The sequence below is a fragment of the Rhizophagus irregularis genome, chromosome 3 (genome assembly GCF_026210795.1).
Source record: "Rhizophagus irregularis chromosome 3, complete sequence".
In the NCBI taxonomy this organism is placed as follows: domain Eukaryota; kingdom Fungi; phylum Glomeromycota; class Glomeromycetes; order Glomerales; family Glomeraceae; genus Rhizophagus; species Rhizophagus irregularis.
The window spans coordinates 1,463,905-1,584,620 of record NC_089431.1 but is presented as its reverse complement, the minus strand read 5'-3'; the positions used below and the strand labels follow the sequence as shown (position 1 = coordinate 1,584,620).

The 120,716-nt window shown below is 28.6% G+C and overlaps 40 protein-coding genes across 43 annotated transcripts; 16 read left to right on the top strand and 24 right to left on the bottom strand.

Moving 5' to 3' along the window:
* Positions 1 to 2,286: 2,286 nt before the first annotated feature.
* OCT59_020411 (uncharacterized protein) lies at positions 2,287 to 6,830 on the bottom strand (the record flags this gene model as incomplete). The annotated part of the gene is made up of 8 exons (XM_066149161.1): positions 2,287 to 2,845; positions 2,926 to 3,259; positions 3,340 to 3,364; positions 3,450 to 4,354; positions 4,432 to 4,563; positions 4,624 to 4,959; positions 5,037 to 6,662; positions 6,749 to 6,830. The coding sequence occupies 8 exons, from the start codon at positions 6,828 to 6,830 to the stop codon at positions 2,287 to 2,289; spliced, it is 3,999 nt and encodes a 1,332-aa protein (XP_065990103.1).
* Positions 6,831 to 13,213: 6,383 nt separating this feature from the next.
* OCT59_020410 (uncharacterized protein) lies at positions 13,214 to 13,564 on the bottom strand (the record flags this gene model as incomplete). Its single annotated transcript, XM_025324282.1, has 1 exon — positions 13,214 to 13,564. The coding sequence occupies one exon, from the start codon at positions 13,562 to 13,564 to the stop codon at positions 13,214 to 13,216; it is 351 nt and encodes a 116-aa protein (XP_025187181.1).
* Positions 13,565 to 14,865: 1,301 nt separating this feature from the next.
* On the top strand, positions 14,866 to 16,494 carry OCT59_020409 (uncharacterized protein). Its single transcript, XM_025309015.2, has 2 exons — positions 14,866 to 15,681; positions 15,753 to 16,494. Exons 1-2 carry the CDS (start codon positions 14,884 to 14,886, stop codon positions 16,374 to 16,376), a joined length of 1,422 nt encoding a protein of 473 aa, XP_025187180.1. The 5' UTR covers positions 14,866 to 14,883; the 3' UTR covers positions 16,377 to 16,494.
* Positions 16,495 to 18,053: 1,559 nt separating this feature from the next.
* On the bottom strand, positions 18,054 to 18,266 carry OCT59_020408 (uncharacterized protein; the record flags this gene model as incomplete). The annotated part of the gene is made up of 1 exon (XM_066149160.1): positions 18,054 to 18,266. The coding sequence occupies one exon, from the start codon at positions 18,264 to 18,266 to the stop codon at positions 18,054 to 18,056; it is 213 nt and encodes a 70-aa protein (XP_065990102.1).
* A 989-nt stretch (positions 18,267 to 19,255) lies between these two features.
* OCT59_020407 (uncharacterized protein) lies at positions 19,256 to 19,519 on the top strand (the record flags this gene model as incomplete). The annotated part of the gene is made up of 1 exon (XM_066149159.1): positions 19,256 to 19,519. The coding sequence occupies one exon, from the start codon at positions 19,256 to 19,258 to the stop codon at positions 19,517 to 19,519; it is 264 nt and encodes an 87-aa protein (XP_065990101.1).
* Positions 19,520 to 19,564: 45 nt separating this feature from the next.
* Positions 19,565 to 20,198, top strand: OCT59_020406 (uncharacterized protein; the record flags this gene model as incomplete). Its single annotated transcript, XM_025324281.2, has 2 exons — positions 19,565 to 19,736; positions 19,801 to 20,198. 2 exons carry the CDS (start codon positions 19,565 to 19,567, stop codon positions 20,196 to 20,198), a joined length of 570 nt encoding a protein of 189 aa, XP_025187179.2.
* A 453-nt stretch (positions 20,199 to 20,651) lies between these two features.
* Positions 20,652 to 21,294, bottom strand: OCT59_020405 (uncharacterized protein; the record flags this gene model as incomplete). The annotated part of the gene is made up of 3 exons (XM_066149157.1): positions 20,652 to 20,766; positions 20,845 to 21,136; positions 21,207 to 21,294. 3 exons carry the CDS (start codon positions 21,292 to 21,294, stop codon positions 20,652 to 20,654), a joined length of 495 nt encoding a protein of 164 aa, XP_065990100.1.
* A 3,345-nt stretch (positions 21,295 to 24,639) lies between these two features.
* Positions 24,640 to 26,557, top strand: OCT59_020404 (uncharacterized protein). Its single transcript, XM_025313570.2, has one exon. The coding sequence runs from the start codon at positions 24,689 to 24,691 to the stop codon at positions 26,090 to 26,092; it is 1,404 nt and encodes a 467-aa protein (XP_025187176.2). The 5' UTR covers positions 24,640 to 24,688; the 3' UTR covers positions 26,093 to 26,557.
* A 914-nt stretch (positions 26,558 to 27,471) lies between these two features.
* Positions 27,472 to 28,860, top strand: OCT59_020403 (uncharacterized protein; the record flags this gene model as incomplete). Its single annotated transcript, XM_025324280.1, has 1 exon — positions 27,472 to 28,860. The coding sequence occupies one exon, from the start codon at positions 27,472 to 27,474 to the stop codon at positions 28,858 to 28,860; it is 1,389 nt and encodes a 462-aa protein (XP_025187175.1).
* Positions 28,861 to 30,634: 1,774 nt separating this feature from the next.
* OCT59_020402 (uncharacterized protein) lies at positions 30,635 to 32,254 on the bottom strand. Its single transcript, XM_066149156.1, has one exon. The coding sequence runs from the start codon at positions 32,222 to 32,224 to the stop codon at positions 30,833 to 30,835; it is 1,392 nt and encodes a 463-aa protein (XP_065990099.1). The 5' UTR covers positions 32,225 to 32,254; the 3' UTR covers positions 30,635 to 30,832.
* A 3,304-nt stretch (positions 32,255 to 35,558) lies between these two features.
* OCT59_020401 (uncharacterized protein) lies at positions 35,559 to 37,795 on the top strand. Its single transcript, XM_025313568.2, has 7 exons — positions 35,559 to 35,704; positions 35,792 to 35,945; positions 36,044 to 36,147; positions 36,226 to 36,328; positions 36,425 to 36,511; positions 36,593 to 36,757; positions 36,842 to 37,795. The coding sequence occupies exons 1-7, from the start codon at positions 35,693 to 35,695 to the stop codon at positions 37,312 to 37,314; spliced, it is 1,098 nt and encodes a 365-aa protein (XP_025187173.2). The 5' UTR covers positions 35,559 to 35,692; the 3' UTR covers positions 37,315 to 37,795.
* Positions 37,796 to 39,162, top strand: OCT59_020400 (uncharacterized protein). Its single transcript, XM_025313567.2, has 4 exons — positions 37,796 to 38,111; positions 38,216 to 38,285; positions 38,375 to 38,612; positions 38,685 to 39,162. Exons 1-4 carry the CDS (start codon positions 37,820 to 37,822, stop codon positions 38,703 to 38,705), a joined length of 621 nt encoding a protein of 206 aa, XP_025187172.2. The 5' UTR covers positions 37,796 to 37,819; the 3' UTR covers positions 38,706 to 39,162.
* Positions 39,163 to 39,218: 56 nt separating this feature from the next.
* OCT59_020399 (uncharacterized protein) lies at positions 39,219 to 41,864 on the top strand. The gene is made up of 6 exons (XM_025313566.2): positions 39,219 to 39,341; positions 39,413 to 39,546; positions 39,616 to 40,060; positions 40,183 to 40,518; positions 40,601 to 40,763; positions 40,843 to 41,864. The coding sequence occupies exons 1-6, from the start codon at positions 39,308 to 39,310 to the stop codon at positions 40,910 to 40,912; spliced, it is 1,182 nt and encodes a 393-aa protein (XP_025187171.1). The 5' UTR covers positions 39,219 to 39,307; the 3' UTR covers positions 40,913 to 41,864.
* Positions 41,865 to 42,123: 259 nt separating this feature from the next.
* OCT59_020398 (uncharacterized protein) lies at positions 42,124 to 45,508 on the top strand. Its single transcript, XM_066149155.1, has 16 exons — positions 42,124 to 42,142; positions 42,223 to 42,507; positions 42,585 to 42,654; positions 42,754 to 42,779; positions 42,910 to 43,002; positions 43,087 to 43,185; positions 43,269 to 43,464; positions 43,538 to 43,742; positions 43,826 to 44,049; positions 44,124 to 44,208; positions 44,277 to 44,431; positions 44,501 to 44,573; positions 44,645 to 44,815; positions 44,897 to 45,006; positions 45,076 to 45,289; positions 45,396 to 45,508. The coding sequence occupies exons 2-15, from the start codon at positions 42,260 to 42,262 to the stop codon at positions 45,265 to 45,267; spliced, it is 1,947 nt and encodes a 648-aa protein (XP_065990098.1). The 5' UTR covers positions 42,124 to 42,142; positions 42,223 to 42,259; the 3' UTR covers positions 45,268 to 45,289; positions 45,396 to 45,508.
* On the bottom strand, positions 45,483 to 46,816 carry OCT59_020397 (uncharacterized protein). The gene is made up of 5 exons (XM_025313564.2): positions 46,527 to 46,816; positions 46,418 to 46,452; positions 46,229 to 46,339; positions 45,974 to 46,155; positions 45,483 to 45,899 (listed from the first exon to the last, which is right to left on the bottom strand). Exons 1-5 carry the CDS (start codon positions 46,762 to 46,764, stop codon positions 45,737 to 45,739), a joined length of 729 nt encoding a protein of 242 aa, XP_025187169.1. The 5' UTR covers positions 46,765 to 46,816; the 3' UTR covers positions 45,483 to 45,736.
* Positions 46,817 to 46,992: 176 nt separating this feature from the next.
* Positions 46,993 to 48,622, bottom strand: OCT59_020396 (uncharacterized protein). Its single transcript, XM_025313563.2, has 5 exons — positions 48,006 to 48,622; positions 47,825 to 47,942; positions 47,599 to 47,741; positions 47,406 to 47,514; positions 46,993 to 47,341 (listed from the first exon to the last, which is right to left on the bottom strand). The coding sequence occupies exons 1-5, from the start codon at positions 48,612 to 48,614 to the stop codon at positions 47,109 to 47,111; spliced, it is 1,212 nt and encodes a 403-aa protein (XP_025187168.1). The 5' UTR covers positions 48,615 to 48,622; the 3' UTR covers positions 46,993 to 47,108.
* Positions 48,623 to 49,492: 870 nt separating this feature from the next.
* Positions 49,493 to 51,047, top strand: OCT59_020395 (uncharacterized protein; the record flags this gene model as incomplete). The annotated part of the gene is made up of 8 exons (XM_025313562.2): positions 49,493 to 49,761; positions 49,844 to 49,961; positions 50,028 to 50,183; positions 50,265 to 50,391; positions 50,459 to 50,544; positions 50,632 to 50,700; positions 50,775 to 50,866; positions 50,954 to 51,047. Exons 1-8 carry the CDS (start codon positions 49,520 to 49,522, stop codon positions 51,045 to 51,047), a joined length of 984 nt encoding a protein of 327 aa, XP_025187167.1. The 5' UTR covers positions 49,493 to 49,519.
* Positions 51,048 to 51,352: 305 nt separating this feature from the next.
* Positions 51,353 to 52,980, bottom strand: OCT59_020394 (uncharacterized protein; the record flags this gene model as incomplete). Its single annotated transcript, XM_025313561.2, has 7 exons — positions 51,353 to 51,457; positions 51,518 to 51,789; positions 51,888 to 52,005; positions 52,072 to 52,124; positions 52,193 to 52,493; positions 52,579 to 52,698; positions 52,783 to 52,980. The coding sequence occupies 7 exons, from the start codon at positions 52,978 to 52,980 to the stop codon at positions 51,353 to 51,355; spliced, it is 1,167 nt and encodes a 388-aa protein (XP_025187166.1).
* Positions 52,981 to 54,265: 1,285 nt separating this feature from the next.
* OCT59_020393 (uncharacterized protein) lies at positions 54,266 to 58,622 on the top strand (the record flags this gene model as incomplete). Its single annotated transcript, XM_025329297.2, has 10 exons — positions 54,266 to 54,335; positions 54,679 to 54,815; positions 54,902 to 54,968; positions 55,048 to 55,130; positions 55,233 to 55,412; positions 55,486 to 55,578; positions 55,672 to 55,828; positions 55,986 to 56,079; positions 56,178 to 56,244; positions 56,322 to 58,622. The coding sequence occupies 10 exons, from the start codon at positions 54,266 to 54,268 to the stop codon at positions 58,125 to 58,127; spliced, it is 2,754 nt and encodes a 917-aa protein (XP_025187165.2). The 3' UTR covers positions 58,128 to 58,622.
* Positions 58,623 to 59,814: 1,192 nt separating this feature from the next.
* Positions 59,815 to 63,163, top strand: OCT59_020392 (uncharacterized protein; the record flags this gene model as incomplete). Its single annotated transcript, XM_025313560.2, has 14 exons — positions 59,815 to 59,985; positions 60,125 to 60,141; positions 60,223 to 60,367; positions 60,464 to 60,509; positions 60,584 to 60,709; positions 60,796 to 60,984; positions 61,115 to 61,312; positions 61,378 to 61,509; positions 61,578 to 61,702; positions 61,769 to 61,787; positions 61,865 to 61,958; positions 62,066 to 62,103; positions 62,172 to 62,411; positions 62,491 to 63,163. The coding sequence occupies 14 exons, from the start codon at positions 59,815 to 59,817 to the stop codon at positions 63,087 to 63,089; spliced, it is 2,139 nt and encodes a 712-aa protein (XP_025187164.1). The 3' UTR covers positions 63,090 to 63,163.
* On the bottom strand, positions 63,101 to 65,196 carry OCT59_020391 (uncharacterized protein). The gene is made up of 6 exons (XM_066149153.1): positions 64,929 to 65,196; positions 64,616 to 64,855; positions 64,366 to 64,532; positions 63,983 to 64,285; positions 63,723 to 63,887; positions 63,101 to 63,625 (listed from the first exon to the last, which is right to left on the bottom strand). The coding sequence occupies exons 1-6, from the start codon at positions 64,941 to 64,943 to the stop codon at positions 63,403 to 63,405; spliced, it is 1,113 nt and encodes a 370-aa protein (XP_065990097.1). The 5' UTR covers positions 64,944 to 65,196; the 3' UTR covers positions 63,101 to 63,402.
* A 59-nt stretch (positions 65,197 to 65,255) lies between these two features.
* On the bottom strand, positions 65,256 to 65,746 carry OCT59_020390 (uncharacterized protein). Its single transcript, XM_066149152.1, has one exon. The coding sequence runs from the start codon at positions 65,717 to 65,719 to the stop codon at positions 65,399 to 65,401; it is 321 nt and encodes a 106-aa protein (XP_065990096.1). The 5' UTR covers positions 65,720 to 65,746; the 3' UTR covers positions 65,256 to 65,398.
* A 463-nt stretch (positions 65,747 to 66,209) lies between these two features.
* Positions 66,210 to 66,696, bottom strand: OCT59_020389 (uncharacterized protein; the record flags this gene model as incomplete). The annotated part of the gene is made up of 2 exons (XM_066149151.1): positions 66,210 to 66,394; positions 66,495 to 66,696. The coding sequence occupies 2 exons, from the start codon at positions 66,694 to 66,696 to the stop codon at positions 66,210 to 66,212; spliced, it is 387 nt and encodes a 128-aa protein (XP_065990095.1).
* An 890-nt stretch (positions 66,697 to 67,586) lies between these two features.
* Positions 67,587 to 69,496, bottom strand: OCT59_020388. Of its 2 annotated transcripts, XM_025313558.2 has the most exons (5): positions 69,379 to 69,484; positions 68,856 to 69,252; positions 68,555 to 68,777; positions 68,138 to 68,480; positions 67,752 to 68,054 (listed from the first exon to the last, which is right to left on the bottom strand). In XM_025313558.2, exons 1-5 carry the CDS (start codon positions 69,418 to 69,420, stop codon positions 67,887 to 67,889), a joined length of 1,173 nt encoding a protein of 390 aa, XP_025187162.1. In that variant the 5' UTR covers positions 69,421 to 69,484; the 3' UTR covers positions 67,752 to 67,886. The 2 variants fall into 2 exon arrangements, with proteins under 2 accessions (XP_065990094.1, XP_025187162.1); XM_066149150.1 differs by having other exon boundaries at positions 67,587 to 68,054; positions 68,856 to 69,496.
* Positions 69,497 to 69,560: 64 nt separating this feature from the next.
* Positions 69,561 to 73,214, bottom strand: OCT59_020387 (uncharacterized protein; the record flags this gene model as incomplete). Its single annotated transcript, XM_066149149.1, has 2 exons — positions 69,561 to 73,084; positions 73,170 to 73,214. The coding sequence occupies 2 exons, from the start codon at positions 73,212 to 73,214 to the stop codon at positions 69,593 to 69,595; spliced, it is 3,537 nt and encodes a 1,178-aa protein (XP_065990093.1). The 3' UTR covers positions 69,561 to 69,592.
* A 480-nt stretch (positions 73,215 to 73,694) lies between these two features.
* OCT59_020386 (uncharacterized protein) lies at positions 73,695 to 75,431 on the bottom strand. 2 transcript variants are annotated; one of them, XM_066149148.1, is made up of 9 exons: positions 75,242 to 75,431; positions 75,070 to 75,155; positions 74,968 to 74,989; positions 74,863 to 74,891; positions 74,672 to 74,788; positions 74,521 to 74,589; positions 74,315 to 74,451; positions 74,153 to 74,230; positions 73,695 to 74,063 (listed from the first exon to the last, which is right to left on the bottom strand). In XM_066149148.1, exons 1-8 carry the CDS (start codon positions 75,357 to 75,359, stop codon positions 74,212 to 74,214), a joined length of 597 nt encoding a protein of 198 aa, XP_065990092.1. In that variant the 5' UTR covers positions 75,360 to 75,431; the 3' UTR covers positions 73,695 to 74,063; positions 74,153 to 74,211. The 2 variants fall into 2 exon arrangements, with proteins under 2 accessions (XP_065990092.1, XP_025187160.1); XM_025313556.2 differs by having other exon boundaries at positions 73,697 to 74,063; positions 74,153 to 74,244.
* Positions 75,432 to 75,549: 118 nt separating this feature from the next.
* Positions 75,550 to 77,044, top strand: OCT59_020385 (uncharacterized protein). Its single transcript, XM_025310027.2, has 5 exons — positions 75,550 to 75,812; positions 75,912 to 76,010; positions 76,078 to 76,211; positions 76,275 to 76,469; positions 76,553 to 77,044. The coding sequence occupies exons 1-5, from the start codon at positions 75,622 to 75,624 to the stop codon at positions 76,615 to 76,617; spliced, it is 684 nt and encodes a 227-aa protein (XP_025187159.1). The 5' UTR covers positions 75,550 to 75,621; the 3' UTR covers positions 76,618 to 77,044.
* Positions 76,562 to 79,152, bottom strand: OCT59_020384 (uncharacterized protein). Its single transcript, XM_025324279.2, has 8 exons — positions 78,521 to 79,152; positions 78,243 to 78,453; positions 77,971 to 78,161; positions 77,615 to 77,902; positions 77,440 to 77,537; positions 77,263 to 77,337; positions 77,092 to 77,180; positions 76,562 to 77,006 (listed from the first exon to the last, which is right to left on the bottom strand). Exons 1-8 carry the CDS (start codon positions 78,844 to 78,846, stop codon positions 76,857 to 76,859), a joined length of 1,428 nt encoding a protein of 475 aa, XP_025187158.1. The 5' UTR covers positions 78,847 to 79,152; the 3' UTR covers positions 76,562 to 76,856.
* Positions 79,153 to 79,195: 43 nt separating this feature from the next.
* Positions 79,196 to 80,909, bottom strand: OCT59_020383 (uncharacterized protein). The gene has a single exon (XM_025313555.2). The coding sequence runs from the start codon at positions 80,824 to 80,826 to the stop codon at positions 79,243 to 79,245; it is 1,584 nt and encodes a 527-aa protein (XP_025187157.2). The 5' UTR covers positions 80,827 to 80,909; the 3' UTR covers positions 79,196 to 79,242.
* A 683-nt stretch (positions 80,910 to 81,592) lies between these two features.
* OCT59_020382 (uncharacterized protein) lies at positions 81,593 to 83,400 on the top strand (the record flags this gene model as incomplete). Its single annotated transcript, XM_066149146.1, has 6 exons — positions 81,593 to 81,953; positions 82,025 to 82,149; positions 82,224 to 82,514; positions 82,582 to 82,765; positions 82,829 to 83,014; positions 83,083 to 83,400. The coding sequence occupies 6 exons, from the start codon at positions 81,593 to 81,595 to the stop codon at positions 83,283 to 83,285; spliced, it is 1,350 nt and encodes a 449-aa protein (XP_065990091.1). The 3' UTR covers positions 83,286 to 83,400.
* Positions 83,401 to 83,474: 74 nt separating this feature from the next.
* OCT59_020381 (uncharacterized protein) lies at positions 83,475 to 85,520 on the bottom strand (the record flags this gene model as incomplete). The annotated part of the gene is made up of 5 exons (XM_066149145.1): positions 83,475 to 84,003; positions 84,066 to 84,186; positions 84,270 to 84,337; positions 84,407 to 84,778; positions 84,855 to 85,520. 5 exons carry the CDS (start codon positions 85,518 to 85,520, stop codon positions 83,755 to 83,757), a joined length of 1,476 nt encoding a protein of 491 aa, XP_065990090.1. The 3' UTR covers positions 83,475 to 83,754.
* A 1,166-nt stretch (positions 85,521 to 86,686) lies between these two features.
* Positions 86,687 to 88,707, bottom strand: OCT59_020380 (uncharacterized protein). The gene is made up of 6 exons (XM_066149144.1): positions 88,642 to 88,707; positions 88,370 to 88,562; positions 88,191 to 88,293; positions 87,915 to 88,064; positions 87,773 to 87,836; positions 86,687 to 87,698 (listed from the first exon to the last, which is right to left on the bottom strand). Exons 1-6 carry the CDS (start codon positions 88,652 to 88,654, stop codon positions 87,442 to 87,444), a joined length of 780 nt encoding a protein of 259 aa, XP_065990089.1. The 5' UTR covers positions 88,655 to 88,707; the 3' UTR covers positions 86,687 to 87,441.
* A 254-nt stretch (positions 88,708 to 88,961) lies between these two features.
* On the top strand, positions 88,962 to 92,068 carry OCT59_020379 (uncharacterized protein). The gene has a single exon (XM_025313550.2). The coding sequence runs from the start codon at positions 89,002 to 89,004 to the stop codon at positions 91,459 to 91,461; it is 2,460 nt and encodes an 819-aa protein (XP_025187152.1). The 5' UTR covers positions 88,962 to 89,001; the 3' UTR covers positions 91,462 to 92,068.
* Positions 91,966 to 92,715, bottom strand: OCT59_020378 (uncharacterized protein). Its single transcript, XM_025313549.2, has 3 exons — positions 92,622 to 92,715; positions 92,462 to 92,548; positions 91,966 to 92,371 (listed from the first exon to the last, which is right to left on the bottom strand). Exons 1-3 carry the CDS (start codon positions 92,622 to 92,624, stop codon positions 92,204 to 92,206), a joined length of 258 nt encoding a protein of 85 aa, XP_025187151.1. The 5' UTR covers positions 92,625 to 92,715; the 3' UTR covers positions 91,966 to 92,203.
* Positions 92,716 to 92,885: 170 nt separating this feature from the next.
* OCT59_020377 (uncharacterized protein) lies at positions 92,886 to 94,718 on the bottom strand. 2 transcript variants are annotated; one of them, XM_025313548.2, is made up of 7 exons: positions 94,523 to 94,718; positions 94,248 to 94,365; positions 94,094 to 94,129; positions 93,910 to 94,016; positions 93,616 to 93,829; positions 93,287 to 93,516; positions 92,886 to 93,214 (listed from the first exon to the last, which is right to left on the bottom strand). In XM_025313548.2, the coding sequence occupies exons 2-7, from the start codon at positions 94,330 to 94,332 to the stop codon at positions 93,149 to 93,151; spliced, it is 738 nt and encodes a 245-aa protein (XP_025187150.1). In that variant the 5' UTR covers positions 94,333 to 94,365; positions 94,523 to 94,718; the 3' UTR covers positions 92,886 to 93,148. The 2 variants fall into 2 exon arrangements, with proteins under 2 accessions (XP_025187150.1, XP_065990088.1); XM_066149143.1 differs by lacking the exon at positions 94,523 to 94,718 and having other exon boundaries at positions 93,910 to 94,394.
* A 423-nt stretch (positions 94,719 to 95,141) lies between these two features.
* OCT59_020376 (uncharacterized protein) lies at positions 95,142 to 98,605 on the bottom strand (the record flags this gene model as incomplete). The annotated part of the gene is made up of 7 exons (XM_025313547.2): positions 95,142 to 95,676; positions 95,761 to 97,013; positions 97,136 to 97,403; positions 97,502 to 97,759; positions 97,851 to 98,023; positions 98,175 to 98,243; positions 98,519 to 98,605. 7 exons carry the CDS (start codon positions 98,603 to 98,605, stop codon positions 95,142 to 95,144), a joined length of 2,643 nt encoding a protein of 880 aa, XP_025187149.2.
* Positions 98,606 to 99,938: 1,333 nt separating this feature from the next.
* Positions 99,939 to 103,612, bottom strand: OCT59_020375 (uncharacterized protein; the record flags this gene model as incomplete). Its single annotated transcript, XM_025313546.2, has 17 exons — positions 103,406 to 103,612; positions 103,292 to 103,320; positions 103,113 to 103,198; positions 102,852 to 103,012; positions 102,669 to 102,746; positions 102,534 to 102,595; positions 102,404 to 102,452; positions 102,187 to 102,317; positions 101,944 to 102,098; positions 101,755 to 101,863; positions 101,560 to 101,659; positions 101,195 to 101,459; positions 100,923 to 101,128; positions 100,671 to 100,833; positions 100,486 to 100,592; positions 100,142 to 100,404; positions 99,939 to 100,059 (listed from the first exon to the last, which is right to left on the bottom strand). The coding sequence occupies exons 1-17, from the start codon at positions 103,589 to 103,591 to the stop codon at positions 99,939 to 99,941; spliced, it is 2,271 nt and encodes a 756-aa protein (XP_025187148.1). The 5' UTR covers positions 103,592 to 103,612.
* A 239-nt stretch (positions 103,613 to 103,851) lies between these two features.
* On the top strand, positions 103,852 to 104,972 carry OCT59_020374 (Dihydroorotate dehydrogenase (fumarate)). Its single transcript, XM_025313545.2, has 3 exons — positions 103,852 to 104,044; positions 104,115 to 104,226; positions 104,327 to 104,972. Exons 1-3 carry the CDS (start codon positions 103,865 to 103,867, stop codon positions 104,824 to 104,826), a joined length of 792 nt encoding a protein of 263 aa, XP_025187147.1. The 5' UTR covers positions 103,852 to 103,864; the 3' UTR covers positions 104,827 to 104,972.
* A 104-nt stretch (positions 104,973 to 105,076) lies between these two features.
* On the bottom strand, positions 105,077 to 109,304 carry OCT59_020373 (uncharacterized protein; the record flags this gene model as incomplete). Its single annotated transcript, XM_066149142.1, has 17 exons — positions 105,077 to 105,209; positions 105,286 to 105,350; positions 105,423 to 105,632; positions 105,716 to 105,973; positions 106,054 to 106,194; positions 106,269 to 106,516; positions 106,653 to 106,764; positions 106,835 to 107,005; positions 107,080 to 107,260; positions 107,345 to 107,505; positions 107,593 to 107,737; positions 107,815 to 108,011; positions 108,110 to 108,298; positions 108,373 to 108,588; positions 108,679 to 108,741; positions 108,816 to 108,933; positions 109,132 to 109,304. 17 exons carry the CDS (start codon positions 109,302 to 109,304, stop codon positions 105,152 to 105,154), a joined length of 2,706 nt encoding a protein of 901 aa, XP_065990087.1. The 3' UTR covers positions 105,077 to 105,151.
* An 807-nt stretch (positions 109,305 to 110,111) lies between these two features.
* On the bottom strand, positions 110,112 to 114,752 carry OCT59_020372 (uncharacterized protein; the record flags this gene model as incomplete). Its single annotated transcript, XM_066149141.1, has 5 exons — positions 110,112 to 110,147; positions 110,232 to 110,453; positions 110,520 to 110,636; positions 110,717 to 114,266; positions 114,346 to 114,752. The coding sequence occupies 5 exons, from the start codon at positions 114,750 to 114,752 to the stop codon at positions 110,112 to 110,114; spliced, it is 4,332 nt and encodes a 1,443-aa protein (XP_065990086.1).
* Between the last annotated feature and the right edge of the window lie 5,964 nt (positions 114,753 to 120,716).

The following is a 120,716-nucleotide window of genomic DNA, read 5'->3' as shown; positions in this document are numbered from 1 at the left end:
TGATTGTTGACTTAACGATACTGGCATTGATTTTTTCAAGTTAACAATCAAGAGTTTAGTAAGATTGTAGGAATAGTTATAGTGACTTTCATTTCCATAAAAACAAATCAAGACGATAATTAATAAAATGTTAGTATACAGTAACTGACAATTTAAGGACTATCTATAACTTTTATTTATACGCGCTAATTGTTGTTTTTTTATTTTTTTTTAAAAAAAACCATTTTTTTATTTTGGTGAAGTAATCAGTGCTTAAAATAAACCCTATAGTATAATTAATTATAGTGAGAAAATAACCACGATCGATGATCACGTGACCAACATCAATGTTACATATATACAACATATTCACATATCGAACATTATTACTACATAGATTTTAAAGTTTAGCATTATAATATCGTATATTTTACACATCCATCTTGAAAAAATTTAGTGTCCTTACACCTTATTCAGAAAATACTACACTGTTTCAAAGAAATTATTATAGTTAGTAGAGAAAGATACCTAGAGAAATATTGATATAAGTATATAACTGAGCTAATTATTCTCCTATGAAATTAAGCCGTTAGCTAATATATTTCTTTCCATATCCATCTTAAAAAAGTATTTTAGATTCTCAATTTATTTTAATATTTGTTAACACCAGAATTATGATTTTAGATCCGTTTTTTATATTCTTTTTTTCCGTAAAAGGGAATTAGTAACCTTATCACGGAATTTATCGATTTATTTACATTTTCCATGAATAGATCCGTGAAAGGCTCATTTTTACGGAGTTTTTACAGAAATAATGGATAATATTTTTTTATAGGGGTTCAGAAACATACGTGGCTTATTATACTGAGTATTTCCTTATTTGGATTTGTTATTTTATACTTTAATTTTTCCAAACTTACTCATTCACTTTGAGATATTTTTATTTTTCTACTTTATTCCTTGAAAAGTATCTATTAACACAAACATAAAAACTATAAATAATTTAGGTTCCTAAAAGATAAAATATATAAAATATAATATATTTATTAGGGTGTGCAATAAATTTTTATTGACGCAATTAAAAAAAATAAATAATTGAGATATAAATCTATCATAATTTTTATATAATGAAAGAGAGTTTTTATAATAATAAAATGGATAATCTGATTATTTTAAATTCTTTTAATTACTACGTTATGTCTATTTTATCAATATAAGAAAAAAACTAATATTCACTTTGTTGCTTTAACTCATCTTTTTTTTTCTCTTGATTTTCTATGGATATTAAATAATAAATAAGTATCAATAATATATACTAAAAATTCAAAGATCTCAAAAAAAAAAGAATGATAGAAGTGTTATTTTTTCATTGATGTTTTTGATTTATTTATTAGGGTCAACCCTAAATCGTTAAGATTTATATAACTTTATTCAAATTTAATGTAAAAAAATATTTTTATCTTTGATAAATTTTTAAAAAATTAATCATCAGATGAAAATTTAGAAATAATTTACAAAAAAATCGATGAAGTTGTCAGAAATCGTATTTTTCAATATAAATTCAGTCTTTATTATTATCTCTTTTTTGCAATGTTAAAAAAAATGAACTTTCATACCAAAAAAAATATATATATAACTTGAAACAAAATTAATACTCTATCACTATCCAATCTTTTGTTGTTTTTGTAATTAGATGACAAAATTTTAATAAAATTTACTATAATCTTTTTTTTAAAAAAAAGTTAAATTACAAAAAGTTTTGTTGTTTATATAAATATAAAAATAAACTGATACCAATTTTAATTTGAAAATATAATTCTAGTAGATAAAAATCATTTTAAAGATTAGATTCTCCCTTTTTCCAAAACGTAGGAATACAGGATAAAGGATACTTAAGTAACATAATCATCTTATAACGAAGAATTTTGATATAATCAAGTTCTTTATCATAGTTAAATCTTATCTAAATTGGAAATAAAAAAAGGATTTAGTAATTTAATAGTTTAATATTGGATACATTTGAAACTTAAGCAAATGTACAATGTGTTAGAATGTCAACTTAATTAAAGCATTAAAATGCCTTAACTATTGAATCCATCTATTATCAATATGAATAGTTTAGTTAATAGTACTAGTAACATGTGTCAAAAAAAAATCATTAAGATACCCATGAATCAATTCTTATGTTATATATATATAAATGTTTTTTTTATTTATAAAATAAAAGATATATTTATGGTATTTATAAGGTTGATAAAAAAAAGTTCATATTTAAATACTATTCAAAATTCAATCTAAAGTTAATGATCAATTTGTATTCTTATTATTTAACAATTGATCAATCTTACTATTAAGTGATTTAATATCTTCCTTAAGTGATTTAACCTCTTCTATTTCTTTCTTAAGAAATTTAAATTCTTCTTTAACTTTATTACTAAGTGACTTAACCTTGTCTATAACATCTTCATCTTCATCTTCACTTTCATAATCATCATCACCATCATCATCATCATCATCATCATCATCTTTATCATCTTTATTATCATCATCTTTATTATGATCTTTATTATCGTCATCTTTATTATGATCTTTATTATCATCATCATTCTCTTTATATGTTAATTTTCTTTCACTCATTTTCTTTTCATAATCATCATATAATTTTTCTTTGTTAGTTTGACGCTTTTTAACATTTGTTTCCCATTCTTCACAACTTTCTGATTTACCTATATAATAAATATATTTTGGTTCTGGTGGTAGTGTATAAAAATGTATATCATCTAATGCTTCATAATCTGAAATTAATTCTGCACGAAATCTCAATAATGCAGCACGACCTTTTTCATATGCTTCAGAGTACACACCCCTAATAAAATCATTAATTTATTAAAGGAATAAAAGTAATTGATATATTGCAGAATTTAAAAAGAAAAAAAAGAAACTTACCCCATAAAAGCAATGAACATATTTTGTAAAATAGTTACTAAGAAAATACTAGCAATAAGAGTTATGAGTTTAACTGCCCAAAAGTTCCATGTATCTTGTTGTAAAAAAGTACCACTTAACCATCCATATGTTGAAAGGAATGAGGTAATAAATTCTTTGGCTGGGTTATCTATTGTTTCATTTGATGAGTTCTCAGAAAGATTTATAAAATCAGGATATTGCAATAATAGTAAAAAGGTATGTGCTAATCCAACTATTACAAGAAACATGAAAACAAGAAATACCCATGTACTTTTAATAATATTTAATATAATATAAATATATTTTGCTGGTTCTAAATAAATTAATATAAATTAATATATTTAAACTTAATAATTTAATATTTTATATTATTTTTATATTTTATAGTATTACCTTTAAATAACCGAAGATATAAAATCTGAATCGAAAGATTTACATATAAAAAAGTTAGTTTATTTTAATCAAAATGTTTTAGTAAAAAAATATAAAAATACAGTACATACAAATTCAAACCAAAGTAATAACATTGTAAAAGAAATTGCAACAGCTGTTTCTTTAGTTGTTACAACATTAGCAAATGTATTTTCAGTACTAAATGAAGGAGCAATATAAACTGACATTACAACTATAGCTACAATAGCTGAAGTTAAATCTACAAAGTTAAAAAAATCAAGATAATGCCTCAAACCACGATGTCTTATCTGCATCAATTCTACAACTAATAAATAGCATCCTAAATAATAAAAAATGATAATAAGAAATAATAGGAAATTGCAGAGATGTCCTGTTGCTTCAAGGTGTGCTGTATAAGTTCCACAAATAACTGCAAAGCAAATTGCAAATAGAATATATATAAAAAAGAGTCTGAGAAAATAATTTCTTGCTGAAGGCCATTTATAGTTAATTGCAGCTTCCATTACTGGATTATTAAATATATCATCGCTATTATCTAATCTAATAATTTGAACAAGTGGACTAAGTTGTGAGAGATTTTTTGCATCATTTGAATAGCTAACCAAATAACTATGTGGAATAAATAATAATTGAAATAGTTTAATTGTAAAGATATATTTATTAAGCCAACCTTTTTTTTCTTTTTGAGGTATTTTGCTAGTTGTAAAATTATGTAAAGGAATCATTTTCACGGTTGGAGAATAATTACTTGAAATACTTTTTATCTTAAATATTTTTAACAAAATAAATTTTGAGATAGAATTAAATGCTTGGAATTTTCGCTTTTCATTTCTTTTTAAAATAAGTTCTGAAATAGGATTAAATGCTTGAAACTTTTGGTTATCATTTAAAGTATCTTGAATTTTTTTAGGTATAATATCACTATATTCAATAATATTAGATATTTCTATACCTTCCATACATTTTTTATAAAATAATTCTTTTACATAATATTCTATTTATAAAAGAAATTTTTAAAAATATTAAAAACAGATTATAATTAATAATAACTGTAAAAATGAAATTACAAACCTAATTTATAAGAATATAAAGATGGTAATGCTTTTGAAATAGTAATTAACCATCCAAGATGTTTAGTTGCATTTTTTGCATAATATTCAAGTAAATAAGTTACAATTAAAATTCTACGATTTCGTTCAAGATCTATAAAAAATATTTATTAATCAAATATCAAATTTTAAGATTTTTAGAAATAATAATTACCTGATATACACAAATTAATTGCAATTTCTAAATCACTTAATTTACAAATATCAATAATATTGCTATTAGATTTATTTGATTCACTATTATCATTAGATTCTTTACTAATTTCATTAAATTCTTCATCAATCCATCGAGTTATTCTTGGTATATGCAAATTTTTGTGTTTTACTTTTTCATCACCAAATAAAATATATTTAACAAGAGCATTTGAGCCTCCAATTATAATTTTTGCCATTAGGTTATATCGGATATCCATTAATCTCCAAATATCAGGATAATTTTTGATAAATTTCCAGATAATAAAAGAAATATTATACTTAATTTCTTCAAATACTATATTATAAAAAATAGAATTTTTTAATAAAAATAATTAAATACAAAATAACAAAATATATAAAAAAAACACTTACCACACTGATTATTGTCACCAACTAATTTATTCCGTTGATAATGTAAATATTCAAGAGTATTACAAGCATGTATTGTTGGAATAGCATTATTATCATATGGCCATTGAATTTCCTTAATAAATTCATTCCATTTAACTTTAAGATAAAAACCATTATTATTAGAAACTCTTAAATCTAATTCTTCCAATGCATTATCTTTAGATTCTTCTTCAACGTTATGAGCCCAAATATATTCAAGTGTTAAATATTCTTTTTTCTTACGCCATACTTGAATGGTACTTTTTCCAATATATAACTGTAATGATTTATCATTATTAAGATATACTAATTTTCTTTTAAAGTTATCATTTATCCATGGTTCTTTATTATGTCCAAAAGGCTGTTCAGCTTTTGAAATATTTTGGTTATCTTTATGATCTTCATATTTAAATTCATTCATTTCATTTGGCATTTTATAATGATTTAAATTATTTGACTTCTTCTTTTCTTTCTTAAGTATATGATCATATACTGATAATATGGAACCATTATTTCTTACTAATACTAATTTATCAGGAATTCTTGCAATATGTAAGGTAAACTTATCATCAATTTTTAATTTATTGTAATAATGAAATCTATTTGTAGAAGAATCATATAAATTCCAAAATAGCATTTCTCCATATTCTTTCTGGGACTTTTTAATAATTATCATTAATGAATCACTATTTTCAAATTGACAATCAATTATTTTAACATTTTTTCCAAAATCATTACTAGCAATTTCTAAACCATTTTCTATAAGATAAAGGGTTAATTTTCTATATCCAGAAGAAAAAGCAATCATTTGCCTATTTTTTGAAATAGCTAATATTGGTTTGCCATATATATTTGAATATTCTTCATGCATATTAAAATTTTGTTGTATTTGCATAGTTTTTAAGTCATATAATTGCATAACTTGAATTCCTTCTTTGTATTGTACTGTATAAAAATAATGATCAAAGACACAATTTATTAATTGTGATGTACAAGGTTTTGTCTTATATAAAGTATTTAATTCAATCATAAATCTTCTTGGATAGTTAAAATGCTTTAAATCATCTTTTGAATTATTTTCACATGTAAATTTATAAATTCCATTAGCATTAAAAATAAAACAATTCAATATCTTATTAGAAGTGGATTCTTTATGGATAAAAGTAACAACTCCACTAGTATTATAATGTATAGGATTCCTATGAACTTTACCATCATTTAAAGTTACTTTATAAATAATAGTAATTCCTGATTTTTTACTTATATTATTTTTTTGCCCTTCTTTTTCTTGATCTTTATTTGTATCTCCAATTCCAATTGCAAAAGATTCTGCACTATTTAATAAATTATCTTCTTTTAATAAATTATTTAAATTTTCTGTTTCAATTTTCTCACTTTTCTCAGTTAACATATCAAATTTTGTTACACAAGATATTGCCACAAAAACAAATTTTTGATCAATGCAATTTGATATAGCTAACATCCATTTTGGAATAGCATATTCTGTAGATTGTAATTCTTGATTATTTTTAAAATCCTCTTTAAAATTATAGGAATTGATTGGTTTATCACTATTAATCTTATCATAAATATTAAACTCATGAGTTTCTTTAATAATATAAGAAAAAAATAAAATTATTTTGTAAAAATATATTTGAATTATAATAAAAGTAATATAATAAATATATATTTACCATGATTAATTGTAAGAAAATACTTTCCATCTGAACTAATAGAAATATGCCATTTTGAATTCTTTTCTTCTAAAGATTTCATTACAGTTAAATCTTTTAAAGCAAAAATTAAGCAATTGTAATTTAATTAAATTTAGAGAATTACAAATATTCAATAGAAATTATCTAGTTAAATTTAAATTATTGCAAGTAAACAACATAAATAATATACTAAAAGTTAAATAACTTACCAACTGTAATATTATCAAATATTATTTTATAAAAGTTAGTTAAATTTAAACTATTAAATGTAAATAAACACAAATAATACAATAGAAATTAAATAACCTACTAACTGTAATATCATTAAATATTTTTTTATAAAAATTAGTTTAAACTATTATATATAAATATCATAAATAGTACAACAAGAATTAAATAACTTACACTCTACAGATATTTGATTTTAGATAAAAAGTTAGTTAAATTATATGTAAACAATATAAATAATACAATAGAAATTAAATTACTTACGATCTACAGATATTTAATTTTAGATAAAAAGTTAGTTAAATTATATGTAAACAATATAAATAATACAATAGAAATTAAATTACTTACGATCTACAGATATTTAATTTTAGATAAAAAGTTAGTTATATTTAACAACATAAATAATACAATAGAAATTAAATTACTTACACTCTACAGATATTTAATTTTAGATAAAAAGTTAGTTAAATTACATGTAAACAACATAAATAATATAATAGAAATTAAATAACTTACTATCTACAGATATTTAATTTTAGATAAAAAGTTAGTTAAGTTACATGTAAACAACATAAATACTGTAATACAATAGAAATTAAATTACTTACGATCTACAGATATTTAAAAAGTTAGTTAAATTATATGTAAACAATATAAATAATACAATAGAAATTAAATTACTTACCCACTGTAATACCATCAAATGTTTTTTGATAAAAAGTTAGTTAGTTATATTTAACAACATAAATAATACAATAAAAATTAAATAACTTACAAACTACAGATATTTAATTTTAGATAAAAAGTTAGTTAAGTTACATGTAAACAACATACTGTAAATAATACAATAAAAATCAAATAACTTACTAGCTGTAATATCATCAAATATTTTTAGATAAAAAGTTAGTTAAATTACATGTAAACAACATAATATAATAGAAATTAAATAACTTACAAACTACAGATATTTAATTTTAGATAAAAAGTTAGTTAAGTTATACATAAACAACATACTGTAAATAATACAATAAAAACCAAATAACTTACTAGCTGTAATATCATCAAATATTTTTAGATAAAAAGTTAGTTAAATTACATGTAAACAACATACTATAAATAATACAAAAAAAATTAAATAACTTACCAGCTGTAATATCATCAAATATTTTTAGATAAAAAGTTAGTTAAGTTACATGTAAACAACATATTGTAAATAATACTATAAAAATTAAATAACTTACCAACTGTAATATCATCAAATATTTTTAGATAAAAAGTTAGTTAAATTACATGTAAACAACATACTGTAAATAATACTATAAAAATTAAATAACTTACTAACTGTAATATCATCAAATATTTTTAGATAAAAAGTTAGTTAAGTTACATGTAAGCAACATACTGTAAATAATACAATAAAAATTAAATAACTTACTAGCTATAATATCATCAAATATTTAAATTACATGTAAACAACATAAATAATACAATAGAAATTAAATAACTTACGCCCTACAGATATTTAATTTTAGATAAAAAGTTGGTTAAATTACATGTAAACAATATACTGTAAATAATACAAAAAAACTAAATAGCTTACCAACTGTAATATCATCAAATATTTTTAGATAAAAAGTTAAGTTAAGTTATATGTAAACAACATAAATAATACAATAGAAATTAAATAACTTACGCCCTACAGATATTTAATTTTAGATAAAAAGTTAGTTAAGTTACATGTAAACAACATACTGTAAATAATACTATAAAAATTAAATAAACTTACCAACTATAATATCATCAAATATTTTTAGATAAAAAGTTAGTTAAGTTATATGTAAACAACATAAATAATACAATAAAAATTAAATAACTTACTCTCTACAGATATTTAATTTTAGATAAAAAGTTAGTTAAATTACATATAAACAACATAAATAATACAATAGAGATTAAATAACTTACGCTCTACAGATATTTAATTTTAGATAAAAATTAGTAAAGTTACATGTAAACAACATAAATAATACAATAGAAATTAAATAACTTACTCTCTACAGATATTTAATTTTAGATAAAAAGTTAGTTAAATTACATGTAAACAACATACTGTAAATAATACAATAAAAATTAAATAACCTACTCTCTACAGATATTTAATTTAGATAAAAAGTTGATTAAGTTACATGTAAACAACATACTGTAAACAATACTATAAAAATTAAATAACTTACCAACTGTAATATCATCAAATTTTTTTAGATAAAAAGTTAGTTAAATTACATGTAAACAACATAAATAATACAATAGAAATTAAATAACTTACACTCTACAAATATGATAAAAAGTTAGTTAAGTTACATGTAAACAACATAAATAATACAATAGAAATTAAATAACTTACTCTCTACAGATATTTAATTTTAGATAAAAAGTTAGTTAAGTTACATGTAAACAACATAAATTATACAATAAAAATTAAATAACCTACTCTCTACAGATATTTAATTTTAGATAAAAAGTTAGTTAAGTTACATGTAAATAACATAAATAATACAATAAATATTAAATAACTTACCAACTGTAATATCATCAAATATTTTTAGATAAAAAGTTAGTTAAGTTATATGTAAACAACATAAATAATACAATAAAAATTAAATAACTTACTCTCTACAGATATTTAATTTTAGAATAAAAGTTTTATTATTAAAATAAAATATTAAGTATCTATTTCTATTGTTGCATTTAAACTTAACAGTTTATTAATAAAAATATTAAAAGAAATTATGGTTACCAATTTCATCCATTTTGCCTTTAACTTATTGTTATTGTCAGAAAATGAATTACAGTATAAAATTTAAAAAGAAAATATCAGATATACGTGAAAATAAAAAATCAGATGTATTTTATTCTTCATCGATGATACAATAACCGTATTGTTTAACAGTGTTTGCTGCAGGTGCGCCTAATTGCGCCAGTTGCACTAAAATTTTTATCACATACATAATATATCACGGGTTCAATTCACCAGTGTGTCATGACAATCACTTCTCCGTCAGGGTTACAGTTCTTTGAAATTATCATTGATGAAATGAACATATCAGTGAACGGGTGAAGTAGTTGTCGGCAATATGATCGTTGACAAATTAATCATTGAAAATTAGGACCCCGAGCTATACATAAAAAGGTATGGTAAGGGTTTGCGTAGAATTGACAAAAATAATTATGTAGATCTTTCCTTTTATAGATAATTCCGGCCGGATTTTATTTCCTTTTTTAGACACTGACTGGCATTATTGTAATTCCGGCCCTGAAAAAGTGCGTAGAGCTAATAGTAATTTTTTTTGGCTGTACCTTTACCTCTATATATATAGCTCGGGGTCCTGAAAAATTGTCACCATTTACTTTGTATACAGTAAATGTATATTTGACTAATTTAAGTATTCTTGATTAAAAAAAATCAAATCAATAAAGAGCCAGATATCCATATAAAATGCATACCCTTTATTTGTATTTATAAAATTATGGAACATGAAGAGCATAATCAAAAAAAAAAAATGAAAATAACAAATTACTTTTTCGTTTCTCGTTTTTGGACAGGAGTTATAAAGATTAATATATATATATTATATATACTGTATATATAAATATTAAAAAAAAATTTTATTAACTGTTAATTCGTCGTATAATTGTATCAATATCATTGTCTTTTGCGAAAAAAAATATGCGAAAAGTAACTACGAAAGTTTTTTTAATATAATTTTTACTATTGAAAAAAATGATTTGGTATATACAAATCTTAATGTGTTTAGAAATAATTATATAATTTAAAGTGTATTAACGACGTAATTTTTCATAGTGATATTTAATAATGAAAAATATTAACATGAAATGCAGTTTATTTTAGATTTTTAAATTTTAAGAGTAAGTTTAGACACGACACACTTTTTAAATAAAATAGATTTTTTATAATAAAAATACAATAAGCTTTCTTATAAGCTTTATATTAAACTATTTTTATCACGGGACGTTAGTCTCCAGGGGATAAAACAGTTATTTCATGGGAATCCATGAATATCATTAATTTCACGGCTGCTATTTATTGATCACCTTAATGTAATTTGACAGATTCAACATAGAATTTTTCAATGGTAAAATAAATTTTTAATTTTACTGAAAATTTCTGCTCTCTCCATGAACAATTCAGCATTTCTACCTAAGCAATCTTTGAAGGCTTTATTTAAATTATGCATTTTTTTAAGAACTTCTAACTTTCACCTAAGTGGCCTCCATAGTGAATCCGCGAAATTAAAAAAATAAAATAAAATTTAAAAATTTAAACTATAAATTGACTTTATTCCACTTTATAAAAAGAATAAAAAAAATATTTTTACATGTAACAATTTTTTGCGATTATTGAAAGCTAATTGATGTGATAAAAAGTGTAAAAAGCTTAAAAAATGATCGGCTGCAAAATTTGCTACAGCTGCTGCAGTTAACCTGCAATCCGGCGCTTCATCTGAAACAGGAGCACCTGCCACAAATGATCTATGTCTTGCATTATTTATTTTTTAACTGCGCATATTATTTCAGCAAATCATGATCACGTGATTAATTAAAAGGTTGTCAAAGTATTCTAAAGAAATTCCCATAAAGAGTTACGATCCGAGAACTTAGTGGAAATATTAGATACTTTGCATAAATTAGTTTAGTTGCTAGAGGTGTTGTTGCATCTTGGTTATAGGATAGTATGATCATATGTATATATTTTTTTCCTCTTTTGCTGGTTCATTTTGAGCAATAAAAATAAAAATAAAAAGTTTTCTAAAGAAATCAATATGATCTGATTACTTTTATTTGTGGATAACTGACAACATATTTTATCATTGAATTTTATACTTAAACACAAGAATTCTACTTTAATAAAATTTTATACTATAATTAAAAGTTATTATATCATGTGATAAAATTAAAAAATTATCGAAATTCATGTAAAACTGACAAAATTTATATTAATACGTATTACTATTGTTTTTAATAGTTAACTAGTTGATTTAATTATTAATATCTTAATTTGTCAAATTTATAAATTTAATTATTATTATTTAAGCGTTTGTTTTTTTTTTTTGTGACGCGGATAAGTAAACGGTATTGAATTTGTTGACGTAATCATTTAATTTTAAAAAAATTTTTATGATTTTCTAATTTCAAGTATTCATTTTCTAAATCTGGCTTCATTTCTAGGTCAAGTTTGCCAATATTAATTGTAATTTTCAGATTATAAAAAAATCTTTCTGGCGTTATGAAATTCAAATCCGAAATCGAATTCCATATAAAGTTCACGATTTTTTTCAATAATGTGTTTTTTTCAAGATTATCTTTATCAATTGATAATTTGTCATAACAAGATATACAAAAGTCATGAGAGTGTTGCAATCTTTTATTGGACAAGCATTTTTCAAAAGTTTTAAAAGTTTTGTAATATATTTTGGAATAAATCGTCCTCAAACAATTCAAACAATTAAAACAAAGTATCATTTTTTGCAGATATTTCAAAATTTTATTTAATCTTCTGTGTAAGTTACAGAAATAAAAAAAATGTATTTGATCTAAAAACAAATAAATTAAAAACATCAGTTTAGCTGACGATAAATTTAGTAAAAATTCCTTTAATATGTATAAATAAAGTTCCTAAATTGATAATAAAAAAGGTAGAAGAGTTTTCTCTAATTTCAAAAGCACTTAACGGCTAACGACATGAATCACATTTATTAACTTCAATTAAATTTGCAATTTGGCCATGTTACAGATAAGTATTTTGCACAGCAAGTTTCCCAATGATTTATGCGCATCTATGTCATTCGCTTTTTTTAAAAAAAAATGAGCAATTGTATAATTATGTCAAACGAACAACTAATTATGTGGATAGAAACTTTTGCATGGAAAAATTAACCTATGCATTATTGAATATACTTTAAGTTTTTTAATTTAACTGGTATATGATTTTATACGATTCATGATTATTGTATTTTTATTTTTATTAAACGTTAAATTTTCTCTTTATTAATCTCAAAAATCCCTATACTAAAAACAATAATAAATACAAAATAAAATAATTATAATAAAGTATATATATAAGAAGTAATTATATACTAAAAATAACATTTAGTACACAAAGATACATTCCCTTCCGCTATTTTCATACCTTTGTTAGCAGAGATTGAGTATTAAACTGATAATTATGTTTGATAAATTGTCTTTTAAAACAATAAATTTCTTGTCTTTTACATTTTTATATTTATATTCATCCACAATAGTACCATTTCGAATGAGTTTTACAGTTGTTTTCATAGGCCAATCTACATTGGGCTTATACTTCACACAAGGTTGTTGATCTTTATCGAGAAGAAAAATTTTTCCATAAAGTGTTGTTGCAGCAAGGTTAGCTTTAAAAGTATCTGTGAGCTCGGGTATAATATCTTTTGGTCTTCCCAAAACAAAGGAACAAAGAACAAAAAAAATGCAGGCAAATAAGAAAGAAGAAGTGAATCTTTTAGTCATCGTGAAAAGGGATTCTTTATAAGAAGTAGGGAAAGTAAATTGGTTATCTTATTTATGCGCATGCAATATCGGATTCGAATAGTTTATTTATAAATAAGAATGCAAACCCAGCATATTATCAGTTGTATTGGCTTGTTATTTAAAATTTTTGCAACATGGACCCCCTCTTTAGCATAATCATATAAAACTTTTTTATTTACAAGCATATCATATTTTTTGCCTTTACGAAAAATATAGCCTAATAGCATTTTCCTAATAATGAGCATAAGACACAGCTTAATTTAATTTTAAAAGTGGCTTATTCTTTAAAATTTTGCAATGTGGTATCTCTTTAGCATAATCATATAAAACTCTTTTTATTTATAAACTCATCATATTTTTTTGCCTTTACGAATAACGTAGTATAATAGAATTTTCCCTTAAATTAATTTTAAAAATGGATATCCGTTAGAATAATGATTAGGTTTACACTTTGATTATCTTAGTTCGTGCCCTATTAGAGAATGTAATTTGCCAATGATCTATTTTATTTTTATTTTTATGACGCAGAAAAACCAAGTTGTAGTACAAATTATACGGACAAAATATACATTGAGTCGAAAATAATTCTAACACTTACAACCAAACCGCAACCCAAAGGAGACGATGATTTCTGACCTTTTCGAAACGAGAGACGAGAGGAATCCAAGATCACTCACGGGGACTCACCCGCCAAGGGGAGAATAAAAAAACACACTATAACACGTACATAAAAATACATCTAGTATTGAAATTTTTACCTATAAGGTTATAAAAAAATTATGAAATAACTCTATATTATCGAACCAAATTCGATCTCTATGGGTTTCCCAAGAACCCGAATGTAAAAAGTTACTAGTCGTCATTTGCCAATGATCTAATAATATTTAGTAACTATTTAAGTTGTACAGTATATCGTCACGTGACGGACGGACATCCTGGATCCCCAATTCCCTGCGTAACTGAATTTAGTAAATATAATTAATAATCATTCTACAATTTGTCACCCCAGACCTTGTCACACTAAAAAATAAACATTGCGATAAAATGATTTTAAGAATGAGATGAATGAGACGTAACCTTTATAATGGTCTGCATTTCTTCAATTGTTGATATTATTCATATTATAATTGAACATAAATAGGAATTTATTTTCCTTTAAAATATGTAAAACAGTACAATTCATTCATTCAATGAAAATAAGAAGGAAACAAATTTAACAGATAATCAAATCAAAAATACGAGATTATTATAAATAATCCTAAATTCGATTAAAAAAATTCATATTAAAATCTTCGATCATGAATTATCAACCAAAAAAATTGATAAAGGATATCGATCCCAACGATGTTCAAAAATTTAAAGAATCGTTCAATATTAATACTAAAGTATTAACAGAAGGTGATGAAGGTTATGAAAAGAGTATATTAAGATGGGCTGACAACGCAATTAAAAAAGCAGGTATTGTTGTTCAAGCGACTTGCCTCGAAGATATCGTTAAAACTGTTAATTTTGCCAATAAAAATAATTTGGACTTCGCTACATGTTGTGGAGGACATTCAACTTCCGGTAGTTCAAGTTCTGAAGGAGGAATAGTTTTAGATATGAGAAAATTAAATAAAGTAAGAGTTGATGCCGAAAAAAAATTAATTTATGCTCAAGGAGGTGCATTATTCGGTGAAGTTGATAGTGAAGCTTGGAAACATGGGTTAGCCACTGTAGGAGGTTTAGTTCATCATACAGGAATTGGCGGATTATCATTAGGAGGTGGTTTTGGGCACCTAACAAGTAAACATGGATTAACAATTGATAATATTATGGGGGCCACAATAGTTACTGCAGATGGAGAAGTTAGAGAATTATCAGCCAACAAGAACGAAGATTTATTTTGGGCTATTAGAGGATGTGGAATCAATTTCGGAGTTGTTTACGAATTCATTTTTAAAGCGCATGAACAAAAAGAAGTTTTTACCGGTTTATTATTATTTCCTGCTGAAAAATTAGATTCTCTTGTTGAAGCCTTTAATTTATGGCTTAAAGTTCGCGGGGTTGATGAAAATGCTTCCTTCCTCTTTAATAGATTTCCTCCAGAAAATAAGGTATTTACATCATATCCTAGCTTATACTCAATCTGTTAAATGATGACATTGATTTTTTTGATTTCTTTCAGCCAACTATCGGGGCTTTGTTATTTTCTAATGATCCATCAGAACAAGTTTTTCGAGAAAAATTTTCACTTATTTATAAATGTGGTGAACCAATAATTGAAAAAGTAGAACGTATGTCATATCCCGAATTAAATATGTTGGTAAGCCAAACCAACGACTACGGAGATCGTAAAGCAATGCTTAACGCACAAATTAATTGTTTAAACATCTCAAGCATTCGTAAAGTCTATGATTCTTATATTAAATTTACTAATGAAAATCCGGAAACCTCTCAAACAGATATTGTGTTTGATTTACATAGTGCGGAGAAATTTGCTGCAATACCACCTGATTCTACGGCATTTCATCCTCGTAAACAAGTTTATAACGTAGTTATAATTCAAAGATGGAAAAATGAACATGATGACAAAATTGTTTATAATTGGGCCAAATCAATACAAAATATTTTGAGTAAGGATGGGGATGAAACTCTTTATGTTAATTTTGTGGATACTTCGGATTATGAAGAGTATGATGAAAAGAAATTGAAAAATGTGTGGGGTGAAAACTTTGAAAGATTAAAAGAATTGAAAAGAAAATATGATCCAAATGTTTTTTTCAGAAAAGGTGCTGTTATCTTTCCGTAATGTATTAAAATTTTAAGAATTTTTTTTTGATTTTTTCTATTCTTATTTTATGTTATAAATTTCAAATGAGCTATGTATTCCATTATCTAAATTATCTAATAAAAAAATTGTCAACATTATGCTTGTTCTTTCGTGATATCTGAAACTCGAAAGTAAAAAATGTATGCTGATATCCAAATTCGATGCGCCAAAGTGATTATCGTATAATATACAGTTCTATAAATATGTTAATTTTATGTAATTTAAACTTTCTCGATTAATATTACATTTTTTGCATACCATTAATATTAATATTTTCATTACTTCTTACCCATGAAATCGTCTGCATTACAAGAAATAAAATAAAAACGCATTAGCGCAAATTTTCACATTATTACTTACTTCACATGTAGTCACCACGAAAACGAAATCATTTGATTAGTTTTTTCCTTTTTTCGATTCCACAATATATATATCAACCGGTTCTTATTTCTGAATAATTTCGATCATTTCCTTGTCTATTGTCCCATCAGTTTGAATAAAGTGGATATAATAAGAACTTAGACTGAACTTAGAATGAGAAATAAGAAAATAAGAACTTTAAGGAGAAAATTATTATCCTTATTTTCGGAAGATTTCTCGTCATACTATCTATATCAGATAATGTATTATTACGCAAATTATTACAACACATGTAAGGAGTCAAATAATGTACGAATAATTTATTAATTTTCATTATAACGATTTTGTCGTTGACTATGGCACGCCATAAAAATGGAAGTTTTGTATTTACAATAATCGTTGAATAGAATGCTGATCGAAATGAAACCAAAAAGAAAGTGTCGCTTCACTTCAAAATGGAAGTTTTATTATTCAATCATCTACTGCATTACAGATCTCGATCGAATTTCCGTTTTTGGGGTTCCGAAAATGACCGATTTTTCACGTCTCTTTGGGCTTATTGTATTATTTGAAGTTAAGTATCCAATTTAATTATCTAATCATTTACAATAATTAAAATTTATTGATAGTTTTCTTGATTGCATGGTATCTATCTAAAAAACTTTTTGTATATAAAACAGAGTATAAACAAAAAGAATCAATCACCTATATAACTAAAAAAAATTTGATAAAAAAAATCGCCATGAAATTTATTTGTGCCCCGTGATTTGCGTCAATGGCGATTTGTACATCTGGATGATTTTTTTTATATTTTTATCTTTTATTTTTTTACGTATGTGGGTTTTTTTGCATTTATTTTTATCGTTGAAAATATTTATGAATATAATTTTATTTAATATCGTAAAAAGTAGAATAAAAATCAAACAAATATGCGGTCATATATTACAGAACGTGATGCGAATCAATTTTGAGGTAAACAATGGCTCACTATGCCAGTTCAAAATTAGGCTACCTCAGAATTGATTGTTTGGGCCAACAGTTTTAACGGTACAGTAACTGCAAATGAGCAATAGGAACATTATCTTAAAAATTTATTGCACTAAAAATTAAAATTGTGGAATATTCTTTGAATCATTCTTTGAATTTAAGTGCAGAATAAAGACAACCTTTCAAATTTTGTTATAAATATACCCTCAATTCCATACAACTTGAACGAACGATCAAAAAACATTTCTTTGTAAAAAATCAAAAAAGTCAACCGAAAAATCAAAATGAAATTTAATCTTTTCTTCTTTTCTACCTTTTCTTCATCTTGGCTATTTTTGCTGCTGTTACACGATCATTTTGTAATGTTGAAGCCAAAATTTTGCCTGCTATTCTTATCGGTCTTACTAGGAAATTTGACGCCTCTCTTGTCGAAAGTGTCGTGCTTACTCTGCCCTGATCAACCTTGCAAGTTCCTAATCTGTCTTTAATCTCAATTGGTTTATGATAGCACCATTTAGACATTTATATAATTATAGTTTGTTTTTAGTAAATCCTATTAGTGTTAAGAAGGTCAATGATTCAAAATAAATATGACTTTCTTTGCTTTTTCTATTTCCTTCTTAATTCAATAATATAGCTTTGGTTTTGTACCATTTAGACATTTATACAATTGTAGTTTTTTCTAGTAGTGTTATTTATGTATCCCTAGACTATTTATATGATATAAATCATACTAATAAATACTAATTATTTATTTATATACTAATAATATTATTACCGCGCTTTCAAAATCCTGTGTTCACATGAATGTAATGAATTTAATGAATATCCTAATCCTACTTCGGCTATGTTTCTCGGGATTTTGTACTTTTGGAATTTCACATTCGAATATTGTAGCAGTTCATTATAATTACTTAAACTCAATGAAATATCTCGTAATAATATGGTATAATAAAATGTAGAAAAGCCGGTCGTCATAATAAAATTTTTTTTTTTGATCATATCGATATGTTTGGGGTGATTTTTTTACAACAGGCTTATTTATATTAAACCTCAAGATGCACTTTGACGATTTCGTATTATAATTACAAAAAAAAATTTCAAAAAACCATTTATACGACATGTGTTCTTAAGGAGGGCTGGCGGGATGATCTAAATCTAAATAGTAATTTAAGTAGTATTCGAACATTACTCTTCTACGGAAGTCTATAGATAAATCTTAATCAATTAGCTACCCTAAGAATACTCTAAGAATTAAATTTACTTCTAAATTTTTTCCTAATTCAAGCAGGTCCTGCCTAAAAGAGTATACATTACGAGCGTTTGTATAGATGCGGAAATTTTCACTGATGCAAGCTACCACGGGCTTTTAGCAAATAAATAATGATAATGATAAAGTGTTAGATTAAAGCTTCACGGATGTTCCCCCTTTCCGTCGCAAAACTTATTAACCGCCCTCCTTTCGCTCATCATAACATTTTTCCCATAAATCGCATCTCAAAAAAATACTAATGGAATCAGAAAGATCCAATAACACCCCTCCGCGTGTTCCATTTACCATTGAAGAAGAAATATTTGGGCCCCAATATGAGGGTATACTCGACGGAAATCTCCCTTATCGCAATATTCAACTCACCGCACCTACCAATTCTCAAAGGGAATCCGCTCAAGAGGAATCCGATCAAGGGGAATCCGAAACATGTTCTTTGTGTAATGAACCCGATCCATTATTCGAACCTAATGGAACCAGTCGTGAGATTGTCCTGTCTTCATAGCTTCCATCTTAGATGTATTATTATTTCCTTAAAAAAAGATACGACATGTCAACGTTGTCACTTATTTATCTTGGCGATGATGATGATGCAAGGTTAAATCCTCAAGAAGAAGATGGGGTTAAAAAATTTTTTAAAGAGTTATCCAACAGACCACAAGACTTTAATCCGTTGCCGGTGGCAAATGTGGAAACGGGGACCCTACAACTCCAGATATGGTGTTCGTCGAATTACACAATAAAATACTTGATACTGAGAAGATTCTTAAAGAAAAACACGTGAAGTATCTCGCGCAGAATATGGCATCCTTGACTCACACTATTCTCTCGGGGAAGCATTGGAGAAGAAATTGGCTGAATTTGCATCTATTCATCCTCTTCAAACCGCGCGAATCTTGCTTAATGTAGAAATTAAGCGACAATTTCCCTCTGACATGTCTTGTAATATCTTTAACAAGAAAAAACGCTCAGCTAAAAATATTTACAACATATTCAAAACAGAAGGTTTAGGAAGAGACGAGATCAAGCGAATTAGGAGAATTTCACCATCGTCTTTTGGAAAATTTACTGATAAAGAAATAAAGATCATTCAAGAAAGGATTAGAACGAATTCTTCTCGACCAAATTGGCTTGAAGATCAATTCGATGGTTTAGATCTAAATGAGGATGGGTACCAATGCTGACTGATTGAATAAAATCATTGGCCGGCGCTGTGCATATTTACATATATATAGATTCTAAAAATGGTCCCCCCCTCTAATTTATTTTTTGATGTAATAGAAAGCATTAGCCCAAACATATTTACATAGATTCTAATATATGATCTGTTTTATTTTTATATGTAGTAGAAAACATTAGCCGAACATATTTACATAAATTCTAATAAACTGATTTATTTTTATTTTTTCAAAAATCGAAATTTTTGGATGGTAGGAGTTTATTTTATGGATTATGATAAATCTAAGTTATACTCAATAACTCAAAAAGGTTCGTGTTTATTGACAATTCTATAAATGGAAACATCAATCACGAGCATGATAAAAGTTTGTTTAATTGGTTCATCTACATGGAATGTTACATCAAATCAAACCAATAAAATTTCATAAACATATTATTTATATTATTTATATTATTTATTATTTTGTTAATGGAAATTCAAACAACTCATAATCGATCGCACCATTAGCTGATAACTTGTTAATACGGCAAATCGAACTACAAACGTCCGGAATAGTTGCCTGATGATGAGCCCTTTAACAAAAAAAAGTAGAAAAGAAAATAATTAAAACATGGTTAACAGATCCAAAAATACCAACGAGGTTCTCATACCACTGAGGAAACCCTCCTTGACATTGGGAAATTGTCATGTTGTTCCTAAATATGAATAAAGAATTTTGTCCGTTAAAGTCTACACCTCCACTTCCAGTAATATAGGTTACGAGAGCTTGTAATGTTTGGCCTGCAACGCCGTTGCGGACATTTGGCGTTGCAGTGTCGTTGAATCCGTTAGGATTCCATTGAACGAAAATAGCGGGATCATCTATATTCATTGCTTTCACTGCCTTGAGAATTAATCTTGCGTTATTCTCGTTTTGCATAGCAATTGGAAGAGTCGTGGGTGCTAAAAACAAAAATAATTGGTTCATTTACACAAATAAAATATAGGTTGTAGCTTTCCAGTATTTACTTACTCATTCTCATTTTATCGGCGAGCTTCTCAACTCTCGTTTTTTCAGAGATTAAAGGTTTAACAATTCGCTTGGGGTTCCACTTTTCCATGATTATTTTTTGTAGATTGTTTTAATTTTGAAAAAAAAGAAAAAATTTAAAAGTTTGTAAGTTACTTTATACATGATTCACTGATCAATTAAAATGATGAAATGATGTTATTTAAGGATGATGATCACGGCGCAATAATGTTACGCAAGTTTCTCGATCACGTGATATTTGCCGGTATATTAGTCAACTAAGTGTGGTACCATATAAAATGAAACTTTTCCCAAAATTTTTAATGCCAGTCCCAACGATACTATAAAGGTAATCGAAACCATCATCGCCCTGCTTTCTCTTCCTCTTATTCGTCTCGCATGCGCACTTAGGCTGTTTGATATTCTGAGCGAGGAACCTTATGCTGTTTATCCTCCGTGATGTTGATAAGTTCTTCAGCTTCCTTTATTGCGTAATCAACCCGACCCCGGCTTTCCTCACCAACTATCCCATATTGAGGACGCATGCTAAGATCCTTGTTCGTTTCATCCATAATGATATGAATGACTGAATGAAGGAGTGCCACAACATACTCATTACGCACCGGTTGTAAGGTGCCGTAGGAGCGCAACCTACCAAAATTTCTTCAATACAACGCTTGAAAACCTTATTACTGTCTTGAATTTCGTAGAGAACAGCGGAATACTATCTATACCAAGGTACGAGGAAAAGGACCGCAACTTTTTCTGCCCACACTCCTTGGCGAAATTCGCAAGCTTGTCGCAGGTCCCAAACCTAAACCAACACTTCGAAGCTTTTCTTCGGTCACCTTGAGGAAGTCACGGCCGTTAATCTCCTCCTTTTCTAAAATTTCGAAAATCTTCCCACTAAGCTCCAAGTCCTGCAAGAATGAGATAAGCTCAGCTGTTTATATTTTTTTATTTCTTCCGCCAGCATGACCGTCTCATTTCCAGTTGCTCTAGCGGAAGTGGAGGTGGAAGCTGGTGTGTTAGTTTCAGATACAGACATAGTGTTGCGTTTTTATATGGGTATTAGGCTCGGGTAAAAAGATGTGTTACGTTCGGAGTAGGGAAAAAGTATTTTCTGTGGCAGGCGTTCACTGAAGTGAACAATTTATAGGTTTTTATGTCACACAGGCATTGTATCATTTCACGTGACATTTATTGCTCGCACATGCTCGAAGCCAGAGAATATTTCAGGAGAAAATAGGTAGAATTTTTTCGGGATAGAATTGATAGATCAAGGGGGTGGATTTACGACAAGAATATAATATATGCTTTAAAGAAAATAAAAAAACGTTGCCGGAACTGGCTTACAATACATAAAAATTGCAAATAGATGCTACATGATGTGAATATAGATAAAAAAATTCTAATAACTTGGCGGGTATGGGGGACGCCACTACATGGTATAAATTTGCTGGTGGATCTCCTTTGAAATAAGCGGAAATCAAAGCCTGTGTTTGCATACGTCTTTCGTCCACACTCCCAGGATAATAAACTGCAAAAGTATCGGACTTGACCCTTCTGGTGGCATCATCTTGACCCTCCTTATTGTAAAATATATTATGCAGGTCAAGTCAACACCGCGTAGTGGGTCAAGAACGATACATTTGCTAATAAACTTGACGGATTCCCCTTCACAACACATGCTTTCGTCGTCATTATTTACTTATAGAGTAGGTCCTGTGTTGCAACAAAGAATTTTTCACATTGCGGTATACCGCGGTCCTATTTCATTATTCTTTCCGACTTTGAAGAAATAGGATAACACCCCAGTAAAACTAAAAAATAATATATGCGATTCGCACAGCCCTTATTTTTTTATCATACTGCGCTGGGTGATAGTTTTTGACATATAATTTTATCATGTGATCAGAAAATGATTGGCTACTAATTATCTAAACATATGATTTTGCCAATATTCATGATTTCATGTAGGTGATATAGAAGATGATGGAACGGGACACGCCCTTATTAGAGGAATTTTTACGCACCAAGCAAATGATTATAAAAAATATGTATTTTTTATTTTAGATTGGTATTATGATACTGGCCGAATAGATGACCTTGCTGGATGTAGAATCTATGGTCTTCAAGAATCAAAGGACGACTTATGGCCTCATATTCATTCTTTTCATATTATTGATCAAAATTTGCACGTACATTTTGTACATAACTGTAATTCTGTAAAGCAAATTGTACAAATGAGCATAAACAAATAATTTGGAATATTTGCACAATGAGTTTTTCTATTTAGCTGTATAACATAACTTATTAATTTTGCTCTTCTATTTCGTTACATGTTAATTAATATATTTTATTAATCAATTTTCATTTTGATGACTTTATCAGAATTTCGGGATATGTATTGGCATCTTTTTCATAATGCAATATACTACGTATATATCGATAAATTAATACGTTGAAATGGCTCTACAAACCCAATAACAAGTATTTTATCATGGTTTGTATAGTACATTTAAAAATTTTAGGTTGTTAGGGCAATGACATATATTAGCTAATATTTAGGGGGTGGGGGAGAAAGAAAATCTTAGGTTACACATAATATGAACCATGTGAAATGGTTGTGATTGATCATAAAATCTTACCTGGGGTGGGGGAGTAAACGTTACTATTAAAATAATATTAGCTATATGTCACTGCCCTTAGCAAAGTATTATTGAGAAATTTTGGTATAAGGAATATGTGAATCAGAAAATTTTAGTTATGAATCCTGGGCAGGATGTCAACCTACTGGATGGGCTTTAGGCACCTGTGGTTACTTCCATAATTCTAACAAGGGATTGAAGTATTGCTCACAATTTCAAAATAATGACGTTAAAGTAACAGTTCATTTAAATATGTATAAAAAAACTTGCGCTTTTTCAGTTAATGATACAAAATATTCGGAAGTATTAGTTAATAGTTCGTCATCAAAACTTTATCCAGAAGTATCATTATGTAATTCTGCTCGCATTCGAATACTACTTTATCGAAAAGTTTAATTTTGAATGTTTGAAAAAAATCATGATATTTATTGAATATTTTATTAATTGAACAGCAGAAGAGTAGGACCCAGAAATATATATAAAAGGGTCAGGTTTGAGTTTGCATATTTTGAACTAAAAAAGTCATGAAAATCTTTCCTTTTTTAGATAATTTTTGATAATGCCAGTCAGACTTTTATTTCCTATTATAGTAACCGACTGGCATTATCATAATTCCGGCCCTGAAAAAATGCGTACAGCTCATAGTAAAAAATTTTTTTCATCACCTGACCCCTATATATATATTTCTGGGTCCTAGCAGAGTATCCAATTTAGGGGAAATTTCTGTTGATCATGGTATTCTAAACTTGGTAAATGCCGATGCACTATTACGTACTTAGATGCTTAGCCTTAATATTTTTTTTTTTATTCTCATTCTCATTTTCATTCTCAAAAATGACGAGAGGAAATTCATTAGAACAAGATTTAAGGTTATTAATAGATAATGAAAAATATAGTGATCTCGTAATATTATGTGAAAATGAAAAGAAATTACATGGCTCTAGAGCAATTTTAGCAGCAAGGTCAGAAGTATTTGACAGATTACTTTACAATGGGACGAAAGAAACCCAAATTTCTTTTCCAAAAATTAATTCTTCCGTAATGAAATTTATACTAGAATATATTTATACTGGTTCAATTAAAAAAGAATCTTTAAATAAAAATAATATAATTGAAACCTTTTATGCTGCGGATTATTTCCAATTACCATCTCTTAAGGAAATTATTTTGACAACTATTAAAAATGCGGATTATTTGGAAAATTATTCACCAGAATTATTATCTAAAGTTGTGGGTATAATGCCATTATCAGAAGATAATATTCTTCTAAATTTATTGGTTGAAACGGTATCAATTATACCATTGGATACTATTGAACCTGATCGATTATCTATTAAAGCACTTCGATATCTTTTATCTTGCACGTATGAAAAGGAAAAACCTTTTGCCACTCCAGAATATGAAGTTTTTCGATATAGTGCTATTCTTGCAGCAAAACAAGTTTCTAATGATGCGTATGAAGCTATTATGGAACGGTTACCGGCCTTAGAACAAACAAAAAATTCAATACAAGCATCGAATAAATTTATTCCTGATTATCAAAAAGTCGCAAAAGAATTAGAGCCTTTGGTTGAATTTATTAATTTTAGCCGAATAAAAGGACAAATTTTAACAGATATTATTGAACCCTTAGAAATTGCTCCATCAAAAATAATTATGGATGTTTATCGGAAAATGGCTAAATCAAGTAATTTAGTTTCAGGTGAAATTCGAGGAATACCATTTACAATGTATAAGTTCAAAGAATCAGATTATGTTTGGGATAAATCAGCGTGTGGATCGAAACTTATTATTGAAGATAATGGAAAAGTTGTGTACGCACCAAATGGTTGTGAACAACATCAATGTGTTAGAGCTAAGATGCCATTAAATTGTAAAGGAATTTTTGAATGGAGTGTTATTATTGAAACACATTGTGTAAATACTTGGGTTGGGGTATGTGCATCAGAAAATTTTAATTATGAAAAGTGGGTGGGACAACCTACTTCAAGGGCATTAGGTACAGATGGTAATATTAGCGATTATAATGGTGGTAGATCAAATTATTGTCCACACTTTAAAAAGAATAATACAAAAATAACTGTTCACCTAGATATGAATAAAAAAACTTTCGCTTTTTCAGTTGATGGTACAAAGTATAAGGAAGTATCAGTGAAGGAATTACCATCAAAACTTTATCCAGTAGTATCATTATACCGTCACGCTCGCATTCGAATTCTGCCTTATAGTATAGTTTGATTTATGAATGTTTGAAAAAATCATATATATATCTGATTATTGAATAATAAATCACAATTACTTTTATTAATTGAATAGCGATAACGTATATTTTGAGATAATGAAATTAGAATTTTTCTTTATTAAAAACTTGAAATTTCTTAAGAAACCGCGAAACTTAAGCCCTGTTCAATTCTAGATCAGACTGGATTGATCGCAGATTTGTACTGTACTCCTAGATAATTGGTTGCTGATACCGGTCCAAAAATTGGTGATCGATTTCGCGATCTCATGGATAATATAAGGCCTTTTTATTTCCGGTCGGTTGGGTTTTTCGGTTGGATTTTATTTGTTTTGGTTGTCCTAGTTTTTTTTGTACAACACAAACTAAACCCGAACTTTTGATCCTACCTTTTTTTAGGGTTGTTAAGTTCGAAATTAAATTGTGATGCGTCAATACCATGTGATAGGTATCCCTATAAAAAATATTGTCCAAACACTGTCGGTTTTTTATTCGGAAAATAGACCCTATTCTGAACATTTACTTGACATTTATTGGACATATTGTACGTTTTTTATGTGGTTAAAAATTCTCAATCACCGCATCTTGTATTAAATTATAACAAATATATAATAGTTATTGGGTAGGGGAGTTGAAATATCACCGAACTGCGAAGCAGTTCGGATGATATTTTAACCCCCCTACCTAATAACTGTGTTATTATGCAGACGTCCAAGATCATGTTCCATATGAAAAGCATAGTAAATGTGTGATAATAATCTATATGACGTAATGCGTCAAAAATATCAGAGATATTTACGCAATAATAATTTATTTAAAAAATATCAGTATGTTAAAAACAACATGATCCCATTTGGCTACATAATAATGTATAATAGCGTCCCGCTCGCATTCGAATTCTGCCTTATCGTAAAGTTTGATTTATGAATATTTGAAAAAAATCATATATATTTCTGATTATTGAATAATAAATCACTATTATTTTTATTAATTGAATAGCGATAATGTACTATATATTTGAGATAACGAAATAAGAATTTTTCTTTATTAAAAATTGAAATTTCTTAAGAAAAAGCCCTGTTCGCAATATTATGGATAATATAAGGCCTGTTTATGTCCCGGTCGGTTGGGTTTTTCGGTTGGATTTGATTTGTTTTGGTTGGCCTGATCTTTTGATCCTACTTTTTTTTAGGGTTGTTAAGTTCGAAATTAAATTGTGATGCGTCAATACCATGTGATAAGTATCCCTGTAAAAAATATTGTCCAAACACTGTCGGTTTTTTGTTCGGAAAATCGACCCTATTATGAACATTTACTTGACATTTATTGGACATATTGTACGTTTTTTATGTGGTTAAAAATTCTCTCATTCTCAAAAATGACGAGAGGATATTCGTTAGAACAAGATTTAAAATTATTAATAGATAATGAAAAATGTAGCGATATAGAAATATTATGTGAAAATGAAAAGAAATTATATGGTTCTAGAGCAATTTTAGCGGCAAGGTCTGAAGTATTTGACAGATTACTTTATAGTGGGATGAAAGAAACCCAAATTTCTTTTCCAAAAATTAATTCTTTCGTAATGAATATTATATTAGAATATATTTATACTGGTTCAATTAATAAAGAATCTTTAAATAAAAATAACATAATTGAAACTTATTATGCTGCAGATAATTTTAAATTACCATCACTTCAGGAATTTATTATGAATATTATTAAAAATGCGGATTATTTGGAAAATTATTCACCAGAATTATTATCCAAAATTATGGATATAATGTCATTATCAGAAAATAATATTCTTCTAAATTTATTGGTTGAAACGGTATCAATTATACCATTGGATACTATTGAACCTGATCGATTATCTATTAAAGCACTTCGACATCTTTTATCCTGCACGTATAAAAAAGAAAAACCTTTTGCCACTCCAGAATATGAAGTTTTTCGATATAATGCTATTCTTGCAGCAAAACAAGTTTCTAATGGTGCGTATGAAACTCTTATGGAACAGTTACCGGCCTTAGACCAAATAGAGGATTCAAACCAAGTACGTAATAATTCTATTACTGGTCATCAAAAAGTTGCCAATGAATTGGAGCCTTTGGCTCATTTTATTGATTTTAGTCAAATAGAAAGTCAAATTTTATCCGATATTATCGAACCATTAGAAATCACTCCATCTAATATGATTGTAAGTGTTTATCGTCAGATAGCTAAATCAAATAATTTATTTCCTAGTGGAGTTCGAGGAATATCAATGTATAAATTTACAGAATCAGATTATGTTTGGGATGAATCAGCATGTGGATCAATTGAAGACAATGGAAAAGTTGTGCATGCACCGGATGGTTGTGGACATCTAAGTGTTAGAGCTAAAATGCCATTAGATTATAAAGGAATTTTTGAATGGAACGTTATTATTGAAAAATATTGTGTTGATACTTGGGTTGGGGTATGTGCATCAGAAAATTTTGATTATGAAAAGCGGGCAGGATATCAATCTACCGGTTGGGTATTAGGTTCCTATGGTCATTTTAAGAATTCTAATAAAGGATCAAATTATTGTTTACAATTTAGAAAGGATAATACAAAAATAACTGTTCACCTAAATATGTATAAAAAAACTTGTGCTTTTTCAATTGATGGTACAAAGTATAAGGAAATATCAGTGAAGGATTTACCGTCAAAACTTTTTCCAGTAGTATCAATAAGTCATCCTGGTCGTCTTCGAATTCTGCCTTATCAAATAATTCGATAATTAAAGAAAAAATGTATTAGTATGATTATTGAAAAATTTTTTTATAGCAAATACTTTTCATTAACATTGAACGTTCGAATTTTATATTATTAGAATAACAAAAATGTAATTTTATTTGTTTTTACTAATATGAAAGAGAGATAATATATATTTATATTTGAGGCGATGAAATGTGCGACAAATTTTTTCCAAATTTTTTTGATGTCTTCTGTCTTCTTTGTATAATATTGAAATCTTTCATATTAAAATCGTTTTTTCATTCTCAGATATGACGAGAAGGTTAATCTAATAAATATAGAAATATATAAATATGTAATGATAGAATTAAAATGCGAGCTATATTATTAAATGATTTTTAAATAAAGAATTTACTAGTTAGTAAAAATTAGTAAAAATTATATGTAAATATTATATAAATATGTAATATGCAAGAATGTGGTTTAGAAAAATTTTAGCGGAAAGTCAAAAGTATTTTACAATCAAATTATTTTACAAAAATCTATTCTTCTAAAAGAAAAATTATTCTAGAATACATAGTTATACCGGTTCAATTAAAAAGAATCTAAATAAAATAGAAAGCTTTTCGTGCTGCGAATTATTATGAAAACAATTAAAATACTTTAGAAAATTTCGAAAATGTGGTGACTTTTACCCTTCATTATATAGATAGACTCCTTGAAACATCTACTCTATTTTTATTATATTTGAAACGGAAACCTTCCGTATGGTTTTCAATTTAATAATCAATGAATTAATAAAATTTTTCACAATTTTAAGAAAATTCAAACTCCATTAATAAGAAATTCTTTAGGAATAGCATTTTCATTAATTTTGGAAATAATCCTAAAAAGCTAGATAAAACTTGCATCATTATTATAGTTATAACTATTTCAACAGCGTATTGTTAACGATCCGAATTTTCCGCCATTCATTTTCATTTCGCAGCAAGCTGTAGCTCCCTGTCCCATCTCATTGACTATAATAATGGTGCAGAAATTCCTTGAAGAGTCGCGAATTCCATTGCCATTATTGTCGGTAACGTATAGTATATGATTAATGAAAGGTGAACGTCATCACTTAAACCTGTCATCATCATTCAGCGCCAAATAATAACGATAGTATTAAGAAAAATAAATGTATTTCTTATACAGTTTTCGAGGTTGTCACGTCTAGATTTAGAAACGAGGTATTGTATAATAGACTTGTGCGATAGAAGAATTTTTTATAGTTTACCCAAAACGTAATATCATTTTTTCCGAAATCTCACTGGAGTAAAAGCTCTGGAAAAGAAATTATGTAATGTAGCCTGCATTATAACCTTAATATAGTATGATTAAAATTATCGGATTATGGGGTTAATAATAAAGTGACAAGAAGAAGGAGATTTGATAACTTGTTTTATCAAGTAATGAACAAGATACAATATTTGATTTGATTTAAATTGGATTATCTCACTTGTTTTCCAGATAAAGAGGAAGTTAATAAATTCTCTTTTAAATCAAGAATCAGTATCCATTAAAAAAAAAAATAACAAGAATTGTCATTACTGGTATTGAAAACAATGAATGTAGTGCAATTCTTCATAATTTTAATAGATTCTTCAAAGATACGAACATAAGATTTTAAAAAATCTCCACCATCTATATATAAGTTTTTAGTGGACACGATCTCACTTAAAACTTTGATAGTTTTTAGACAATGAATTTATCATTTTACACGGTAAGCCGGTAAGTTTTTATACTTGATATTATCGACCATAAGTAAGCAATTAGTTAAACATTTCAAAAGTAGATAAATTAATTTATATTATCTAAGGGAACGTTATACATAGAAATATTACTATTTACTGATATATATTAAGGACTAAATAAAGAAGTAATTTGTTTTTTTTTTCAAATCATTTAAATTTTAATTATCGAGCAAAAGGTAATAGAACCGCGAACGTCATATGAATTAATCAATTTTTCAAGAATTATAATAAAAATTGATAAGGCTGAATCCGAAGGCGACCAGGATAATGTAATGATGCTACTGGATAAAGTTTTGATGGTAAATTATTCCAATTTGATACTACTGGATATTTTGTACCATTGACTGAAAAAGCGCAAGTTCTTTCATTCATATTTAAATGAACTGTTACTTTTACGTTATCATTTTGAAACGATGGACAATATAATGTCCTCTTACCAGAATTATAAGAATAACCATTTGTACCCAATATCCATCCGGTAGGTTGATTTCCTGGCCAGGTTTCGTAATTAAAATTTTCTGTTGCACATACTCCAATCCAAGCATCTTTACAAAATTTTTCAATAATAACATCCCATTCAAAAATTCCTTTATTATCCAGTATCCTTTTAGCTCTAACAATTTGGTGTGCATTATTCTTACCGTATACAAATTTTCCATTATCCTCAATAATAAGGTCCGACCCACATGCTGATTCATCCCAAACGTAAATTGTTGGTAGTATTCCTCGAATTTCACTTGAATTTAAATTATTTAATTTAGCTATTTGCCGATAAACATCCATAATTATTTTCGATGGAGCAATTTCTAAGGGTTCAATAATATCTGTTAAAATTTGTCCTTTTATTCGGCTAAAATCAATAAATTTTGTCAAAGGCTCTAATTCTTTTGCGACTTTTTGATGATCAGTTATAAGTTTATTTGATGCTTGTATTGAATTTTTTATTTGTTCAAAAATTGGCAACCTTTCCATAAGAGTTTCATATGCATCATTAGAAACTTGTTTCGCTGCGAGAATAGCACTATATCGGAAAACTTCATATTCTGGAGTGACAAAAGATTTTTCTTTTCCATGCGTACATGATAAAAGATGCTGAAGTGCTGTGATAGATAATCGACCAAATTCAATAGTATTTAATGGTATAATTGATACCGCTTCAACCAATAAATTTATAATAACATTATCTTCTGATAATGGCATTATTTTCACAGCTTTGGATAATAATTCTGGTGAATAATTATTCACGTAATTATTTTCTAGAGCACTTTTAACAGTTTTCATAATAAATTCTTGAAGATTCGGTAATTGAAAATATTCCGCAGCATGAAAAGCTTCAATTATATTGTTTTTATTTATAGATTCTTTTTTAACTGAACCAGTATAAATATATTCTAATATTATTTTCATTCCAGAAAAATTAATTTTTGGAAAAGAAATTTGGTTTTCTTTCGTCCCATTGTAAAGTAATCTGTCAAATACTTCTGACCTTGCTGCTAAAATTGCTCTAGAACCATGTAATTTCTTTTCATCCTCACATAATATTTCTACATCACTATATTTTGGATTATCTATTAATAACTTTAAATCTTGTTCTAATGAATATCCCCTTGTCATTTTGAGAATGAATAGGAATGAGAAAAAAGCGATCCTTTAAAAATAAAACTAGACCATATTTATTAAGTATAGATGGTATGATATCACATCTAGCGTAATTATGTCAATATTTACCAAATTCAGAGTACTATGATTCAGTTGGTTTCTAATTAGATATGTGGAAGGCTTACCCAAGCACATGAAAGAATATAGTAATTTTCTTATCATTACAAATTTCATTTTTTTTAATACGCTGTTTTTCATATTAATAAAATAATAGAATATTATAATATGTTGAAGCAAAAAAATTCCAAAATAAGTATAAATGATAATACAGTTTAACTTTTTCGATGAGGATGACGTAATATTACAACTGGATAAGAGTGGTAATTTATTCTACCTGATACTTCCGAATACTTTGTACCATTAACTGAAAAAATACAAATTCTTTCGTTCATATGTTATCATTTTGAAACTGCGAACAATAACATGACACCGTATTAGAATTATGAACATTACCACAGGAACCTAATACCCATCCAGTAGACATCCCAAAAATTTCTTTATTGGCTAAAAGCGTCTTTAGTTCTAACACTTTGAAGTCCACAACTATTTGGTGCCTCAATAATAAGCTTCTCTACATGTTGATTCATCTAAAACATAATCTGATTCTTTGAGTGTTGGTATTCCTCGAATTTCACTTGAAATTGCTATTTATCGATAGACATCTATAATTATATTGGACGGGACAATTTTGATGGTACTATTATATTCTTTTATTCGAACTATCAAAGCTTTAATTCTTTGCAACTTTTTGTTAAACAGTAATAGATTTGTTTTCTACTTGGGCTGAAGTACCCATTTGTTTAAGGGTTTCATGTGCATCACTAGAAACTTGTTTTGCTGCAAAGGATAACACTAGATCGAAAACTTAATATACTTAGAACGATAAAAGGTTTTTCTTTTTCATACATGTAAGATAAAAGATACTGTAGATAATCGAACAAATTCAATGTACTCTTCAATCAATGAATTTAGATAATATTATCTTCTGATAATGGTATTATTTCTACAGCTTTTGAAAATAATTCTGGTGAATAATTTTCCATATAATCCGCATTTTTTAATAGTTTTAATAATAAATTCCTGAAGGTTTGATAATTGTAAAAAGTCAAGCTTCAATTATATTATTTTTATTTAAAGACTCTTTTTTATTGAACCAGTGTAAATATTTTTATTACAGAAGAACTAATTTTGGAAAAGAAATTTTGTTTTTATAACGTTCTTTCATCCGTAATCTATTAAATACTTCTGACCTTGTTACTAAAATGCTATAGAACCATGTAATTATTTTATTAATAATCTTAAGTCTCTATCATTTTTTGAGAATGAATGGGAATGAATGAAAAAAAAAATTCTATAGAAATATTTTGTATTACGGTACTTAAATGACATTAAGACGATTATTTACCAAATTTAGAATACGCCTCTAAATTAAATAATGCAATATTTACCATATATGAAAGATTATTTTACGGACTGTTAATGGCTATTATCGGCTAAATATTAAATAAGTATCGAATATGTTTGCAATCATATTTTCATATATTAATCCCCAGTATTAATCCTTTAATAAGTTTTACTTATTATATACTTTTACTATATATAATAACTTGTTCGACGCATAGGGATCCCCAGTGCAATTGTTTCTAATTTTAGAAGATAGATTAGTAATTTAGTACATAGTCCTTTTAATTAAAATAAAAAAAAAAGGTTCTTTTAATTTTCATTAATAATATAGTAACGTTAGTTAATATTAATAAAATTTATTAATAAAATTTGCATTGGTATTAATAAAATTTACAAATATTTTGAATCAAATTATATTTTAATTAAGAACCGCTACTGCGCCACTGCATTTTTAAAATTACCGTGAACTTTGGGATTTTTACAGTGTCGATATTATGGTTGTCGACCCATGCAATAACCTAGTTATTGATATATGTGGGATAAAAGTGTCACTCCTGCGGGGTGACCAATATTTTTAACCGCCCCCCTAAACACAAGTACAAGAATAATGAGTCCATTATTATTACAATTATCACTATTTTCCCATAATAGTAAAAAGAATAACACCGAATTGATGCAAACTCAACAACAAAATCAATACATACTAATACGCACAGGTTTCTTCTTATTAAAGTTAAAAAGGAGTAGAAATATATGGTAAAAAAATAGTAGATGCCGTCGAGATCGTAATACATTAATTACCGACGGTTTGAATATTATTATATCACCGAATTCATAACATATAATAATAATAGAAATATTGACAAATTGTTTTTAAATTATATTTAGATTTTTAAAAATTTCAATAATTCTATTAAATGTTTGTAATTTTTAATATTAAAATTATAAATTGCATTTATGTTTCTTTTATTTTTAACTACTCTATTAGAATCTTGCAAAGGTTTAGGTTTAATTATATTTTAAATAAATAAATAAATATAAATTATTAACTACTATTAACTGTTTATAATTATCTTTACTATATTATTATTTAGATACAAATATTTATTATTATTTAAAAAACTAAAGAAAATAATTTCATTATGATATAAATTTATAGTAAGAATGTCCACATGATCGTACAGGAAAAATGACCAACGTGTGTAATATTGACGTAAGTATTGGAAATTTAGAATTAGTTAAAGATTATAAGAATTTTAAATAGATTTAGTTATTAGTTATAAAAAGGAAAGAATTTTCAGGGATTTTTTTTTAATTTTAAAGTTTTGTTAATTTATTGATTAGTGATTGTATTCTAGAAACGATTTTTAACGTTCTTGTAAAAAATTATAAGCATTCTTGCAATTTCAAAATATTTAAATAATTCATTTATTTATAAAATATAGTCCCAAAATCCAAAGAACGTTTGTTAACCATACCGGTAAAATCGGTAATTCAAATCCATAAAGCTCAGCTAAACTAGGGGAGTAGGGGTTTATATCGAAATTCGCGAGTTTTGATAATCAATAATGATTTGATTTAAATCCCATCAAATAATATCAAATATCAATAATATCAATACTAACAATTTAAAAATTTAAAAACAACGCGACAAATAATTTTACGTGTTTATAGTAATGAGAAAAACCTCTTCAGTATCATATATAATGATAAGCATACATTGAAATTATAATACCATATTTGGTTTTTTTCTATGATCCCTTGTGACTGACTATAATTATTATTATCGAAGAGTTGTCCTGTAATAATTCGTATACCTCGTGTAACCTTATGCAATATACTTGAAATTTTCAAGAATATCGGAACTAAATTTATTTTTTTTTTTGTTGTTCTCTTAAAGCTGTTGTTTATTCATAACTTCAGATTGCACATTACCTGTATTTTATAAAATATATTTTCTCTTGAGTTTCTTGAACTGGAGGGTCAAACTGTCTTTTTGCAAAATAAATTATAAAAAGAATGGGCTCACGGGTAAAGATTTAGAATGTTTTTGTTTTTTTTTTTTATACTCTCTAAATAACTGTTTTAATTTACTTTCTTATTAATTTCAATCAAAAGCAAACTACTAATGCTTTCCCAGAACAAAGTAGTTCACATGAAAGTTATAACCTTAATAGAGTAACGGAAACTGCGACAAGTAGAAGAGTTAGGGTTACAACCAGAGCGCAGAAAAAAAGACAAGAACCGATTGAGCCAATGCAAGATGTATATGGTTGGTTTTATAATTTTTAAATGATATTTTGTTATGATCAATTTTTTTGTGTTATTGTAAATTTAAAATGTTGATTATAAATATTTTATCTTTTATAGGTTTGTCATTGCCAAGCCAATCACAAAATTTAATAGAACCCGATCCTGAGTTACAACGCATGCGTAGACTTCGACGTACAGTTCCTCGTGCCGTTACTTACAAAGTACGATGAATACTTGCGCGATTGATGTTAATTGTTAATTGTTAATAATCATATAATGTTATTTATTCTCACTTTTAGGTTCCTTCCTCTTCAGAAGGAGATACTGATATTGAAAGTTCTTCAACTCGAATACGAACATCACGCCAAAATAAAAGAACACAAGAAAGGGCAGAGTTAGATGGTATTCTTGTTTATCAATAAATGTTTCATTATAATTGTATGGTTCTCAAATTTCAAATTTAGAAATTATGCATTACTCATTATCTTTCAATTATAGAACCGGAATCGTCTACTTCATACAATAATTCTTCAGGACCAATATCAAGACCTAATAAACGTAGGGCAATAAGAGCAGAAGAAGGAGGTATAAACCCATCTTATATGTATTAGATTTAAATTGACTAAAAAAAAAAATCATATAACAAAATTTGTTATTAAATTTTAGTATCTCGAAGTGAACAAGACGCTTATCCGATTATTATCCTACCACCACCTTATAGAAGTGACTCGCCACTTCCTACAATCCTACAGACCGCAGAATCGGAAACAATTCAGGATTCTTCTTCATATCTACAGCCGTTTAATTTACCTACTACTGGAAACAACACTGGTGGAGTAGTAACTTTGCCTCCTATTTCTTTGCCGCAAGAAAATTCTGCGCATGGTGGAATAACCTTACCTCCTATTCGTTCAGTATTATCCCTTGCTGATCGTTCTAGGACTCCCGAAATAGAAGTGGTAGACCTCTCCTCTCCTCCTTCTTACCCCAGCAACAATGCTGCGGATCCATATCCGAACAATATTGTGGATTTAACGTCCTCGCCAGTAATCTTCTCTCCGAATACCCATTCAACCGCCGTCAACTCTTCCTATAAAAATTCTAACAATAATAATCACTCACCCCCAGAGATAATTATCATTGATGATGACTCTTCGGCAGAAGATCTTACTTCTGCAACTTCTCCTTTACCATCAAAAGGTCTTCAACTCAAGTGCGCGATTTGTCTTGATTTTCCAAAAGATGTTTCATTTACGCCTTGTGGACATATTTTTTGTCGAGATTGCATCTCAACCGCTTTGAAATCTCAAAAAGTGTGTTCTCTTTGTAGGCGTACACTGACAAAGAAACAGATCAAGCGCTTGGAGTTCAAGATCTTGGTGAAATGATTATGATCGAGAGAGTCCTATAAAAGTGAGTCTCTCTCGCATTATCATTTAACTTTTTCATTACCGTCATCATATATTTTAACGAACCGTTTATTCTTTTTATTGAGCTTTTCGCTTATTTATTTGTTTTAAAAATTGGTGATGTGAGTCAGTGCAGTTGTATCCTATAGATGATATCTATAGTGTAAAAAAAAAAAAAAATTTCAAATAAAAATAACTTTATGGTTTTTGTAAGTCTTTTCATAAGTTTAAATAATTATTAAAAGAATATATGGAAAAAGTAGATATTTCAAAATTAGTCTAGATTTTCACAGTTGTATATATACTATAGATTACTTATTTAAATTATTTAAATGCTTTAAGATTATTTCATAATTGAAAAAATAACAATTTAATATATTAATATCACGTGAAGAATATCATTGTTACGCAAATTTTACATAAGCATTATAAGCATAATAAACTCTGTTTTTTATCAATCAATCTAACTCTGTTAAAAAAAAAAATGGCTAAAGAAAAGAAAGAGTCTAAATCTAAGAAAGAAAAGAAAGAAAAGAAAGAAAAAACTCATAAAGAAAAAAAAGAAAAGCATTCTTCAAAAAATAAAGAAGATAATGTAATGGAAGTTGATGTCATATCACCAGTCTCTACAGGACCAACTCCAACTATAACCCCAGCGGAAACAAAATCAGACAAGGGTTTAATTGTACATTACGACTTAAGAGCTTTAATACCTTTTGCACAACCGTTAGCATCTGAGAAATTAACTCGAGAAATAATGATAGTAATCAGGAAAGGTAATTATATTTATATATAAGAGAAATTAGTGATTTGTTAATAAATATTTTTGAAGCGAGTGATGAGCATTTGTAAAAATTTCCAATCAATTTAAATCAATTAGCTGCAAGACAACGACATTGTAGACGTGGCGTTAAGGAAACCGTAAAAGCTATAAGTAAACAGCAAAAAGGGTAAGCATTTTATAATTCATTGGTTTGTTCATTGACCAGGATGCTTAACCTTCCCAAACTAAATTTTATATTGCACTGCTAAAAATAAGGTTGGTCGTGATGGCTGGGGATGTTTCTCCAATGGATGTGATTTCACATATTCCAGTTTTATGTGAGGATAATGAAATACCCTATATTTTCATTCCATCTCGAGCTGATCTTGGATTTTCATGTGCAACTAAACGTCCAACAAGTGTTGTCATGATTGTTCCTGATCGTAAAAATGAAGATAATAACCTTGAATACAAAGAAAGTTTAGAAAAATGTCTTAATGAAGTCAAGGAATTGGTGAGATTAAACTACTTGTTTGTGGATTTAAAAATAAAACTTTTGTTGATTCATTTTTCTTCTATAATATAGGAACAATTCATGATACATTGAGAAATTCTAGACATATTTTTTAATAGTAAATAAAATAAAAATTTAGCGTTTTGATTCTTTATGTGGTGGTCATAAATCTAATTTGTAGATCAAAGATATGCGGTGTTAGCATGATATAGCATATGACCCTTTTCGTGTGTATATAATTATCAGATATACAGTATAGAATTTTAATCAAAAAATGCATATCATTCACGGAAAAATTTATACAAAAATGGAGGACCATCTAATTATAATAACTAGCAATTTTTTTTAGAATTATATCATCTCATTATTTGGGAGTCTGTCTAATTTTAAAATAAATCAAAAAATGTTGTCATTGATTTCCTAATTTTGTTAACAAAATTTATGGGGGGAAACAGGGGAAGATACTGCGGTAGGTTGGTATGGTAAGGGTTGGTAGATCTTTTCTAAAATACAATTTCAAGGTATAGTAAATAAACTGCATTTGTAATACATCATGGAGGCTCTCGCTAATACTTAAGTACTGTGTGAAAACTATTAGATAAACTCGTTTTTTATTGTGCCACACTCTCGTGTAGGTTTTTTTTCTAATTTTCCGCGTTTAATAATAAATTCCATTATCCTTTCTTTCTTTACAAATGGCTCCAGAAACAAAGAGCCGTAAACCCGCAAGTAAGTTCTCTTAACATCTATAACCATCTCTTAATAATATGATAAATAATTCTTTTTGAAATTTCTTGTAGACACTGCTTTTAAACAACAACGTTTAAAGGCATGGCAGCCGATTCTTACACCAAAAACTGTTCTTCCAACATTTTTCATTATTGGAATCATCTTTGCTCCACTTGGTGGTCTATTACTTTATGCTAGTAATAGTGTGAGTAGAACTTAAATCTTTGAAATTTTTTAAAAAGCTTCTACTCAAAATGTTATTATTTTATTATAGGTTAATGAGTTACAATTCGATTACACTTTTTGCGATCAAAGACCACCAGCACCAGATGATCCTTTGGGCCAAAATCCCAAATTCGAACCAATACCAGCTGATGATATTACGTCTTCATTTTCTAATTCAGATTTAAACGCACAATGGGCTAGGATTGTTAAAAAGCTTCCATTAGAATATGATCCAACAGGAACTAGAGAAATTTGGAATTGTTTAATTCAATTTAATTTACCAGTGAATTTGAAACCTCCAGTTTTCATGTATTACAGGTTAACAAATTTTTATCAAAATCATAGAAGATATGTTAAAAGTTTTGATGCTAATCAACTAAAAGGTGAAGCTGTATCTGCTGCTACTCTTAAAGCTGGAAGTTGTAAACCAATGGATGTCGTTGGTGACAAAATCATCTATCCTTGTGGACTTATTGCCAACTCATTATTTAATGGTAATTTTTACTCATTCATTATATACGAATCAATGAGCGATAAGTTATATACACAAAAACAGACAATTACATTTTTAAAATTTTAACCATCTAATCCAAATCTTATAAATTGGTTTTTTTAGATTCATTCATTCCCCCAATTCTTCTTAATTTGCCTGGTTCTGATGCTCAAAATGAATCCTATGAATTTTCACCAAAGGGTATTGCATGGCCATCTGATAAAGAGAAATATGGCAAAACTAAATACACCATTGATCAAATTCGCCCTCCTTTGGATTGGGTTGAAAGATACCCAAATGGTACTTATACCGAACAATTTCCTCCACCTAACATTGCAGAAGATGAACATTTTCAAGTTTGGATGCGCACTGCAGGTCTTCCTGATTTTAGAAAATTATGGGGAAAAAATGAAAAAGATACAATGAAAATGGGCCGATATCAAGTTGAAATTCAATATCGTAAGTAATAAATTTATGAAAAAATTTTGAAAATTGGTATACAGAAGTGATATTTATTCACAATTATAATTTTTTTTAAAAGTATTTCCTGTAACCAAATATGGAGGTACTAAATCTCTCGTAATTTCTACGGTCTCTTTTCTTGGTGGAAAAAATTCTTTCCTGGGTTGGGCTTATATAGTTGTTGGAGTTATTTGTGTAGTACTTGGGTGCTTATTTACTTTAAGACACTTGTACAAACCAAGGTATATTATAATTAAAAGTTTGCAGTTAATATAATTATTATATTAAAAATAAATTGCTAATTTTCAACTCTTTTTGTAGGAAACTTGGAGATCATACCTATCTCTCTTGGAATAATAATAATGGACAAAATAGCGGAAGTAACAATTAATTTATCTATCCTTACTTTTTTTATGTAATTAATTGTCATAAGAAAATTTGTAACAATTCTTAAATTTGAAGAATAGAGTATAATTAATTAGTGACAAATAAAATAATGTGTATATTTTAGATCGATTAGCTATTTGAATTATTTTGGGTAAAAGTACTACAATTGGTTTAATTAATATCACTTCTACTTTTTTCTTTACTTTAACTTTATTATAAGTATTGTAAAATAACCAAATTTTTTATATAATAATATATTTCAAAATAGTAATATTATTTATTTTATTTATTTTTTTTTTTGTGATCATTATTATTAGAATTGTATATTTAATCAGATCCTACAATTTTATAGCTCATAATTCTGTTCAATCCGGAAATTGCGAATAAAATCAATTTAAGACAAAATAATCGAGTAAACAAACAGTTTAGCAAATTTCTTCGCGCGAAATATTTATATTTTGATCTCTTATTTTAGATAATACATTAACTATAGAATTCTTACAAACGGCTCTCTCAACAACTATACAGACATCCGCCCAGATGTAGTTATGGAAGAAGCTATCAGTCATTAATAATACATCAGCTAACAATAACGGATAAGATAATAATGTTCAAACAGACCAGCGTCCAGCGATAGGCCTTAATGATTTTAGAAAATTATGGGGACAAAATGAAAAATTCAACCCGCAATCAAATATGGATACTCTTCACGATTTTTACGGAATCTTTCTTGGTGGAAAGAATTCTTTCTTACATGTGTGCTTATTTACTTTAAAAACACTCGTAATAATCCAAGGTATATAATAATGAAAATAATTCAATTTAATAAAAAAATGCTAATTTTTCAGCTCTTTTTTTTTTGTAGAAAACCTGTCTCTTGGAATAATGTAACAAATAATTTACGTAATTAATTGTCAAGTAAACTTTGTTTAGAAAATAACTGATTAAAATAATGCACAGTATAAATTTTAGATTGATTAATTATCTATATTTGGGTTTAATCAATCTTATTTCATTTTTGTCTTTTGTACCAAATTTTTAAAATTTTTTATATAGCATATTTTAAAATAGCAATATTGTTTCTTTTTTTGTGACTATAATCAGGTCCAACTCATAATTCTGGTCAACCCAAATAAAATCAATGATATATTTTAGTCAAAATAAAAAGGATTGCCCAACTATATAAGATCCTGATCTATACTTTTATATCAAAGTAAACAAACCTTAACACAAAGTATAGCAATTACTTTATATATTGTATGTTCTCGTAAATTATGCGCGCGAAATATTTATATTTTGATCTCTTATTTTTAGATAATACATTTATTATAGATTTCTTATTTAGCTGAGTATGGAAGAAACACAAAAGGAAACACTGACATCAGCAACGGCTCCTTCAACAACTACAACTCAGACAACTGTCCCAGATGTAGTTATGGAAGAAGCTGCCCCGGTTCCTAACAATACACCAGCTAACAATAACGAAAAAGATAGTAAAGTTCAAACAGATCCAGCGACTACTGCTATGAATAACCAAAGGATCGTAGAAGAATTTCAGTACCTTTTGGAGAAGAGTCAGCAATTATTTGCGGGTTTAAGGTAAAGACATTTCATTTTACACGCAAATTTCATAAACTTTTGGAGCGATTTTTTAGAGAAAATCGTGATATACGTAGGGATTTACCACCCACAGGTGGTCGTCAATGGCAGCCATATTTCCAACGAACTTTTGAAGTCTATACTAAGGTAATTAATGTTATCAGGATCAATTCTTTGATTAATGCGAATTGATTTTTTTCCTAAAAAAAAAAATATGAGGCTTACCATTTTTCAATTAATATTTAGTTATGGAAGTTCCAGCAACAGAATAGGTGAATTTTAGTTTTACGTTATAATAATTTTTTTTTTATCTATCTATTTCATTTATTATATTATTTTTCTTTTCTTTTCTTTTTCTTTTTTTTTATTTGAATTCATTTTCATTTGTAATTTATATCTCAGATTTGTATTGGAAAATAAAGATAATTATGGTCTTAAACGTTGGGAGGTTGGCGAAATCGCATCGAAAATTGGGCAACTTTATTATCATTACTAGTATGTTTATTATTGTTTCTTATTAATTTGTTTAAAATCCAAAACAAGAAAATTAACACGTCTTCCATAAATAAAATTATAAAGCTTACGTACAAGCGAAACAAATTATCTTCACGAATCATATATATTTTACGAAGCAATTCGTGATCGTTTTTACTTCAAGGATGTCCTTGATGTTAAAAAGTTTGTTAAATATTTTCAATTGAATGATTTTCTATAAATATTAGTGAAGAAATCAAGTAACATTTGATATCATTTATTTATAGCCCAGCACTTATGATTAAGAAATTGAGATATTATGCTCGATTTATCGTTGTTTGTCTGCTGTTGAACAACAGAGATATTGTACAGAAGTTAATGGATGAATTACATGGTCTTGTTGATGATTATATAAAAATTTTCAAACCTGCTGATTCTACAGAATGGCAATGTGTTCTTCATGAAATTGCTGCTTTCTTAGAGGTATAAATCTCTACCTTCAGTGAGATTGTAATAGTTTATATTGATTAATGTATGTATCATATCGTATAATTAGGCTGAAAAGAAATTAACTCCAATCTCTTCCGAAGGCCACCTTTTGACAGTTGCACGTAGACTACAAATTGAACGTAGTCTTAGACATGAGAAAGATGGTACACCAAAATTAAAACTTCAAGAAGCGATTTTAGTTGGAAATTACCAAAGTCAAATCAAATTTTCGGAATTGACTCTTGATATGTATCATATATTACAGTCACTCGGTGAATATTAAATATGATAATACTTATTGTTAATTTTTTGAGTTGCCAAGCTTATATTGACATAGTATATTTTATTTTATGAGAGCGCGAACCAGCTCCTCCGAAATCGGGGCCAAAAACACCAGGCTCGGAAGTTCCAGTGGTAAACGAAAGAGTTACTAATAAAGATGATATAAATGCTGAGGAGCAATCAAGTGCAAATACTCCTGCTGATAAATCTGCGTCACGAAGAGTTAATCCACATAAATATCTTTTATATAGACCTACGTTCAGTCAGTTATTAGTTTATATCTCTACTGCTTTCAAGGTAATTAATTATATTATTCACATTTTTATTAAAAATATATGACAATTATTTATTTATTCATTTATTGTTTTAAGGAAATCAATGAAAACTCCGCACTATTACTTTATATTTCTGCGGATGGTACCAAACCTTCAAATAATAATGAACAAAACTCGATTGGTTTGTATGAATGTAAGAATATATTTAAATTTTCGAAAAACAAATTTATTAAAATGTTTTTAATTTAGGTTATAATGGTGGTGTTGCAACAAGTTCTCGCAAATGTGCGGATAAAACAGATCCTTCAGATAAAATTCATTGTTTGCATCCGGCAGATTTGGTACCGTTCACTCGTAAACCATTATGTCTGATAATTGATAGTGATAATAGTACGGCTTTTGCGGTATGTTATAGAAATGACATGATTTTTATTTATTTCATCTGATCTGATGTCATTTTATCGATTTTTTAGGATTTTCCGAGAATTTTTAATCAACCATTCCTTTGTCTTATGTCACCTGTGGAATATCCTTCTACTATCCCTGGTAAATCATTTAACTTCAATTTCAATATTATATCATGCCTACTTTTATTCTAATAATAAAAATTTATTTAGATACAACTCAAATTGGTAGCCTTTTCACTTTATTTCTCCATGCTCCTCTTCTTGGATTTGCATTTATTTCGAATCTTGGTAAAATAAGTTCATCAACATGGGAAAAATGTGTAAATCTTATAGCAGAGGCCGAGTTGAATATTGTAGAATTATTTAATTCATCTAGTATTGGTAAAAATATTATATAATTAAATTTTATACATTGTATTGTTGTATAGAAGTGAAGTACTTAATATCGTTTATTTTACACAGAAAAACCATTAAAAAGATTTTTACAAGATGATTTTCTTCGTCAATTTCTTGTGAGATTTGTATTATGTCAATCATTCTTAAGAGCTCACACTGAATTCAAAGAGGAAAAGGTAATTTTAATTTAAATATTTATTTTAATAATAATTTTTATACTTAACATGTTTCTATTTTATACTTAGCATATTCCTAAATCTTGCCCACAATTACCTTCGTCTATATTGGATTCACAAGAATTGTTATTAAAAGTGCATCAAATTGTAAAAGAAGCTCAAGCTGAGTCTTATTATTCATTCCCTACGTTAGAAATAGAACCGGAAATGACCGAGAAAGCAGCAGAGACTCCCGAAGAAAGTGAAGTAGCGCAGCAATAATTATCATTGAGTTTTTACATCGGTAATATCATATTTTCAAACTTAAATTTATATTAAAAACTTGATTAAATAATAACTAAATTGATTAACAATTTGTATTTAAACAATTAATAATTTATTCATATAAGAATTATAAGAAAAAAAAAAATTTAGCTTTAGTGTATTTATTTGATATATTTTTGATCATTGTATTATATATATTATGTTGCGGATATTGATTAATAAAATTTATTAATACATTAAAAAATTTTATATTGGTCATCTAATATATTTAATATTTGAAAAGTAATAGGTAAGTTTATTTGAAATGTAACTACATCCGCAAATTCTAATAAATTAAATAATTTAAAAATAAAATATATACAAATTTTTTTATGTGGGTAAACTTTAATATTTTTGCAAATTAATCAAGGGACTATTATATTCAATATTACTATTAATGTAAAATAATTTGTTAAAGAATGTGCATTTAAAAGATTGTCATAAGAGCGAAACAAACATATAATAAACCAACAGGATAAGCAACCAATATACGTTGCTCAGACATTTGTAAGACAGTTACAAACATAGTAGAAGAAGAATATGTACACCAACTAATTGCAAGTGATGAGGCAATAAGCCCAATTGGTCCGCTATAAAAAAAAATTATATATTATGTTAGGTTTGATAAAAAAAAAGAAAAAAAAAGATAAATCTATAATTATACCTTAATGGGAAAACAACACCAACACAACTTAATAAAACAAGAGGTAATAAACAATAACCCAATACACTTGCAATTCTATAACCATCAACACCTGACTCGCTCATAAGATTTAATATCACATAAATTGATGCCCATCCAAGTAACGCGACGCCATAAATATATCCAAAGTGAATTTTTCCTGTCTATAAATATTACAAATATAAGTTAAATATAATCTGTATAAAATTTTAAGATAATAAAAGAAAGAGATTATACCAGCAATAAAGAAACTCCAAATATTAAGCAAAATAAAAGAGGTCCCGCTAAATCTGTATCATCCATTATATTTTTATCAACAGTTTTAAGAGGATTTAAAACTGCCAAACTCTTAATTTATAAATTATAGAACTTTAGAATTTGAAAATTATATATATATATATTTTCTTTCAAGTATAAATCAATTACCTTAGATTTTATGTGTCTGAAATTAATCCCGAGTTCTAGATATAATATATTATAAATTTTTTAAAAATCAAAAGATAAACTAAAAAAATATAAATAAATAATAAAATACCTTCTAATAATGGTGGTTCTTCATCAAATCCTCCAGTACCAAATGCACTCCAAAAACCACCCGTATGTCCATTATGATAAGTAGGATATTGAGTAGGGTAATAACCAGAAGTTGCTTGTGTTGAATAAGCTGAAGGATCTCCATAACTTGTACTATAAAATTGTAAATTATCTTGTGCATTATAACCATATGCATCTGAACCATCAAACAAGACTGAATGAACTTGTCCTTGTGCCATTTTTTTTATTTTTTTTCTTTTGTGATTAATAATAGAGGAAAAAAAGAACTATAACAAAAGAGAGAAAAAATTCTGGGAACATTTTAATGTGTTGAATGTTGATTTGTCGATCAACTGGTAGATCACTGGTATCGTTCACGTGTAATTTCGATAGACTATTCCTAATTTTGGAACTTTGTATTCACATTTTTTTTTTTATTTTGGACGAAAACGCCGAACAAACTCTTCTCAAATCTTAATACTACTTGACATTATTTATTTATTTATTTATTTCAAAGTAAAGATTATATATTGAATTACAAGTTAATAAATTAGATTTTTAATTAATTTTACTTTTAAATAAATTAAAGTTTTGAAGATATAATTTGATAATTATTCATTTCTTTGGAAATATTTTGTTGTATGAAATAATCTTTAATAACATTTATTAATCCAAGAATTTGTTCTTCAGTGTTATCAGCATGTATACAAACTCTGACTCGTTCTTTTCCAACAGGAACAGTTGGTGAACGAATTGGTTTGACATTATATCCAGCATTTTGAATTACGCGACATAATTTAACTACATTATCATTACCTGAAAAAAGATAAAAATTTAGAAAACTCAATAATTATACTTGAAAACATAAATTATTTCTTACCTGGAATTAAGATACCTTGAATTGCACTATTGGATGGTAATAACATATTGGAAGGTAAATCAATGTTACTTCGAAATAAATGGATCAACCTCATTAAACGTTTACGAAGCTACGCGTTTATAATGCGAAAAATTTAATTATAAAATATGATGACATGAAAAAAAAAAAAATTCGATATTATGATATATTATACCTCATTTCCGGCTTCACTTGTCATGACTTTATAAGAACAATCAATTGCTATAAGACTGTTAAATGACAAGAATGTCGAGAAAATTAAGGGTCTCGCGTAATTTATTAAATAAGATCTTAAGAGTTTGGGTCCAACAATTGCCGCTAAAAAAAAATACGGTAAAAAACAACTTTATAAGTTGAAATAAATTATACAATTTTTAAGATGAGTTATTATTATTATATACCTCCGTTACTGGCTAAAGCTTTTCCGAAAGTGTGTAGACGTGCAAATACTTTTCGTTCTAATCCCAACTCACAAACAATCCCACGCCCTTGTTCGCCATATACACCAGTTGCGTGTGCCTATTATAATATAAAAATTACTAATGATATTTATCCAAATTCGCAAAAGAAGATAAAAATTACCTCGTCAACAATCAAATACGAATTAAAAGGTTTTATGACTTCAACAATTTCATTTAATGGAGCTATATCTCCATCCATGGAATATAAACTTTCTACAGCAATAAAAATGTTTTTTTGTGGTTCAATTTCTTGTACAACGGTTTCTAATACTTTTTTAAGATGTTTAATATCATTATGACGAAATTTTGTTATTACAGCAGCTCTAGAATTTCTTATTCCATCATGTACACTAGCATGTATAAATTCATCGATTATTATCGCATCTCCATGCTGTGGTACGCTACTAAATAATCCTACATTAGCATCAAAACCTGAAGGGAATATTAATGCAGATTCAGCTTTATGAAATTCAGCAATAAATTTATCTAAGGACTCTGCATATGATGAATTTCCATCTAATAATCTTGAACCTGTTGAACCAAGTGGTGGGTTAGGAAAAGAGGAAAGTTCTTTTAAGTACGTTTTTTGCAATAATTTATTTCTTGCAAGTCCAAGAAAATCATTTGAAGAAAAGTCTATGGAGGAAGGTGAGGCTACTACCAAGGAACGTAAAAGGTCTCGTCTTTTACGTTTCTCGAGGATTAATTCCAATTGTTCTAACAAGGGCATTTTTGGATAAAAAAAAAAATAGATCCGCTTGATCCACTTTATATTTTAGATAAAATAAGACCCGTTATGGTAATTTTCCGAAATCTTGCGTTACGCAAATATATTGAACGCGCCAGTGCGCCACGCGCCGTACAAATCGTGTGATTATTTATATTTATTTATCTTTTATTGATAAGGTTTTTTTTTATATTAATGCGCAAAGACTTTCACCGCCAATCAATTTCTTTCTGGTATCAAAGATAAATTAACAGACGTGAAAGGAATTGAAAGAATTTATTGCTTTGTACACAGTGAAATTCGATATAATGGAACTATCCGTTCCATGTCAAAAATCCGTTATATCAAGAAATCCGTTAAGGGGTAAATCCAGACCCCAATTCCGATATATCAAGACTTTACTTATGTTCCGTTATATCAAGGTTCCGGTATATCAAATTTCACTGTGTAATCTTGTCAGTTGTCACCACACCAAAAGATCTGTATTTTTTTCTCTATTCGTTTGTCCATGGCAAATATGGGTAATATTTTTTTTTCGGCCTTTCCCGGAAATCCAAATCCTACTTACGATTATATAAATTTTTAAAGAGGGAATTGGCAATCGACCAGTGCGTTTGTTAAGTAAAGGTTTTTTAAATCAAGGATCTAATACTGTTGCAAATGAAGGTATCGTAATTCACTCAACAACACCATAAGAAAGAACACAACATTTTAGGAAGGTATTCCATAAATATTGACGAAATACATTTTAAATGTTGCACCTGATAATCAATTGTGATATGATACGTCTTCAAATAAAAATACATGATCCTTTTTGGATTAGTGCCAAGTAGATCACTTAAGAGTTAACGACCAATTAACAGCAACAGATAAAATTGAAAAAAAGTTGTGTTACGCTAGCACAAGCGATGTCCATCGTACGTCTTCAAAGAATGGCATCATTTTTCGCTTCAAGAATATTAAATTCTCGACGCGTAATTTTTATTCATAATTTAAATTATACTCGAAATTATCCTTTACAACAAATAAAATCTGAAACAAGAATCATTTGGAACAAAAAATATAACATTTGTGCTAATAATAGTCATAGTAAATACTCACTGAAGACTAATGACTTTATTAACTCGTTAAGCAACGCAAGGAAAAAAATGTATGTTTATTTTCTTTTTTAAAAATGTGCGTTTTCACAATTACTTACATTGGTTATCTTTTAAGTATTTATCCTTTGTCAGATTTTATTTATCATTTATCGTAGGCAACAGAAAACTTTCTCGAACTTCAGTTTCTTACAATGAAGATAGATCTGATAAATCAAATTTAATAGATTCTAAAGAGAAAATAATTCAAAAAGTAAATATATCATTATTTCATCATAAAAAAGAATCCATATTTATCACATCGCTGTTATATATCCAGATAAAAGAAAAACAATCAAGAGAAAACATTTGGACAATACCGAATTACCTTACATTTTCACGGTTAATTGCTTCTCCAATTATAGGATATTTCATTTTGAATGATCAATATAATCTAGCATTAATTGCTTTTATATATGCTGGAATTACCGATTCGGTATAATTTTTTCTTTTTTTATAAAAATTTACACGCGTTTCCTGAAATCTAACCGTTCTAATCGAATTCTCTCTCTTTAAGTTAGATGGATTTATCGCGCGTAAATACAATATGAGAACAATGTTAGGGACAGTGATGGATCCTGCAGCCGATAAAATGTTAATGACTATCATGACCATTACGTTCGCAATGAAAGATCTATTACCGGGTAAATTTTTTAATTAATAATTTTTTTATCTATATATTAAAAATATATATATATTTTTTCTCTGAAGTTCCAATAGCCGCTGTGATATTGGGACGCGACATCGGATTAATTCTTTCATCATTTTATTATAGATATATTTCATTACCACCTCCGGTATTATATTTGATCTGAATTTTTATTCTCTTTTTTAATAAAAGAATGTTCGCGACTTACAATTAATATTTTGTTTTTAAATTTAAGAAAACAATAGGAAGGTATTTTGATATATCAATTCCATCTGCTGAAGTAAGGCCAACACTAATTAGTAAGGTAAATGAAACAAAATGTACGCGTTCAGCATTAAGATTCATACATAATAAATTATCTTCTCTTTCGATTGAAAGGTAAATACGGCTTTACAATTAGCTCTTATGGGTATCACACTTGCCAGTCCTGTTTTTGGATGGACGCACGCTAAAACCTTAACAGTATTACAGTATGTATAATTTTAATAAATAGTTTATATATATATTATCTTTATTAATTTAAATCTTTTATTTGGACATTTGGACTAAATTTTTAGATATACTGTTGCCGGAACAACTATGTGGTCTGGATTGAGTTATATATTTTCTAAAGATGCTGTAAGGATTTTAAAACCGCCTGCTGTCAAATAACTTTATTTTAAAATTGGCCTAGTTTCATATTATTTGTTGCGAAATTTCTTAATATAAAGCAGTAAAAATTTCCGAATTAAAAACTACTTAATACAGTATAACCGAACTTTGTTTCAAAAGTTCTATATTTTTATTTTATAATGTGTTATCAATAACTAACCATTCAATTTACAAACAAATTTAATTTCTATTTATTACTCTTATTTCGGTACATTGTAGGCCTAAATTAAAAACAAATAAAATAACAAATAAACTATTATAAATTACATTTTACATTTGTTTCCCTTATTATATCTATGTGCGGTTTACATAACTTTCTTGCGTTTCTTTGCAGGTTTTTCAGCTTGTTTTGCCGCCAAATCTTTAAGACGTTTCCTCTTTTCAAGTTCTTTAGCTTTTGCTTCTTCAGCCTAGTAGTGAAAATTATTATTATCGATTATTTTAAAACAGAAAAAAATCCGAAAACTTACCTTTCGATCTTCAGCTTGAGCACGTGCTAATTCTTCATTAGATTGTGTACTATGAAATGAATCAATAGCTGGTAATTCAATTGTTGAAGCTTGTGAAGGATTGTTATCATTATCTTCAAGTGATAATACTTGTGGGGTAAACATTTTTGATAATTGTGAATCTGATAAACTTGGTAAGTTCACTGTTGGCATCTGGGATGTTAATTCGGCTAATTCGGTAATTGAAGGAGCTCCTGATGAATATGATACCGTTGCTGGAAGTTTTACATTTTCTTTAAGTATTAATAAAATAAAAGTTTGAATTAATGAGTTGATAAATGTAAAAAATAAGAATTCTTTAGCATAAAAAAAAACCAAAAAATCGTTATACTCTCTGAAACTGGTGGAATAACACGTTCTGTCGCAGTTTTGAATAATTTTGATAAAGTAGGATCTTTACAAATATCAAAAGAAGTTTGCAAATCTGTAACTTCAAGGTTCTGGATGACCTAAAATAAAATAACTTTAATTATGACTGAGAGTTAAAAGAAAAAGGATATTTATCAAAGATAGACCTTTCCAATTTCATCATATGAAGTATTGGGATCAAAAGGTGTTAAATCTGTGTCTAAAACAATTAAATTATTTAAAGCAGGTTTATAACAAAGAAAAATAAAAAAAAAAATTATAACTTACGTGTATCTTTATTAGATTTGCCGGTCGATTGTAATCTTACTAATGACATTAAACGTACAGTTTCATTAAATTCATCCTCTTTTGATTTTATTATATTATGTAAAGTTTCTATTTGTTTATTATAAGCAGATGTTATCAATATTTGAGGTAGAATGAAATGAGTATATAAAACTGATGCACCATCGAGTTGTTGTTCATTAGAATTTGAAGAGTTTATAGGAAGTGAAGTAGGGATCAATTCACAATTAAATTTCCAATTTAGTTCCATTGGACCAATATTTCTTTTAGATTCGAATAAGAACTATAAGTAAATTTTAAGCGCAGCAAAATTAAGCATAATGAAAAAAAAAGAGCACATTTTACAAATCAAATTATTGATATATTACCGAATCATCATTATTTTTTGTAACTTTATGAGTTATATCAGGTCGTTGAGGAATTAAATATTCAGATAAGAATTGAATATATTCTGATAAACGTTCTTGTTCAAGAGAAACTTTTAATTCCTATAAACAATTTATCGAATAATCAAAATCAGGAAAAATTTAGATCGAAATAAATAAAAATGGGAATATTTTTAAGTTACCTACTTGAAAACGTTTTTTTATCTCATCATCAAATAATTCTTCGAACCAGACATAACGTAAATCAGTAAACATTACTAAGTAAGACTTTTCCGTGAAAATAGATTTTACAAGAAAAGTTTCCGTTGAATCATTAACATAAGCTATTAAGGGTACCCATGTTGATGATCTTAAAGTTTCATTTTGTAATTTTGTAAAAGTCATATTGAAAATGAAAAAAAAAATTTTACGGCACCAATGAATTTGTTTTTAAGAAAGAAGAATTGAACATACTACTATTACCGTAATAATGACAAAACTTCTCGATTTGTCTGCATGCATAAATTATGCATATGCGATTGAATGATTTTCCTTTGTGGATCACATAACCACGTGATAATTAGTGATTGGCTCTTTGTTTACCACCAAAGTCAAATGACTTTTCTAATAAAAGATTTTTTTTTATATTACTATTTATAAATACAAAAATCATTCATAACATTCATAACTGATTTTGATTTTAAATGATTACATAATTATATAATAAAAATTAAAGATATGATGATGAAAATGGGCCAAGTTTATAATTAATTATAATAAAAAAATAATATTAAAAATATTTTACATTTAGAACAATATAAGTAATATATTATTCTTATCTTTTTTATTGTTTTGAAAGAAGACTTTTATATTAACAAAGAATGATTTTTCTTTTTGAAAATCTGGATAGTCTGATAGTAGATAGTAATGTATTATATTAGATGCAACTATGAAACTATAAGACTATAAGTAATCACAAGATATATCTCATAGAATGATAAACACCGAATATACACTCATAATATAAATTAATATGCAATTGGGATGTTTGTATGTAATATGATATACATACTACTAATACATTATAAAAAAAATATACGTAAAATTAATAAACAAACCAAAGTTTGCAAATTGCACTCAAATTTGCAGGGCTTTCACTTTGTCATTCTTGCCTTTCACCTGTTTGGCTTTTTTAAATCTAAACTTAAAAAGGAATTACGCTAATCAAATTACGTTAACTTCTATTAGCTCATGAATATCCCACTTTACTGTAATTATTGACAATATAATATACATACTATAATATACTTTAACTTCTAATTGTAGTACAATATAAAATATTTAAAAATATTTACATTTAGGATCTGTGAAAACTAAACATCTATATGCCCACACATCTTGACGACTTATGCAAGTTTAGTGGCGGTGATACTGCTTACCGAGTCCTGGAACCCATTTGATCGTAACAACCTTTTTTTTTGTCTTATTATTAATCTGTTTTGATAAACTCTTTTTTTTCTTTTTTTTTATATAATTTTTTTTTTTTACCCCTTACCCCACTAAGTATCGTTTAAAAAAAACTCAACCTCCTTTATTTTTTATTTTTCTTTTACTCTTCTATATTTTACAAAAAAAAAGTTTTAAACTTATTTTAATTACCTCTGACCTTTGGACGTTTATATACTATACAATGGCGTCAGCCGGTCAATCTAGCATTCATAAATTAGGTCAAGCAAACGAGCAAACATGGTTACAGATGGGTAGGTGTTGATTAAACACCAGAGAAACAGGATGTAGTTAGAATTGTGAACATTTTAAACACGAGTGACTTCACTCGTAAAGACAAACCTTGTTTGTTTATATAAAACCGTTATACACTTATTTTTCGTCTAGTGCCTTTATAATAATAGTTTAGTTGTACAATGTTTTGTACCTTTTATGTAATTTATTGAGCGAAAGTATTTAGCAAGTTTTTTTAATTTTCGCTAGAAATTCACCTTACAATTTAGTTATAATAACGCGCCTAATTATTTACCACGTTATTTTATTAATAAAATTATTCATATTATTCATTAATGTTGTCGTTTCTTTCGTTTATTATAGGAAACGCAGCTGAGCTGATGCATGAATACGATCGAGCCATGACTGCTTACGAGTCAGCTTTGCGTCATAATGCTTATTCTGTTGCAGCTTTGTCAAGTATAGCTTCTCTTTGTCGGGGAAGAGAACAATTTCCAAAGGTAAAAAAATTTTATTTTTTTTTAGATTATTTTCCAAAATGATGAATTTGTTCGAATGATTTAACTTTTTGCATTTCAATTTATAGGCTGTTGAATATTTCCAAAGGATATTAGCTATTGATCAAACAAACGGAGAAATTTGGGGCGCATTAGGTAATTCATAATTATTACATCATAGTATGATTGTGTCTCATTTCTTTTTTGCTCATACCATTTTTTATCCATACCTTAGGTCATTGTTATCTGATGATGGATGACTTACAGAAAGCTTATAATGCTTATCAACAGGCTCTTTACCATTTACCTAATCCCAAAGTAAGTTTTTATCATAAATTATTTGGGATAGATTTTTATTTTATTTTATTAAATGAGTTTTAATCATAATTCATAACTATGATTTTAACTATTATTATATAGGAACCAAAACTTTGGTATGGAATTGGTATTTTATATGACCGTTATGGTTCACTTGAACATGCGGAAGAAGCCTTTTCTCAAGTAATGAGAATGGAACCAAAATTTGAGAAAGCCAATGAAATTTATTTTAGACTTGGTATCATATATAAACAACAACAAAAATATGATCAAAGTTTAGAAGTAAGTTTAATATTTTTTGGTAATTCATTATAGTTAATATAAATTCAATTGGTTTTTCATATTTATTATGTAGTGTTTTAAATACATTCTCTATAACCCACCAAAACCTTTAACCGAAGTTGATATTTGGTTTCAAATTGGTCATGTATATGAACAACAAAAAAATGTAAGGATCCGCATTTAATTATATATAGTTTAGGAGTGTTTATTTTTCCCAAGTTGTTTATTAAATTTATTAAATATTGACCCGCATTTATAGTTCGTAGCTGCTAAAGAGGCTTATGAACGTGTTTTAGCCGACAATCCAAACCACGCCAAAGTGCTTCAACAATTAGGTTGGCTTTATCATCAACAAAGTGCAAGCTTCAATAATCAAGATCTGGCTATTTCATATCTAACAAAATCATTGGAATCTGGTAAATAACATTCTAAATAATAGTCATTTATGCATACATAATACATACATACATACATACATACATATATATACACATACATATATATATATATATATATTACTTTTAAAAAAAAACGAAAAATTTATTATTAAATTGTGATTTCTTTAAATTTTAGATGGGACCGATGCGCAGTCTTGGTATCTTCTTGGACGTTGTTATATGGCACAACAAAAATATAACAAGGCTTATGAAGCATATCAACAAGCTGTGTAAGTATTTCTTTAATTCTCACATTACTAAAATATTTGAATTTTTTTAACTTTTTCTTTCTTTCTTTTTTCTTTAATATTTTAATATTTCAAAATAGCTATCGCGATTCACGTAATCCTACGTTTTGGTGTTCTATTGGTGTCCTTTATTATCAAATAAATCAGGTATTTATTTAAAAATATGTAATATTTATAGATTTATAGATATTTATTTGATCAACTAAAATCTTGTTTTTCAACAGTTTCGGGATGCCTTGGATGCTTATAGTAGAGCAATTCGGTTGAATCCATTTATTAGTGAAGTTTGGTATGATCTAGGGACACTGTATGAATCTTGTAACAATCAAATCAATGACGCGTTGGATGCCTATCAACGTGCAGCTGAATTGGATCCTACAAATCCTCATATAAAGCAAAGGTTGCAAATGTTAAGAACCCAACAAGTTCAAGGAGGACAAACTACCGCACCAATTCCTCAGGATGTTAATCCTCAATCTTATCAACAACTAAATGGTCCTCCACCAATGCTTGGTAATCCTCCAACTTTTGCTCAACCAACTCCTGGACCACAAGGACCTCCTGGTATGCCAACGTATGGAAGTAGACATGATAGTAGACAAAATCATCCACAAATCCCCATTTCATTATCAGCTCTTCATCATGGAGATAGTAATCATCGTGACTTACCCCCAATGTCGAGAGGTGATTTGCAAATGCAAAGGAGTGATTTACCTCCCATGTCAGCTCCAATGCCAATGTCAAGAAGAAGTCCAGGTCCCTCAGGATCTTATGCTCAACCTCATCTTCGCGAACCAAGACCACCTACTCCTCCAAATCAACAACATCCTATTAATAATTCTATTATGTCTCCAACTGATCCAAGATCTTTAGCTCCACATCAATCTCAACAACCACGTTCAGATAAACGTCAATCATCACCACCTCCGACGCTTCCTCAAATTCAAGATGAAAGACGTTCAAGATATTCTCCTCCTCCATTACGTCCTACTTACCCTACTTCACCAAGAATGGGAGCAAGTGAACACGGTAACTCGCAACACTCAGGTTATCATCAACAATCTCATCATGAAATTTCACATCATTCTCCTCCGATTGTTGATCGTCGTGATTCTGATATGTATGATCCTAATAAGATTAAACATACTTCGGAACAATTATCATCGAACCACGAACCTCATTCTACACATCTACCTCACCTTGAGTATCGAGAATCTCCGTCTAAACCCGAGGAACCTCCAGTCTCAAATAGCCTTGATCACGGTTCAAGAGTTTCTATCTTGAATACTCCACATCAAATTAACCAACATGATAATAGAATTGGTGGCTCAGTTGAAGACAAAGGAATGCCACCATTTTCTTTCCGTCAAGAAGAACATAGACGTCCTATTTTATCATCAGAGATCAAATCCCCTGAAGGACCTTCACAAGAACAACGTCCACCTACAACAGTTAACTTAGAATCTCCTGTTAGAGAAAACTCTTATGGTAGTCCAACTTTCAGCGAATCTGGTGAAAATCAACGTAAATCTTCAACCGATCAACATTCTAATCGAGGACCTTCAGAATTGGTAAAACCTCCGTTCCCAGAGGAACAACAGCAACAACAAAGTTCGCATTCTCCTAGTGAACAACCAACTTTACCGCGTATCATAGATACAAATAGTCCATCTAGTCCTCGCGAAAATGATCTTAATAAACCAATATTACCATCAATAAGAAGTAATGCAACACGCCAAGTTGATGAGGATTATGATGATACACCTGCGGATATAATTAGTATTAATGAAAGTGGTACATCATCCGCAGGACAAAAGAGATCTTATTCACCAACACCAAAAGGTGGAGAAAATGATATTGACAATCGGGATGATCCTGCTAGTAAGCGACCTAAAACTGCACCGCCTACACCTGGAAGAGATGACTCTTCACCGACATCGTCGCATTCAGAACAAATAAGAGAGAGGCGAAAATCCGAACAAAGTGCTAGTGGAAGCGTGACACAATCGCCCAGGTCAGAATTAGATTAATCTTTTAAATTGTACCCAATAATATACTTTTTTTTTCCATTAATCAGAATATGTAAAGAATAAAGATAAGAGGAGAATGATCTTTCACAAATAATTTATGATCGTAGCGATTAAATCAGTTTTTTAGTTCATTTTACCTATTATATTCGTTATGATATGGAAAGCCAACAAACATGTAAGGTAGATTTCCTTAAGAGAAATGGAAGTTATTTTGCATATGTACCTATGGTAAAAAGTACTGGTTGGTTGGGTGGGAAATTACAAATATAATACTAATAGTTTTTTTCAATTGCAATAAATTAGCAATTAGTAGTAGTTAATAGTTATTTTAGTACAAATTTTGTAGCAATTTTTTTATATATTTTTTTTTTCTTTTTTTCAATTCAATATGAAAAAAAATAAGTTAATTAGTAAGTAGTGTAATTAGTTATGTATATGTTTGATAAATAAAGGACATTTATTAATATAAAATCTATTATATACTAGGCGCAGTACATGACTTTTTTTCTATTACATCAATTTTTTTAAAAACAATGATTGTCAATGAATAAGGTATAGTTTGTCTAAATATAGATAAGGATATGATCGTAATTACATAATTTTAGTAATAACCATATCTGGAAAAACTTAAATAATCAACCGATGATAAAGATAGTTCTCCGTAATTTTTTCCCCACAAAAAGTATTTTTACCGCATTTGATAGACTAAGTACTAAAAGGATAAATTTGCTGCAGAATCCCCCCATATTGTACGTGATTACGTCTTCTGATATCACTTCACTTATTAAAATTTGGTTAGTAAACCCATGCGAGATATTGTAACGGAATTAAGTTAATACAGAAGTGGTGCTATTTAATGCATTATTTTTCATCGACGAGTTTTATTTGTTGTAATTTTGGATATATGAAACCAAAATAAGCTTCTCTTACGAAAGTTCTGGCAATGATGACTATTACTTAATATATAAGTGCATTAATAATAATATACTAGTATAATTATAGTAAATTTTTTGTTTGATTGTTATCTCCGATTGAAATTTTTTTTTTTTTTTCAATAATTAGACATGTGAATACTAAACGATGTTCTTTGAATAGATTTCATATTCTTATTGCGATCTACCTTAAATATTCTTAAATATATTTTTATGCTAGATTATGAAACGTGAATCAACTAAATGAGTTTTTACTTGCGATATTAGTTTCAACATATATTTATAAATTTATCCCTAATTATAAAAATAAGCATAAATCGATTTGTTCACCAAATTAAGCCTTGAATAGTTGCCTATTGACATCATACCTTCCTTTAACTTCTATATTGAAATATTTGAAGGTAATTGCACGTGCGCACGGCTCTTATGCAACGGCCTATAGTGATTAGTTACAGTATTAATTTCATATTCCGCTTATGCATTGTTTGCATTGTCTGTGTTCCATGAGTTCAGACTTCAGAGTTCAGACTGTAATGTAACAATTTTTATTGGTTTAAAATTAATCGTTTTTTTTTTTTGACATATTCGAACATAAATATTATAAAAATATCTTGATAACTTTTTTCTCCTTAAACTTTCTTTTTTTTTCGCTTTTTAAATTTAAATCTACATTTCATATATATTTTGATCTTTCTTATTTACTGCATCCTTTTTTGGCTAAATAAATAATATAGTATAATAAATACATACAAAAAATGGATAATAATCCTCTTTCTTCTCTTTCAAGTTCTCATTCAAGAAATGATTCATTATCTCAAAGTGAATTATTAGATGGATTTTTATTAGTTAGACCCGTTTGGGTTGATGATGAAACTGTTAAAAATTGTAAAGGTTGTGAAATTGGGTTTACTGCTATTAGAAGGAAGGTCGGTTAAACAAAAAATTTTAGAGTGGATTTATCATGTTTATTTAATGAATACTTAGTGGAATATGTAAAAAAAAATTATTTCTTATTTGAAAATTTATCTTGATCTAATAAAATTTCTTTTTTTTTTTGTGATCCAGCATCATTGTCGTCAATGGTAAGCTAAAGTCCTTTTAAGATTAGCTGATATTGATTTGTTATAAATAAAGTATTTTAATAAAAATTTCTTCTTTTAAAGTGGAAATATTTTTTGTCAAGAATGTACATCAAGAAAAATTTCATTGCCCCAGTTTGGTTATATAACACCTGAAAGAATTTGTAACGAATGTTTTGAAATTGCTTATCTTGTTGGATATATAATTTCTGATGAACCATCTACTCAAGTACATTAATTTTTCATTTATTTTAATGAATATTATGGATTGTTGTTATTGTAAAAAAAACTTTAAACAAAGAAGATTCAATTTTTTTAATACTAGATACATGGTGCAAGAGGGTTACTAGATATCGTGGAACGTGGAAATGGTGAATGATTTATACGCATTTAATTGAGTAATATTTTTTTTTGAGAAACTTATATATATATATATATATTTTAGAACATGAATTGTCTAATTTCATTACTTATGGTGGATTAGATGCATTAGTTTACTTATGTAGAGCATCACATACAAATGACTTACATCAATTAGGGACAACAGCATTAACTAATCTTTCAGGTTATGGTAAATAAGTTTAATTTATTCAACCTTTTTTTTTTTATCTTAACTTTTTCTTTTTTAATAAAAAAAAAACCTTTCTTTAAATTTAGAATCATTTAAACCTTATATTATTATGAAAGGAGGGATTCCTTATTTGTATAATTTAATATTATTTTATTATAGTAAGATAAATTCAGATGCTTCATCATCTGATCCTTCATATACAGCAAAATTTTTAGACTCTGCTTCTACTATTATTTTAAATATTGGAAATATCCTTTATTCATTATCGATTTCGGGTAGAGTATAATATTTAAATATCACAAAAATTCCACATTTTTTTACTTTTATTTATTTATTTTGAAAAAAAAAGTGTGTATATATATATTTATTTATTTGGAAAAAAATGTGTGTATATATATTTAATAGGGTCTCTATGTCAAAGAATGGTAATAGATGTTGGATCATTGGAAGCAATAATGAAATTAGCAAGTTTTCAATTAGGAAATTTAGCAGAAGATGAAACCTCAGATGAGGATATACTTTTAACTTATGAAGAAATGCATTTACGTGTTGAATTAGCAAAAGGTTTAGCTGCAAAAACTATTTCATGTTTGGCAACTAATCGTAAGTAACTTTTTAATATATATATATATATATATATAATTTATTGACTTTAATAAATTCTTTAGCATCACATCAGCTATTAATATTTGAAAATCCTAGAATTGGATTAGACAAATTGATGGATTTGTTACATTCTAGCACATATGAAGTTCGTAAATATGCTGCCAAATCTATAGCATATTTATCACTAAGAAACGGTAAATTTTATTTATTTATAGGAAAATATGTTACAAATATTAACTTTTTTTAAAAAACAATTTCTTAGATAAGTATAAATCTGCTTTAATCAAAGATGGTAGAGTTAAGGTATTAACTTCTGTTATTGAACTTGTTGACGAAAATTTAGCAAAAGCCAATCAAGTTACAATATCTCATGCGTGTTGTGCAATGGTAAGTTTGTAAAAATTTTTTTTGTGATTTTTTTTTTGTAAGTTATTAATCCAACGTTTTTTAAAGGCTAATCTGGCAACGAATGGTAATTTGATAAGCCTCTTTTTTTTGTGATATTTAATGATTAAATAAGGATATTTACTTCTTTTGAAATATATTTAGCTGAATCACAACAACTTTTAATTAGTCAGCCATCTTTATTGTCAAATTTATGTCAAGTTGTTAGTTATTTTATTTCGGATAAAGAAATTCAGAGGTAAATAGTAAAAAAAAAATGATGTTTAATAATAATAATAATAATAATAATGATAATGAATTATAAAGCTACTAAAATTTTACTAATTAATTCTTTTATATAAATAGACATGTAGCACGATTGTTGGCAAATTTTGCGCTATATGGTAAAAAAATTATTGTGTCTTTTACATTGTTTAAGTTTTATATTGACGTTTTTTTTTGTTTTCGAAAGAGGAGAATAAGACACGTATGTTATTTTATCCAATGACTAATGAAAAAGAAGCAACAGATGAAGAAGCAGAAAAAGTAGCGGAACAAGAAGCAGAACAAGAACAAGATAATAATGATCAACAATTAGAAGAATTCTTCGGTAGTATTGTCCCTACACTTATTGCTATTGGAGATTCACCTGTTGCTGATGTAGAAATTCAAAGACATATTGTTAGAGCGTTAGATAATTTATCAACTGAAGGTAAAATATAAAATAAAAGTATTAAATAAGTGTATATTTATTCTTATTATTTTTTGTTTCTTTATTAAAATTATTACAGTTCCTTCTATGTCACATTCAAAATTATTACCATGTTTACCATTAATTAATCGTATATTGGATACAATTAAAGATGAGGATATACGTAAACGTGCAACGCATGTATTAAATAAATTATCACCGCCATTACCTTCTATACCAATTTCTTCTCCATTTATTTTAAATAATGATCAACAACATTATTTTCAACAAGATTATGATGATATTTCTCATTTTTATGGACAACCTCAAAATACAAGTGACTTATCTTTAAATGAAAAGAATAATTTAACAAAGACAAAAGTAGAAGTTGAGAATAATACTGCAACTACAAAAACAACAAATGTAGATGATTCAAATGTAATTACATCTTATTTGGTCCCTGTTGACAATCTTATTTTACTTGATGATAAAGAAACAAAAACATCTGCATATATTAGTACTAGCAATAATAATTTTGGAAACATTGAAGAATTAAATAATAATTTTAATAATATTAGTTTAGAACATAATTATAAGGAAACCTTATCTACTTTGGATAAGCCACCAAAATTGCCACCTATTAGACAAAATAGTGGAGCTTTACCTACATTATTAAACCAATTTTCATTTGACAATTAACTTATAGATTTAATTAATAAAATGATAAACTTTTATTGAGATCCAAAATAATGAAATAAATTATTGATTATTATAAAATTATATAAAATTGTTATATTATTTCCTAAAGGATATAAAGGGTATATACATCAGTTCGTTACTCTTTTCCCATCCAAATCAGTATATAATGTATACTTAGATTATTATTAAAAGAAAGGATGTATATATATTTTTTTATAAAATTGAATAATGTTAAATGTTTTTGTTTGCAGATGTGTAGATATATTATTTTAGTAGTAAATCAAATTTAAATTTTTTTTAAAAATTATCTTTTTTATGAATCTTGTTTCAAATGATCTTTCGCATCAAATAAAATATTATTTGTTGATTTATTATCTGAAGAATTTTTGTCTGTGTTATTATTAAAATTAGTAGAAGAATTTGGTGGCGAAATAGTAGTATATGATGATGGTGATGTTGTAAATGGTGGTGGTGATGTTGGATAATAGTTTGGCTTATTGTGTAATCTTGCATCCAATGCTTTTAATGCTAATGCTCTATCAAATTAAAAAATTTACGCGTAAGAAAACATTAGAAATTATGAAAATTATAAGCAATAAGCAATACGTGTAACTAATTGTGTGACTAATTTACCTTCTTCTTTCGGCTTCGGCTCTTGCACTACCTGGCATAGCAGGTGCTAAACTTGTTGGAAGGCTTTCTAAATCCATAGCAAATCTCCTTTTCTGTATTGGTTTACAACATTTTAACATTACTAAAATATTAAATACCATAGTAGAAATAAGTTTGATGGCAGGTCTATGTAAGTTTTTTTTAAAAAAAAACGGGAACAAATTTAAATTAGCAATTAATTTTTTTTTAAAAAAAAAAGACGAGTAAAAAAAATACTCAACTGAATAAATTCAGGGAAGAAACTGGCAAAAGAAAAAGTCTCACTACGATCTCCACGTAAACCATCTTGATATTTATAAAATCTTAAATGAATCCAAGAAATAAAACTACCATAAAGTACTAAAAGAAATTGTGATTGTGATTCAAATAATACAAAACAAACGAAACTTAATAATAAAAATAAACTTGGTATATGTTTTACTCTACAAAATGTCAGTCTAACTAAATGTTCCGGTATTAGTTGTTTTAACCCTACTAAAAATCCACCAATTAATCCAATCATTCCATTTACTTGTACATCATATCTAAATAATAAAATAAAAAAGAGATTAACGCGTAAGAAATAACTAAAAATTAAAAATTTAGTAAATATGAACGAACTTACAAGTAAAATGTATCCCCTGTGATAGTATATTCACATAAATATGTTAAAAAAGCACATATATTAGCTCCAATTATAACGATACCTATAAACTTTAAAAAATCTCTTGATCCCCATGCTCTTTCTAAATATTTTCCATTCACTAGTATTATAAGAATACTTCCTACAAACTATTTTAAATTGTATTTATTTATATTATTAAATCTTTTCTTTTAAGAAATAAATAATATATATATATATTTATAGTACTTACTCCCGATAAATTAGTTTCTAGGAATCCTGCTGTTAAAAACGTCCAAAATTTCCGAAGCGCGTATCCTGGTACCAGTGCCATGTCAGGTAAAATATTGGAAGGAAGAGTAGGTTCTTTTCCTTCATTTTCCCCTCCATTGTCTTGCCATTGTTTTATTCTTTGTATTGTTCCGAGTCCTGACAGAATAATAATTATTAATGTAATTACTTTAACTGTTGGAGGTATATTAATAAACGCTATCTAGAGTAGAATCCCAGTGTGTAAGTAAAGAATCGAATGAAAAAAACAAGCGAAACTAGAGATCTATATTTACCCTCAAATTCAGCATTTTTTAAGTAATATTTTCGATTTAAAAAACGAAGTTTTTATACAGTGTAATTTATGTAAACAATATTTTTAATTGGTTCATATTATAATGTCACACGATAATAACGTTATAGATTCTGATTGGCAAGTACTTGCCGTATATGTATATTGTTATCTGTTATCACAATTAGCATAGAGAGCGCATCGAAGAGGAGCCTCTCAGGATCGGATAAAATTTCTATCTCAGCCCCAAGATCCTCAACTCTCAATAAATCGGCATGATTGATAATTAAGCAATAAAGTATATAGTAATTGCACGATAATAACTTTTTACATACTTGTTAATATAGTTTTATTTTTCTGATGATACACGAATTATACATCCCACACTACACACGCATACACAAAATTAAAAAATAATTAGCCCAAATTGTGGGCGAAACTTTATTTTGTAATCCTGTGTTTAATATCTACAAATCATTCATCAACACAATAAGTCTTCCTAATTAGACGATGCAAACCTACTCTCAATACAATAAACATACAGCTCAACTCTGCATCATGTTTTTTTGATGAATCTAAATACTCATTGCTTTTCTTTTTAATCTTCCATTCCAAAGCTTTACGAACTGTTTTTTGATTTTTCCGGTATCGATCACTAATTTCAAGGCTTAAAATTTCATTCTCCGATTTTTCCAACAATGATCGTGAAAAATCAGTTGCTTCCTGCCAACTACCTTGAGCTCCGTCCAATTTAACATTCTCCATCTTGATTTTATCAAATTCGTTTACTATCATTTTGTCATAAGAGCTTGTTTCAACGCCTCTTCGTTTGAATGCTTAACACATTGTCCTTTAATGGCTTTAGTAAAACCTTCCCTATAGATTGGCAAAGAGGTTCAATATTATATTCTGTCTCCAAAATCTGCAAACAATTCCGTACAGGTATTAAATCCACCTTTTTCCTGTCATAGATCATAAGTGCCTCTGTGATAAATTCCCTCTTGGCAATACGATTTGGTGTTCAAAAATTGTGTTGTAATAATGCGGTAATGGGTTTGGTTGATATGTAATGGCTCCAGTATAGAACATGAATGATAATAACGGGTACGATCAGTTGCTAACTCCGTAACTCGCGAATATTGGTGAGTCAAATCGTTGTTTTATGCCATTTGTAGAATTGAGAGGGCATTGATTGAGTGCTTCAATAATGGGAATTGTTAACAATTAAGTCCAATGTTGTTTTGAGAGGGCAATGTTTGTTGCGGGTCAGGGGGGAAATTAAGAGTTACTGTATATTAAGAATGACTGAAGGATCCCAACTATCATCCAATTTACTCTTTTGTTTCATCAACTTTCTGACATAGTACAGGATATGTGCAGTGTTGAAAATCTCTTCAGGTTGATTATGGCGAAAAAAATACCCATCATTTTCTTCCTTTAACCATGACACTATTCCCTCTTTAATATTATCTGATAAATTATTTCCAAAAGAAACTCAATTTCCGATTTCTTGAATCCATACAAGTCCCAGAATTCTTCGTCTAACATCAAATCATCTGAAATGTTAAACCTGAGATGAATTCGGCCAAAACAACAGGAGTCACGCCAGTTAAAAAAACACGAGCTACGTCTTCATCATAAGCAGTCTTTACTGAAGAATTGTTTAATGAACTTTCAATTAATTCAATTTTTCTTTTAGTGGAGTCACCTTCGTCTTTGTGATGACTGGTGAAAACTTGGAGGAGTATTTCGTTTTTAAGGGCTTTGTTCATACAGAATCGTATTCATCAATGAAAACATAGAGCCAAAGATGCTTAGTACTTTTTAAATAGAGATTATGACTAATTAAGGATAAAATACCTTATTATCGCTCAATTCCACCACGTCCAGTAACTTCTTGAAATTCACCAAAGCATCCTCCTTTGAAATGATTTCCTAACTCTTGTTTATATCGGTACTGTACATAAAATTTGATATATATGTATTCAAATTTTGTGAAGTTTGCTCTAAAGATTTCATACGTTTCATTAGTACAAAGTCTAGCAAAAATTGAGTTTGAAGACTAGGAACTCAGACTCTAATGGTGTAGGATTTTTTCCGATATATAGAACTTGGAATAATTGCTTAAATCATTCTCTGTTCTTTACGTCATAGTAAGAGGACAAAGTAGAGAGGAATAATGTCTTTCCGAAACGAATGAGGACGTAGGGAAAGGATGGCAGTAGCACGGATAGCCTCTATTTTAGGAGAGAATCTTATCTAAATAACAACAACCTTCCCATCTCAAAACATCAAATGAGCCTGTTGAAATATCTCAAAAGGTTTCTAGATGGTACATCTGAAAGGAACCAAGGAAAGAGGTGAGAGAGTGGAAAGTGAAAAGAGTATTAAAGGTTAAAATAAATTGTAAATTGGGCTTTTAAGTAGGAACTTAATTGACCTAAAAATTAGTGATCGATCGACCATAATGTAAATTTTGTAGGGTGGACCGATTCGGCATTTTAATTGACTCGATTAGCCAAAATTAAGCACGATCTCATAATTCCGGCTGGAAGCAGACAATTTAGGTCAGAGGTGATTAATGAGCTTTAATTACTAATTTAGAATTTGATATTTAAATTTTCTCAATAAATAAATAATAAATATGAGCACTTGCTAATATGATAGGAAAGGAAAATTAAGAATTTATTCGCTTATCTGATTTAGAATTTAACCAATGAAAATTGGCTAAATCAATATAGAGACATAAATATACAGTAAAATTATTAAGTATTTGAATAATTTGATTATTAAACAAACTGTTAGAAAATAAAAACTTATGTTTAATTAAGTTATTTGGAAAAAATATTCTTATTGAGCCAATTTTAATTTTTTAAATATACTGTATTATAAATATAAGGAATTCAATTTGAACCCATTAATACATGTTAAATATTAATTTTATTAAAAATAACTAATGATTTCACGATGAACCATGTAATTTTTCTAATGATTTAACACCTTCTTCTTCCCACTCCTGTTTTGTAATCCACCATGATTGTTTATCTTTCATAATGTTAGCTAGGACAGCACCTCCCAGGAAAACCATATGTTTACGCCTGGGTGGATCTTCAATTCGAATTTTTAGTTTCTGATTATTTCATTAAAATAATAAATTAATATAACTAAGTATAAATAAATATATTGTATACAATAATCACAATATACACTCACCTTCAATATTGAAGTATCTCCTTTTGCTACCCTTTCCAAATACAGTTGTTTAAGTTCTTTTTCAAGACGACTTGGTAAACCTGGATACATAGATGAACCCCCAGACAAAACAATATGTCTATATAGTTCAGGACGAACATCTATAGCAGCATCTTGAATTGATTCAAAAAGCATTTCTGCAACACCTGGTTTTTCTACATCAATCAAATGAGGCTGGAACATACACTCAGGTGCCTCAAATCGTTCGGAACCAACTTTGATAACTCGACCGTCAGGTAGTGTGTAATTTTCTACCAGAACTGTAGTTTCATTTGCCAATTTTTGGTCTAAAGGAATATCGTAACTATTTTGACATTCATGATTAACCATGAATTTAAACAAAATTAAAAACATAATATGGCTTGATATTTACTCTACCTTACATAACAGAGTTTCTCCTTCATTTGTCTTACAGTTTCGAAGTCTGCTGTTCTATTGAATGCATATCCTCTTAATAAAAGTAGTTTTATGAGGTAACGCGTTACATCGCGACCAGCAATATCTAATCGACGTGTTTGATGTGTCTGGGCGTACCCATCATAAATTGGAACAATGTGTGTCACACCATCACCGGAATCAACTACTACTCCAGTAAGAAGACCTGTTTAATAAATTAAAGAATTTTCGTTCAAAATTTTAATTTTAAATCTATTAAACAGTCTTATGATAAATAATTTACCTTGAGCATATAAAGTAAGCACAGCTTGAATAGAAACATAAACTCCCTGGAAACCATACTCTTCAAACATAATTTGTACCATCTCTTTTCTATTCTTTAATGGATTCATTGGTGGTTCCGTCAACAGAACCTTGCAATCTTTTGGATCTACTTTTAATTTTTCATGAAAAGTATAATCCCATAAATGTTTCATATCCTCCCATATCTTTATGATCCCATTTTCCATTGGATATGACATTTGTAAAATTGATCGAAGTTTAGCGGCTTCATCGCCAACCATGATATCTTTCACTTCTACGTTCCCAACTTTTTCTTCTGCACGAAGAATTGGTCTTCCAACAACAGAAGGAAACACATGATCAGGAAAATTGGAGCCAGCATAACCAACTTTGACAAACTAATAAAAAAAGAATTTTTGAGACGTCCAAAATATTTAAATATCGAAACATTCGCAATAAAATTTTATTCGTCCTGTGGGAATGTATTACTTCGTATGGCCAATGAAATATAATAGCTGACTCACCCCCGTTCCATTATCGACAACTAATGTTTTTGAGGCGTCCATTTTTAAATGTTTAAGTTAGGGGTGGGTTTATTTTGGTTTTTTTTTAAAAACTTCAAATTTTATTATAAATTGTGATACGAGCTCAGGTGATACAAGTGCCAGAAATCTAGACAAATCAAAGTCACGTGACTAGAAATCCAATTAAAACATTGCATTTTTTACTGCGCCTTTATTAAAATAAATTTGCATTTAAAATTAATTTAACATTCTTTACATATTGATTTTTCTCTTTTGAAAATCTACATAAATATTTTGGCCATATAATATCTCTTAATTCCACTTCTTCATCCCCAATCTTATTATATGTAATGACACTGTACTCTTTAACTAACCCCCTAAGTATCAACCAAGTGGCATCGGCATTTCTTTTAGCTAACTCCTTAAATAATTCAATTGCTGAATTTTGAAGCTCTTCATGGACTTCTTCACTCAAAAATTGCCACATGTTGTCCATGATCTGAAATAGGATCTGATTAGATAACACCTCTTCACTAATAACAATTTTCATTGTTTCTAGTATTGACTTTTTCAGCTTGTGAGATCTGGAATATTTTGTTGTTGCTATCCCTGAATAGTCTTCGTCTTTCACAGATTGCTGACGTAATAATTGTTGGAATGACGGCCATACGTCTTGAACTACTCGACTTGTAAAAAAATCTCCACTTGAAATTGAAATTCCTTGAATAAGCCTTACTGCGCTAAGAACGACATATGGTTCTTGATCCTTTAATCTATTAAGAACTGAAGGCCATATTCTATGTACTAAAGGATAAAGCTCTTTTGGGATAGATTTTAATACTGGAAGTGAAATCCTAATAACATCTAATACTAATGAACGTAATTGTGGTGATGATGCCGTAAGGAAATGAAGTAATTTATCAATAATCTTGAGACAAATCAATTGTGATTTTGTTGGATTTGATTTTTTATCTAAATCCTCTTCATTATTATGAGAAGCGCTAGTTGAGTCATGTTCCCCTTTAATATTATCATCGTGATCTTCTAATTCATTATATTCGGTTTCTTCCAATTTCTTTTTCGACTCTCGATGTTCCAGAAAATATTGTCCAATTTCCTCAAGTGTTGCATTTGATCTTGACGTCTTAGTTTCACGTTCATTCTCTGTTTTATACTGACTGACGAACTCTGCAATTTCTTTAGATATCTCAATTTCATTTTCAAGTGGATTATAATTGCAATTAACTTCTTCCTGTTCTTCTTCCATTTCTTTCTTTACGGATTCGGAAATAGTAATAATTACAGCAAATAATACATTTACTAATTGATTCAACAAATAAGGTTTCATATGATATGAATCTAGGGCATCAAAAATTTCTTCTATTGAATCATCAATAAATGGCAACACAGGCGGCCCAACCACATGTATCATAGCAGTAAGAACTTGAGGAGTTTGAGGATTTACGATAACTTGGTTAAGTTTCTGAGAAACAACGTTAACAAGATAATCAACATTTTCCAATACTAAGGCTTTCTTTGATGAGTATCCACACCATATAGAAACATGAGTCAAAGTGATATCAGCTGTTTCATGTATTAACATATTGTTTTCTCCAACTTTTTCTAATATAGGATAGAGAGCATCCATTAGTTCCACTCTAAACTCCATCCCTAAAATACGAGATATTGCCGCTATTCCTTCGAGAATGAAACAATTAACTAAAACAATAAGATTTTGAGATTCTATACTCACATTAGATGTAGCTAGAATTTTTCTTTCAACAGATTTGCTTCTATTGCTATCGAATACTGCTTTTGTGGCTGGATCGATATTAATGAGGCCACGTATCACATCGGACTCAATATATTCTCTTAAAATTGATCTTGCTATTCTTTTTACATCTTGCAATGCATTTGCTGGTTTCATAACTATTTTTGAATATTCAAAACTTGAGGTTTTGCCTATATCAATTCCAGCTGCTCCAAGCAAGATTTCCTTAATAACAAATATACACTGAGCATAAAATCTTTTAAACTCTTTATCTCTAAAATAAGCAAGAAAATGATCGATTAAAAATGATAAGTTACTAAAATATCCAAACAGCCGAAGAACCAGTGATATACATGTTCTGACACGTTGTTCTCGAATATGTTTATATTGTGGTTGAGAAAAAGATGGAACAATACATTTAGAATCAAAATCGGAAGAAATAGTATGTTCATCTTCAATTGAATCATATTGCCCAATAATTAATCGATTTTCCACAACTTGAACATCACTAGTATCAAACTCTAACGCACTGAGCAACCCATCCGATACTCTTTGTAATGAAAAATTTAAAACCGTCTGTATATCTGATCCCAATAGAGAAGTAAAACCTGCTATTAATGATAATGCATTAAATTTTGCGTTCTCGTCCAATCCAACTAAATATCTTGGTAATGATGTAAGCCAAGTATCGAAATTTTCTTTTAGAATTGGTGTAAAATTTTTAAATTGAGAGTGCAAACGTAACATATTCAAATTTTGTCGACATGGAATTGATACTTGTTCATAATCATCATTCAAATAAAATACAAGGGTTTCGATTAATATAGGAACACAATTATCTAAACATTTTGCACTACAAGAAAGAAGCTTATAAGAAAATTTCACAAACGCTAATCTAAGCTGCCATGCGGAATGATTACGTATTGTGAAAATTTGACTAATTAATATTTTGATTTGCAATTTGGTCGCTTTAAGCCATGACCTTGTCCTTTCAACACAAATTGATGCGAATATTGACTGTTGCTGAGATGATTGAGTCGATGTTACATTAGAAATTAAATTATGTGAACTTGTTTGATCAGTACCGGGGATTAAATTTTTTAGATCACTCAGCGAATCTATTTTAGTCAACAAACTCTCGTTTACTTTATCTTCATCCTTCATGGCACTAGCTATGACTTCAGATAAAGTTTCAACAATTTTTGTTAATAACATATGATTCTCTTTCTGATCTCGAACCAAAGTTTTACTTAATGTGCTAACCATTCCAGGCAAGAAAGCTGCAATAATTCCTGAATCTTCTATATTATTGACTAAGGATTGTAAAGTCTCAAGAGAAGTTAGCCTTAATTGTAACAATTTTTCATTGGAAATAATTTCTAACAGGACATAAACACATCGAGCAAGGAGTGCCCTGAGTTTTATATCCATTAATTCTTGCAAAATTAACTCACGACGGATCTCTATTTGGAACTGATCCCTTTCGTCTACGTCTCCGGGTAATTCAGTGTGTCTAGGTAGTAACGCCAATATACATTTAACCCCTGCAAATTTTGTTTCTTCAGATAAAGTAAATGGCTGTTTATCCACTTTCGAATCAATAGATGGTGATCTACCAATTATACTAACAAACAAAATTAGGAGCTGTTTGAATTGGTCAGAAACCATATATTTTTGCCAACTCGCTGTTAGCAAGAAATGAATACAATTAAGGAAACCTTCGACAAATCTATCACTTTGTTGTAGAACTGGGTTATTATATAACTGAAGTAAAGGAATGTATACATATTTGATCAAATTGTAGTCAAATACCCTGGATGAATCGGGAATCGAATGAAGAGTATTAAGCAAATTGTTGATAGTATGAATAATGTCATGAGTTTTTGAAGTTGATACCGATCCGGTTTGGATAAGGGATACACATAAAGGTTTTAACTAACATTTCCCATAAATGTTAAAAGAAATTTCTTTTTTCAGCAAATAGAATTACTTTTCTGATATAAGTTGAAGAAACTCCAACCTGAAGGAATACTGCCTGACGTTGTGCATCAAGATTATTGTCCATTCTTTCGAAGTTTTCAATTTGGAATAACAGATTGGATTGTTATCAGTTTCTAATCATCGAAACCGACGATCATGACCAATAAAAGTCAAACTGGTATTACATGTGGGAAATGTGTTTGTTCAGTGTTATTTAACTGATCATGTAAAATTTTATTAGTTTTTTTTATTAATTTACTAACTGCTAAAGCTTTTTTAATATGTATTAAAAATTGTTAATATAAAATAATAATAGTAAACACAATGGGAATTAATATTCTTATTATTCTGCCTCTCTATATTTGAATATAGGTTTTAGATATTACATTTCAAAAATTGTATCATACTAGAGTTAATTTTCCATGTCCTGAGCATGTTGAGACTATCCATTCAAGTATTAGAAAGGTGTATAAGATTATACATATATGGAGAGAGAGAGAGACATGATAGAAATTTTCCTTCCGGCTTTATATTGAGTAACAAAGCAGAACTTGGTTTTATCATTTTATACAGCTAAAAACAAATTATATTCAGTTTTATTAAAAAAATACATAAAAGATTTAAATAGTGAAAGATAATTCAATACCCTATAAATTATTACCTTGGTTACAAGTTTAGCCATTAAAATACAAGAATAAATAAATTAACATTTAAATAAGACATGGATATCAAAAGTAATAAATAGCGTAAAAAGAAATTTTAAGTAATTGTTTTCTTTGAATAAATAATCTCAATTCTCAGAATTGTTTCTTGAATAAATAATCTCAAATTTTCAGAATTGTGAAATATGTAAACAACAATTTAAAATTAGTTACAATAATTGCTTTTTCTTATTAATTATGCTTTGCACGCTTATTAGGCACTTCCAACTCTTCTATAATTGAAAATAAAAAAAAAACAATAATGTAAATAAATGGGATAAATATTATAAATAAATAAAATGAGGATTAAATATTTCCAAACCTTCTTCCGACTCTTCTTCATCAAAATCTTGATTGACACCTTCTTCTTCGTCTTCTTCATCATAATCTTCTGTCACATCTGTCACATAAATCCTATGTTTAAAGTGACAGGAAATCAATCTAAGGTATTAATAAGAACTAAAAATAGAAATTTTATATTTACATCCAGGCTTGAGGATAAACTTCATCTCTGAAATTTCTTCCTAATTCCCAAGAACTATCGTCAGTGTTTTCTTCAGAAAACCATTTAATAAAACTTTCATCCTCTTCTTCATCAACTTTACGTTTTTTTGTATAATCCTTTATTGCAATAAAAAAGTTAAATTTTGGTAAAAATGCGTTTAAAAAAGAACTTTTAGCTTAACGTACTCTGCCCTCGATCCAGTCAATTGGCGTGCTTTTTATCTTACGTTGCCCATCAGCGTCAACAATAAATTCCTAGTTAAAGAAATAGACAAATCAATACGTAGATATAACATAATAATATCAGCCTAATCTGGAACGACCGAAATTCATTTACCTTTACAAGTTCTTTATTTTTGAAATATTCATTCTCAGAAAAACTCAAGATAATTTTGAAACTTTCTAACGAATTTTCATCCTTTTCAACAGTTATGTCGTCAATATATTGAACAACCTGAGAACAAATTATCAGTTATAGAATTGAACTCTGTAACATATCAAACATTAAAATTGACCATATAAAAATACCGAATCATCGTCGTTAACCAAATATTGCGCTGAAATAAATATAAAAATTATTGTTCGAATTTAATAACGAAAAAAGAATTGATCAAAAAGATAATTATGACTTACCAACAAAAATATGCTTCGTAAGCTATCATCAAGATAAATAAAGATAGCAAGAATTAATTTATTTAAATATTTCAAATTAAATAAATATGTGATGATACTTACTACTTGTGACCAAAACTTCGGGATTTTCTTGAAAACTTTTTTTCTTTTTTCGTAAATAGGTTTAAATACTTTAATTTGTTGTTTCGCTTCATAAAAAAATCAAAGATGATTAATTTATAGAAAAACATTCATAATTCTCATCATTTTTAATTTCAAAAATGAATAGAAATACCAATTTCGAATTCAGCCGCCTCGATTTCTTGGTTTATTGCTTTCATTTCTTCGTTAATTGCTTCATCAATTGTTCCGATACCACCATTTTCTATTTCAGAATGTAAACTTGCCGCCATCTTTTTTTCAAAATATAGAATTTAAAATTAAACAATGAATCAATATTTTCGGAAATGAAATGAATGATTTACAAGATTTGGAGTTCCATAAATTCCGTTTACCTTTAATTGGCTAGCTACCTAGTGATATGATACACAGCAGAAGAGCCTTAAACAATTACTCGGTAACCTTTTAAAGTAGTGGTATTTATAAGGGTTAAAACATTATTTTAGAATTATTAGGAGACATTATTATTAAATTTAAAACATCTACTCGTTAATAATGGAGAAAAGCTCAAAACTCAGTATTTTGGCAGACAACACTTTAGCTAGCATTTACGAGAGAAATAGATGTAGAGCTGAAGATATAGAGTACCCACATGAAGAAACACTTGATAAAAATATGGAGAAGTTACGGTTTGGTATTAAAGAATTGGAAGAGGAATTATCAGCTGCCGAGGAGTCAGGGACTCTGTATGTGCAATGTAATTTCATTTATACTCTAATATACCTATTTAATCAAAATAGTCTGTTCGCATTTACGTTAATAAAATTATTTGAAAATTAATTTAGGAGTTCAAAGGAACTTAAGGAAAAAGAAGATACTCTTATCAAATTAACCAAACAAATTGATAAACTTGAAGCTTTATTGCAAGATAAGCCCTCTGCCAGGTGGATATAGTGTATACAGATGTATTACATATTTGATTTAAATCTAATCATTTTAATAAATATTCAGGAAACTACTACTTGGACTTAATAACATGGATGAACCTTCTTCCAAGAAATCAAAAAAAACTGTAAGATTTTCTGACCAAGCGGATGATTATGATAATGCTGTAGTTATTCAGTTGCAACAACGAATGATACAAAGTAAGTTAATTGCGATTTTATTTCTTTTCAGTTTTAAGCCTAATTATTTATTAAAAAATATAGATCAAGACGAGGATTTAGATAGATTGAGCGCCGCAATAGGTCGTCAGCAACAATTGGGATTAATGATTGGTGAAGAATTGAATTATCAGGTAGAGCTATTAGCGGAAACGGAAGATATAGTTGATAGAACTGAAGGAAGATTAAATAAAGCAAAAAGAAATCTTACCAAAGTATCAAAAAAAGCAAAGGAAAAGGGTAAATTTTTTATAATAAATTATTTATATATATATATATATATAAAATTTTCTTTTTAATGAATTTTAATTTAATTTATTTAGGATCTTTTTGGATAATTGCTTTGTTGATTTCAATATTAGTTTTATTAATCATAATTTTATCGTAATTTTTGTATTTATATTATTATCGAGCGAACGCTTTACTCTTATATAATTATTTTGGCTATTAGATTATTATTATTATTATTATATATTAGAATTATATTTGGTCTGCTTATTTTTTTCGAATATAGCTTTCGGTCAGCAGGCGTTGAAATCACATTTTAATATTGATTGTAATTTTACGAAAGTATAATTTTAACTTTTCCTCATATTATAATATGATAGGAAATTAATTATTATCTTTTTAGAGAATTTTTTTAATTTTATCTTTTCCTTTTTCATTTTTTTTAAACCTTTTCTTTGAAATAACATTTCTCGTACTTTTTGTTTCTAAAAGACTATGTTTCTTTTTTTGGATTTCTTTTGAAGCTCCAAAGTTGGTATCATGTAAATGCTAATAAATATAAATTGAGAATATATAATTAATTAATCAAAGTGTAAGAATATTATATAATAATGGATGTGAATCAGAAAATTACCATCGTTGCAACTCTTTTTGCGGTAGCAATTTCATTTAAACTTTCTAAAACTTTATTTTCATTAATTTTCCATTCTTCCATTTTTTTATCTACAAAATAAAAAAAATAAAAAATATATAAATATATAAAATATAAATATATAAAAATATTCATATATAAATTTATGCTCACTTATTCTTGTTTCAATATTTTGTACAAGTTCAATGTCGCGTTCAGTTACAATTGATAAAGCTATACCACCTCTACCTATAAGATATTAAAAATAAAAAAATTAATGGTTTATACGAATTATACTATTATACTTGGATAAAAAAAATCAAATCATTAATACTAGGGTATTATTCATACCGGCTCTTGCAGTACGACCGACTCGATGAATGTAATCTGTGGGATCACGTGGTATATCAAAATTAACAACTAATTGCACTGTCGGAATATCAAGACCACTACAAATTATAAAAAGAACAAATAATCAAAATATATATCATGGTTGAAATCATGTAATTCGTATAATAAGACTTACCGACTGCCAACATCAGTAGCAATCAACACCCTCACTATTTCTGCTTTGAATTTACCCAAACTGTTTAATCTTTCTTTTTGACTCATCATAGAATGTAAACTTGTACAACGAATGTCCAACTCTACAAGCATAACACGTAGCAATTCAGCAGTTCTACATCTACCACAAAATATTATGGTAGATTTATTTGAAAGCTCTTCTGATCTTAGAAGATGAGTTAAATATGGCTCACGTATGTGTGACGGGATGAAAACATAAAATTGCGACAACGTTGATACTGTCGATATACTAAATTAAAGATAAAGAATAAAAATAAACATTAATACTTAAGAATTCAAGACAAATTACAAACTTACTCTGATTTAACTTGATAAATAAAGGGTTTTCTGTTAGGGTCTTCTTCTTGCGCATCTTGTAATTGCAAGATATTTTCTGTCATTGTCGCTGTAAATAACAATGTTTGCCGTTTTTTTGGTATAGTATCAAATATAACTGCAAGATCTTCAGCAAATGTATCAGATAATAAACGATCTGCCTCATCAAGAACCTTTACCAATAGGAATGAATCACAAAATTAAATTTCAATCAAACAATCCTCTTACATAACAATCAATGTTTGAAAATTTACCAAAAATCTTATTCTGCTTAAACAAGGTGCAATTGCGCTACTATTGATATGATCTACAAGTCGACCAGGTGTTGCTATAACTACATGAGGTTTCCTGGATAATTGTAATGATTGGCTCATCATATCAAGTCCTCCAACTACGACACACTCTTTAAGATTTATACTTTTTCCAAGTACTCGAAATTGATCGGCGATTTGAAAAGCCAATTCTCTATAATTAAATAATATTATAAAGTGATCTGACACAAACATTCATTTTTCAATTAATCATTACACACCTTGTTGGAGTTAAAACAAGAGCAAAAACACCAAATGGATCTTCCGACAATTTTTGTAAAATTGGTAAGGCGAATGCAGCAGTTTTTCCTGAACCTGTTTTTGCTCCTCCTATACAATCTTTCCCGTTCAATATCTGTGGTATACAAACTTTTTGTATCTCTGAAGGAAATTTTATTGACATTGCTTTTAATGCATCAATTAACCATGGATTTAACCCTAATTCTTCAAATGTTTTTGAGGGATTCTTTGATGTCTTTTGTGATTCAATGACATTGATAAATTTTTCCGATTCTAAAGAAATATTGGTTTTATTATTTAATGTCATTATCGGAAAAAAACTAAAAAATTTTATGTAAATTTTAATCTGCAATTTGAATTTATGTAATCAGCGATTTGATTGGCCTATAGAATTTGATTGGCATCATTTTAATTAGCGTTGTGTGAACTTTGATACTAATTGTAACTCGGGTTCAAGTAATTCTGCAAAACTATTTAGAATATAATTATAGCAGTATCATTTGATAATGTCAATACCGTTTGTAAGAGTGAACAAAGTGGATAGGATGGTGTAGGTTATCCATCCAATAGAAAGTTAAATATAATTTCAGATTCATATTATGAAACTCACTTTAAAAAAAATGCAATTATCATTTGAGACTCTGAGGTACATATTTACATGAGATATTTAAGTTATATTTTGATAAAATAAATATAAATCACATTATTTATGTAAACAATTAATAATTCCGCGCCTACTGATAACATCATAGTGTCTATCAGTCATACACGAACAAGAAGTTAAGTCCATAATTTGTAATTTAGCCTGACAACTAGAAAGAAAAGAATATAGCGATTTTTCAGTAAAGTTCCAACCACCACTATGACCATCTTTAATGGTTAAAGAACGTAAAGTAGTAGGTGTAAATGCACCCAACTGTGATAAAAATTCATTTGCATCCAAGTCATCCCCACTGAAAGAAAATTCTTTAAGTTGTCTACAATGATCAAATAACGTTAATATTTCATGTGTAAATAATATAGGTAAGTGAAGAATTGAAATGTTCTTCGAACATCGTTTTGTAATTGATTCAATAATTTTCGCACCATCCTTTGAGTCAGATCTAACCCACCACAATGACAATTTTCTCAAGGTATTCGCATTATTTAGAAATAATTCGTCCCAAAATTTTTGTTGTATTAACGGATATAATGGATTCCATTCATTACAAAAATCAAATTCCTCCAATTGTTGTAAAGAAGTTAATGGCATTATTCTTTCATCAGGAGGAATAAAACAATTGTGAATTTTTAAAGATTTTAAGTTTTTACAAGAAGGTAATAATGCTAGGCTCTGGTAATCTTGTGCTTCTCTAAAATCTGTATACATTAATTCCAAAATATTTAAAGACATTGACTGAGACAAAAGAGACCCTATTAAGTAAGAGATTAAACGTTTGTATCCGTACAAACACACACTTTCTAAACGCGTTTGTTTTTCAATAAGAGTACCCAAGCTCATTGCATCAGATTCATAATGAGATTTCCATTGAAGCGCTAACGGAAATCCTATGGAAACTTTACGCAAATTTTTACAGACTTCTGATATGGCAAGTAAAAGTTCAGATTTATTGTCACCTAAACAGACAAGCTGCCGTAGATTTGTCAAATAATTACAGGGATCTGTGGATGATGGCAAGAATAAAAATTCATTACTTTGAATGGCCTTATTCTCTAGATGAAGATCATGAAAAGTTCTGCATCGATTCTTAAAGAGATTACATAATTCCCTCGCTACAAGAATAGTTTTTCTTTCATTCTCTTCTTCAATTTCATTGTATTCGTCATTATTGAACCTTTCATCCGGTGCGAATCTTATAATACAATCTTCAATACGATCTGTTTGGCATTCATTGACTTCTTCCTCATAATTTAAGACACGATAAAGCCAACAAGATACAAGCCATTGTGAGATTGTCCAATACATATAATCATAATCAAGAGAGCGTAAAAATGAAGGATAATCAAAAATAAGAGGAGCTGATTTAAGATGATTTCTACATATAATTCCATTACTATACAAATTAATTTTTGCTTCTTCTGACAAACAATCTACATAAGTTTGAATTAGACTTGTTGCTGAGGTTTGTGTAATTTCATAAAAACACCAAGGGCGGCTCCATAAAGTGCTGACCGTATTATAACACCAGAAACGATTTACCAATAGACATGAATGTAAAGACTTATTATCGCCTTCGAGATATGAAATAATTTGTTGCAAACATTCCGCTGAAAGACATTGTGCCATGTTCCAAAGACTGAATTATAGTTATAGTCTATTCTAATCTAATTTCACAATTTAGTAATATAAATAATTCACTGCGAAGTGTATGTAAAAAAATTATTGGTCTAAAATTAACCCTTTTTCCCGGTGAAAGTTTTCCGAGTAATGATCTACATGATCGAAAATTTTTCCAGTTTTAGCTAGTATGGGCTATATTTATTTTGCCAAGCCTTCGAAATAAAAACGCGCGAAAATAATTTCTTTTTTTGATAATAATCCGAAAAAGTTTATGCCGGCATTATTGGGAGCCGAAAGATTATCATAGTTTAAATTGTTTATACATCCTATGTGGTAAATAAGTATGGTCAAAGAGCCCATGTGTAGTTTACTATGACCTTAACTACACAATTTATGTCACGCCCATGTTGCAAAGAATTTAGTTACTGCGGTAGTTTTCAAACTTCGCAAATTCTAAATATCCGATAATTATAAAAATAAGAAATATTTTATTGCCTAGTTGAAGGTTGACATCTTTATTGAACTATAACTGGTCGCTTCTTTTTATTCTTTTTTTGTAAAAGGTAATAGTAATTATATAATTTTTTTTTTTGTTTAGTATATAAAGTATATAATGACTTTGCAGTGATAAAACTATTTTTTAGCGCGACTTTTCGTATTTTGACTTCAGTGTAAGTAAAAAAAAAATTTTGTAAATAATATTCCATGGTTTGTCCGTAGATTTTAATTATATTTACTGATAATACATTAATTCCACTTGAAGACTTGAGCAATGGATAAAAGAAAACAAAAACATAAGGTTGTACGAAATTCAGAATTACCTAATGAGTTTGAACAAATTAATCATCAAGAATCCATAATAAATCATGAAGAAGCAATGTTAATAGATTCCGATTCTCGGGAATCCATTACAATAAATCAAAAAGATCAATGGACTGAAATGGAACAATCTATTCAGGCAGCATTAATGGATAGTAACAATAATAATTCAGTAGAAATTACTCAAAACATTGATAACGCCGGTGTACAAGGTTTAGATGTACGTGAAGTTGACAATGACATGATTTCAGTTAATACTATAAATATTGATTACGGAGAAGATTCTGAAATAGGAGAGAAAAATGACAAGAAAGGTTAGATGATGATTTATTAATTTTGATCTTATGGTTGTGTCGACTAAATTTATCTTAATTGGGCAAAATAGTCCCTAACAAACCCGCTCAACTCACAGAGGAAGCGATTCGTAAGCTTGAAGAAGAATTTTATCGACATGATTTGGCTATAAAGCAGATCGCACAGGATCTTAATATAGATGTTTCATGGATTCAGGTATTTAATGAATGCTTAAATATATATATTCCACATTATTTCATCAATGAAGTGAAGTTTTACCATTTATTTAGAAATATGTGAAAGATCATCATGAAACTGTTAAACAAAAAAAGTCTGGATATAATGTTATCCAAGCTACAGATTGGGGGTCAAATCATAAGGAAGAGTTTAATTCTTCTTTCGGAACTGAATCTAATAAAGCTTGTGCAATTGCTTGGAAATCTCTTTCAGAACCCGACAAACAAAAATACGAGGAAAAGACTTCATTGGAAGAAATGAAAGAAGTTCAATTTGATTATATTGAAAATTCAAGGAAACGTCATGCACAAGCACAATCTGACATTAATAACATAAAAAATACGGTAAGTTTATATATTTATAATCTCTTGTGTTCTTTAAAGAAATTAAAACCAATTTTATTTATTTTAGATTTGCTGTATGGAAAAAAAATGTGGATTAGAAGTAGCAATGCTTATTGTACCTAGCAGAAGTAATGATTCATTTTCTTCAACTTTTATTGGCACGAATAGTGGTGAAGCGTTCTTTAGTGCCAGTCCTGAAATGTATCCTTTATTAGATAAATTTGAAATTTTTTCAAAAAATCGTTATCTTGGTAAGATTTTTTATTTTCTACTAGAAACACAATTTTTTTACTAAAATTGCCTATTTATTATAGAACAAACTGGGCAAATAGTTACACCGCCAGCTAAAAGAATTAAGAGGGAACTTTCTACCACACCAAATTCTACTTCAAAATATAATGATTTGTCTCACAGTCCAATTGTTGTTAGTAGTACGCATAGAAACATTAATTCTGCTGATGTTAAAGCAAGAGTTAGAGCTATTTTACGTGCTCGTTATAGTATGTTCTTTTTTGATGATTAAAAAGTTTTTCTTTAGTAAAATTTACTAAAAAAATTTATTTAATAGATAGCGCTCTCGGCACAGAAGGTTTAATAATTCCTTACAAAAAATGGAAAGATCATCAAGGTGAAATAGAAGTTATAGGATGGCCCAGTGATGTACCATTTGATGATTTTGGTGTTCTTAAAGTTGCCCAGAAAAAACAAATTTTAGATTGTTTATATAATATTTCTTTTAGGAAAAAAGACGATAAAATTGTGCTCAATTAACTAATTGACGCTTTATACAAAATAATTTTCAAAAAAGATTAATTGCTGTGAACCAATTCTTTTTTAAAAAAAGTAATAAAAATATATATATCAAATGTTTGATAGATAGTAATAATATGACGTTTGATTTATTAATCTTAATTTAGATACTAGACATTTTCGATATAGTTAATGATAGAGATTATATTTAAATAAAATGCTACCAAAAAGACCCAAACTTTATTTATACAATATAATAATATAGTTAATATAATTAATATCTAAATACTAAACAATAATTATAAACACATAGACTTATATGTATGCTATACGTAAAAAATTTTTCGGAAGGCTCTATTCAATTACTATTACGTATTCAGAATATCAATAATATAGATATCAACTTTTATAGTTCATATTAATCGAAGAGAAGAAAAGGCATGAAGAATTATGTACAAGAAACTACGAAAATAAGAAAAGAAAAACAAAATCATTGGGTTTTCGCCCAATATTCTTTTCTTGCCTCGAATAGACTTGGGGTATAATCTTCTGACCTTACAATACTAAAATTTTTAAAGGCATTACCATTAGGGCGAGAACTTTTTGCAACACGACCATCAAAATCTAATACTTCATTTTCTAGGCGAGTCGGATTATGTATATCATCTATGATTTTGTTTTGTTCACCCTTAAATAACTTGAGTTGCAAATGGCCATTTGATTTATTAATAGCAACAACCTAAACAAATAAGAATTAATATACCATTGAATAAAAGTTATTATATTAAGTAAGTTACTAACCTTCAAATCCATTAAGACTGTTATCCCCATATTTTTAAATTGCCGTTTATACTTTAATGTATCATCCAGTCTTATGATTTGTGCCTTGGTCATTTCAGGAAGAGAGATATGTGCCGAATCACTAAAAACACAAATTTAAATTATCGTGAAGTAAGCATTTATATACTTACGTTACATAAAGATTTCAATATAATATATTTTTACCCTGCAATTTGTTTTTTTCCCATTTTTTCAGAAAGTCCGATTCCCCACTCTTGTTCATAATCATCGTTCTATTGAACGTTAATAATGACATTAAATTAGTATAAATATAACGAACGAATGAATGAATGAATATTCACCTTCCAATTCTTGGGAACTTCAGTTTTAAATTTTTCAAGATTATTCCATTGTGTATCGACTCCATTTTTAGTATTATACCCATATTTAATGCTCGTTTGGAACCACCATCGAGCATCTTTGAAAGAATCTGAAAGCCAGAAATCAAACCGAGGACAAACTTTTTTTGGATCGAGTTCGCTAACCGGTTCAGATATACCCGGTTCATAAGAATCTAATCCCGCGGCTAAATATTCTCGTTCAATTCTTGGAGTGTCAATAGGATCTCCATTATCGCTCGCAATTGGAACTAAGTCACAATTCGGTAAAAGTTTCAAGAGACGACTTTTTTGATCATCTGTAAAATTATTGTATACATGAAAATTTAAAAGCGTCTATTCAAATATTACCGAATTAATCCTCTTTTCGTAGAAAAAAAAAAAGATAGTAAATTTTAATGAAAATACTTACTTTCAATTGTTTCTTAGCGAGCATGGATTTGGGATCTGTAAATAATTTTTGGAGATAATCAACATCTTTTTTCTTCATCCAAGGATGTTTAGTAAACAACTTGTTTTGATATTCACGATAAGCAGGACGCGGTTCTCTGGGAACTTCAAAGAGTTGTGCTTTGATTATTTCCCATTTTGCTTGAACAAGTGGATCAGATTCGTCAGTATTCATATCCGAACTATCATGTTTTGGGATAGTGCTCGAGGGAGTAGTTATACTCGATTTTTCAGTATTCTGACTTTTAAGGGATACGAAACTAGTACTTTCAGTTGCTGACGCGTCTTCTGTATTATCTTCGTAAGACTGTTTAATAGCATTGTTTTTTACTTTGATAGTCTCCGATTCTTGACTGCCATTATCTGGGCTCTCATCAATTTTCGTTTCTTCCATTTGTTGTTGCTTCCGAGCTTTTTTTGCACGTGTACTTTTAGAAGCGGGAAAAATAACCTTGGTGCGTTTTTTAGGTAATGAAGGTTTAGGTTGAGCTTCTTCATTTTCAGAAGAAACTTCTTGAACAGCTTCTTCATTTGAAAGTTGTTCTTCTTTAGGTTCGTCGCGTTTAATGCGAGCTGACCTTCTTACTGATGATGTAGTATTAGACCCACTAATTCTTTTTCTTGTCATCTTTCAGAATAGTTTTGTCTGTAGGAAAAAAGTAAAAGTTTATTATGAGTGTAGTAATTAAGAAAAACACGAAAATAAGTTAAACTAAAGGTAGATCGTAACGATAATGACTATTATACAAAATTTATATTCTAGTTTTTACCGTTTGTCAAAATAATATGATGTAATGTTATATGCTTTTTAAAGTTACTATTATACTACACGTTACTATCGCAACACTTTCGCAACACTCGCGCGTCTGGTAAATTTTAACTAGTATTTCGTATAATTTACCTTTTTTTTTTAATATAACATAAAATATATCAAATATGCTAAAGTACTTTGGTTATTGAGATGACTTTCTTTAATGTATTTCTCACTTTGTTTAGTGTCTTACTTTTTCAAAAATGAGCGCAGTAAATTCGAATTTAGTATTTCAAAAAGGTTCTTATGAGAAAAGCGTTTGAAAAAAGTATTTAAAGTTCAATAAATATTTTTTCCAAAATTAGCGGTAATTTCACATTTTTAGTTGAAAAAATTAAAAATTTTGATCAGTTCTGGCAACTAAATAACCAGAAAAATATATTGACTTATTAACAGAGGAAATCAGAACAAAATAGGCAAATAAATGTATAGCGGGAAGAAACAAAGAATAATTTTATTAATACACAAATGAATAGGGTTTGAGTAAATGAAAACCTTTAGAGCATATTAAAAGCTCGTTATTTGGTTTCTTTCTTAAGTTATTTTTAAATGACTGATTATTTAAGTATTATCGATTGATTGAATAATTAGTACTCTTAATTACATTTAGCTCATGAGCTCTTTTTTTGGATAATTTCGTGTTATTGCGTAAGAACAAATAAATTTAGTAGTAGTTGTACAAATTCTTATCAAAACTGCAGTATCCTAATAATTTACTAGTTCATTTATGTTATGATCCGGAATTTCCAAGAATAAACTCTTTAGTCCCTATTAACTATACATTTTATTAATTAAAATTATTTAGAAATAATCTTCACAATGCAAAATTAGGTATGGTGAAAGTAGGCTGAAAGTAGATATGATGATGTCAAACCCTATTAGGAGGTGGTAGTTTAAGTAATGGCCAATGTTTTGGTTACTAGTATTTTAATTTTTATATAGATACTTGATATAGAAAAGTAAATTAATTTTATAATAATTTATTTTTATGATCGTGAGAATATGTTGAATATAAGGTAACCGTATGTCAAAAATGAACTTCTCGGTATCGATCCTTTTTTTTTTTTTAAGAAAAAAAAAAGAATAATATAAAATATTAATAGCCTACCTTAATTGTACTTACCTTATTCTCTGAAAATAATTAGTAATAAAAATACACTAAATTTCAAAATGACTTTTTACCTATTTCCCTGGATGATAAAGAAGCCGTGGTAAAAACTATTCCTGAAATAAATTTTGTTACGTCTGATTCAAGGTTATTTAATTTTAAACGATTTAATCAGCCTTTCCGTCATTGAGAGAATTTTGCAACACGTTGACATTGACATTGACATTGACATTTGATGCCGGATTTGCGGTCCGTAGAATATAACCACTGACAAAAAAAATATTTGCTGAGTAGATGAAAATATGATCTCGTTGAAAATATTACGAATTGAAAGGTTTGTGTAGTAACTGAAATATGCTGAATGCGACGCATATGATGTTTATTGTTGTGTGTTGAATTAAGTTGCCAGTTGACGAAAAAAATGTTGACCTGTGTTGATTCTGATGAAGCTAAGCTGAAATGCTGAATTACGTTGAAGTATTTCAAGTTGTATATTGTTGTTCAAACCTGAGGACGCGATTAAAAAAAAAATAATATATATATATATAAAATGATAAACACTAGATTTTTCTAATGATGAGTATCCTAGAGAACATCCCAAATAATCAAACAATCCAAGAAAAGAAACAGTTAATAGGGAGAACGTGGTCGCGGATAAGGTTCATATCGGGCGGGTGGAGGAGGTCGTCTATCTCTATCATAAGCTCTGTCATATGTTCTGTCATATGCACGGTCATATCCTCTTTCGTATCCTCTATCATAATAAGGTCTATCATACGCACGATCATAATAAGGATCGCGTCCATAGCCACGTGGTGGTCTTTCATAACGATCGTAAGATCTGCTGTATTCATATCTGGGGTCAAATCTGTCAACTTTACGAGGTTCTATAATAAAAATGAGATGATATTATTTTTTTATAAAACCAAATTATAAATATTAATCATCTTTGTTGACGTACCTCGGCGCTTCGGTGGTCCATAATAGCGGCCAGGTGTTGGAGTTCTTGCTCTTGCACGACGAGCCTTTTTTAGAATAATTATAAAATATTTTATTGTCATTATAAAACGATAGATATGAAGTTATTGGAAAATATAACCCACTTTCTCAACAGTTAGAATTCGTCCATTGATTTCTGAACCGTTAATTCCTTCTCTCGCTGCCTCAGCCTCATCAAGTGTTTCCATTGTAACAAATCCAAAACCACGCGAGTCTCTAGTATGTGGATCATACATAATTTGAGCTTTTAAGACCTATAAAAAAATTTTTAAACATGACCAATTAGAAAAAAAAGTAACAATAATACAATAAATAATAAATAATAGATATATATACGATAATAATTTCTATAAAATATTTATATTGACAGACTTATTTACCTTGCCATATTTTGAAAATATATCTTCCAATTCACGATCACCAGTTCTCATGGATAATCCAGTAACAAACAAATTATTCCCTGGATTTAAGTTTTCTTCGTCCCTAATGTAAAATTTCAATTATAAGATCAAAATGCTGAATTTAATTAATCAACACTATTAATTATTCTGTATCTTACCCCCTACTTGGTGACCTGGATCTACGAGGGGATCTAGAACGAGAACGACTTAACGGACTACGTCTGTCATGATGCCTGGGACTTCTAAGTGGGCTTCTATCATCGCGATCATCGCGAAGCCTTTCTTCAGAATGCCTACTACTATCCCTATGACGATCGTCATTATCCTGAGAAAAGTTGTCAGAATTATTTGCTGTTATATAAAAATGAAAAAAGTTATCTAAAAAGTAATAATAAATAGAAGTGACATAAATTAGGAAAGGTAAAGTTACCTTCGTCGCTCATTGTTATTTTATTTTTAAATTAAATTGCACTACGATTTGAAAAAAATAAGTTATAAGTGTTCTTCAGAGTTGGGTTTGGGCTTGTATCATCTGATCATTTAAGTTCTAATTTAAAGGGACCAATTAAAATGGACAAATAATTTGTAATACATAGCGGTAATCTTTTTTTTTTAAACAATCACTTAAATCATTTAAGGAAACCGCAAAGAAAATCAGCGAAATGACTATACTATTGGTCTAAAAAAAGATAATCGAATACTGCGGAGCACAACCGATTTTTCACATTGTAAAAATTTTATGCGGGTAGTTTTTTAGTCTTCTCGTTACTCTTGAAGAATTTAGGAAATTATGAAAGAGCATAATGGAACTACCTCAGCGTCAGCTCCTACTCCTTCAGGCCGCAGGCAGTCAATCGCTCCTCAACAGCCTGCGATCATCCCCCAGGGAAGTTTACAAATGCGACCAAACTTCCAGACTTTGACTCATCCACAAACTTCCTTGCAACAAACTAACATAAATCATACAGGTTTAATGATCCAAAGGCCGATTGCACCTGGGATGCAACAGGTTGGCCCAGGTATGTTACCATTACAAGAACAACCACAACTGTTAGCTAGAGGAATGTATCCTACATCGCGCCAGTCAGCGTCAGTGGGAACGACTGTTTCTCCTAGAATGTCTCGTCAACCACCCGCTCCTGCTTTGAAGCAATCTACTCAATCTTCACCCATAATGCCAACAGCAGGAGTTCCAACTTTTCAAAATGTTTCGGGCCAACAACTTCCTATCTCACCGAACTCTCGGGTTCCAGGAATAAGACAATCACCTCAGGCACCATTTTATTCAAGCCCGATGTATCCTCTTGTGGATCAAACGAGTAATTATAGATCCGTCCCCGGTACAAATGCAAGTGTTAGACCACCTTCTATGAGTCCTGGTAGAATGAGTTTACCCCCACAATCGGGACACCAAAGTAGTGTAAATATGGCAACTATTCCACATAGTTATAATCCGCCTGTACATCATACATCTCAACAATCAAACCCTTCAATGTTGCCTCCTCAGAGTATGCAACCTCATCCATCACCTAGATTATCATCGTCTCATTCGGATTTGCAGTCAGCTTCAGCCCGAACAACACGTCCGCAGTTAGCAAATCCAATGGTTGTACATGACACTAGACCATCTTCCACTTCTACATTAACACAAGGATTAACACAAGGTGTACAACAACTTTCATTACGTTCTTCTATTCAAGAAACGCCTTCGAAAATGACATCTATTCCACATGCTTCTTTACGTCCTACTGAAGGACAACGTTCTATGCAAGAATCAGGTCCACAAGCAATGCAAGGTATTCAGCCTATCTCACACACGTCTAGTCGTACTTCATCTCAGTCCTATGTTTCAGACGCGCCTCCGCCGTTAATTTCACAAAGTGTTCAGCTTGCTAATAATATTCGTAACAATCCCAAATTACTGCCACAACATGCACCAATACAACCTGCTCAGAGAATTAATAATCAAAAGCCAAGTTCGCCAATAATTTCACAAGCTAGTATAAAAACTACACAGGCTTCGCCAAAACCTATGCATTCATCCACAAAACCTTCTCATAGATCGCACAAAAATGGACATCATAATTCCCAGAAAAGTATACATCAATCAACTCAATTAACAGCAAGTCAGCAAGCGTCACAAAGAGCAGAAATTACAGAAGCAGCACAGGTGCTTTACTTGTCTTCCATGTCTGTAAGATCTAGAGAGGATCCACGCATACGATATATGAATGCAGAACTTAATTCGCAATATGCTGCAATGAATAATACTCATACTAATCCTGGTGAAGGTAGCCATTACATTCATCACCGCAATAGATACGCAGGGCCTGTGTCTCTTGATAATTCTATGACACGTGGAATGAATGATGAAAGCATTTCAAGAGAGCAAGATATAGGATTAGTACCGCATAACAGAGGGCACAAAATGAAACATCGTGCTGAGGCTTTGGATAGTGGAGTCAAACTAAGAGCGCCATACGGATATGTCGAAGATAAAGAGGAAATCGAAATTCCTAATGGTACAAGACGACCTATTATTTACCGAGGAAGTAAAGAAGCAACGGATCAAGCTACGGAATTTGTAGGTGAAGCTAATGATAGCCCATACAAAGATATTGATGTGGAAAATATTCTTGGCCCATTAGAGAAACCTGAAGATGCTGTACGTAAACCACATTATCGACGTATACTTAAAAGCAAACATCTTGAATCTTTAGCAAAAGAATTAATGGAAAGAATTGAGAAGGAGCATGAATTTAATAAGAAGATAAGTAGATTAATGATAGTATTGCAAGGAGATGATGATATGCATCAAGAACTCGATTTCCGACTAAATCCTCCACCGGAAACAGTTAGTACACGCGTATTTAAGGCTGAAGAGGTTGAAGGAGGAAAAAATTTTGGAGTACTCAATGTGGGTTTACAAGGAAATGATCGAAGTAAAGGAAAGAGAGCTCAGGAAGCTAAGGATCAAGGATTGGAAAATTTAATTATGGTACGCGAGCAATTACAAGAACAACTTGAAAATAGCAATGAGATATTAAGACGTTACAATGAGACGAGGGAAGGTGTATTAAAAGCTATACGACAAAGGAATATGATATATAGAAGATTGTGTGAAATTGATAAACAACGTAGAAAAGAAGAAAAGAATAGTGACAAAACTAGCACTCCACTAAAGAAACATCTACTCAAAGATAAGGAAAAGGAGAGGGAGAAAGAGAAGGAAAAAGAACGAGAAGTTTAGGAGAAAATAATATATAGTATTTGTGTAAAATAAAGTTAGGCTGTCAATATGATTATTTTATGTAAGTAAAAAGGTATGTAAATTTTGTTATAAAAATGAGAAAAACAGTTGCAATGCTGAAAAATGGGTTTAATGTAATATTTAAGTAAAGAATAATTTTTTGTTTACAATTTCATCTAAAAATTGACGGATGACAGGATTATCAAATTAATAATTTCATAAATAAAGTTGGCACACTTGGATAATTCGTGTAGCACAGAGTGCATATCAATTAAGTAATTTAAACTGGATGGTTCTGCTACCGAGATTTATTATAATAAATAAGACTAAGTGTCGTCGAAGTTCTTATTTGTAAGAAAATATATTTCTTTTATCTAATTAGTATTAAGGATTTTTTTTTGCCATTTATGACCATTTATGAAATGATCTGGGTATTAACGATTGTATTATAATTCTAGATTATGAATTTATAAACAATAGATGTTTATAAGATTTATTTTAATTATACTTTAACAAAGTTATATAAAATATTTATTTAGAAATTACAAAAAAAAAAGAAAGTTTCGTTTTAAAAGTAAATAAATTTAGAAATACATTAGCCAATTATAATATTATTGAATTCTATATATTCTATATTCAATTATTCAATTTAATATATATTACTTCATTATAACTAACAATATTATTTTTTTTAAAAAAAAAAATAAAAATAAAATATAATAAAATAAAAAGAAAGAAGGGTTTAAGCTTTTTTAACATTTTTCTTTGCACCATTACTTTTTATCATAACTAAAGCTAAGAATGTGAATACTACGGTAAGACCAAAAAGTAATAATACAACAGGTATTCTTATTGCGTATGATCTATCAGGAAAATATTCATGTAATGGATGTCCATCATCAACAAATGGCTAATATATAATATATATAAACAGTATAACATCATTAAAGAATTTTCTTTAAGTAATAATTTATAAAATTAAAGTATTACATTACATTACCATGATTAACGCCCATATGGTATAATATAAAAATAATGCTACAGAAGTTAAAAGCAACGTAGCTCCAACTGCTTTATCACTTGATGCCTAGATAACATGTAATATAAGTATATAATCGAATTTAAAGACAAATCGATAAAGAATTTATTTTATCACAAACCATAATTATTAATTTAATTAATTGAAATAGTAGAAAAATATTCGATAGTAAGTAATTGAAAATTTTTATATTAATAATAAAGAGTCAAAAATAATAATGAAAACGAAAAAGGTAGGCTCAATTTCCAATTTTATATTCAGGATATTAATCAGATTTTAATTGGTTATTACAATTTAGCCAATAATAATCTGACAGTACGTACTGATAGTATATAATGCGAAATGTGAATCATAGCTATATACTGTAATTAAAATAATTTATTTTTTAATTTATTAATTTATTTATTTATTTTTTTTTTTGATCCTTTAAAATTATTATAAAAAAAAAAAAATGTTTTTTAACAAAACTTTGCTTTTACGTTAACTAAAAAATGATTGTAAAACTACATTTGAAAATAACGGAATAAGTTCAAGAAAAGTACTAATTCACAAAATTATGCTTCATTTATCTTTTTTTTTTGTTAAAAAAAAATAGTGGTATTTAAGGTTTTTCTAGATGTGTATATATATTATGATTTCAATAAAAATTTAAAAGGTTTCCTCATCATATGCCTCTCCTTCGACTGCTCCTTCCGGTGGAACTTCAAATCCATCCTAAAAAAGATATAATGATAATTTATTATCAAGTAAGAATTACTTGACAAAAAGAAAAATTTTATTGCATACCTCTGTACTGTAAAGAATGGTTTGAATTTCTTTCAATAATTGATTGTCAGGTTCAACATCAAGTTGTTGTTGAACCAAGATTTCGATATCTCTAAGTTTTCCGAAATAGAAATCACGTTCTTTCTCAAGGCCATCTACAGTAACTTTAAGGTCTTCATTTTGTTTGGTTAATTCGATCACCATAGCTGATTGATTGGTGTCATGATGTAACCCTGTAGATGGAATTCGTCCTATATAATACGAATAAGGAAATTCGATATAATGATGTGGTATGATTTAGTCATGTAGATTAATTTAAACCCTTAAGACGATTGCTAATTTTAACCCACCTGCTGCTGTACTAGCAGCGGTTCTTTTTGGCATGGTTCTAGTGGCACCTCCACCAGATACCGATTTTACAACGCCTGCTCCACCACCGCTACGTCTTGCTTGGGCATCGTAGGGTCCACCGGGATAATAAGTATCCCAATACTTCTTCATCCACTGCAAGAATTCAAGATTATCTTGGAATTTACACTTAGTAAGACGCTCAATAGGAATTACCTATTATACGTTTGATAAATTAAATAAGGAAAATCCCAAAAAAAAAAACAATTAAATTTATTTCCCTCTCCTTTTTTTACCTTGTCGATTTTGTGTTTGTCAAAAGCTGTCTGCAATACTTTGTAATTAGCAACATACTCATATTCATGTCTTGCGTTAAATTTAACCTTCTGCATTTGTACATCCCCTAATAAAATGATATATATTAGAAAGTTATAAAGTCAGCAATGACCAACATAAAATAAAAAATGATAACTATTTTACCAAATACTGAGTCAATAATTTGACAGTGAGCTGCGCCTATTGGAATAAAGTTTTTTAAAAGCATCGGAAAATACGTCAGTATTTCAAAGTAACCTTAAATACACAACGTACCAGATGTTGATTTGTAAAAACACCCGGAATATGTTTTACTTACCTGTTCCACATTGTTCAACTTTTGTATAGCTGATTTGTAACAAGTCGTTCAGCCACGCGAGTAATTCTGTTCGTGATTCACTCATGGTTATATAGCGGTGTTAACAAATTCCTTGATCCTTAGATGAAAAAGAGTAAGTAAAAAAAAAAGATTGTCCTCTAAAAAAGCAAACGGCTGTGATTTATGGTGTCTGAAGAACTTCAATGTTTGTGTCACAGAAAAAAAAATGAAGACACCTTTTATTGCTTTATCGGAGAAAATTTAAGATAACCTACAGCCGGAAACTCGCTTTACCGATATATTATGTATATTGTAAATCAAAATTATAAAAGTTTTATCGAGATTTAGAAAACCACCCTTAAATGATGCAAGCTGGCGTGAATAAAATCTATATTTGTCTAAAAATAGAAATGCAATGCCCACGAGAATCTTTATTCGTTAGGTATTGCAGCAAAAACAAGAAATTCCTCCAGTGGTTCCACGCGACTAATGCAGTGCAAAAAAAAAGCTATCTTCGACCATTAATTATAATTATTATTTTGATTGGTATATAATTATTAGTTTAAGATTTATTACTAAATATATTAATTAATATTATCGTTTTATTAAAAAAAAATTTCCAAGGGTTTCGATTTTCAAGACTGTATTATATTAATTTGTGATAATTAGTAAAAGTTTTTGAAGTTATATATGAAAATTTTTATTGTATTTTACAAATGTCTAAAGAAAATTTGTTGATTTCAATTTTGATCGCATAACATACTTGTATTATTAAATGTTTTGTCTAAATTTACTTGTCTACTTTTATCTATCTATCTAATCCTGTTATGATAATGTTCATATCAAATGTCCGAAACTCCGACTAATAATAATAAATATTATTAATGAATAAAATTAACCTCCGGAACCTCCTCCTTTACCGCCTGGAAATTTTGCTCCTAATGTGGCAAACAATCCAGGAGAACTAGAAAGTTTTTTATCTTTCTTTTCTCCACCTGTACCCTTGGATGATGATTCTTTCATTGTATTATCATCCTTTAAAGAAAATAATGAATTAGCACTAACTGACGTTGAATCAAAGATAAATGAACGTTTTTTTGTTATAGCTGATTTAGCTTTTTTAGTTTCTTTGGCACCAGAATTACTTTTACTACGCTGTATCCGTGGTTGTAATTTTAATGTTGATTGTTGGGTTGTTGATGTAGATGCACTTTCATGATTAGAACTGAAAATTCCATATCTTTTTGTAGGTGAAACTGCATGTGATTTCATTGCCGCCTTTAAATTAGAAAAGAAGCTATTGTTCGCTGATGTTGGAGACTCTTGCTTACTTTGTGATATATCATTACTTAAAATATCATTACCTAAAATATCACTAACACGAAATTCAGGAATTACCGGCGATTTGAATGAATCGTTTATCAACATACTGCAAAATAGTAAAAATGTTTGTAAATTGTTTAAATTATTTGGAAATTAAAAATGTAAGATTATTTTTAACATAATTATTTACCCAAAGTTATCATCATTAAGAGGAGAATCATGTGATGATATCTCATTTTCTTGACATATTTGTTGCCAAGTTTTTAAATGTTGACCATATACTTTAGTCGCATATGATGGTATTTCCTTCTCATTCTCCAAAGATGAATTATTAGTACTGTTAGTAGAGAATCCGCTATCATTCCTCGTATGGTCTTGACTTGAAGCAACAGATGGTTTTTTTTGATGCTGGAAATCAAATGTTGTAGGTGACATTTCTTGTGTAGCTGATGCTGAAGAATATCGTCTATGAACTTTCATAAAATCTCTCGATCTACTACAGGATCTCCTTAGAACAGGCGATGAGTCATCCACAGCTCCAAAAAACCTCATAACATCATCTGGAAGTTGATATCTTTGTAAATCAACAGACTTGGGTGATATAGGCGAAATATAATCAATTTGTGATGAATCAATTCCTTGATTCATGTTTTCAATTTCTTTTATCATTTGATCTATTTCACTTGTTGCACTAGAACGATCCCTTTTATGTACGGGCGGAAACTGAAATGATCTACTTAAATTTGATTTGTGCCTTGAAGGAACATCACCATTAAAACCATGCCCTTGTCTACCGCGCGATATAGGAATTGGTTTAGCGTTATCTATTATGGATCTTCTTCCATGTCCATTACAATGTGCTGTATAAGGTCTGCTTATCGATGAAGTCTCCTCATGCTCATATTCTTCCATTATCGTTCCATGCTCTCTTACTAGATGATTATTAATTATACTTTGTTCAATAGACTTCATATTATCTCCAAAACCATTGTCTTGAGACGTCCTAAATGGACTAATAGCTTTAATTGTAGGAAGTACAAATTCCTCTTGTCTAACATTATTTGCGGCTTCAATATCCAAAGGTCGCAAATGTGATGCAGGTCCACTGTTAAACAGTTCAACTATATCTTTGTTATGTCCATCTGTTGCCTTAGTCCATATATAACGATTATTGTTCTTTTTGTCACCTGGAGATAAATTTCCTCTTTTGAACAAAAAACTATCGTTTTTTCTCTTTTTTTCCATTCTCTTATTTAAATTAATTTCCTCTAGTTCATTAAGCGGTGTAAATATTAAATTGCTTTCAGTAAAATATGGATGCTTGAGAGCATCTAACGCAGTAAGACGTTGTTTTGGATCATAAAGCAAAAGATTTGAAAGAAATTCAAGAAAATAAGGTGGAGTTGATTGAGAAAACATATTTGATAATGGTTGTGGGGGTGTCTAATAATTGAAAGTGAATTATTAATCGGTTCAATACTTATTTTCATATGAAATGAACTTGCAAATAGTATAAATTTAACAAGTATAAATAAAGATGAATTATATAATTATACATTTTTTACCTGTGGAAAAGAGAATCCCATTGTCTTTGCTAGTTTAACACCTTCTTTCCATTCTCCTCCACCAATTCCATCAGTCTGTACATTAAGTTCTGATTTAACATTTGGACTTCCTAATACTTTAGAAATTGTATATAATTGATCTATTTCACTATATCCAGGAAATAAAGGATTTAGAGTAAACAATTCTGCTAAAATAGTTCCAACTGCCCATAAATCTATTGGTGCAGAATAAGAATTAGAACGTAAAAGTACTTCTGGTGCACGATACCTAGAAAATTATTATTATTTTTTTTTAAAAAAAAAGGATTAATAAAGTACTCTATACGTAAATAGCAATTTAAACACGCACCTTTAAGAATTTCTTACCATCTTGTACTAACATAGTCTGTGTATGGAGGTTTCGATTTTATCTCTCTCGCTAAACCAAAATCACCAACTTTTACCATATACTCAAACTCATCATCTATATCGTCTGACCAATTATTTTTAGTATTAGGATCATTTTCTACATCATATTCACATGTTATTTTTTTTTGAGTTGATATTAAGATATTTTCTGGTTTCATATCACGATGAAAAATTCCATATGAATGAATAAAATAAAGTCCTTCAAGTATTTGAAATCTAAAAATTAATAATTTAACAAAAAAAAATTAGTTATATATATATATATATAATTTGTAATTCGATTAAACAAAATAAAATAAGACTTTACATGATAGATTGTACAATTTTTTCATTCAACTTTTTTCCTCTTCTATCTTTTATTAATTGATAAAGATTACCTTCCATATATTCAAAAACGAAATATAATTCTCGTGTTTGCGGTATAAGAAAAGCTTCTAATAGGGAAATGATACTTGGGTGTGACGGTAGGGTTCTTAAAGCCTTTATTATTTATTTTCCAATTCCAAATTAATTAACAAAATTATGTTAAAATCACGTGGATGGCACGAATCTAGTTTAAAAAATGAAGATTGCGAAGACGAAAAAGACAATAGTAATTAGATCGTTCAAAAATCCATCTTCCAGTCAATACCTTGAATTCGCGAAGTTCACACACTTTATCCCACGAAGAAAACTTCTTTTTCATTTTTTTGATCGCTACCTTTATGTTACACAAAGAAAGAAAATTAAAATATATAAACAGCTATTATAAAAAATTATTTATATATTATTCTAAGATTAACTTTCTCGGAGCACCTTCAAGTACTTTTTGTTAATGCTTAAAAATATATAAAATGGGTAGTCCCCATTTTAATTTATTTTTATTGTCGTTAAAAACACTTTCTTTAATACCATTTGACGAAAAAAGGTCTTAAAAAAAATATTTTATATATGTATAAGGCAAAAAAATATTGAATAAAATTCCGTAAAACTTACCACTTGACCAGTTTGGTTGTGTTTTGCCTGTACAACTGTGCCGAATGAACCATTTCCTAACTCCTTTACGGTAAGGTAGTCGTCCATTTGACAAAGGTAATTTTAAAGATGTAAGGAAAAAAAAAAATGAATATATATAAAATGTATTCGTACGAATAAAGGTAAGAAATTTATAAAGAATTAATAGTTAGTTCGAAACTTCACACAAATGGATCATGTGTAGCGTTACTATAGAAAGTATCTGGTTGGTGTTTTAAACGTTTGATCGAGCTTAGCTTTATATAAATACCATTGAACAATTTTATATTGCACATAATTAGAAACTTTTTAATTGTTTACGTGCATTTATGTATATAATCCCATAAGTTCAATAAATAACCTATATGGAAGTTACACGAGACCCTACTTCATTCAGGAAACTTTTCCTGTTTGTAACATAGCTGCAATGATGAATTTATAGGACACATTTTTTCTGATGAAATGATGATTCTGAAAAACATCTGGATAAAAAGTCATTTCTTTGCAACATTTGCAACATTTAAATTTTCACTACATATTTATTTATGAGAATTTTTAAATCAAATTTAATTTATTTATTAAATAGGTTTGGGTGTGATAATTACAAACAAATAAACGGTTAAAAGATACATACATAATAATAATGGTAATCCAAACATGATCCTATCAAAAGAAAAACAATTCTCTTTTTAAGGAGAAATGATTTACAAGAAAAATAAATATTTGTTTATTACCCCCGTTTTAATACTCTTAAATTTATTTAATTGATGCTCTCTAGTGTCAAGTAACCAATAAATTATTATAATGAATTATGAATTTATATGTGATAAATAAATATAAATAAATCAGCAAGTGTAATTTCTTGAATGATTAAAATGATGTTATTATTTCTCATATCTTGCAAGTTTATTAAAGAAAAAATAAAATTACACCGATTAAATCCTACTTATCAAAGTTTGTATTTAACTAAATAATCCAATATAGTTCAACGTGAAAAATAAATAGATTTCATTTGAAGATAAAAAAGTTTAAGGCGAAAATCGAATTTTTAAGTGCTATGACCGATTGAATGAATGTTTGAAAATTTAAAGAATATGTATAAAAATAGGGTGCATAATATTACTATATAAACGTTAATTCTTTTTTTCTTGGGTATAAATAGACTGTCAATTTCATAATATAAATAACTAAAGTACACTGGGTCTATCAGTCGAGACACGAGTTAAATTAAAAATAAATATAAAAAAGAATTTTGTTACAAAATTATTATCCAAAAAAAGTACGTCAATGATTATTATGAATGAAGTAAAAAAACCTTCAAGGATAAAAAAACGATATTAAAACAGAAATGCAATGCAAAATAATAAATGAAAAAGAGTTGACATAAATTATTTGTATCGTATTATTTCAATCCAAACCCTTCACTTTCCATTATAGATCTTTTTAATTTTTCTTCCAATTTCTTTCGAGAACGATACCGGTATAGACAAAGTTGATTAAAGCAAGTATGCGCAATCGGAAATCTATAATTCATTTTTGTTTTGAAATAAAAAAATTATATAAAACTAGGAAAAAAACAAAAATATTTTTTTTATCAATGATTACCTCTCGCTATCTTCTCCAATGCATGAAATTTTAAATGCTAAATTTGCCAACCCTGTAGCTGGAATTCGATCCGTTCCTGTTACAAATGTCAATAGTTTTCTTTGCATTTGAGGGTCCATCTCTCGAAATAAGGACCAGAAGTTTCTAATCGTTTCTTCATCTTCACTGAAACGTTCATATACAGTCACCGCTTTTAGCTCATCAATTTCTAGTGGTTCTGCGCTACCTCGAACTAAAAGTTCGATCTCTTCAGGTTGGAAAAGCTTGAATTTTTCATTAAATAAAAAAAATTTTAAATTTAATTACATTGTTAAAAAGGAAAACCGGTACAATATAATACGTACAGACAAAGCATTACCACCACAAACATGGTAAAATCCGCGCTTAAATGATTCAAACTGTTCTGTAATAGAATCATTAAGCACGAAATTAACGTATCTTTCAACGTAATCTATTTGAAAAAAATGAATTAATATAAAGTAGTTTTATAAAGTAATTTTAATCGACATAAAACATTTCGTATAATTACCTCCCCTATTATATTTTGTTACAGGCATGTTTTCGCCATTATGTATAAGAGGAACTCTTTTTAACTCGCCAAATGCTTCGTATTCACCAACAAAATCGCGGCAAAATGTGGATTCAACGTCTCCTTCAAATGTAAGAAGTTGTTCTAAACCTTTTGCAAAGGACTTTTATAAAATCAAAAAAATTTATAATATTTCTAATAGTAAAATCAAATTCGTCAATATGGCTATTATTATTTAATGTGATAACATACCGGTTGAAATACCTTTAGATCCTCCAAACCAACATATATACCAAACAATTTCTTATAACATGCTAAGGGAAGATGTACATCTAATATAGTGGAATTATAGATTGCGAGCCCAATAACTATTCCAACTAAATAATATTGGTCACTTGTTTCTAAACTTGCAGGATTAAACCAGCATAGCTTAGAGTCCTCATCCCAAGTAAACATACCTTAAAATAAAATAAGTAATTAATACTGAAAAATTTAAATAATTATCTCAAAAGTATTGCGCTTACCAAACTTTGGATCAAATAAATGTCTAACCAATAATAAGAACCACTCTTTTCTTAAACCACCTGCATCAACACCATCTTCACCAACAAACTCTATTCTCAATGATTTTTTCAGCTCCATTCCAATTTCTGAATTATAATCTTCTATATGTTTCAATGAATTTTCAATTTGTTTCAATGAATCTTCAATTAAATAATCCCTCCTTATCTTTAAGTTTAATGTTGGTGTCGTAATACGTTTATAAAAAAATATTGTATAGAGAGCTTCCTAAAAAAAAAAGCTAGAAATGTTCATAAATCTATTCGGCCTTTCTAATTGTAAACAAATAAAGTAAAATTAATCATAATTAATTAATTTAAAAACGTACCTGCGCTTTCATATCCTTCTGTCGTTTTGCATCATAATCAATGATTTTTATTTTTCCTCCCATACTTATTAAAAATGGATACTGACAGAATGCAAATTTCCTATAAATAAGGAGATGGGTGAAGATACAGGCAAGAATAAATTGTGAGATTTTATTATTCAACAAAAATAAGCCAACCCACCAACGGTTACTAACCCAGACCGCTGTTCCCATGTATTGTAATCTGTTAGTAAGTCGATGTAATCTACAAATGTGTTATAAAAATCTGATAGCGAGACCTTAGATGATTGTTTATTCGCCGCAACTAAATAATAGTTAATTTTATTAAAAAAGAGTAAGGGTAACTTCTATTATTATTTTCAAAAATATTGTAAAACTTCGTACATAACAACGCCATAACTCGTGCAGCAGAGCTAATTTTCCAATCTGACTCGTAATCGGGCGGAATTCTGGGGCTCGTGTTGCGTTGCTTGTTTAGTAAAAATGTGATAAAGGAATTAACTAATTCTATACGTTTTCGGAAAATGTTAACGGATAATCTAAAGAAAAACATAATCAGAAATTATTTATATATCATAAACGATTTCACAGGATATTTTTTTAATAAAAAAAAAAAATTAAACTAACCGTGTAAACCAGTTAACTAAATAATGATGAAGTTCATTGCTTAAATTAGAAAGTAATCCAAATATTCTTTTTATAATGTCATGATGATGATATAACTCTTGAGGATAATTATGTTGCCCAAGGAGTGGGTTCTAATAAACAAAATTTGTAAATGATTTCATTATATAAAATAATAATGTTCATAATTTCTCAAAAAAAAAAAAAAAAAAATACAAACCTCGAGAATTATCATTAAGAATTTTATGTCCTCCTTGCGTTTTAACATTCTTTTAATAAATTGTAAACAAATTACCATATAAGATTAAAAAGTAATTCCAAATTAAACATGAACTGTTGCTTAATATTACCTTCCAGGGCGTTTCAATATATTCTCAGTTGATTTCATCATTGACCTTATAACACTTTCAGGCTAAAAAAATTATTTAATAAATTTTAGATAATTTCAAAAAGAAATTTGAATATTATATCAAAATCTAACACACCAAATCACATATAATTCTGTATGCTTCTCTAACATCATCTAATGCGACACCACAATCGTCCAAAGCGACAGGTCGACCCTTTTATCATAAAATTTAATATTTTCTATTAATAAAATTATTACTAGCATATACTATAATATATATATATATATAATAAATATTCCAAGAAAAGTTAACCCTTACGTTACTAAAACTTTCATTCAAAATATACCAATTAGAAAAAGCTTTTTGTATAGCTTGTTCTAGTAATTCATAGTTTGGAGTACCTTTTCCATTGCTATGAACTATACAAGTATCAATCATTGATCGAATTCTGTCCAATGTTAACGGAGTGATGGGTTCCGCTTCATTAATTAGAAATCAGATTAATTCGTAATAGCATATAATCATTAAAGCAAAGTACATTAATCTTGGCTCGCCTGATAATTTATTATCAATACATACATCTTTGTATAGATGGCTTCAAGTCATTGATAGTTTGACATACGGTACATCGGAAACAAGACACTGTGATTGGAAATCGCAAAGTACTATATTAGAGAAAAAACTGTTATTATTTATTATTATAGTACAAATTTTCATATAGCCTGTTAAAAGAATGAAAGTATAATTGAATAATTTACCTATCGCAGCACGTACATTTTCCCATTCTCTACAAATATTATAACAAAAAATTTAGAAAAATTAAAAAAAAAAATAAGTATCATAATACGTAAACTTTTCAATTTGAAACGAACCATATTCGTGTTTTGAGATGTTGTTGGAGGATAACCACCACTATTAACCCCATTCGCGATGTTATTTTGAACAGGTCGGTTAAGTCCAGTGCTGCCGCTAGGACCCGCTAAATTAAAATTTGCTTGAGTACGATTTCCGAAGCCATTGAAAGACGTACTAGAGCTAGAAAATCCTTTGTAATCCATGTGTTTGGAAAGACGTTTCTTAAGTAATTTATTGATATAAATTATTTTTAAAAATTAAAAATAAAAAATAATGTTCGATACACAAATGATTATAAATAGAAATGATATGTGCATTACTACATTTCTCCCATTCTTTATGAATCCCGATATAAATAAATTTTCTTAGTCTTTCTTAGATGTACAAGTAGATACAAATATAGTTAAAAATTATTGTGAATCACATGCCATTTAAGGTATATCCTAAAAAAATTTTCATCTTGAATTATTTTTACTATGGCTTCAAAGAAGAAATATGGAGAACGTGTTGAAAACTTTTCTAATAAAGCAGCTCGTGAACTTCTCTCTCTTATTGAACATAAGAAAACTAATCTATCACTTGCTCTTGATGTAACTACGAAACGAGAGTTTCTTGAAATAGCTGATAAGGCCGGACCATACATTTGTTTATTAAAAGTAAAGTTTTAAAGCAAATAGTTAGAAAATATTTGTTGATATTTTTTAATTAAATTATTTTAATGTTAAGACTCATGTAGACATTTTGGTAGATTTTGATCAAGATTTTATTGAACAACTTAAAGAATTGCGAACCAAACACGAATTTATGATCTTTGAAGATAGGAAATTCGCTGATATTGGTGCAGTCTGTGCTTATAATAATAAATAAATATATATTATATTTTTTTTTTCTTGATTATATGTATAAATGATAAATCTTTCAATTCTTTTCGCTATTAGGAAACACAGTGAAGCATCAATATTCCAAAGGTATTTACAAAATTTCAGAATGGGCAGATATTACAAATGCACATCCTTTACCTGGTGATGGAATAGTTTCTGGATTAAAAGAAGTGGGATTAGTCTTGGGTCGGGGATTATTACTTCTTGCAGAGATGTCTTCTAAAGGTAGTTTGGCCACTGGAGCATATACAGAAGCTGCAGTAGAAATGGCTCGTAGACATAAAGATTTTGTTGTTGGATTTATTGCTGGACGAAAATTAATTAGCGATGATGATAAAGAAGATTTTATAGTCATGAGCCCTGGAGTTGGACTTGATGTTTCTACGGATGGATTAGGTCAACAGTATAGAACACCTAGGAATGTTATATTGGAAAGTGGCAGTGATATTATTATTGTGGGCCGTGGAATTTACGGAAGTGACAAAGATGTTGCTGTAGAAGCGCAACGATATAGAGATGCTGGTTGGAAGGCTTATTTAGAAAGATTAGCAAATTAATTTGAGAGCATTGCAGGAAATGCGCTATTTTATCATGTTTAGCATTAAATTTAGCACATATAGAATGAGTCTTAACATCATGAAAATAAATAAAAAAAAAAAGACTATTTGAATAACGCATTTACAGTATATGCGGAAAATTATAAATTGTAATTAATTTTAATCATGGCAGGCATACTTTATCGAAGTTTTGGATTCAATACTTGAAATGAATCAAAAAATTTTATACGTATGGGATTATTTAATTTATGTATCTTTTTTTATTATTTATTTATTTATTTATTGTAATATAATTTACTTGCAAATTTACGATCAGCTGATCCATTTATCTCATTAGAACTTCGAACTCGTTTAATTTTTGAAAAACGTCTGATGTAATTGCGCTATAATTAAGAAACGAATGAAGTTAGTTATAAGTCTCATGAATATAACAATAAAAATTTTAAACAGATGGATAACCTTGATTTTAAATATCCTACAAATGAAACTAGGCATTTAGCCTTTTGTCGAAGAACAAAAGTATCCTGAATTAAAAAAAAAATTAGTTGAAGGTTTTTGAAATTTTATGAGATGTTATTGTAAAAGAAGAAACTTACATCTAAATGTTTATTCGAAGGACTCGGTGACATAAATGAAGTTTGTTCTTTCAATTGTTCATAACGTGAATGTATACAGCGCATTGTGATAAGTAGAAGTTCTGCCACACAGTTCTTCAATTGACCATCAAACCCATCTATTGCAGCAGCTTTTTGTTTAATTATGCTAACATCTTCTTCAAAGGGAAAGAGGTCAACATTTTGTATAACCTATTTTTTTTTAAAAAATAAATAAATAAATAAGTATAAATTATATTTATAAATCAAACGATAATTATAAAAGAAATTATTACACTAAGGGCATTCTCAAAATCTTGTTTTTTATACAATTCTATAAAGTCAACCAGACCGAGTAATTTTTCACACGTCTGTATACGTTCTGCTGGTAATCTCATTATTATTTGATGTTTTTTATAATCCTGTAACACTTTTTTAATTTCTTGAGGATTCAATTCCTGTGCACTTTCTGGTTGCATTGAAACACCTTGAATGGAAACCCATATATATTCCGCTAACATCTTATTAAGCAACACAATGATTTTCTCATAATTCTACAAAAGAAAATTATAGAAAAACATAAATTTCATTAACCTAACTAATTAGGTAAATAAGTTTATATTCATTTGTTTACCTCTGTTAATTCATAAAGACTCTGAGCTGCTTTAAATTTTCCATCTTCAACACACTGTTGAGCAAGTTCATAAACAATAATTTCATTGAATTCTTGTTCATCATCAATGTACATTAAAGGCATATATTTTTTTATTTGGCCCTAATTTAAAATAATAAGTTAAATATTAACTCAATGGAATCATAGTTTATATGCAGATGATAAAATATACGAACCTCTCTACTCCGAACATCACCAACCAATTCTGAAAACGCTTCTGTGTCATATACAAGTTGCCTAACATAATAATGACATAACTCAACCTGATGTCGTCCACTGTCTGTTTGGCGGTTTCCATACAGACAAAGTAAAATAAGGTATTGGAATGCTGTGCTAGAAGCTTTATCATTGGCTAATTTACGCACATATTGATATATAATTGTGTTAAAATTAAGCTTTGGACGAGATTCATCTTCATCAATAACTATAAATATAAAATTCAATCCGAATAGAATCAGTAACTTCATTCAATGTATTCAATGTTGAAAATGATTTAATTTTAAAAAACTCGATTTGAATAAGTGAATTTTTGGAGTTCAATCATTCTTCATTATACTTACTTAATGCCATAGCTTCTGCAGATTCTGGAACTCTAAGTAATCCATAATATGCAAGTGATATAGCAAAATGTACAGCATCCTCAGTATACTCATGGTAGAGATAATATATCGCCTAATTGATAATATAAAAAATTATTATTTTCTTATATTAAGAGCATAAATACAGTAATTTAAATAGTTACCTTTTCAAATTGAAGAGTTAACAATAAAACACGGAAATATTGCATAGGATCTTTACCACTATGATTAAAATGAGCGGGGCCTAAATCCCGTACTTTCTTTTGAAATCTCTCAAGTGAGAGAATATCTGAACCGGTTTTACTTTCCATATCTATTTCACTAATACACATTAGCTATAAAATAAAAGAATAAGATAAATAAAGAAGTAATTATAATTAATAGAAGCTTTAAGTATTATAATAATTACATGCAACCACATAAAATCTTCAAATGTAGGACTAATACTGTCTGTCGGTGGCCTTTGGGGTAATTCTTCCATCTGAGCAATTATTTGATATAGTAAGCATTTATACGGGTCATATAAATGTGGAAAAGGTGGCCATTGTTTAATTTCTGTCATTAATTTTTGTCGGTCATCCGAAGGAAGACTTGTAAAATATAGGAAATATTTTTACATGGTTAATTCCCATTAGCAATAAAATTTAGTCCTGTTAAAACGATTAGCAACAAACCTATTATTGTTATTTATATATTTTGTAAAATATACGATAAACGTCTGGTCTGTTTTTGAAAAGTTGCTTTTATAACCTTCTGCAACCTGCAAAGCATCCTGATAATGACCTTGACGAAGCAAAATATAAATGTGTCCCCATATTGGGATATTTTCCGCCATCTTTTTAATACATAATAAATATGATAAATTCGAGATTATTACATGAATTAATTTATACAGAATAATTAAAATAAAAACTTCAAATACCGTTAAGTTATTTATTGGAATTCCTCCATTAGGTCTATGGATAGCACGTAGCATAGCACGAGCTGTATTACTTACGGACGGCTGTCCGCCTAATAGAGCTTCGGTACGGAATGAATTCACATATTCTAATGAATATGCGCGATATCTTTTAAAACAAAGTTCAGAAATAATAGTATTACATTGTATTGTATAATTATTAAAATACTCAGAAAAAAAGGATACGATTCTTCCAGATAACGTTTCGCCCCGTTTAATAAATTTCTGTAGAGTTCTTTATTCTCCGGACTTGAAGCAGGTGCCATATATGATTTAGCATAATGGCGTTCTTTTAAAGGATAACGGGCAAAACGCCCATCTATAACATTATTTTCTCCAACAATCGATATAAGACTCTGCCAACATTGAACTAATTTTTTTACCTAAAGAAATTATAAACAAATACATTAATTAAAGGAAAAAATTTTCCACCTTTAAACCTTATTATGTTGAAAATGATTTGGGATATAATGACTCTTACATAATCTACACCAAGTTTTTTGGCGGCATTTGTAAATTCATTTACAACACCATACTCTATCTTCGATAATCTAAAATTGTTCAACTTAGATACGATATCAAAATATATCAGATGTCTCTGATTTAATTGTGAAGCTGATTCGCTCCTGAATGATACTGTTCTTTCTCCTGCAGTTACATAAGATGATCTCTAAAAAATATTATATAATAGTTAATATTGATTTTAAAATAATAAAGATTGCATATCAAAAACATGGAGCTAACCGGGGTTGAAGGTCCAGGAAAACTTCCTGAAGGAGCCCCTCTCAATGGAGTTTGAAATATAGAACGACTATTCCCTGGTGTAGAAAATAAATCAGAACTATTACTGGAAGTACCAGTTGGAATATGCTGACCGAGTTCTTCGAAAACTTTTCTTTTTGTCTTGTCCCAATCTTGTATAAGACATCGATCAAAATAGGCGTTATAATCATTTATGGTCTAAATTTTAACAGTTAGCTATTAAAAATTTCATACTTTTATAGTAAATAATTCGAATCAATAAAAAATAATAAAAAAATCTTGCTCAACCTGTGTATGTCCATCTTTAATAATATTGGAAATCGTCTGTTGATGTTTATGTTCAATAAATTTCTAAGGATTAACAAAAAATAGGTTAATAAGAAGGAAAGTAATTAAATCCAGGAACTACAAAAATCTTGATTTACCTCAACATCTGTATCTGGTAAAATATCCCGTGGTTCAAAAGCACCCAATACATTTATACTCTTAACTTCTTGTGATAATCTATCACCATCAATCCCAATATTCGCTAAAAAATAGGGGCTAGAGACGCGTCAGCATTATTAAAAATATTATTCAGAAAAGATTGGCCATTATTTTTTTCAATTAAAAAAAAAATTACAAACGAGAAACAGCAATGTATCACAAATATTCACTGTTCTTATTAAATAAGTTTTTTTAATGATGAAAAATAGTTCTTTTCCAATGTTTAATAAAATAAATTTTAATTAAGGAACCTACGCTTTTCTTTCAGGTTCTTCTCCAGGTTTTATAACTTTATCAGCAAGTTTACGCGACTGTTTTTCAATTTGTTCCAAATTTCGCTCAATGGTCGGTATGTCTTGTTTTACGATTGCATTTGCAACCTTACGAGATCTTTCTGCAAGTTGCTTCAGTTGGTTAGTAGTAGCCATACTTTCTGACTGAAATAGATAGATACTCGTTAAACAAACGCAAACAAGATTGTTTAAGCAGTGTAATGGAAAAATTTATAGTTTTTTTTACGATCAATGGAATAAATTGAATTTGCTATATTAGGTAATCCAAATCCTGGTAGTTGCATCGAAGTCCATTATAACAAATTACATATTTAGCATTTTAAAATGAGAATATTATACACAACTGACAAGTTATTTAGCAGGTTATTGATGATAACAATAACATAGGGTAAGATGATGTTTTATTTTTCAATATTTATATATAAATACATAAGGCTTAATGCAACATTTGGTTAAATTAAATAAATATTTTTATCTAAAATAAAAGTCCGTTCTTTTCTTTAGAATCCTAAAATCTATCTTGCAGATATAACAGATATATCAAGACTCATGGTTTTAATGATTTAACTTCACAAATTCTCTCGTCTAAATTGGCCTATTAATATTTAATAATAAATTCATCTCTAAACGATTACTTAGATTTTGAAATGATTTCTAATACTTTCAATATTGAATTGCTTCTAGCATCCTAATTACTGATTGGCCAAAAGTCATGTGATAAACTTATATAAAATGTTATCCATAATTTAAAAAATAGTAGTAGTAATAAAGATATATGTAATAAATAATTAAATAATTGTTTTTTTTTTGTTATTAAACTATTATTATCCAAATTTATTTTGTGGTCCACAATTACAAGAAATTATTATATTATCTATTATATTAAAATATGTTAATTATATGTCAATGCCCACAAAACAATTATACATACTAGACATTCTCTTATAAAAGTCCTCTCTCAAATGTTAAATCAGAACACTGATGAAAAAAAAGAAGTATCCCCAAATAAATGAGTTAATATAAGAAATGTTTAACTAAAAAAAGGGACAGTTTAACACTTACATCAGTATAAAAGCCTCGTTGTATTGCATCCTTAATCAATCCTTTCCACTGAGAATTAGTATCTAATGCCGCTCTATTTCCAAGGATAAACAATGAACATTTAGCTCTAGTTAGGGCTACGTTCATGCGACGAATATCTTTGAGGAACCCAATCCCTTTATCTTCTCCAACTCGAACACAGGAAAATATTATTATATCTTTTTCCCGCCCTTGAAATCCATCCTGAAATATCAACCAAAAAAATTAGTTTGATAAATAAAATAAATTATCATCCAAATAATTACTTACTACGGTATTGAATTCTATCTTATTGTAATAAGACTCAGGAACCCTTTGTTTAAATTTTGCCCTGAGTTCAATCAATTGCCTTTTGTACGGAGTAATAATACCGACTTTATCTTTGAACTAAAAAAAAAAAAATATTTTGCGCAATATGAGATACTATCTCTATTTGTCATTTTTTCAATGTATATATAAATACTTACATCAACATCTTGGAATTTTTTGATTAAAGTTAAAAATAATTTTACGGCTACATAAGCCTCATCAGTATTATACGAAGACTTCTTCTTATCTTTAATCATTTTGCCTTCAACATCAAAAAACCTATACGGTCCAAAGATATGCATACTATGCCATACTTGCGATTTTTTTCTTTCTAAATCAGGTGCATCTAATAATGCATTGTTATAAAACAAACGACTTGGAAATCTGCTAATTTCGGGATGCATTCGATATTGTGTATCTAACAAGTGAATAGCACTCGGAAAACATCTTTGAAATCGAACAAATAAGCTTTGTTCGTATGAATAATCTGTAGCAATTTGAGATAATACCGTAGGCGGCAATTGGTTAGGATCTCCAACCAAAACAATCCTGCTTGCGTTGTATTTGAGAGGTATTAATGTATTTAATTCTATCGCTTGGGCGGCTTCATCAATTATAACCGTAGAAAATTGTATGCCAATATTTGCAAATGTCTCGTGTCCGCTTCCTGCCAATGTCGCACAGACAACATCGGCTTCGAACAAATCGGCATTACTAATATTTCCACGTTTTGCCATGTAATTAACACTTTGTTGTTCTGCTTTCAAATTTCTCAAAGTTTCATAAGTTTTCCCTATTTCATCCTTAGTTTGATCAATTTCCGCATCTATCGTACTTCGATCCCATCCACTTCGTGCTTCTTGACGTCTTTTATTTAAACCTTTTAATTTTTTTTCCAATCGATCCAATTTTAACTTTTGTTCACCTTCGGGTGAATTAGGATCTTTATCTGAACTGTCTAATTTACCAAATCTTACAATGTTCAAATGAACGATATCACCACAAGAATTGTAAATTCCTTGTCGAAGCCTCCTTTCCAATTCATCCACCGCTGCATTACTGGGTGCGCATGCTAAAATTCTATGTTTATATTGATTAGATACACCTCTAAGAGAACTTATGATCGAAAGGATTGTCGATGTCTTGCCGGTACCCGGAGGACCTTGTATTAACGAAAAGCCATTTTTCTGTTGTATGACCTTGTGAACAGCCTCCGCTTGGGATTGATTAATGTGAAAGTTTGTCATATATTCGACTAATTCATTTTCAGGAATTGGACTATAAATTTGCCCTTTCGGGTTTAAGATCATATCTTTGTATTGAAAGTGTGGCAATCCAATTAAAGCGGCATATTCTCGTTTAGGTGGTGTTAGACTCATGATTCTATATACCAACCAACTTGTTTCTGGCCTTAACTCGCTCCTAATACTCATATCTTCATTTTGTAAATAACATAATAATGTAACATGATCATGGTTCGTGCAACTTTTCACAATAGCCAAAAACATTTTAGCTGAGTCTTTGTTTGGAATATTCTGTACTACAATTACTAAATCACTATCAGCGATATTTCTCATCTTATCCAAATTCATCCTACACGATAATTCTTGAAAATCATCAATGGAAGCTATACCTTCAATTATCAATTTATCATATTTATCATTATCCATATCTAAATCGTCTTTCGATTGCACGAAACTTTGCCAACATTCCAAGATCAATAATGGCTCGAAAATTTTGATATATTGTTCGACACTTTCGAATGTGTCTGGAATTTGATGGTATTGATCTCTTAAAGTATTTGGTGGAAGTTCTCCTTTTGATTTCAAACCCCATGATAATACTTTCTTGAAGAGATTATTTATATTTGGTTTCAACCTCTTTTCTATATTTTCTCTTCTACGTTTGTTGGCGACTGCTCGCTGTTGAAATGATGATTCTTGATGTTTAATTACTTCCCTCATATCAAGCAACTTTGTTTTTCTTGGCTTCTGTGGTGGTGGAATATACTTTCGCAATCTTGAATTATTAGAATTATTCGAGTTTTTACCGTCATCTATTTTTATCCTTTTCGATTTTCTAGGATTGACACTTTCTGCACTTTCATTATCTGATGTTGATGAAACAGCTTGGGGTGTAACTGATCTTGATAAAGATTTTTGTGAAATTTCCGAATCAACTATTTCGATCTCTCGGAGTTTACGACGCTTTTCGTCAATCTTAGCATACTTTTCATTTTCCTCTTTAGCTCTCTTAAACATTTCAAATTTCTCTTTTTGTTCTTTTAAGAATGACTCGTGCAATTTACTGATTTTACTTTGTTCCTTTCGACTATTAGGTGCTTTTGATTGATTCCAAGAAATAGGTTTCCTTCGCATCATATTTAATGACGGTTGTTTTTCAGATGATCCCTCAGTAGTCTTTGTAGTCTCAGTAGTCGTTAATTCAGATGAGTCATTAGAAGTAATAGATGGAGTATTTGTTGTCAGCGAATTAAGTGAAATTGGATTTTCTAGAGTTCTTTTTTTTGGTACGGATTCTATTATTATTGGATTTGGTTCAGATTCACTGATTTGATCATCATTTTCATCCTGGATAACTTCATTTCCATACTTTGAAATTTCGTTAATAATTTTTTCTCGTTCCGTTCCTGAAGGATTTTTATGAAATATTCCATATCTATCATTAATCGCATTTTGAAATTTATAATACAATTTAGAATGAAATGAATAATTATTATCTTCTATTATCTTTAAAGCCATCTTCAATGATCTTAAAGAAAAATCCTCATTCCTATCACTTTGTTGAAATATACATAGTAAATTACCCAACATAACATTAATAAAAATATCGTATTCTTCATCATCATAATCACGCAAAGAATCTATAATAGCAGGGAACAAATCGAATACAACTTTTTTTGTTGGTTCAGATTTTGTTGATTCCATCACATTATAAAAGATCTGATTATCAGTTACATTTATTATACTTTTCAAAAGCATTAATGGTGAAGATTCTTCTGAATTAAACCAAAAGTGATGTTTTAATTTACATAAAAATGCACGTAAAAATCTAACAATCTCTACAAATGTACTTTCACTTTTATTATTGATAAATTTTTCTCTTAATAATTTTGACATATCAAAATTTTCATCCTCATTTAATATATTATGAAGTATTTCAGAATTCAGGATACAAATGATCTTTGTGATTCCAGTTAAATACAATCCTTCTTTTTTTACTATAGGATAATCAAAAGTTGATTTTCTCAAATTATTATAAAGATAATAATCTAAAAGTTTCTTGAATAGTTGATAATATTCATGAATTTTCAAATTTGAATTTAAATTTGAATCTTTCAAAGTTATTTGTAAACATTTCCAAGCAATTTTTCTAACATCATCACTTTCGTGTACAGAAGCTAGAAACAGACCTGGAGGAAATTCTTCCGCCAATGATTGAATAAAACTTTGTGATAATTTTGAAATCAATTCTGAAAACATAGCATTGATATCATAATTTTGAAATAAAGATAAGTTAAAGAATATTTCAAATACAACAACTAAATCATCATTAGATATTTCTTTATTTAGATTTAATTGAAGTTTTAAGAAAAATAATGTTCCTAATACACGTTCTTCATCCCATGATTGAATTAAACTAAACAAAACATCTACATTTTCTTTATCGTCATAATTAACTTTATATCTAAAGAGAAATAAAAGGAATAATTATTTTATATAAATAATAATAATTATCTATAGAAATTAAACGATCACAATCGTACCTTTCATATAAATCTTTCTTATTTGGTATATAATTCTTTACACATTTAAGACATTTTCTCAACATTTCTTTTAGTACAGTTTTGAATTCTTCAACGTGCACATCAGGATTTTGAAGACCAAAAAGAAACAATAACTCCGTAGCGATGTCACTTAGTTCTTCATTACAAAACCAATGACATTCATTAGGATTATTATGATATAATGATAACAAATAAGCGAGGGCTTTATTAAAGAATTCTTCGGCAGATTGTTTATCAGTGGATTCTTTACGCGAACGTAATAATAAGAGAATTCCATCGTGCGTAACTTGAGTAAATTCTTCATTTATGGATGAGGATGAGGATGTTAAGGTTGTGGTATAAGGGCAATCGTTTGCGGATAAAGTGGCTGTGGGATTGGATCTCATTTTTTTTTTTATCGCACAAAAGCACAACAAATTTTTTCTCACAATATATTTCACAGTAAATAGGAGAAAAAAGAGAAAAAAAGGTAAGAAAGAATAAGAAAGAAAGAAAGTAAAGATAAAAAAAAATTTTTTGAAATAAAAAAAAAAGATTTGAAATATATTTAGATCAAATTCGCGGTCATTGTTTTAATTATACACACGGATAATTGCTACAATAGTTATTGTGTCATTTGAAGCAATTAAATTACTCAGCAAATCATGAGGAGACGCATGGCGCAGTTGTTGATTTATGGAAATATTTACACATAGTGTTACACTTTTTTAATTATTCATTATGACAATTACAAAAATTCTAAAAAAAAGATACTTTGCCACAATGGCACAGCTAAATCCTAAGGAGATCATTTTCTTTATTTAAAATTAAATTACATCACCATATTCTTAATTGGATCTAACTTATTTAAGATCAAATATAGCAATACATTATACACTACGCCAAAGGAATCAGTGATATTTTTCATAAAAAAGAGTTTAAATAAAAGAGTTTAAATAATTCATAGCATTAAAACATATACCTTAGAAATTTATTAAAACATTCTTAATCATAATTAGCATTATCATAGAAAGAAAAATATTAATTCTAAAATACTAAATTTTGAATCATAATTATAAATATTAGAAACTCTTGTTATTGTTTTTATAACTAATCATCAAATATTTAAAAATTTAGATCCACCAGGCGTCTCAAAATTATATTCAAATAGTGACAAAAGGACACCGGCCCTTTTTTATAGCGAATTTGATAACGAATAACAGTTATGAAGAGTTATAAATACGGTATATAAATTTCTACGTGTTTAATAAAAATACTGGGTAACTCATTTGAATATTATTTGTATCCAATTTTAATAAAAAGAAGAACCATTGAATAGTTGCTTCATAAAAAGATCATTATTATAACTGATATTTTGTGGAGGAAGATGTAAAAATAAAGCGTTATAATTGTAAGGATTAAGACGGGAACGTCTTTGAGCAAACAAAAGTCTTCTCAATCTTCTTCTATTCATTTTTTTTATTTTTTATTTTGGTTTTTTTTATTAGAGGAATTCGCGAATCGGGTTGATATTTATATTATTTCATATAATATAAATTATGATAATAACTAAATTAAAATATTTATAACCAATTATATTTTAGCTTTCTCTCTCTCTTACTAGTAGACAATATGAAAAGCATTAGCATTATTATTCACTTCGCGAATACGTGTCATTTGATCCAAATATTACCACATGATTAATAAGTTTCGCGGCTCCTCAAGAGCAGTTCTAAACGTTATCTAACAAATAAAAGAAAAGAACATAACATACAGTTATCTTGTGTCACTGATCCCAATTACCTATCAAATATTTTTTTTTTATATTTTTTTTTTTAAGATCCGGAAATAATAAAATAGAAGCTAAACCCAATATAGAAAATATTTTGTTCCGATATTTACCGGATGAATACGGGGAATTCGTCAACACATAAGTTTAAGTCTCTCATTTCAATATAAACGCATATTAAAAAGGATTCCTCTGATAAAAAAATGATTTTTTTTGACTTAATAGACGATCAGTAGAATTTTACTTACAAAAGTTAATCAAATGTTTATTTCGGATTAGTTACGTTCTACAAATTCCGTAGAGAATCGAAGAGATAAATCAATTTATCCCGAGTTCTAGATTTATCTTCATCTAATTTTTTATCAAATTATAAAATAAATATTTTTTTTATATTATTCTTATTTTACACAACATATTTCTTCTATTATACCACCCTTGTTAATAATATATTAAATCTGTACAAATCGTAGATAACTTTAAAAAATAAAGGGGGATCAATACTTATAATTGGAAATTTTCGGATAAGTGATAAAATAGATTTTTTTTTTTTAAAAAAAAAGGCAGTATTATCATTAAAAGAATTCCTACAAATTCCGATAAATTCAATTAAAATCTTTCCGAGATACGACAAATCACGAAAAGAAAAAATAAACAATCAAGGAGACAAGGACTCCTTAATACTTCTAGGCCAAAATTTTAGGTTTATAGAAAATCATCACATTATCACATTATACTATTTAAAGAGTGGCCTCATGACTAACATAGCGTTTCACATTTCGCTTGCATAAAAAAATTTAACGCCAAAAAATTCCGAAATTTCCCATGGCTAATTTTTAATTACAAATAATCTTTATCAATGATGGATTGAATGGACATTTCGTGTTACTTCATAATAAAAAGAGTGGTCATCGGTTATATATTATTATAACCTAAAAGAATCAAGCTTGGGAAGAATGTAAAATTTCAAAGTGTCATTTTGTGATCAATTAAAAAAAGTTCACAATCATAAAAATGAAAAGCAAAAAAAAATTTTTTTTTGTTGTTATGCGAAAAATTCCGAAAATAATTATGTAAAGGTTTGGAATCTAAATTAGTTGAGAATTTTTTTAACAAATGTGGTACATTATGTAAGCACGAAAATTTTATGTAAATGAAAAAAGAAAATTTATAATATGGTTGTACATAATGGTACACTATTCTAATTCTAGCAGTATATTTTTCTTAATTACAACATTTATTTGTATGAACAGTTAGATTCGGAATACCTTTCCCACTTAAAATTTTTATGGATACATACGGAAAACTAAGATTGGAATTTTATAAAAAAAGAACTTTTGCACTTTTCGCTTATTATTAAAGAGCGATCGGCAAAAGAACCCATTTTGGAATGAATGTAAAATTCGTGCCTGTCACAAAATAAGTCTACGTTATTATTTCCACAAGAAATCAATTAATTCCTCGCAATATATGAAAACAATTCTATATGTCATTCTAGTGTTTGATACGTAAGCGTCCTTTAAAGGAAGTCAGAATCAGTTATTAAGAATTCATTCAATTGTCCAATCACAATTTTTTATAAAAATGTAGTTTATGCATAGTTGCATAAGAATGCATATTCGTTTCAAGAACAATAAAATAGTTTTTATTCTAGTTTGCGGAGGTTGTAAGACGCAAATAAAGTCCGTGCGGGATAAGATAACAATGGGAAAGTTTTATTTAGTCGGGATTTTCCGTAAGCGGTGCGGGGCGTAACTTTAAAATCATTAAAATTATTTCAATTTGATTTAGTCTTAAATTTCCAAATTATCAAGAAAAAAGGTTTAGCTAAATAAATATACAGTAATTTTGCTTATTCCGATGAATTTCTGTTCGATTATCATAACATTGTAAAATTGTAAATAAAGTTCACTCTATAAAGCAAAAATTACGTTCTTAATACTACTCAAAATATGCATCGACCGTGTGACAATCTAACCTTTGTTTGTTCAATTATTTCCGTCAGACGAATCATCATTGCAGCTCAGGAAACAAGAGAAAAGAAAAGTTCAGAAAAAACACAATCTGGTCGTTGCTTAAGTTTTGAAATTTAGAACACAAACTAACGATTTTGTGCATGATAAGGGAAAGGAACATGGCTTTGTAGTTTGTACAAAAGAGCCTTACATATATTGATTAACGAGTCGAATTATCCTACAAACAAGTGAACTTGAGTCGAGTCAACCGAGTCAGTTATATATAACAGATAACAGATAACTGATGAGACATATAAAGTTAAATTATGTATTAAAATTTTACTTATATTGCCCGATGTCCGAAGTGGTTAATCACATGATCATAAACCATCTATTCCTTGAATTATTTTCTTTCAAAATTCTGCATAAGTATTTTAAGTATCCCAAACAATTTATGACAATAATAAGTATTTACTCTCGGGTACAAAAAATTTTTTTTCTTTAGTATTTTTTTTCGAAAAAGAGTTGTGTTGTATTTAAATTTTAATATTTTTTTGAATCCTAATTAAATGCATTTTAAAACTTGAGATTTTTTTTTCTAAATATTAAAAAGACAAAAAAAAATTTGACGTGTGACAGACGGATATTGTATGTCTTGAAAGTCCTTCGTTACGGTTCCCGTTACCTATTTTTGTTCGCGTCAAAAATAAAATTAAAATCGACAAAAAAAAGTAAAAATAAAAATAAAAAAAATATGTATATAATTTTTTAAAAAAAAACTATTTTTTTTTTAATTTTGGAACGTGGTAAGTTTTTAATTACATTTCGTTTATTCGTTCTCTTTTTCTTTTACTTAGACATTAGGTTTTGGGGACCGCTTGGACTTTCCGGAACGTAAATTCGGAAGGAAGGGGAATTTTTTTTTAAGTAGGAACGTTAGTAAACAATACTAACACTCCATTTCTTTTTTTTTTTATTTATGAACCCTTAAGACGCTTCGGAAACGACGAAACGTTAGAAAAGTGGGAAGAGAGGAGGGGGAATTTTCTTTACTTTAAGAACGTCACTACTCTCTTTTTTTGTCTAACAAACATGGTAATATCAGCGTCTTCTGTTACAACGGAAAAAAAGGAAAAACTGCAAATGCAAGAAGTTATCGAAGAGTTTTCAACAGAAATGATACTTGGTCGCTACTTAAGTTCCTTAATTACTGAAAGAAGTATTTTACGTATGAAAAAGATAAGGAACATATGTTGTACAAGAGCGCGTTGACTATGACTTCTGATGAACGAGTTCAATCATGCTCCTCAATTTTAAGTTAAAATATATGAGATATGCAATACTGCAATTAATAGTTGGGTTCAAGAGATAAAATACGTTCCAGTCTTAGGACATTGTGACATATTGACAACCCGAGTAGCCCGCTGGATTCGCTCTGGCGAGTGAAAGTGGAGTTCGACTTCCTTTAGCGCACTTGAATACACTACGTGTTAGTTGTCATAACGCAACAGGTTTGGCTCATCCTAACTGATTGTCAGGCTTCGTGCTATGTTATGGTCCATCTCAACCGCGTAAAATAATTAAAAAAATATTATTCGATCTTATACTAATAGCGTTTTCTTTTAACTAAAGAGGGAGAAAACTTCTCAGAGTATTGAAAAAAAGCTAAGAAGACAAGATCGAAAAAGAATCGGCCCGTAGATCACGTTTTGTGGTTGTTTATATAAGTAGAGAACTTTGTTTGTAAAATAGTTAAGATACATTGGCAACATGATAGATGATTCCATTAAGGATTCAAAAAAATGAGGAACGCTTTTATCTTATAAATTAAAGTCATTTATTTGTAAAAGGAAAGAGAAATTACGTAAGTATTAAAATTGGTTTTATTTATATATTTTTTTTTATGTAGTAATTTTATTTTTCCTTCTCAACTAAAAATTCTAATTTATATACATCGGATCCCAACAAAAAGGTCAGGCTAGGGCTAATTATATGTCTAATTTGTCTCATAGTTAATATGGCTTTGTACGGCTGATGTCACATTTGATGAATATATTATTGCCGTTTATGCCGTCAGAAGATGATGAATCCGCACACGCAGAGTAAGTTAATTTTTACTTATTCGCCTGTCTATTCGTTATTTGCCACTTTTTATTTGTTGTAGCCCACTCTGGTGATGTGTTCTAGATTCCTGCGAGGAGAACATATTTCCAAGTCCAAACCTCCCTCGTGCTAAGAAATTCTTCTCTGCTGGTGAGATCGATCGTTTGATGGGTATGTCAAAAGTGCCATTCAAGAAGAAAAGAAAAATATCGGTAAATCAGCAATCTTTTTTAAACTATTAGAAATTGTTGGCCTTAGACTTCTTGCGAAAGAATGAAATGTGTTGAGGACACGTAAGTTCCCATCCGTATTCATGATGATTTAGTCGTTTACATTCGTTATAAATTTAACATGGTATTATAATAGTTATACATAGATTAAACGTTTTTTGGAAGATCCCCATCCGAAAGAACTGCAGATATGTTTCTAGTCGGACTTATGCCACAACCTACAAATTATATTCACATAATTTCAGTTTGTTTTTGACCGCTTTATCCGTTATATTAAGCATCATTTTTCTTTAGCAG

Excerpts from the sequence above, each read along its gene's own strand:
- OCT59_020409 (XM_025309015.2), top strand. The coding sequence starts at position 14,884 with ATGAATTATCAACCAAAAAAATTGATAAAGGATATCGATCCCAACGAT. Across the intron at positions 15,682-15,752 it reads GATTTCCTCCAGAAAATAAG|CCAACTATCGGGGCTTTGTT; the intron begins GTATTTACATCA and ends GATTTCTTTCAG.
- OCT59_020404 (XM_025313570.2), top strand. The coding sequence starts at position 24,689 with ATGACGAGAGGAAATTCATTAGAACAAGATTTAAGGTTATTAATAGAT.
- OCT59_020402 (XM_066149156.1), bottom strand. The coding sequence starts at position 32,224 with ATGACAAGGGGATATTCATTAGAACAAGATTTAAAGTTATTAATAGAT.
- OCT59_020401 (XM_025313568.2), top strand. Across the intron at positions 36,148-36,225 it reads CTCGTGCCGTTACTTACAAA|GTTCCTTCCTCTTCAGAAGG; the intron begins GTACGATGAATA and ends TCTCACTTTTAG. Across the intron at positions 36,512-36,592 it reads AATAAGAGCAGAAGAAGGAG|TATCTCGAAGTGAACAAGAC; the intron begins GTATAAACCCAT and ends ATTAAATTTTAG.
- OCT59_020400 (XM_025313567.2), top strand. The coding sequence starts at position 37,820 with ATGGCTAAAGAAAAGAAAGAGTCTAAATCTAAGAAAGAAAAGAAAGAA. Across the intron at positions 38,112-38,215 it reads AATGATAGTAATCAGGAAAG|CTGCAAGACAACGACATTGT; the intron begins GTAATTATATTT and ends TAAATCAATTAG. Across the intron at positions 38,286-38,374 it reads ATAAGTAAACAGCAAAAAGG|GTTGGTCGTGATGGCTGGGG; the intron begins GTAAGCATTTTA and ends GCTAAAAATAAG.
- OCT59_020399 (XM_025313566.2), top strand. The coding sequence starts at position 39,308 with ATGGCTCCAGAAACAAAGAGCCGTAAACCCGCAA. Across the intron at positions 39,547-39,615 it reads TACTTTATGCTAGTAATAGT|GTTAATGAGTTACAATTCGA; the intron begins GTGAGTAGAACT and ends ATTTTATTATAG. Across the intron at positions 40,764-40,842 it reads AGACACTTGTACAAACCAAG|GAAACTTGGAGATCATACCT; the intron begins GTATATTATAAT and ends CTCTTTTTGTAG.
- OCT59_020398 (XM_066149155.1), top strand. The coding sequence starts at position 42,260 with ATGGAAGAAACACAAAAGGAAACACTGACATCAGCAACGGCTCCTTCA. Across the intron at positions 44,209-44,276 it reads TAATGAACAAAACTCGATTG|GTTATAATGGTGGTGTTGCA; the intron begins GTTTGTATGAAT and ends TTTTTAATTTAG. Across the intron at positions 44,574-44,644 it reads ATATCCTTCTACTATCCCTG|ATACAACTCAAATTGGTAGC; the intron begins GTAAATCATTTA and ends AAATTTATTTAG.
- OCT59_020397 (XM_025313564.2), bottom strand. The coding sequence starts at position 46,764 with ATGGCACAAGGACAAGTTCATTCAGTCTTGTTTGATGGTTCAGATGCA. Across the intron at positions 46,340-46,417 it reads TCAGACACATAAAATCTAAG|AGTTTGGCAGTTTTAAATCC; the intron begins GTAATTGATTTA and ends TTATAAATTAAG. Across the intron at positions 46,156-46,228 it reads TTGGAGTTTCTTTATTGCTG|ACAGGAAAAATTCACTTTGG; the intron begins GTATAATCTCTT and ends TAATATTTATAG.
- OCT59_020396 (XM_025313563.2), bottom strand. The coding sequence starts at position 48,614 with ATGCCCTTGTTAGAACAATTGGAATTAATCCTCGAGAAACGTAAAAGA. Across the intron at positions 47,515-47,598 it reads CAAGTGAAGCCGGAAATGAG|CTTCGTAAACGTTTAATGAG; the intron begins GTATAATATATC and ends ATAAACGCGTAG. Across the intron at positions 47,342-47,405 it reads TCAAGGTATCTTAATTCCAG|GTAATGATAATGTAGTTAAA; the intron begins GTAAGAAATAAT and ends ATCTTTTTTCAG.
- OCT59_020391 (XM_066149153.1), bottom strand. Across the intron at positions 64,286-64,365 it reads ACAGGGGATACATTTTACTT|ATATGATGTACAAGTAAATG; the intron begins GTAAGTTCGTTC and ends TTTATTATTTAG. Across the intron at positions 63,888-63,982 it reads TTCTTCCCTGAATTTATTCA|ACCTGCCATCAAACTTATTT; the intron begins GTTGAGTATTTT and ends AAACTTACATAG.
- OCT59_020390 (XM_066149152.1), bottom strand. The coding sequence starts at position 65,719 with ATGATAGTAAACGAATTTGATAAAATCAAGATGGAGAATGTTAAATTG.
- OCT59_020388 (XM_025313558.2), bottom strand. The coding sequence starts at position 69,420 with ATGGACGCCTCAAAAACATTAGTTGTCGATAATGGAACGGGG. Across the intron at positions 68,778-68,855 it reads GCTTACTTTATATGCTCAAG|GTCTTCTTACTGGAGTAGTA; the intron begins GTAAATTATTTA and ends TTTATTAAACAG. Across the intron at positions 68,055-68,137 it reads GAGATACTTCAATATTGAAG|AAACTAAAAATTCGAATTGA; the intron begins GTGAGTGTATAT and ends TGAAATAATCAG.
- OCT59_020386 (XM_025313556.2), bottom strand. The coding sequence starts at position 75,359 with ATGGCGGCAAGTTTACATTCTGAAATAGAAAATGGTGGTATCGGAACA. Across the intron at positions 74,789-74,862 it reads TGGTTAACGACGATGATTCG|GTTGTTCAATATATTGACGA; the intron begins GTATTTTTATAT and ends ATTTGTTCTCAG. Across the intron at positions 74,452-74,520 it reads TTGACTGGATCGAGGGCAGA|GATTATACAAAAAAACGTAA; the intron begins GTACGTTAAGCT and ends ATTGCAATAAAG.
- OCT59_020385 (XM_025310027.2), top strand. The coding sequence starts at position 75,622 with ATGGAGAAAAGCTCAAAACTCAGTATTTTGGCAGACAACACTTTAGCT. Across the intron at positions 76,011-76,077 it reads CAAGATAAGCCCTCTGCCAG|GAAACTACTACTTGGACTTA; the intron begins GTGGATATAGTG and ends ATAAATATTCAG. Across the intron at positions 76,470-76,552 it reads AAAAAAAGCAAAGGAAAAGG|GATCTTTTTGGATAATTGCT; the intron begins GTAAATTTTTTA and ends TAATTTATTTAG.
- OCT59_020384 (XM_025324279.2), bottom strand. The coding sequence starts at position 78,846 with ATGACATTAAATAATAAAACCAATATTTCTTTAGAATCGGAAAAATTT. Across the intron at positions 77,903-77,970 it reads ATTTATCAAGTTAAATCAGA|TATATCGACAGTATCAACGT; the intron begins GTAAGTTTGTAA and ends TCTTTAATTTAG. Across the intron at positions 77,338-77,439 it reads CGGTCGTACTGCAAGAGCCG|GTAGAGGTGGTATAGCTTTA; the intron begins GTATGAATAATA and ends AATATCTTATAG.
- OCT59_020383 (XM_025313555.2), bottom strand. The coding sequence starts at position 80,826 with ATGGCACAATGTCTTTCAGCGGAATGTTTGCAACAAATTATTTCATAT.
- OCT59_020380 (XM_066149144.1), bottom strand. Across the intron at positions 88,294-88,369 it reads TCCAGGTCACCAAGTAGGGG|GGACGAAGAAAACTTAAATC; the intron begins GTAAGATACAGA and ends ATTTTACATTAG. Across the intron at positions 87,837-87,914 it reads GAATTCTAACTGTTGAGAAA|GCTCGTCGTGCAAGAGCAAG; the intron begins GTGGGTTATATT and ends ATTCTAAAAAAG.
- OCT59_020379 (XM_025313550.2), top strand. The coding sequence starts at position 89,002 with ATGAAAGAGCATAATGGAACTACCTCAGCGTCAGCTCCTACTCCTTCA.
- OCT59_020378 (XM_025313549.2), bottom strand. Across the intron at positions 92,372-92,461 it reads CCATATGGGCGTTAATCATG|CCATTTGTTGATGATGGACA; the intron begins GTAATGTAATGT and ends ATTATATATTAG.
- OCT59_020377 (XM_025313548.2), bottom strand. The coding sequence starts at position 94,332 with ATGAGTGAATCACGAACAGAATTACTCGCGTGGCTGAACGACTTGTTA. Across the intron at positions 94,017-94,093 it reads AATTATTGACTCAGTATTTG|GGGATGTACAAATGCAGAAG; the intron begins GTAAAATAGTTA and ends TCATTTTATTAG. Across the intron at positions 93,215-93,286 it reads CCATTCTTTACAGTACAGAG|GATGGATTTGAAGTTCCACC; the intron begins GTATGCAATAAA and ends TATCTTTTTTAG.
- OCT59_020374 (XM_025313545.2), top strand. The coding sequence starts at position 103,865 with ATGGCTTCAAAGAAGAAATATGGAGAACGTGTTGAAAACTTTTCTAAT. Across the intron at positions 104,045-104,114 it reads CATACATTTGTTTATTAAAA|ACTCATGTAGACATTTTGGT; the intron begins GTAAAGTTTTAA and ends TTTAATGTTAAG. Across the intron at positions 104,227-104,326 it reads TAGGAAATTCGCTGATATTG|GAAACACAGTGAAGCATCAA; the intron begins GTGCAGTCTGTG and ends TTTCGCTATTAG.